This window comes from Scyliorhinus torazame, chromosome 28 (genome assembly GCF_047496885.1).
Source record: "Scyliorhinus torazame isolate Kashiwa2021f chromosome 28, sScyTor2.1, whole genome shotgun sequence".
In the NCBI taxonomy this organism is placed as follows: Eukaryota; Metazoa; Chordata; class Chondrichthyes; order Carcharhiniformes; family Scyliorhinidae; genus Scyliorhinus; species Scyliorhinus torazame.
This window is the reverse complement of record NC_092734.1, coordinates 26425246-26569424: the sequence shown is the minus strand read 5'-3', so window position 1 is coordinate 26569424 and position 144179 is coordinate 26425246. Positions and strand designations below refer to the sequence as shown.

General features: G+C 49.4%; 1 protein-coding gene across 2 annotated transcripts; it reads right to left on the bottom strand.

Moving 5' to 3' along the window:
- Nucleotides 1-43957: 43957 nt before the first annotated feature.
- Nucleotides 43958-136905, bottom strand: LOC140403613 (transmembrane protein 273-like). Of its 2 annotated transcripts, none has more exons than XM_072491723.1 (5): nt 136831-136905; nt 83682-83738; nt 80207-80317; nt 75454-75484; nt 43958-47049 (listed from the first exon to the last, which is right to left on the bottom strand). In XM_072491723.1, the coding sequence occupies exons 1-5, from the start codon at nt 136889-136891 to the stop codon at nt 47019-47021; spliced, it is 291 nt and encodes a 96-aa protein (XP_072347824.1). In that variant the 5' UTR covers nt 136892-136905; the 3' UTR covers nt 43958-47018. The 2 variants fall into 2 exon arrangements, with proteins under 2 accessions (XP_072347824.1, XP_072347825.1); XM_072491724.1 differs by lacking the exon at nt 136831-136905 and adding an exon at nt 89543-89657.
- Nucleotides 136906-144179: the final 7274 nt, after the last annotated feature.

The window sequence follows — 144179 nt, the reverse complement described above, 5'->3', positions numbered from 1 at the left end:
CCTGACACAATTTCACTGCCGCCTGATAACATTTAGTCATTATTTCCTACATTGTGTCGCTGCTCGGGTTTTAACTGAAACACTCAGGCTTGTCAAATAATTGAATCATACATGGTCTGTCATAGACTGATAACCTTCACACGAGGAATTTCATTTCTCTGAATGATGATGGATCATGCTGACTGGCAGAAGATTATGACAAATTATCCAGGCGGAGACAATAAATTAATCAAACCCTCGGTAGTGAATTCACAGGAGGCAGATGCTGCTCCGCTCCGGCTTATTTCCTCTCACTGACACAGGCTGACCCTTAGGCACTCAGCCCCGATCTGTGATGTTGTGGCTGAGGGCGCCACCTTCTCACCTAGGGCAGCTAAGACGGTCCCGGGGGGGGGGGGGGGGGGGGGGGGGTGACCCTAGGATTAATAGGTCCGGCTGAGCAACGCGGAGGTCACACGCGAAGAGACGTAGGGTTTTGACTGAGGTGATGGACGTCACGGGCGAACTTCAGCCAACGATGAGCCTTTGGGCCCGTGGCAGTGTGACCTGGGGAAATCAAAGGAAACTGATCCTCGCAAGGACATGCGGAAAGCCTGTCCCTGAGGCCCACTAAGTGCTTCTCCACAGTAAGTCACTCAGTCCTAGATGGTAAAGGAACAACACAAGGCCATTAATCAGCAGCCAAATTCGCTTATTGACAGCAGCATTACGCAAATGACTCAGTCGATAGTACCGCTAATTATTTACTATGGACCAGAAGGCATTTGTTGTGTCAACAGTATTTTTTTTCCGAGGTATGTTGTTGAAAAGGCTATTGTGGCTTCTCCGTGCTAAATGCAAAACAGTTACTCATCACACCATGATTTACCTACTTGACAGATATTAAAGTATATCTCAGACACCAGCAATTACAGTCAGAAATATCCCTGTAGTGTAATGTACCAACCATTACTAGTGCAATACAGATCAGTAAGTATAAAAGCATGGCAATTATTCCATTATCCCCTACATGATAGATTGCCCCAGCTCTGAATAACCAGTTTCGACAATCTGGGAGTAATGCACAAAGATGGGTAACAGTGTCCCTGTTTTGCGCTTAAAGCTTGTCTGTGGGACTCTATTCACATCTCAGCCATCACAGTTACTAGGTAACCCAGCTGATAATTATTGCCAACCAATATTTAATCTAAATGCGCTCAGCCAGGATTTATTTGTGGAGCTGGTTGCACAGTCAAAGATGTCCAGGGTTTGGGAGCTTCCAAGAAGAGAGAATCATAGAATCATAGAATTTACAGTGCAGAAGCAGGCCACTCGGCCCATCTAGTCTGCACCGGCCCTTGGAAAGTGCACCCAATTTAAGCCCATGCCTCCACCCTATCCCTGTAACCCAGCAACCCCACCCAACCTTTGGACAATTTAGCATGGCCAATCCGCCATGGACAGCACGGTGGCACAGTGGCTAGCACAGCTGCCCCACAGCGCCACAGCCCCAGGGTCGACTCCCGGCCCGGGTCACAGCCCTTGCGGAGTCTGCACGCTCCCCCCCGCGTCTGCGTGAGAGAGGGCAGAGTTTTACTTTCTCCCGCCAGTGAGGGGAGGGGGGGGGGGTTTGTAAAATTTCTCAGATGGCCTTCCCACCAGGAGGCCCACCCATCCCAATCCCTCCGCAATTCCATCAAGGGACAGGCGAGGGCAAGGCTGGGCAGCATGCCCTCCCTTGCGCAGTTTAAAGCAGAAGGTAGCTATCAATGACAATGTAAGTGTTCTCTCTCACCCAGCCTCAATTTCCGAGCTGGTGGGAGGAGGAGGTCAGGGGGCAGTTGGGTGAACCCGAAAAGTGACCTTGCTCAGGCCTCGGGTGGGTAGGGTCACTTCGACAGTCTTCTTTCACAACTGCGCATGGCCCTACTCAAGGTCTATCCTCCTGGGCCTCTCTGCCAACATCTCCCCCGGAATCCATGGGGAATCACTCATCAGTCTTCCCCTGGGGCTCATGGGGTTTCCATGGTAACACTGATTAAGAAGCTTGGATGGTTTTCCCAGCCGTTCTGTCAGTAATGGACAAGGATAGAGGAACAGCAGTTGGAAACAGCAGATCACTCCGTATTGCCCCGATTGGCAGCGTTGTGTTGGACGTGTTTTATTTTCCAGCAGCAATGGTTGGCCTAAGTTCTCATCAGTGCGGAATCTGATGTAAATTCTGTCTTTATTTCTGAGGAAATGCAATCCGGAGATTTTGGCGCCTACAAAAATGGAACTGATCGACACTGACTCTCAGTCCGACAATGCCTTTAGTTTAGAATTCTCCTCCTTGCTTTTAAATCCTCCGTGGTCTTTTCCCTCCCCCTCCCACCCATTAGAAACCTCCGACAAAATGTCTGCACTCCTACAATTCTGTACAGGCCTGATTTTTACCACACAACAGTTGGTAGCCATGTCTCTCGCTGCCTAAGCCCTAGGAAGTCCCTTCATAAATCTTTCTGCCTCGCCACTCCTCTCTCTTCCTTTAACCCTTAAAACCTCTTGGGAAAGCCTTTGTTTATCTGTCCTAATAGCTCCTTAGGTACATTTCTGTCCAATGGTCTGCCTGCTCAGTACCTTAAAATGTTTTTATACGAGGGCAGCACTGTAGTACAGTGGTTAGCACAATTTCTTCACAGCTAAGGGTCCCAGGTTCAATTCCGGCTTGGGTCACTGACTGTGCGGAGTCTGCACATCCTCCCTGTGTGTGCGTGGGTTTCCTCCGGGTGCTCCGGTTTCCTCCCACAGTCCAAAGATGTGCAGGTTAGGTGGATTGGCCGTGCTAAATTGCCCTTAGTGTCCAAAATTGCCCATAGTGTTGGGTGGGGTTGCTGGGGTATGGGGATAGGGTGGAGGTGTGGACCTTGGGTAGGTTGCTCTTTCCAAGAGCCGGTGCAGACTCGATGGGCCGAATGGCCTCCTTCTGCACTGTAAATTCTATGAAATCTACGAAGACGCTTTTAAGTGCAATAAAACCAGAAAATGCTGGACAACCTCAGTATCCGTGGAGAGAGAAACAGAGGGCAGGATTCTCCGTCCGTTCTCGCCAGTGGGATTCTCCGGTCCCGCTGCAGCAAATTAATTTTGGGCTGAGCGCCAAATTCCCCGTCCTCGCCGGCAGCGGTGGCGGGGGCAGACTCGGATCAGAGTATCCCGCTCAGAGTTAATGTTTCGTGTCCATATGACTCTTCCACAAAACTGCAAGTTGTTTTTATACATAATAAATAAAGGGGAAAGGATAAACAAAGAGCTTAGACCAAATCTTTCAAATGAAAATAAATAGATTAAGCTGGATTCGCGCTGGCCCCACAGTGACCACTCGAAGCTTCATGGATAACCGGACGAAGACAACCGCTCACTCCGCCGGCTTCAACACCATGTGCAGACTTGAGAATTACCACGAGCTGGAGATTCGGCAGCACATAGAGAATTCAAAGGCATGCGGTTATTTGGGGGGTAGGAATGTTGGTCTTGGAACCAACTCTTCAGTTGTGGGCTTCATTCCAAAACCAACTCATGCCTCTGAGGGGATGTAAGGGTTTAGCTCACCACTTTCCGTGGTAGCTTTTTTTCAAGCTTTATTTGCAGGAGGGGCAGCTCGCAGGCCCAGGGATCTCGCTGCTCTTCGGAAGATGTGTAAAGTCGAACGTTGGGAGAGCTGCTTGAGGGACGAAAGGGCCGCTCGTTTATCCATTTCGGGAGACGTCTGCCCTGCTTGGGGCATCTTGCCCCGGCGCCCATGTATGCCAACAGGTCCATGGTGATGAAGACCCAAAACAGGAACAGAAGCACAAAGGTGTCTCAGGCGCAAGGTGGGGGCTTATTCTGGCTGCCCACAGAAACAGCTGACCTAATTTGAAATGGGTTGGTAGATTGTTGGATTTGCTTGCATCAGCTGCAGCATTAGTGACTCCTCTTGCAGAGAAAACACTTTTCAGAGAGGGGTTTGCACCAGCCAGCTTTGACAAAAGAAGATAAATGCCAAGGGGAAAAAGGTGGTTCATAGAATCATAGAATCCCTACAGTACAGAAACAGGCCCATTCGGCCCATCGAGTCTGCACTGGCCCTTTGACAGATCCCCCTACCGAGGCCCTATCTCCCATCCTGTAACCTCATCCTGAGGGGCAAAGTAGCCTGCCCAATCCACCTAATCTGCACATCTTTGGGCTGTGGGAGGAAACCGGAGCACCCGGAGGAAACCCACGCAGACACGGGGAGAACGTGCAGACTCCACACAGACAGTCACCCAAGGTGGGAATTGAACCTGGGACCCTGGTGCTGTGAGACAGCAGTGCTAACCACTGTGCCACCGTGCCGACCATAATTCAAACAAAATACATCCTTAAGTGCCTACAATTCATTAAAGACGAATTGCACTGATGTACAAAAATAACTCATCTCAAGGCTGGATGACCTGATGTGGGTGAGGAAAGAAGCTACAGAGATTATTGAGCAGATAATATAAATCAATATCAATGGAAGGGAATTTCTAGAGAAGGAAGGAATTGAGTTGTATGGGATGGGAGGATTTTACGGAGAAGGCAGAGGAAGATATTCCGGTTCATTTTTTTTATTGGCTCGGCCAGCATCTTTTGAAGAATTGACTGTGGATCACATGTAGGCCAGACCAGGTAAGGACAAAGGATTTCCTTCCTAATGTCCTAAGGACATTAGCGAACCAGATGTATTTTTATGACAATTGTTCGTGGCCACCATTATACTTTTAATTCCAGATTTTTATAGAATTCAAATTTCGTCATCTGCCCAGGCGGGATTCGATCCTGGGTGTCTGGAGCACTACCCTGGGTCTCTGGATGACTATTTGACAGTGCCACAACACCACGGCTTCCCCAAGCAGGTTCATGCAACACATTTCCTCCTCTCTTTAACTCTGAAGAAGGGTCGTAGGGACTTCAAACACTGGGCGGAAATTTGAGCCTGAATTGACTGTCAGTGAGAATGGCAACGCAGGTGCAAAATCCCGCGCGAATCACCAGCAAGATCAGGGGCGTCATTCTCCGACCCCCCGCCGGGTCAGAGAATCGCCGGGGGCTGGCGTGAATCCCGCCCCCGCTGGTTGCCAAAGTCTCTGGCACCGGAGATTTGGCGGGGGCGGGAATCGCGCCGCGCTGGTTGGCGGGCCCCCCCCCGCTCCATTCTCCGGCCCGGATGGGCCGAAGTCCCGCCGATAAATTGCCTGTCCCGCCGGCGTGGGTTAAACCACATTTTGAACGGCGGGACAAGGTGGCGTGGGCGGGCTCCGGGGTCCTGGGGGGGGTGGGGGGCGATCTGGCCCCGGGGGGTGCCCCCACGGTGGCCTGGCCCGCGATCGGGGCCCACCGATCCGCGGGCGGGCCTGTGCCGTGGGGGCACTCTTTCCCTTCCACCTCCGCCATGGTCTCCACCATTGCGGAGGCGGAAGAGACTCCCTCCACTGCGCATGCGTGGGAAACTGTCAGCGGCCGCTGACGCTCCCGCGCATGCGCCGCCCGGGGATGTCATTTCCGCGCCAGCTGGCGGGGCAACAAAGGCCGTTTCCGCCAGCTGGCGGGGCGGAAATTCCTCCGGCGCCGGCCTAGCCCCTCAATGTTGGGGCTCGGCCCCCAAAGATGCGGAGCATTCCGCACCTTTGGGGCGGCGCGATGCCCGTCTGATTGGTGCCGTTTTGGGCGCCAGTCGGCGGACATCGTGCCGTTTCGGGAGAATCTCGCCCCAGATTTATGATTTTCCATGCCTCTCACTTATGACATAACAGCATTTCGGCCCAGGAAGGTTGGGAACCTCATTTAAATACATTATAGTGTCATTAGAGGCTGCCTGTTCAAGATGGGAGGCTCGTTTAATCTACAGCCCATGAAAGCTGGGGGAGTGGGGGTACCCTCTTAGGACGAAGGTGACTGCAAACTGTGATCTCAACATGAATCATGTATGTCTAACCTGCTACATGGGGAGACAACCTGTCTGACCCTATCTTGATGAGTCAATTGTGCCAATTTAATCAGTCCTGCGTGCTTGAGTGTACCACTGATTGGCACCCAATGGTTAATCCTTTGGGAGATGACCCCCCACAAGCATTGAACACCAAGACTTACACTCACCTCTCCATGATAGAGAGGTGTCACACATGGTGCCCCCAATGCACGGCAGGAAGGTACAGGCACCCATTTGACTGGTGGCAGCGTCTCATTCACCCGTGAGGTTGGAATGAAGGTCAACTGGTTGCTGTCAACTCCCCTCAGTCCTCATCCTTGGAGGTGGGGGATGAGGGGCGTGTGGCCTGCTGAATCTTTGCAGGATTGATGTGTTTCTGTCAGGCGGAATTGAGAGGACCAATTGTGGCCGATAGTCCACTCTGTGAGAGGGGAGGGAGTGAGGCTCATTGGAAAGGTGCTCGGGAAGGGGGATGTGCATGGGTGGATGTCCCAGAACCTGTCAGAACTCCTCATCGCTCACTTTGATGTTCTCTTTCTTTCACTTATTGATACGAGAGAATTATGAAGCCACTCGAGCTGGCAATTCTCTCGATAGCTGACGCTGATATCGACGTGCTGCTACACATGGCCAGAACCAGTGCCTCTCAGAGGAGGGGGATGCAGGGCCCACTGATCTACCAGGAGCAGGGCCCAGATGGTGCAGTCTTGGAGGAGACACGACCGGTCACGGGTCTACCACCAGAAATTTCCTCGTTCAAAATGCCAGAGGTCCAGAGGGGGGAGCGTAAACCAGCTGCGCCAGGTAATGCAAGAGCTGGCACCACATGGACTGGGAGGTCGCCCTCTGCCTGTGGCCCTGTAAGTCACTGCCGCTCCGAGCTTTTATGTCAGCCGCTTGTTTCTGGGCTGCATGGGTGACCCGTGCGGCAGCTCCCAGTGTGCTGCACACAAGTGCATAAGGGAGGTCACCGATGTGCGATTTGCTGGGGCCCACCTGTACATAAACTTTGACCTGGACCAGGCGAGCCAGGACGGGAGGGCCCTGGGTTTCCTACCCATAGCTGGCCTGACCCAGATGCAGAGTGTCATCGACTGCACTCACATGACTTTGTGTTCCCCATGGCGGTGCCGTTTGTGAATGGCAAGGAACTCCACTCTCTCAATTTTCAGATAGTGTGCGACTATGCCACGCACATAATGCAGGTGTGTGCCGGCTTCCCAGGCAATGTCCATGACAGCTACAGCCTGGGACGCTCGCAGTTCCCAGATGTTTTTGAGGGAGAGCAGTGACTGGGCACTCCTCAGGGACAAAGGCTACCCACTCAGGAGGTGGCTGATGACGTCAGTGTGGAGGTCACAAACACCCGCTGAGACTTGCTACAATCAGGGTCATAAGGCAACGTGTGCGCTGGTCGAGCAGGCGATTGGCCTGCTCAGGATGTGGTTCAGGTACTTGGATGGTGGGGGGAACCCTCCAATGCAGCCCCCAGAGGGTGTCACGCATCATAGTGATCTGCTGCGCTCTGCACAATCTCGCAACTGCAGCTGGGCGAGCAGCTGGACCAGGAGGAAATGGAGGAGCGCCACATCCCCTCAGAAGATGAGGAGGTTGAGGAGGGCGGTGAGGGGCAATCCGCTGAGGAGACAGAGGAAGGAACTCGGATGATGGCTAGGTGTACAAGGGGTGCAGGACTCAGGACACTCTCGTTGCCTCTCGGCCTGGGGACTACCGGGACTAGGGTGTGAAAATCTCTCCCAACATGAGGTCTCACTACTTCTCACTACTGTGGGGTCTGCGGGAGGTCTTCAACCTGGTTGGTCCATTCATGGCAGGGCGCTAAAGCTGCATAGGACGCTGCAGGAGAATGAAGATGACTTGCAGTGAGGACAGAGCGATGCTCATCTTAAACTCTGTCTGACTCCAGCCACGCAGAGAGCTGAACCTGACCTGGCACTGAACGGGGAGATCTACGGGACCAGAGGGAGTGAATGACACATCTCAGCTGCTACTGTCGCCCCTGAGTGAAGGGGTACCGATGGTTTTTCTCCACCTCCTGACGAGGTAGACCGACTCGCTACATGTTTCCAGCCAATGGCATCCTTACCATTAGAGAAAGCTGACAGACGTGAGCGGCCTGAGCGTTAGCGTGGAGGGTGGGGGACGGGGGAGGCGGCGGGGAGCCTTCCATGGTGGGGGCTTTTGGGAGGGTGGGGCTTTGCACGGCCTGTGCCGAGATTGACGTAGCGTTACTGCCTCGTCATTGCGGGTGGTGGGAAAGACATTGTCGTAAGCCACAGGGAGGTAACACAGGGTTTGCGCGGGGGTTTGTGGAGTATGGCGCCATGACATGACAGCGTGGAGACTCTTTATCGGTCAACAAAGTCAACTTTAATGCAAGCTAGTTACTACAATGCCTACTTATCTTCATTGGTGCCTCGGTTCCCCCATGCCCACGAGCTACCTTCATGTTCCTCACCCTCCCACTATGTTTCGGTGCATCCCCAGGATCCACAGCTGAGGTTGAGGCAGCCTGCTGACTTCCACGCCCTGTTGCCTGAGATGATGGGAGGGTGGGAGAGTCTGTTTTCGGACACCATGGCCGTTGCGATGCAGCCCTCCTCAGTGCATCGGGGGGGGGGAGGCTGGAGGTGTGTCGTCGGTGGGATTCTCTCCGGTTTTCTCGCCGGGACCGGAACTATGAAAGAGTATTGCAAAATTCCGCCATTAAATCTCCACAGATGCCAGATCTGGCGGGCGGGATTCTCCGTCCCACCAGCCCCCTTTCCCAGATCAGCGCCACCCCCCCCGCCGGCAGCGGGATTCTCCGTCCCCGCAGCCGGCCAATGGGGTTTCCCATTGCGGCCACCCCACAACATCGGGACACCCACGGGCGTATGTGCGCTGCCGGCGAAAGGGAAAATCTCGCTGACGGAGAATCCCGCGGGGTGAGTTTTTCCAGGATTTTCTGTTTGTGTTCCTGTTCATGCTCTGGAGTGCCGTGGAATATCTGGCGAGAGAGCACAATGGAGCAAGGAAAATTGCATGTCTATGAGGGAGTCTGCCTGATTTAATGTTCTTTCATTTACATTTTGCCCGTGCTTAAAGGCTTGTGATTCTCATTTTCCCAATTTTCCTTAATGTCCCATTTAGATCATATAGTGTAAGAACAGCTGCATTAGCTGGAAGGGAGCTGGTAGTTTAAAATAAACTAGTTATTATATAGAGTGGGTTCCCTGTCCTGTGCTGAGAAGGTGGTTAGCTTGAACGCTGGATAAAAACAACAATCTTTATTGTCACAAATAGGCTTACATTAACACTGCAATGAAGTTACTGTGAAAAGCCCCTAGTCGCCACATTCCAGAACCTGTTCAGGTACACAGAGGGAGAATTCAGAATGTCCTAATTACTGAACAGCACGTCTTTCGGGACATGAGGGAGGAAGCTGGAGCACCCGGAGGAAACCCACGCAGGCGCGGTGAGAACGTGCAGACTCCACACAGACAGTGACTCCAGCCGGAAATCGAACCTGAGTCCCTGGCGCTGTCTACTGACACCACATCAATGCTGAAACCTGGTGATCTTTACCGGATTATTGTTTATTATAGACCTTGTACGATCAATGCAGTCATTCTACTGAGTGCCTCAGGAAACTAAGGAAATTCGGCATGTCCACAACAACTCTTACCAATTTCTATTGATGTACCATAGAAAGCACCCAATCTGGCTGCATCACAGCCTGGTATGGCAACTGCTCGGCCCATAGACCGCAAGAAACTACAGAGAATCGTTAACACCACCCAGTCCATCACACGAACCCGCCTCCCATCCATTGACTCCATCTACACCTCCCTCTGCCTTGGGAAAGCAGGCAGCATAATCAAAGATCCCTCCCACCCGGGTTATTCTCTCTTCCAACCTCTCCCATCAGGCAGGAGTTACAAAAGTCTGAGAACATGCACTAGCAGGTTCAAAAACAGCTTCTTCCCGGCTGTTAGCAGACTTCTGAATGAACTTCTTCGGCTCTGAACTGACTTACTGTTGTAACACTATATGCCGTATACTTCCACCCGCTGTCTATCTTTATATATTTTCATTATGTATCCTCATGTACTTATCATATGTTCTATGTTTTCATGTACGGAATGATCTGTTTCGACTGTCCGCAGAACAATACGTTTCATTGCACCTCGGTACACGTAACAATAAATCTGAATTTAAATCTAGGGTACAGGCAGGGCTCAACATTCCTTCTAGCACTGGACTAAACTGTCATTATCTGCACCCGCACAGGACTTACAGGGTGGGAAGGATTGGGGGCTGGATTCTCCCATTTTGAGACTAAGTGCCGACACAGGTGTGGGAACTGTGGCGTCTTACGACTCCAAAATCGGCGGCAACCCCTCACAGATCCTGGGACTAGTGAGGGGCTAGCAGCTGTAAAACTCCCGGCACCCACAACAAAAATGGCTGGAGAATGGCCTGGTCTGTGGCCGCACATGCGCACCGTCCTGCAGCGGTCACGCCGTAAAACATGGCACCGGCCGTGCGTGGACCCAAACTGCCAAATACTGCACCCCTGGCCACCCCTTGGCCACCCCCTAACCAGCCCCACCAGTTCCCCCAGCCCCAGCACGGCTCCCGCCCAACTGTGGCGGCGCTGGACACAGTCCGCAGCCGCCACGCCGAGTTCCCGACCTCTGAGACCACACGTCCCCCCCCCCCCCCCCCCCGCGTGGCCGGGCACTCGGCTCACCGGGGGCGGGAGCACCGGGGGGAGGGCTTTCAGGTGACGCACTGAGGCCGCCCCAACGGCGTGCGGCGCGATGACGCCATTTCAGAGGGCGCGGAGCAGGCAAAACCTCCGTCAGACAGGATCCACCCCGATTCGGCGTAAAAAGGGATTCGCCGCCCGATCGCTGATTACGAAATCGGCGTCGCGTAACGGTGAATCCCGCCCTGTATTCCTCGTGTCCCTTGCGGAATGCAGCCTTCCCCGCTAAGGGGGCAGGGGAAGCTCAATTAACATTGTGTATAAGGTGGGTCAGCTCGCAACCAGCTGGCTCAGACCCACTTGGGTATCACTGGGAGTCATGTACCTTAATCCTTGTAAATAAACCTGGGTTTCTTTTGTTAGAAATCCATGTGGACTCCCCGCAACTTCATAAAATAAACATCCAACCATTGCCAACCAACGGCTGTGAAGTTAATTACTATATAACATGGAAGGGAAATAATAACACAGGGCAGAATCATTCCAAGGTCATTTTACTAAATGTTTAGCGCTGATAGGAAAATACCTGCTTTTGATATCATTTCAGGTATTGGGTTTTTTCCACAGTGAATTCAAACTGCAAATAGATCAGCGCAAACCAAACAAATTAAGTTAAAATTACCAATTAAACACTAATTAAGGGCTACAGTTGATGACAATATAGCAACCTGCCATAGCCCACATTATTTTTGTACACTGAAGATATATCTGTAGCAGGTTTTAATTCTTCCACTCTATTAAGCAGGTACTTAGTTAAAAATCTGTCAGATGCATTCCGCTACTTAAGGGACTGCAGTGATTTATAGAACTATTAGGATTCATTATCATTGACTATCATGCGATCGCCGGCTACTTTTAGAGTTTGTAAGCAATATTTGATTTTTTTAATAAACTGCACATTTACAGGAGCACGGGTTTGGTACGTATACACCAAAAACATTAGAGTGCATTAATTTTGCTGGTTTAAGGGAGGTGAAGAACAAACGAGGAAAAGGCGAAAGAAAATATATTAAAGAAAGAACAAATCTTTAACTTGCGTATTGATTAATATGGGCGTGCTCAACAGGGAGCAGAAGTTAAAGAAAATTCTGAACAGTGCACTTTGCTGATGTCTAATTAGTCATTTTCTTGGTGAGAGACGTGCATTGAGTTTTACAGCAGAGTAAGAGGCCCTTTGGTGCATCGTATCCCTGCCAGCATCAAGCACCTATCTGTTCTCATCTCATTTCAAGCACATGATCCATAGTTACGACATTTCAAGCGCTCATCTAAATGTTTTCTAAATGTTGTGAGGGTTCCCACCTCTACCATCCTTTCAGGCAGCGAGTTCCAGATTCCCATCAGTCAATGGGTAAAAAAATGTTTCACCAAATTCCCTCTAAATCTCCTGCCCCTTATCTTGGGCGGGATTGTCCGCGAACCGGCGGGACGGGTCACTCCGGCGCCCGAGGAGTGGCGTGAACCACTCCGGCATTGGGCCGCCCCAAAGGTGCGGAATCCTCCGCACCTTCAGTGGCTAGGCCAGCGGTGAACCCCGATCGCGGGCCAGGCCATCGTGGGGGGCGCACCCCGGGGCCAGGCCGTCCATGGAGCCAGGTCCCCCCCGGTAAGGACCTGTTGTGATTTATGCCGGCGGGTCCCGCCAAACACGGGCGGCCACTCGGCCCATCGTGGGCCAGAGAATCGCCGGGGGGGGGGGGGGGCGCTGCCAGCAGCCGCCGACCGGCACGCCACGATTCCCGCCGCCGCCAAAACCCTGGCGCCGGAGAATTCGGCAGCCGGCGGGGGCGGGATTCACGCCGCCCTGCGCCAATTCTCCAACCCAGCGGGCGGTCAGAGAATCCTGCCCCTTAAATCTATGCCCCCTGGTTATTGACACCTCCGCTAAGGGGATAGGTTCCTTCATAGCTACCCTATCTGTGTCTATCATATATATACCAGGTTCCCCCTCAGCCTTCTCTGCTCCAAGGAAAACAACCCCAGCCTATCCAGCCTCTCATAACTGGAACACTCCAGCCCAGGCAGCATCCTACTGAATCTCCTCTGCACCCTCTCTAGTGCAATCACATCCTTCCTATAGAGAGGTGACCAGAACTGCACACAGTAGTCTAGCTGTGGCCTAACGAGCGTTTTGTACAGCTCCATCATAACCTCCCTGCTCTTATATCCCATGCCGCGGATAATATAGCACTTTTCACAATCTCATGACATCCCAATGAAAGACGAGCGGAAATGAAGGACTAGCGGAAATGGGGACACTGTTGTAATGTGGGGAAATTATCCCAAAGTTCTGGAGCATTTGGGTTCAGCTGGTGCACCTTGTCTTAAGACACCATTTTGACAGAGAGTGTCACTCGAAGAAAAAAAGACATTTCAGCTTCATCCCAAACCATGCTTTCTTATTATGGTTTTCACTTAGCAAAGTGTACTGTGGACATGCGGTGTGCATCATCATTCGAAGATAGGTGACCTGTATGGCTAACTTTGGCGAGTGGTATTTGGGGATAAGAATATGTTGGTCGGTGTAGCCATCTGGGATGGCCCCGTCCCGATTACAAAATGGACACTTGCAAAGACTGCAGGGAAAATTGGACAACGCTAAGAAACAAGCAGGTGCAAGCTGTGTCTGTTGATTAGAACCTTGAACGCTCAGACAGGACAGAAACTACCAAACGATTTACATACTAATGAGCCATCTCCGGGGACAAAAGGGAAACATTTAGATACACAATGTTAGGACAGACTCCCCGGCGCCAGGAGAAGCTAAGACAAAGCAGACTGACAGTCACCAGGACACGCCCAGCGATCCGGGAACCACCCCTCTATTGGAGGAAAGTCGATACCGATGATTGGGAAAGATCCAATTAGTTGAGGCCAAGTTCAAGGCCCGCTCAAAAGAGCGCTAAGCCCGTTTGGGTATAAAAGGTATCCCCCATGGGAAAATCTTTCTCCTTTGGCTTTGGCTATCACCGAAGAGAGAGACCTGCCTAGCAGCTGCAGCAGACCAAGTAAGTCCCAAGTCAACGCGCGCTACGAGATAGACGCTCCTAGTTGCTACCCTGTAAACAGCTCAACCCAGCAGCCTCAGAACCGAGCAACGGCCATTGTTCCTCTGACTGAGTGGGCACCCGAAGCTAAGTTTAGGCCTTAGTAATAGTGGTAGTTTAGTTTGTACAGTTTACGCATGAGTAGATTTGACTGTGTGTAAATAAATGAGCATTGCTTTTGAACTTACTAACTGGTGTGTCGAGTCATTGGTCAGTATTCGGTTCTGAACCTAGTGGCGGTGTCGAAAGATACCTGGTGACTCTTGAGCAAACGTGATTAAATAGAGCTAAATTAAGAACCAACCAAAAGTTAGCAACAGTCGGTGAGATCGATGTCGGGTGGATTATGGTTACGGCAGCTTTGCTTTCTGAGTTTTCATATTTGGGTTAATTTTTGTGCGACAGTGCCAAGCCTATTTAGGGAGTGTTACCAATATGGCCAGTCCTAGTTTGGAAGCTGAAGTCATTCGCACATCTCTATCGTGTACGACTGAACACGATCCACTCTGGAATATAGAACTTCATATCAGACGAACAAAATCTTGTGTGACCGTAATCAGCTTTGTGACCTTTATTCCACAATGTACTAACTATATCCTGCGATTGTTCTGTGATTGCAGTTTTCCCGGGTCTGCAGAATTATCGGCTTTCTGATCCATCCTAAACTGAGATGATGTTGTGTTTGGCGCGATTCATTGCTCAACCCAGTAATGGAATTCTATCTTCTTCTGTTCTCACCCTGAAATCTGATCTAAAGCACCGTGGTCGGGTCAGGCACACCCAAGATTAGTGTGGGACCCACACAGTGATGTACTGATACAGGGTCAGCCTGGAGATGAACAGAGATGTGTGAAGACCTGGGATGTAGTCAGCTCCAAACCTGTACCCTCCAATGTATCTATAATTGAATCATAAAATCCCGACAATGCAGAAAGAGGCAATTCAGCCTATCAAGTCCACACCGGCCCTCTTTAAGAATCTCTCCCGCACTTGCTGCCTGGCATTGGTGTGGGTTGGAAGGACTTACAAGTTGACGCTGTTGGCCATGTTTTGAACGGCACACCAGCCTCGGCCATTCAGTCCTGGAGTGGGACTCGAACCCAGAGCTGCTAGTTCAGAGGCAGGTACACTGCATCGCAAGACCTCCTGAATGGGCACAATACACCTAGTTGTCTAACGTTTGAGACTGTGTGAAGAGAACCTGTGAGTTTATAAATAGTACAGGAAATATTTGTGGAAATCAAACTCAGCCAAAGACTTTGGAAGTCTAGGAGAGGGAAACCATTGGTGGTAGGGGCACCGACTGTGCAAAATATTATAGCGCCAGTAAAAAATGTTTTTACTCATTCACAGGATGTCAGCATCAGCAGTTAGGCCAGAATTTATTCCCCATCCGCAATTGCCCTTGAGAAGGTGATGACGAGCTACCGTCTTGAACAGAACGGAGGGCCCAGCTGAGCCATTCAGGGGAGCAGCTAAGCGTCAAACATGTTGGGCTGGATTCGCCACTGCTCGATGCCTGTGGTGATATGCATCACTGTAAATACACAAGGGGTTAATGCAAGTACACTGCAACTAAGTAAACACTAAAGGGAGTACCAGAGACATCATGACACACAGACATTCAACCAATAGGTCAGTAAGATAGGACACGACCAATGGGCAGTCAAGACACCCAGAGGTGACACTACCACAAGGGGGCAACCCAGAGAAATAGACAGGGCACACATGCTCTTTCTCTTTTCCATAGGCGACACTCCGAGAGACAGGGGCAGATCAGGAAGCATCACACCCACCGCATGGTTTAGAGCAGACTGGTTAGTTAGATTGAGTTACTATAGCAAGATCAGCAGGACAGTCAAACTCAAGTAGGAGAATTGTTAACTGTTCAATAAATGCGTTAAACCTATCTCCAAGTCTGAACCTTCCTTTGTCAGAGTATACATCAAGGAAGCAGCTTATGCTACATGAAGAAGCAGAACACAACAATGCCGGCAGTGGGAATCGCGATAGGGCAGGATTAGCCCGTGCCGATTCTGGCTCAATGCTCCGGTCCCCGGCTGGCCGACGCCCGTGAGGTTCGCGGTCCCGCGCCGGCAATCCGCCATTTTCATGCGTTTGACTGCGATTAACGGGTTGGACACCCGTATGCTCCACCCCTCCTCGATGCTCCATCCCTCTCAGGTGGGCGTGAATTGCAGCTGGTATTTACAAGCGGGGACTGGGAACCGTGGCTGTCGAGGGGGGAGCAGGAAGGTAAGAAAACTCTCAAAACATTTGGGGCTTGCTGGGGGAGGTGGCTGCCTGGGCTGCAAGGAGTAGTGGAGGGTGACTTGGTGTCAAGTCTGTGCACTCGGAGATCGGCGTGGCCTGGCTCAGTCCGCCATTGCTGCAGTATGTTATTTAAATGCACCCCTTTGGTGCAAGCCCCTGGCTGCTCACACTGTAAATGGCTCACTGTATCCTGTATATGCTTAGAGAGCTTCTGCTCATGTGGGAGCCCCCCCAACCCCCCCCCCCCCCCGCCTGAAACCCTAAGACCCGAGCAGTACCATCAAAGGGATGGGTGTAGCCAAGCTCAATCTTGGCACTTCTCAGTTGGCATCCCTCAGAAGCACATCCCCACTACAGAAGAAGCAGGGGATTAGCAGAGCTCACCCCCACACAAAGGACCGTAGCCTTTGGAACCCTGCCTGGCACACAGCCCCTCTCAGATAGAGGCCGCACCAGGTAGGCCTATAAGGTAGGCCACCCCTCTGGACCACGCGCTGTCTGCAAGCCCTGTCCGTCTACCCACGCTGCTGCTCCCATCCATCCTGCCCCCAACCGGCAAACCTGGGCAGCTCTCAGTCACAACCTGTGCGTTACACCCAGACCCCACATCACACAGCAGCTGAACTCCCAGCAGACGCTGACTTCCCTCACTCACCTGTGAACTTCCCAATGGTGGAGGGTATAGGTGACACCAGTGTCGAAACAGCAATGTCTTCACATGAGTGTTCCTCTCCGGGGTGTGAGGGGGTTATGGCTGGAGGGGCAGGGGGGGGGGAGGAGGCAGCGACCCCAGATGGCCCACCTCGCCTAACAGGGATCCAGCAAGGTAAAAGACATAGGAGCAATTTTGGAAAGGACTGGTCTGTGGGAGAGGGGTGACTCACTTGCTATGTGGACATCACCGTTGCATTGGGCTCTCACTTGTTTGCCACTTGCTGACGTCCACCGCAGCCATTGCCCCCTCCACGGCCGGGGTATGAACTCAAAGGTCAGCGACTCACCCTCCCGTCTTTTGGCACTGGCACCTATTCTGGGCTGCAGCATCCTATCCTATTTCTGCGGGTAGATGCGAGAGACTCTGTGACACGATTTGAAGAAGAACTGGGACTATCTGCTCATGAGCATCGTTCACCAACACAAAAATCCAGATTGCCCGTAAATTGCTGTCTGAAATTGCAATGTGGAGTTGGCTGCCGCCTTTCCGTCAGTGAATACACTTTGAAAACACATCATTGTCTCTGGAGTATTCTGGGGGGTGTCCCGAGGTTTTGTCAGCACTGTATAAATGTGCATTTTCATTATACTTAACGTCAAATGCATTGGTGTTGCGAAGGCAGAAGCTAACTATTAAATTATGTTATGTAGAATTCTGGAGTAATCAAATTTTGCAAGATACAGCTTAACATAGGAACATGGGAATTAGGAGCAGATGTGGCCAATTCAGCCCTGAGCCTGCTCCGCCAGGCAATCAGGTCATGGCTGATCTCTTCCTGGTCTCAAATCCACCTCCCACCGCCCCCCCATGTCCCTTTAACTCCGTTTTTATTATCAGAAATGTATCTATCTAGATAGGATGAACCCCCCAGAGATCCCCTAGATAGGGAACCCCCCTCCCCCCCCACAGAGATCCTCGAACAAAAGGGACCTCTCTTGAGCATTCCTGAATAGGGGAACCCCCTCAGACCCCCCTAACTAAAGGGACATCCTGGGACCTCCTAACTAAAGGGGCCCCCCTCCAGTGACCCCCTAACTAAAGACCCCCCTTGCAGAAAATAAACCCCTATCCAGGAGCTTTGGGTGTGTCCCCACGAGAATGGACAGGGAGAAGGATGGGGGAGTTCACTGAGTAATCGAGAGGTGTGGATAGAGTTCCGTGGGGAGTCGCTGTGGGTCTGTACAACAGTTACTTAGACGTTAGAAGAGGTTTTAATTCTTCTAACTTTTTCTGGGTAATCATTTCTTTTATTTTTAAAATAAATTTAGTGGCAATTAAGGGGCAATTAAGCGTGACCAATCCGCCTACCCTGCACATCTTTGAGTTGTGGGGGCGAAACCCACGCGAACACGGGGAGAATGTGCAAACTCCACACGGACAGTGACCCAGAGCCAGGGTCGAACCTGGGACCTCGGCGCCGTGAGGCAGCAATGCTAACCACTACACCACCATGCTGCCTTTTTCTGGGTAATTATTGACGCAACACACCTGGAACTCTCCGAAGTTTGTGAATTAAATCACATTATCGGATGATTCCCAATGCAGTGCAATTCCGCACCCCCCCCCCCCCCCCCCCCCCCCCCCCACACCCACCCCCACCCCACAAACCCAACACAATGTCATGGAGCCCAGAGGTTACAGCCCAATATGTCTGGATGGCAATTTAACAAAAATATGCAATTCGATTGAAAAAAAAATTCCCCTTTCTATTTATTTTCCTGGTTCGATAATGAGCTCAGGTATGTGTGAACCACACAGCGCGCAGTGAAACATTGCACTGTTTGGATTACGCTTCAGAGGGAGAATGGAAGATTTGGCACAGTTTGAATACGTCTCTTTGTGACGATCTGGGCTGCTGTGGTTGCCAATATAAAGGTTGAGGTAACCGGTTCAATTACACACTACGCTCTGCCTAAAGCAAGTTATTTCTGGTCGCACAACTGGACAGTTTGCCAATAATAGATTGTGGTAAGTTTGGACAGCTTTGATAGTTATAACAGATGACTGTTGGTCATCTGGTTAGTAGTCGTCGGCACATTTGACATATCATGTTTGGAATTCCCTTGTTGTCAAGGTCTTGCCGGTTTGATCTGATTAATTTGGACGTCTTCGTCTGAGAAAACAAAGAGATCGATAAATGAAGAAAAGATCTGAAATGCTGTTGGGGGGGGGGGGGGGGGGGGGGGGGGGGGGTGGAGCCCCTGGTGGGCACTGGAACGAAAGATCAAAACGTCAAAGGAAAGGTAACTAACTAAACCAAAATATAATTTCCTGAGGTGATGATGTATCTCAGTCGCCTGCGGGACCCATCGGTCATGGAAGGTCTCAGTTGTATCAGCGGACAAGGTGTGTGTTCCCTCTCCAAGGCCACCTGGCTACACGCATAGCCGTGATAGAGGGGCAGATGGTCGAGCCGGACGGCACCCTCGGCCCGCTGCCTGCACCTGTTGGTGAACACCTTGACAAGGCCCGGGAGCAGACGTGAAAGGAGGTCCTCCTCCCGCCCCGACCCCCTCTGCACCGGGTGTTCAATTTAATATATGGGCAGCAACTTCTTACGGAAAGAAACAAGGACATACCCGCGACCGTTGTGACAGTCGCTACCAGAATAATTACCGGATGCAGACCATTTTAGATAGAGGGAACTGTAGCGACATGTACGGACGACTGATAGAGAGGGCCGATAGCAAACTGGACGTGACAAGGGAGAAGTGTGAGGAGGACTTGGCGTTCGAAATAGGGTGAGGACTCTGGAGTGAAGCACTGCACAGGGTCAACTCCACCTCCACATGCGCGAGGCTCAACCTAACGCAGCTAAAAGTGGTACATAGAGCCCACTTGACCAGAACCCGAAAGAGTAGCTTCTTCCCGGAGGTGGAGGATTGATGTGAATGGTGCCAAGGAAACCCGGCCAGACTTGCTGGGTACTGGACAGCCTTCTCCGAGGCATTGTTCAAAGTAGTGGGGATGAGGGTGGAGCCATGCCCGAAAGTGGCGGTCTTCGGGGTATCAGACCAGCCAAATCTCTTCATGGGGAGGAGGGCGGACGCCCTTGCCTTTGCCTCCCTGATCGCCCACCGTAGAATCCTGCTCGGCTGGCGATCAGCAGCACCACCGAAAGCTGCAGACTGTCTGTCCGACCTACCAGAATCTCTCCAAATGGAGAAAATCAAATTCACCATCCGTGGGTCGCAAGATGGCTTCCACAGAACATGGGAGCGATTCACCCAACTGTGCTGGGACTTGTTTGTGGCCAGCAACTAGGTAGCCAGGGAGAAAGAGAAAGTAGCTAAGACACAAAAGGAAAGGGGGGGGGGGGGAGGGGGCGGCAGGGAAGCTGGGGGGAAGGGAGGGAGGGGGGGGGGGGGGGGGAAGTGCATGTACATCAATGGTGGGAGCCAGGAGGGGGAAAAGAGAGGGGAACACAGGCGGGAAAGGAGACACAGGGGACCACAACGGCCACAGCAAACGCGGCAAAGGGGAAAGAAATCAAAAGAGCGAAAAGAAGAAATTATGAAATAAACCCATGTAAATAGCAAAAACCGACCGTACTGTAGATAACGTTAGAGGCACCACACAGATGACCCCCCCTTGCAAAAATCTTATCGTTCTGTGTGTATTTATATTGTGTTATGTACACCAAAAACATTTGTTTTAAAATTGGCAGCAAAGAGGTTGATGTGGTGCGGTCTCAATATTTTCCATACTCAAAGGTGGTCGTTGGACAAAGAAACTGGAATGAGGGCATTTAGCAACATGTGGGAGCTAAACAATTCGCTTCCTCCCTTCTCCTCCGCGCTGAGGTTCAGTCAGTCGTGCTGTCACCTCTGGGTTAGAACGTTGTGGGTTCAAGACCCACGCCAGAGAAAAATTGAAGCTGACATTGCAATGCAGTACGGAGGGAGAACTGCGCTGTCAGAGGTGCAATCTTACAGATAAAATGGTCTGGCCTGCTCTCTCCTGTCTATGTGATTGATCCCACAGCACTACTTTGAAGAAGAGCGGGGAAGTTATCCCCGGGTGCCTTGGCCGATATTCATCCCTCCATCAACTTCACAAAAAGATTGCTGTTTGTGGGAGCTTACTGTGCATAAATTGTCTCTTCATTGTAGCAGTGCTTACACTTGAAAAATAATTTTATTGGCCATGAATCGCTTTGAGACATCCTGAAATCCTGAAAGGAACTACATAAATGCAAAGCTCTCTTTCCTACAGCTTGGTGAAGGAAGGAAGTGAGGAAAGTTATGGTTGGTAAATTTCAGTCTCAGACTAACGCCTGAACTGCATTACATTAATAATAAAATGTAATATTTATACAGCACCTTTAATGTATGAGAATTTTCCAGGTAGTTCAGCAACAGGCCTGGGCTCGAGAACGAGGGAAACGAGGGGAGGTGGCCATTGGCATCGCTGGACAGGGAGGCGTCAGGGAAACTTTAGACGGTGAGGAGAAATGTTGCTAGGAATTGCAGAGTGGTCCCACTCCTGCCACTAAGGGGAATCCAGGGTAGGGTAGTGTCGAGGGGATGGGTGGGGGAGGGGAATGTCTCGGACATCTACAAAGAACTAATGGGGAAGGAGGAGACGCAGACCGAGGAGCTTGGGGGAGAGATGGAGGACGGCTTATGGGTGGACGTGTTGAGCAGAGTCAACGCGACCGCTACATGCGCAAGGCTCAGCTTGATTCAATTCAAGGTGGGTACACCGGGCCCATATGACAGTGGCCCGGATGAGCAGATTCCTTGGGTGGAAGACAGGTGTGTAAAATGTGCGGGAGGACCAGCGAACCATGTCCACATGTTCTGGGTGTGTCCAAAACTTAGGGGATATTGACAGGGGTTTGCGGATGTCATGTCCAGAGTATTGAAAACAAGGGTGGCAATGAGTCCAGAGGTGGCGATTTTTGGGGTGTCGGAAGATCCGAGAGTCCAGGAGGAGAAAGAGGCAGATGTTCTGGCCTTTGCCTCCTTAAGGTGGAAACCCGGCCCCCTCGTTACCGGGGGAGCTCACATTCAACGCAGGTCACCTAGAGTCTAATTGCCTTGATACTGTGACGCCCTTGAGGGTTATGACACCGAGGAAGAGGGTTTGAAGATAATGCACTGAAGGATGGGAAGCCAAAAGAGGGCAGCAAAGACAGGTTAATAGGACTTTGTGTTGCACAGAATGTAGATAGATGGTGGAAACAGAGTACGCCATGAGCTGGAATTAATGGTATGAGTATATTGGTGCAGTGAGCTGGAAAAAAAAACATGAATGAGGTTTGACAGGAGCAGGAGGGAGGTAGAGAGTGAGAGAGTTAGTCAATATTTCTGAAGTGAATTGGGCAGCCTAGAGGGGGGCTGGGCAGTATTATTCAGCTCAGAGTCAAGCAGGATCCTGAGATCACTCACCTGCAGGTTGAATTAGATTGTGTCAGAGCTAAGAGAAGGTGTGGTGGGTGACTCAACAGGACAGACTCTCTAATCTTGAGGGACAGAAATCTCTGGTTCTTTCTTGACTTGATGACGGAGTCCACTGCGATCGTTGGACAATCAATTGTGGGGATTGAGAAGTAAAGCTAGGAATTGTCGGCATCCGGATGGAAACCATCATAGAGTTTTTCCAGCACAGAATGGGGCCCTTCGGCCCATCATGTGTGTGCCGGCCCTCAAGCACCTATCGACCCTAATCCCATTTTCCATCACTTGGTCGGTCGTCTTGTATGCAATGGTGTTTGAAGTGCTCATCTAAATAGTTCTTAAATGTTGTAAGGGTTCCCACCTCGACCACCAGTGAGTTCCAGATTCCCACCTTGCTCTGAATGAAAACGTTTCCGCTCAAATCCCCTCCAAATCTCCCTTTGCCTTCAATCTACACCGTCTGGTTACTAAGGGGAAAAGCTTCTGCCTATCTACCCAATCCACGTCCCTCATAATTTTCTACATCTCAATCAGGTCCCCCCTTGTAATAATCCACAGGAGGCAGGGGTTCCGTCCCTACACCAGTATTTATTTGCAATAACCTATCTACACGAGCAGCTCCAACCAGTGCTGCTAGCATTCCAGTCAACTTAAGACTGCCTCACAAAGCCTACACAGGTGCTTATATGGGCCCCCTCTATGAGCTATCATTGAGGGAGCTCATACTCCAATTGGCCAACCAATAATGCCAATTGGAGGTCATTACACCCCTTCCCTGCTCTAAGGATCTCATTTGTGAATGGTTTTGCTGGAGAAATGATAGGATTGAGGAATAGTGGGCCAAGGGTGCAATCCTCAGACATACCAGTAGTAAGTGTGTAGGCACGGTACGAACATCATTGCAGGGGATGTGCTGGCTGTGGTGGGATAGGCGAGATTGACACCTCATTAAAGCACTGCCCCAGATGATAAATGGTTGGAATTGAGCCTTGTGGTTAACTATCAGGAATGTTACAGAGTCAGAAAAGGGTGCAAGGCTTTAATAGTTGTAATTAAAGATCACACAGACCTTTGCCGGTGACGCTGACTCGGGCCATCCCAGTGCTGTGGGCAGGAGAGAGACCCAGACTGAAGGAATTTTCAACAGGGCAAGCTGGGCGTTGAGCTCTGTGGTGATGACACATTCCAGAGAGAGGAAAGTTGAGGTTTGAGACTGGATTTTCATTGCCTGGGATGGTGACGGTCAAGTGAAGGCATTTCTGGGAATAAGATGATCATGACGGCTTTGAAATGGAAGAAAGAAAACATCTGAGGTGATGGAGACATGAATGGGGCCAGCCAGTACTGAGCTGAGGAGGGGTAATTAATTGGTCAGAAACAGCCAAGAAGCTGTTAAAGAAGATTGAGAGAGAAGGTAAGTTCAGCGTACGCTGATTGGGAGAAACTATCGAGTGTTGTAGGCCTGTAACTAAGATCTGGACGATCAGAGAACCTACAGGATGCAGAGTGACTGGAAGAGGTTGAGGTTTCGGAGCAGACAGCCTCAATTTTGCAGTCAATGATACTCCTAACGATGATTCACAGCACCAGGCACCCGGGTTCAATTCCAGCCTTGGGAGTTTGCACTTTCATCTCGAGTCTGCGTGGGTTTTCTCTGGGTGCTCTGGTTTCCTACAAGGTCCAAGGATGTGCAGGTTAGCTGGCCGATCTGACAGCATCTGTGGAGAGAGAACGGAGCTAACGTTTCAAATCTGGATGACTCTTTGTCAAAGCTGTCGTTCCGCAGGATATTGTTTAGATTTCAAAGAAATAATTTCAGGAAAAGAAGCTTGGAATATATAAAAGACCTATACAGAGATGGTAAATGGAGTTTGAAATGATGAGCTCCAACATTTACACAAACCGGCTGCTTAACAATATGCATTGAATTAAATGTCAGTGCGACTCCTGGAATGTGTTAGGAATGGTCAGCAGAGCTCCCAGACACAGCCCACTTCCTGACAGATTAAAGAAATATTTGGAATGAAATTATCAATGGGAATTATTTCCACGCAATAACCTTGCCTTGTGCTGAATTTGTCTTGAATCTCCATCCTGTTGTTTGTCCGAACTTTGCCATTTCTCAACCAATTCTTTGAGTTACTTCCAGAACTCCCTCCAGTCTGAGTTCAAGTGTACATTTCAATTCTTTGTATCTCTTCTGGCAGGGACTGAGCAGATTTCTTTGATGGCCATTCGCATTGTTACTCAAGGGAGACCCAAGCACAACTAAAGAAATGGAAGAGCTGTCAAGCCAGGGATTTGCCTCCAGTTTGTATGGTGAGATGCTAATATTGCTGTGTTCAAACATGCCTTTTGGCGGAAGGTCAAAATAAACGTGGAATAAGTGACATCTTGCAATACTTGGGATCCAGATGGTCCCTTCCTCCTTTCTTCCTGACTTCACAGTGAAGAGAATGCACAGGAGACTACTTTGGGTGGGATTTCAGTTCTCAGGATATTTCCTTTGATGCAGCTTTGTTACATCGAATTAATGCAATGACAAAATCCAACATTAATAGAGTGAATTTAACGTGTTGGAGTTCCCCAACATGCTTAACATCTCAACAGTGGTTAGCACTGCTGCCTCAAAATGCCAGGGACCCGGGTTCAAGTCCAGCCTCAGGTGACTGTCCGTGCGGAGTTTGCACGTTCTTCCCGTGTCTGCGTGGATCTCCTTCGGGTGCTCTGGTTTCCTCCCACAGTCCAAAGATGTGTAGATTAGGTGGATTGGCCATGATCAATGCGCGAGGTTACAGCATTAGGGCAGGGGTGCTCTTTCGGAGGGTCGGTGAAGACTCAAAGGGCTGAATGGCCACACTCTTGGGATTCTATGTGGACAGGTGTAGGAGGGATTGGGGATATGGGAAGGCACACTTGTGAAGAGGAAGATTTCAAGAATGTTTTAAGTTAGCGAAGAGTTATATTGTATCAAAACACTATGTTTTAACGTTGTGAAATCAGCCATGAGAAGTTGGGCATTGAATTAAATGTCAGTGTCAATAAGGGAGGCGAGGAACAAAATTGTTGGCACCATTTTAATATGCATTAGCGCAGAAGTAAAAGGATGGAATAAAAGTCTGAAGTTAGCAAGTTATACTGCTTTTAATTTCCTTAATTCTGCCTCCAGCCAGCAAGGACTGATTGGGTCTTGGGCATCTCCATGGTGAAGATTGGATTCACCAATCCAATGTCTGACATGTGGCAGCTGTTATTCCTTTAAAGGGCCTCAATTATGTCAGATAGTTTTACATGTTGCACAAATTGGTTGCCCTGACTTCATCTGAAACTCAGGATACCAGTGTTTATGTGCATCGATCGTTTTCATTTTCCCCACAGCAAATGTGGCCACAATAGCTACATTTTGGCCTTATTCCGCCAATGCAAGGAGTAAGACTTCTATTGTTTAAATGGCACATGCCAACATTGCAAAACCACTACAGCTCCTGCACTCCAAAGATATGATGGGCTTCCTTCTGGAAAGAATTTGCTTGCCCTCTTTCAGGAAGCTGATGTGCCCACTACATGGTGTGGGAATAGGGTCTCGTGCAAAGCAGATGAAATGGGGATGCAAGTTTCCTTAGCATGATGGCTTTGCTAGAACAGATTACGGCAGTCTTCATGGCGTCATTTTCCCATTTGCCGACCCACAAATTAATTGGGGAGGGGGTGGCGTAGTGGTATTGTGACTGGACTATTAAACCAGAGACCCAGAGTAATGCTCTGGGGAGCCAGATTCAAATCCCCGCCACTGCAGATGGTGAAATCTGAATTCAATAAAAATCTGGAATTAAAAATGTCCAATGATGACCATGAAACCATTGCCGATTGTCATACAAACCCATCTGGTTCACTACTGTCCTTTAGTGAAGGAAATCTGCCGTCCTTACCTGGTCTGGCCTACATGTGACTCCCATCCGACAGCGATGTGACTCTTAACTGCCCCCTCCAGGGGAATCAGGGATGGGCAATAAATGCTGGCACATGTCCCATGAACGAATTTTTAAAAATGTATTTTTTGCCACAATAGGATTTGCTTTGCCCACCTGTATCTATACCAATGACAAAACTGTGGTTGAGATTGATTGTATTAGATTCCCTGCGTGTTGGCAGATATATGCTCAGGCTGGTTTAGCTCAGTGGGCTAGACAGCTGGTTTGTCATGCAGGACAAAGGCCAGCAGCGCAGGTTCAATTCCCGTACCAGCTGAGAATTCTGAATTCTCCCTCAGTGTACCCGAACAGGCGCCGGAATGTGGCGACGAGGGGATTTTCACAGTAACTTCATTGCAGTGATAATGTAAGCCTACTTGTGACAATAAAGGTTATTTATTTATATTTTTTGGTATTCCATTTTCATCTTCATTATTGGTGCATACTGCTGTTACAATCGAACAATCAGTTTGTGCATGGGAAGAGATACACCACTCATTCTGATTTCCTTCTCGTGACATTGAGTATCATTTAATGACCACCATTCCTAAATTATATGGGGAGGTCATCGCAATGATAAACCTCATTGTGCAAGCATGAGCAAATATATCGTGCATTTTCCAGAGCTAATTTTCAACAGATAATAACCAGATATCAGTTTTTACACCTGTTGTCCAATTGAGGATTAAAATAACATTAAATAACTTGCCAAAATGCTGATGTCCTGCTGAATATTGTCTCTCCATGGCTTGGCGATTCATATCAATCCGAAACAAATAGAACAGGATAATTGCAGCTCCAATTCCAATTTCTGGGGCAAAGGGTCGCGGAAATTCCAACCTCTTCTTCTTGGTGGCTCCTCAAAGCGAGGAGGATACTTGGCACAGAGTGCAGCCCAAGGCAAGGGTCTGTACGTGGAATTGTTTAACATGGGTGAGCTGTAATGTCGCAGCTATTACATGGGCTCTGGCGGATGCGGAGAGTCTCCTGCTCGCCAGAGGTGAATTGGAGGTTGGCAGTCAACCTCTTCTGCCATGTTATGAACATTGCAGTGAGTCCTGAAGTGGGACTTGAACCTGGAGCTTTTGGCTCGGAGAGAGAGATACGACCCGCTCTGTCACAAGACCTCCGAGGTTTTCATATGTTTATTGCATGTGGCTTTCCTAGCGCTGCTTCCAAATTGCTAAACGTCAGGCCTTTTAAAAATTAATTAATTCATTTTAATTTTTCCAATTAAGGGGCGGTTTAGCATGGCCAACCCACCTATCCTGCACAGGGTAAATGTGCAAACTCCACACAGACAGTGACCTGGGGCCGGGATCGAACTCGGTCCTTGGCGCCTTGAGGCAGCAGTGCTAAACGTGTCGCCCTCCCCGTGTCCTGGCTTTTTAACCCTTCATTTCCCATAAGAAAGGAGGCCATTTGGCCCATCGGGTCTGCACTGACCCTCTGGCAGAGCACCCCACCTAGGCCCACTCCCCCGCCCTATCTCCGTAACCCCACCTAACCTACACATCTTTGGAGCAATAAAGTGTGCCCAATCCACCCAACCTGCACATCTTTGGACTTGTGGGAGGAAACCGGAGCACCCGGAGGAAACCCACGCACACACGGGGAGAAAGTGCAAACTGCACACAGACAGTAACCCGAGGCTGGAATCGAACCCAGGTCACTGGTGCTGTGAGGCAGCAGTGCTAAACACTGTGCCACCCTGCTGCCCCATTTTCTATGTCCATTGCAGTGTGCTGATTTGAAGTTATGGGCATTCAGAGCCAGTTATATACTTTTCCAGTTCTACACAGCTGGCCGCAGTGCTACTAATTGATTGCAACACTGCACAGAAAACACTTGACTTCCTGCTTGAGGTGAGTATAGACTTGACTGAATTAAATTTTCGCTGGTGAATATTGAGCTTTAGAAATAAATCATAAAAGCTGTGCCTTTGATATGGACAGCTGGTTGTTAGGAAATGGGAAGCAGATGACAGCTTATTGGGACAATGCTACAGGCCATTGTTAATGCTATGTTGTAACCGCATTAGGTTAATACTTCAGTGTAATCTAATTACATGTTCCGGAAGTTCCAGTGTAAATTGAAGTCTGCCAAATAATTGTACAAATGGGAACAAATTCAGGCAATATCCACCTCCAGGAAATTCTAGCCTTACATTCCTGTCTGAGGCATCTGACTAGTTACGCTGTTTTTTCACATCAAACATTCAGAGGAGGGAAGCTGAAAAGAATAATTGGCTGTGAGGTTCTCAGGTGAAGGACGTGGGGCGGGATTCTCTGATCCTGAGGCTAAGTGTTGACGCCGTCGTAAACGCCGTCGCGTTTCCCGACGGTGTCAACACGGCCTCAGGAGCAGCGATTCTGACCCCTACAGGGGGCAGCACGGCACTGGAGCGACCCCCGCCGCTCCAGCTGCCGATCCCGGCGTCGGATGAGCGCCGCGGGTCTGCGCATGCGCAGTGGGGCCGGCGTTAACGCGCGCATGCGCAGTGGGACCGGCGCCGGGGCTCCCTTCTCCGCGCCGGCCCCGACGCAATATGGCGTAGGGCTGCAGGGGCCGGCGCGGAACAAAAGAGGCCCCCAGCCCAAGAGGCCGGCCCACTGATCGGTAGGCCCCAATCGTGGGCCAGGCCATAGCAGAGGCCCCCCCCCCCCGGTGTTGGACCTCCCCCCATCACCACCAGGCCGCCCCTGGATCCATTAACGCCGAGGTGCTGCCGGGTAAGACCAGGTGTGAATGGCGCAGGTGGGACTCGAGATTTTTAGTACGGCCGCTCGGCCCATCCCGGGCCGAGAATTGCCGGGGGGGGGGGGGGCACGTAGAGCGGCCCTGACCGGCACCGCGCCGCCACCAATGGAGCCGATTCTCCGCTCTCCGGAGAATCGACGGACTGGCGTTGGGGCTGCGTTGCGCAATTCGCGCTCGTCCCGGCGTTCCTCTGGCCTGGCCTGGGCTGAGAGAATCCCGCCCAGGGTTCCACAGTGAGTATTCCTGGAGTCTCAAATGTTCTCATTTGAGGGTTTTCTGGAGGTTCTGAAGTATAAATAAAGCGCCTCAGAAAATGGGCACGAAGTCCCTGAGGGACTGCGCTCATCAAAGAAACACATCTGGAAATAGAAGCAGGAGGAGGCCATTCGGCCCTTCGAGCCTGCTCCGCCATTCATTATGATCATGACTGATCATTCAATTCAATACTCTGATCCCGCCTTCCCTCCGTACCCCATGATCCCTTTAGCCCCAAGAGCTTCATCTATAGAATCTAAAAAAGCGAGTTGCTGAGGCAGGCAATCCCAGGTCTGCTTTCTTACCGAAACCTTCATCTCCACGGAGCGGTGGGTCAAGAGATGGAATGTTCCAATGCAGAGCCAACTATCTAACGTCCCTGGAATTCCCTCCCTCACAGCACAGTGGGTGTACCTACACCACAGGGACTGCAGCGGTCCAAGGAGGCGGCTCACCACAACCTTATCAAGGGAAGGGCAACAAATGGTGGCCAAGCCAGCGACCCCCCCGCCCCGTGAAATAATTTTTTTAATGTGCGGAATTACAGATTAGAGATATGGATAAAATATAGATTATATATCAACAGAATTGTGCTAGGTATGAACAGCTGCATTGTGGATAGTCCATCAACACTTCTTCTAGGCTCAAGTATGAAGGTTATCCACCCGCGTACAATACCAGAGGATGATTTGATCCTGTGGAACTGCACACCAGCAAACAGTCCTTCGCACAGGAAATGAGGCAAGAGAAAATAGGCCAAAAGAAGGTGGGGGTGGGGGGAGGAGGAAGGTAGCTTGTGAAATCCCAAGAGCCTGAAAATTAAGAGAGCTTATCGGGCAGCACGGTAGCATTGTGGATAGCACAATTGCTTCACAGCTCCAGGGTCCCAGGTTCGATTCCGGCTTGGGTCGCTGTCTGTGCGGAGTCTGCACGTCCTCCCTGTGTGTGCGTGGGTTTCCTCCGGGTGCTCCGGTTTCATCCCACAGTCCAAAGATGTGCAGGTTACGTGGATTGGCCATGATAAATTGCCCTTAGTGTCCAAAATTGCCCTTAGTGTTGGGTGGGGTTGCTGGCTGATGGGGCGGAGGTGTTGACCTTGGGTAGGGTGCTCTTTCCAAGAGCCGGTACAGACTTGATGGGCCGAATGGCCTCCTTCTGCACTGCAAATTCTATGATTATCAGGATAAATAAAAACAGAGGTCTAAAAACAGTCTATCAATCACAGTTTGGTTTGAATAATGGAAATAGATTGGTATACATCTTGGTGATTTGTTGATTTCCTGTAAGTGCAGGGAGTATATGTGATGGAACTGGTGGTATTAAGGGCAAGAGGTCTGGATCATGGAAATAGTAGGCTGTGTGGTGTTTTTCATTCAGTTGTAGAATAATTTATTTCATGTGTGTTATAACTTTTTGTTATGTTATAACTCAATCTAACCCTAACCCTAACCCTAATCCATGCAGTGGGTGTGGTGCTTCCTGATCTGCCCCTGTCTCTCTGAGTGCCGCCTATGGAAAGAGAAAGAGCATGTGTGCCCTGTCCTTTTATATGGGTGGCCCCCTTGTGGTAGTGTCACCTCTGGGTGTCTTGACTGCCCATTGGTCGTGTCCTATCTTACTGACCTATTGGTTGAATGTCTATGTGTCATGATGTCTCTGGTGCTCCCTCTAGTGTTTATTCAGTCCTAGTGTATCTACATTAACCCCTTGTGTATTTATAGTGATGCATAGCACCACACTTTTCATCCTGTCTTTTCCCTGAACCCTTTGAAATGCTGCTCTCTCAAACATTCCTTGATAAAAGCTGTTACGCATCCTCCATTCTTTCTCAATCTTCTGGAAACTCTGTAAAAAAAAATTGGCCCTCGACCGCTTCATTCATTCCAACAGTGATGACTGGCCTCTACTTGTGTTTTTTAGTGCCTCCACTTTTAATGAGATCCAACTAACATTGGCAGCTAGCTACGGGCAGCTGATGTTTTGTCACTTTTTTCACATCCTCGTGATTCTGAATACCCGAGAATTTGGGTTTGTGAATCCTTATTTGCCAGGAGCTTTACACTGCATCTTCCACATGGTACAGGATGAGTTCCATCCCGGTAGTACCTCAGCTACCCAGATTCATTCCCCCCACCCAGGATTAAGCTAAATGAATAGGTGCTTATCCACCTGCTCAGGACTGCTCACTCGGCGATTAAAATTCAAAAGTTTACCTGTTTGATAAATGACCATACTCACATTGGACTGGTGATCGAGAAAGCCAAGGTCATGCTCTGGGGACCCGGGTTCGATACCCACCATAGCATCTGGTGAAATTTGATTTCAGTTTAAACAATCTGGAATGAAAAGTCTAATGAAAATCATGAAACCATTAAACCGTGGACAGCACGGTGGCACAATGGTTATCACTGCTGCCTCATTGCGCCAGGGACCCAGGTTCAATTCCTGCCTTGGGTGACTCACTGTGTGGAGTTTGCACTTTCTCCCCGTGTCTGCGTGGGTTTCCACCGGCTGCTCCGGTTTCCTCCCACAGTCCAAAGATGTGCAGGCTAGGTGGATTGGCCATGCCAATATTGCCCTTAGTGTCCAAAAGATTAGGTGGGGTTACGGGGATAGGTTGGAGATGTGGGCTTAAGTAGGGTGCTCTTTCCAAGGGCCGGTGCAGACTCCTTCTGCACTGTAAATACTATGATTCTATGATTCAATAATTATCGATTGTTTTTTTTGTTTTTGTTCAACGGATGTCCTTTAAGGGAAGAAAATCTGCCATGCTTACCTGGTCTGACCTACTTGTTTCGCCAGACCCACAGCAGTGTGGTTGACTCTTTAAACAAACAGCCCTCTAAGATGGCCTAACAAACCATCCTATTCAGGGGCAATAAATTCTGGCCCAGCCGGTAATGCCGACATCACAGGAAAGACAAAAAAAGCATAAATCAATTAACCCTGACTTAAATGACGGAAATATCTATTAGGTTCAAGGAACCAGACAAGCAGCACTTAAAGACATCTTCACTACCATTCCAGAAGGTTTCTCTTGTACTATTGACTTGCATGACTCTGTAGGGCTAAAGGTACATGGGATACATGCCTTAAGGTCTCTTAGGATACAGTAATCTGTTTTTAATGAAATGACGCAGTCTAGAACTGTTACCAGATTTGCTATCGTGTTTAATCTGTTCTCAATCTGTCATTTTCCCATTTTATGTAATACGGAGTTGTGGGTCCTTGCACAAACACATGTCACAAAATTGAAACTCACCTCTCTTTATGCCCGTGGCTGGTATATCTCAAATATTGACTTAAAACTAGTCAACAGCTCGAGTCATGTCCATGCAAAACGCTGAACGGATGCTACTGCTCCCCTTTCTGATAAGCCACTTGTGCACCATCAGAACAGTGTCACACACACAGAAGGCTCCATTTACTGCCTGTGCTCAGTATGTTTGTACGTAAGAGGTATGTATTTTCTTACCCTCGGAGTATCGATCCTGATTAAACAATTCCAGCATCAGGTTTTTGTGAGTTTAAAACAAAGATGGTTATTTATCCTCACATTTACACTGAATTCAACGCAAAACCTCACACATTCATCCTCACACACATACAGATTAGATATGTTGTTTTTTATAATGATATAAAGGCAACAGTAGCTCATAAGGGACTGGATGAACATGTTGTGGGTTTATTTAGACTGAGCACATAAACCATTTGTGCATAGGCAGAAAGCTTGATGACATCAGCAGCAGATTTATGTGTGTTCTGCTCACAGGCCAAAGTGAAACTGAGACTGGATCACATGACATACTTCCCTTCAAGTGATGGCCTGCTGCTGTCTCTTAAAGGCATTTAATTGCAAGATACAGATAACGTAATGCATTTTTACAGATTATAGTTACCTCAATCTCTGATTCATGAACTCAAGTCTCCCAGGAGACATAGATCCAAGGTAAGTGGCAGAAGGTGTAGAGGGTGCATGAGGAAGAGTTCTTTTACACAGAGGGTAGGTAATGGGTGTCTGAAATTCGCTGCCTGACTTGGTGGTGGAGGCAGAGACCCTAAACTCTTCTAAAAAGTACTTGAATCTGCACCTTAAGTGCTGTACGTTGCAGGCTAAGGGCCGTTAGCAGGGAGATGGGGTTAGAAAGGGCACCTAGGTGTCCTCGGGCTGGCATGGACAAGAGGGGCTGAATGGCCTCCTTCTGTGTTGTATCTTTTCTATGATTCCATGTGGCTGGCCTGCAGTTTATTTTTGCATGTCCTGATGCTTTAAGGTGAAGCTCTTGTCAACTGAAGGATTCTCGGTAGGCTGTGAGGTTTCCTGTGGTTTAATTTCGAAGAGGTTGATCCAGTAAACTTTAGTTGGGCTAGGTTGTGCAATTTGACCGCCTAAAATCTTACAGCTTACTTTGGCTCTGATTTACAGATTGGCTGATCGAAAGGTTTCATTGACTTTTGCGGTCCTGTCTACAAACAGATTTTGCTGATTTTTAAAAGGAGAGAAAATAAAAACTTCCACAAGTTCACGGTCCGTTGCAAATAAAGGGGTGGTGTTCACGTTGATTCCATTAACCGTGTTGAGGGTTAATACCTTGGAGGGTATGAGCCAGTCAATGTCTTTGTTTCTGAATGACCCACTCATTCTGATAATACCCTTTTTCATTCGTTTCCGGGCAGGACATTAAGTCGCACCATTCTGGTAAGTTATTTTGCCTTCAGCTCATCCTTAAACAAAAAGGTGTGTGAATTCCATGAATGGCTGTGAATGCCCACAATTAATTAGGTACTTAGTAAAAACTAGATACTGTCTGTAGCTCAAATGTCAACGATCACATGATTTGCAGGAACCATTTTAATTGCCTGTTTGCATCCAGCTTTTAAAAGTATTGACTGAAAGTTCACAATATACTGGGACATGACAATATTCATGCAGGATTGAAACTAGTTTTCCACACATGAAAGGCCTGCCTGGACTTACCACCATTGACCTCACAACTATGATAATGTATTTCTATATAGAAGAGACTTGAGGGACAAAACTGCAATGTGATTCAATTCCATGAAGAGAATTCTTCCAAGGCCTGTTTATATTCTGCTTGATTGTGGACTTACAACTTGACATAGAATCACTTAGAAAGTATAGCACAGAGACAGGCCATTCTGCCAATGTTGGTGCTCCAGAACAGCCTTTTCCCACTACTGTTTATCTAAACCTATCCATCCATTCTCCTATTGGATAATTATGTCCTATCCCACCTGCAGGATCTACCAATCACACCAAAGGTGAAGACCCTGTTGCTGCCCTCTGCTGGTAGCAATCGACAAAACAGACAAATCAGCCCTCGTAACAAGAGTTGAATTAGTACAGCCTTTATTTTCTCACTAAGCTCATTTAAACAGTCACATAAGTTTCAAGACTCACAACTTAAACGCAAACACTACCCGGTAGACACAACTTAGCCAAGCTTGCTCTGAACGGTCTTTGAACAAGCTTTGAACCTCAAGGTCCTGTCTTGCGAATGTTGGTTCCAGGGTTATTGCTGCTGAATCTCGGACGTCCCTGCCATTTTGTAATGTTTTAGCTTGTAGTCTGCAGTTCATTCATATTAACAATCCGGTGGCCCGCAGGCCTTATTCGTCCTTGGGAGAGCCTTTCTCTCGCGGTTCCAAAACAAAGTGCTATCAGTAAAATGTCTAGTTGCAAGCCGCCGTTCTGTCAGTTCCCACAAAGTTTATTCTGCAAGAGAGGCCGTTTTTCACACACAGACACATCTGTTGACCTCTTTTAGCCATCATGCCTCGCGGCACAATGTCGGCCAGCTTTCCTACTCCGCACCCCCCATGGCAGGTTCCTTGGCGGTGCAGTCGGCGGGAAACTGGAGGATCCCGCCGAGGGCCACCTGAAAACCTGCCGGGGGTGAGGGGGAGGGAAATCCTGGCCAAGCTTGTCCATTCTTCTGAAATCGGTGCTCCAAACAGCGAGAACACCCCACAGACTGGCATGGCCTGCAGAGATTGCGAAGTCCAGACTTGAAGCATTTACACAGAAATGGAACCTGGCCTTATTTACTGGGGAGCAGCTGTGAGTTATAGGTCCACGGCAATGTTTTTCTTTGTTTACTGGCTGTCCTGACAGCGGGGTATAGTTGGAAACATGTGTGACAAGCATCCATCCATCTCTCACTCGTCTGACCCACGAGCTGGCAGCACAAAGAGACCGGAAGATTGAATATTGCCAGGTTAATACTGCTGAGTAGATAGTCCAAGTGTTTATTTATTAATGCAATATTTTAATGAGCAATGGATTTTGCTTTTAAAATAAATATTATATATATATATATATAATTCATGTCGAAGTATTAAAACAATGACACCAAGTGCTGACATACCTGCAAAAACCTGCCAAACGTCATATTGGAGCTGCCAATTCAGCCATTAAGTCAATGACTGAAACCTCAGCCAATCCCACTGAAATGCCTCAACAGCGAAAAAGAAAGTAAGATTATAAAAGTTAAACTGGTGGCGTTAATGCATGAAAATGAAACTTAATCTTCACCCAGAGAGTGGAGAGCCCGTGGAATTCATTACCACAGGAAGTAGTTGAGGCCAAGACATTGAATACATTCAAGACGCGGCTAGATATAGCACTTGGGGAGAATGGGATCAAAGGTTATGGGGAGGAAGCAGGATTAGGCTATTGAGTTGGACGATCAGCCACGATCGTGACAAATGTTGGAGCAGGCTCGAAGGGCCGAATGGCCTCCTCCTGCTCCTATCTTCTATGTTTCTGTGGTTCTATGACATTTAGATTTATGCAGACAAAGACATTGGGCGATACATAGTAACTTCAGCACCACCCCACTGATTGGAGAACTGGTGGGAGCCTTGCTTTGCTTCTGTCTGGGAGACCTAATACTATTTAAGTCCAGTCAGACACTTCGGCTCCGCCCACTCGATCAAGGCCCCAGTTGTGGGGAGAAATCAATGGGTGACAGCTCTCCGTCACAGTGCCCCGAGATCTTCACCCGGAGACCATTGCTGGATCGCCGGAGGGCTACGTGTTGTGGGGGTCATGAGAAGGGAGAGGGGGTGGAGGGGGTCAGATGCTAGGGCAGGAGAGTGGCTTTCAGCACCCCTCCCCCACCTCCCTACAGGCCCCTCAAGCAGACCAAATGCCTATGAACAAGTGACCATCCTACGAGGCCCCAGGCAAACAGGCGGCATTTGTGAGACAGAGGTGACGGTTCGAGTCCCGTTAACTCCCTGGGCCACCTTTATATTTCAGTAGGCTCAGGGGTAATTGGTTTTCGAGGGCTCACTGATGAATCTAATTGACATCCTGCTGCGGGTGAATGGGTTTCCTGTATTGGGCTCTTGCCACATCGGGAATAGGATACAGGTGCGTCTGATTCATTAGCCCCCATTATCATGTCTTCTCTCATGGGCTCCACTAAATACCGCCCATTCTGCATAGGGCCACATGGGTCCCATCAATGAATGTCCAGCTAGACTTCTGTTCCTGTTCAGTAATAGTCATGAGTGGGTCAGTCTTGCCAAAGACAGTGTCCAAAGATGTGCAGGTCAGATGGATTGGCCACGATAAATTGCTCATTGACCAGTGATCCATTTGATACTTCTCAGTGCTACAAGGTGGTTTGTATTTCAGATGCTCCTTGTGCTCCTAGATGGAGCGATCCACCTAACCTGCACATCTTTAGACTGCGGGAGTAAACCGGAGCACCCGGAGGAAACCCACACAGACACAGGGAGATCGTGCAAACTCCGCACAGACAGTCACACAAGCCTTGGTCAGTGTCATGTATCTGATCCAAGGTATTTGCCACTTACAGGTTGTTCAATACTGTAACAGTCACCCTGATGGCTGTAAGCTTCTAAGGGTAGAATTTTCCCAAAATTGCCACTTGGCAGTACTTTCGTCTGCAGGGATAATGACAGGTATGGGATGCGGTTCTCATAAATGCTCAGATAAAAGCAAACTACTGCAGATGCTGGAAACCTGAAATAAAAATGCCGGATAAAGCAGCAGGTCTCACAGCATCTGTGGAGAGAGAAACAGAGTTAACATTTCAAGTCCCTATAACCCTTCTACAGAACTGAGCTGGTGGCTCTACTTTGGTTTTCTTCACCCTATTCTATCAAATTGAGCAAGAAGGGAGGACTGATTAGGAAAGAGTTAATGTTCCCTTGAGTTGGGTTGGAATTGTGTTTTTTTTTAATAAACAATTTTAATGAGATATTTTTGGCTTTACAAACAACAACAGTATAAAAACCGACAGTATAAAAAAGGGCAGCACGGTAGCATTGTGGATAGCACAATTGCTTCACAGCTCCAGGGTCCCAGGTTCGATTCCCGGCTTGGGTCACTGTCTGTGCGGAGTCTGCACGTTCTCCCCGTGTGTGCATGGGTTTCCTCCGGGTGCTCCGGTTTCCTCCCACAGTCCAAAGATGTGCAGGTTAGGTGGATTGGCCATGCTAAATTGCCCATAGTGTCCAAAATTGCCCTTAGTGTTGGGTGGGGTTACTGGGTTATGGGGATAGGGTGGAGGTGTGGACCTTGGGTAGGGTGCTCTTTCCAAGAGCCGGTGCAGACTCGATGGGCCGAATAGCCTCCTTCTGCACTGTAAATTCTATGATTATGATCTATGAATGTTGTGTTGAATGTACAAAGAACAAGAAACATAGTGCAAACACCAACTCCCATCCCTCCAAGACCCACCTAATTGACCCCTATTCTACACTACGCTAACTCCCCCCCCCCCCCCCCCTGCTGACGATTAATTCTCCGTGAACGGTTGCCACCTCCGGCCCGAACTCTAACAGTGACCCTCTCAAGGCGAATTAAATCTTCTCTAGGCTGAGAAAGCTCGCCATGTCAGTTAGCCAGGTCTCCGACTTCGGGGGCTTTGAGTCCCTCCAAGCTAACAGTATCCGTCTCCGGGCTACCAGGGAAGCTAAGGCCAGAACATCTGCCTCTTTCTCCTCCTGGATTCCTGGGTCTCCCGACACCCCAAATATCACCATCTCTGGACTCATTGCCATCCTTGTTTTCAATACTCTGGACATGACATCTGCAAACCCCTGCCAATATCCCCTGGAATTGTGGTTTTAATTGTTTAAGTGATTGCACTTATTTTTGACTAGACTCCACCAATATATAAAGGGGATGCAGGTGGCACTGTTTTGTTGCTGGAGAAGTGATTACTGAACACAATAGTCCATCACATGAACCTGCCTCTCACCCATTGACTCCATCTACACCTCCCGCTGCCTGGGGAAAGCGGGCAGCATTATCAAAGACCCCTCTCACCCGGCTTACTCACTCTTCCAACTTCTTTCATCGGGCAGGAGATACAGAAGTCTGAGACCACGCACGAACAGGTTCAAAAACAGCTTCTTCCCTGCAGTTATCAGACTCCTAAACGACCCTCTTATGGACTGACCTCATGAACACTACACCCCTGTATGCTTCACCCGATGTGTACCTTGTGTTGCCCTATTATGTATTTTCTTTTATTTCCTTTTCTTTTCATGTACTTAATGATCTGTTGAGCTGCTCGCAGAATAATACTTTTCACTGTACCTTGGTACACGTGACAACAAACAAATCCAATTCAATAAACTTGGAGTCGAAGAAGTGAAGGCTCGCTTAGTTTCTATTATAGAGTTACCATCGGAGCTCAACGTCCACTCCCCAGAACTTTGAGGTCAATTGAGGTCAGAATTCATCAATTTTTCTCTTCCACTTGCATCATTTCTGACGGTCTACTGAGGCCCTTTCCCATGAACAACCAGATCACTAATTTCCGATGGTGTGTTATTGGGGCAAATGTACGGTTGCCGAATCATTACTCAAAGCTCCAGACCTCACCCGCCCACCTATTCCCAATTCACCCACAGGCTAACGGTCTAACCCTAAGATGTTTTATGGGGGAAACAGGATGATTTTTTAAAGATTGTGTGTATTGCAACAAATCACACGTGGAAATAATCGGAGATGGACCCATCCATAATCACATGTTCAATGTATCAATTATCCATGCTACATCCATAATCACACATTTTTAGTAGTTTTAGCAAATGAGTTGGTAAAGTAGGCTCAAGCAAACTCTTAAAAGGTTCTCTTGAATGATGCTGATTAATTATGCTATTGCTCTGTGATGCAGAAAAACCACGTACCACACAAGGAATTCTAAAAGAATAAAAATAGATTGAGGAAGGGCTATAAAATTGGTATAAACAGGATATGCAGAGACCAACTTGAAAATGAGAACTTTACATGACATATGGATCTAACTAATGCAGCCAGTTTAGGGAAATCTGTTTCTGTAGCCAAATAATTAGAAACCGCAGGCAGAAGTCATTTATAATTTTAACTGGACGAAGCCTAATTGTGTTGCAGCTGACTTGGAGTTTGAAAAAGACCAAATTTCCGATTACTGCTGTAAAGTTTGCTGTTTAAAAAATAATTCAAAATATAAATTCCAATTGGGGTTTGATCCTCGGCTGTTCAACAACACTGACTTGATAGTCTGTAGAGTTTTCACATCTCCGTGTCAGTCAACATACAAGCAGGAAAGGGTTTACTTTTGTTTTGTTAGTGAGTTTGGATATCAACTCCCATTGCACGCAAGTCTTCGCTTTAATGTCACTGCTGTAGTGTTAACCTAGAAAGACCTGTTCAGTTCAGATCACATTTGAAATCAATACCTGTGCTCCAGGCAAATGAGATATATCCTTACAGGGTTCCACGACATTCTGAATTTGGACAGTGCGACATAGCATGCAGAAGAACAGCATTTGTTTTTGCATCTGGATATGGCTTCACCTCAAGTGCTTTGTAATGCTATTATTGTGTTACACCTAAATATAACACAGGGTATGAATTCTGTAACCAAGTAAGAATATCCACCACATGCCCATCCTACAGGACCAAGGTCTTTCAATGTACATTGCAGGAAAGCACTTAAAACGGAGCATGGTCTGACCATACTGTCAGAACCTAGGTCACAGTACTCCAAGAACTCAAGTACAGGAATAGAAGCAGGAGATACGCCCAGTCACTCTTACTATATTACTCAGTGCGTTAACTCCCTCCAGACCACTGGTGTTGGGACTAGTGGTGCTGACCAGAATAACACATGCAGCTTAAAGAGATTATTAATGACCTGCTGAACACGGTGACCAGGACCCAGGTTCGATCCGGGGTCACTGTCCGTGTGGAGTTTGCATAGTCTCCCTGTGTCTGCGTGGGTCTCACCCCCACAACCCAAAGATATGCAGGGTAGGTGGATTGGCCACACTAAATTGCCCCTTAATTTGAAACAAAAAATTAATGACCCACTTCCTGCTATAACGAAGTAAAAAATTATTTATTTTAACGTATCTGTTGCTTCCCACTCAAGCGGCCAGAATTTCCAGCAGAAGCCTCACCAATCAACGGATATCAGTGGAACATTTGATTGGGGATGAAAATGCCTATTGTACATGGGAAGTATAAAGTTTAAATTGGCATTGGCCACAAGGCCTAATGGGTTAGGCATCTTCAGGATTCTCCGAAATGGAGGCAGTGTGTTTGCGCCGTCGTGAACGCCGTCGAGGTTCACGACGGCATGAAACGGCCCCTATCCCGACCGATTCAGGGCCCAATAATGGGCTAGGAGTGGCGGCGCGTCATTTACGCGCGCCAGGCCTTGGCGCCGCGTAAAGGCGGCGCTGTATACATGATGCGGCCAGCGCCGCATAACTGCCGTCACCCGCGCATGTGCGGATTCGCCGGCGTCAACCCGCGCATGCGTGGTTGCCGTCCTCTCCGAGTCCGCCCCGCAAGAAGATGTCTGACGGACCTTGCGGGGCTGCGGAAGAAAGGAGGTCCTCCTTCAGAGAGGATGGCCGGACGATCGGTGGGCACCGATCGCGGGCCAGACCCCATTTGAGGCCCCCCCCCGGTGCAGGATCCCCCCTCGCCCCTCCGCAGGCCGCCCCCCACCCCCCAGCGTTCCCGCGCTGTTCCCGCCGGCAGCAACCAGGTGTGGATGGCGCCGGGGAAAACCCGCCATTTTGGGCTGGCCGCTCGGCCCATCCGGGCCGGAGAATAGCAGGGGTGCCGGAGAATCGCCATTTTGGGTGTCTCAGGCGATTCTCCGGCCTGCGCCGCGTGGAACTCGACGGGGCCGTTCTCGCCGCTTGGGTGAATCGCGGGAGGGCGTCGGACCGGCGTCTCGGGAAAATCTGGCGACCCAGGCGATTCTCCCAACCGGCACGGGAGCGGAGAATCGCGCCCCTGGTTTTGGAGGGAGGGAATCATGATGTTATCGGAAAGTTGTGGGTTTGATTCGTGCTTTGGTAGGAGGAGGCAGTGGGGTAGCAGTAAAGTCACTGGACAAGTAATCCACAGAGTCAAACTAATGCACTGCGCCCCCCCCCCCCCCCGCCCCCCTCCGCCCCCCACCTTCCCACCAGTACCGGAAATTTGAGGAAAGCGTTGAATTTAAATAAAGCTGGATCTCTCACCCAACATCATTGAGGATGGGGTGGGACGGCATTGCAATCGCTCCACAGCCCCCACTTAATATGTGCAGAAGATTGAAACTGGGACTCATATTGCTGGGAGAATCGTGGAGAGACCACCCTCTCTCAGGCATTGAGTACCGCGAGGCAAATTTGTAGCGTTGCCAACAATGAATATGATGGGAGCTCAAATTTACATTGCACACATTCTCTGTCTAATGCAAGATTGAAAATAGATCAATACTGAAAGATGTCGGATTGTGACACTGTGCAAGTTGGGAGACTTTGAATGGGTTAAAACCAGTCCCTAGTCTCCATTGTACAGCAGTACAATTATGTTAGCTGAATGCGCACAGTTATCTCGTACACATATGGAACATATGTCTGTGCCTGGGCCTGGCCATTAACAGCGGTCAAGGGGGTCGTCTTACCCTACTGTCTGCCCCTCTACTGCAGCTATATTCATGGCCAAAGGGGAGTACACAGTGCCCACTAGCACCCTTCCATGACCGGTAGGCACCATGGGTGCTGAAGTCCCCCCCATCGCCCCCTGTTTAATTTATCGATCATTGGATTTATTAATAGCGCATAGAATATATGTGCATCTTCCCAAGAATATCTTCTTTCCTGACATTGCAATTAAAGTTTCTTAAAGAGTTTAAGTGCTGTTGCCCACATTGGAAAGACTGAGAAAAATGTTCGGGGTCGATTTTGAGGACCTCCTCAGAGGTCAGTTGCCTCACACACGTCAAAAAATGGTGGCGAATGAACTTCTATTTCTTTATGGGGTTGTTCGTGGGATGTGGGTGATGTTGGGCAGACCACTTTTACTGCCATTCCTGGTTGGCCTGGAACACGTCAGATTCTGTAACTGCAATTCACACTATTTGGTGAACCAATCGAATTAAATATTTTGGCTAAGGCTGGGAAAGATACAGAATTGAATGACAATATTGACCAATTTGCCAATTTGTTCTTTGACAGGCTGAGAATTTGATTGAAGGACAGTAGATTCCACCTTCACGTTCATTCTTCAGCGGCGGGATTTTCTGTCCCTGAGACTAAGTGTTGCGCCGGGGCAGGATTCGTGGTCTTCTACCACAGCAAAACTGGCGCTGCATCCGGACTGATTCAGCGACCGTGGAGGGGCTAGTACCGATGCAACATGAAACATGATCGATTCCAGTTCGAAAACGGTTTCGGATTCGCCGGGGTCAGGATTGACCCTCGAGAGGCTGACAAGCTTCAGCCACATTTTAGCACTCCACCTCCCACAAGCACTCATCCCAGCCAACAAGATGGCACTGGTTCTGCTGGAGCGCGCCCGCCCTGCTGATGTGTCGGCCGAGGCCAGAGGGCACCTGGGGGTGCGAGGGGGGGCCTTTGGGGACACCCATATGACCCGTGGCCCTAAGTTCACAATGGGCAGTCAGCAGCGTGCGCAGCTGCATTGCTGCCTTGCTGGGTGCGGCAATGGAGTTCCATGCCCATCCACCCCGAACCCACAGCCCACTTCCTGGCCACCTCCCGTACTCCCCCCCCCCCCCCCCCCCCCCCCCCCCCCCCGGCCCTGGCAGAGGCCCCCGACCAGCGGCACAACTGTCAGCACACTTTGGCAATGTTGGTCACTTTCCGTACCCCCCTCTCTCCCTCAGCTGCCACGGCGCCTGTTTCACGATTTTTAAATGCGCAAGTGAACCTCGCTGCCGGGAATTCCTGCCCAGAGGATGCGGAACATCGCGGAGGCCCCGGAGAATACTGGGTCAGGCCCGCTAATGGTACGCCAACGGCATTTACTGTATGTGCGGCGTGGAACGCATTGACGCTGCTGTTGAGGCACCCAGAATTGTGATTTGGCGTTTCCGCCGTCAAAATCAATTATCCGCCCAAACGCGCTTCCCGATTTCGGCATCGGCCGGCAGAGAACCCCACACCCAGGGCTCCATTTGGCAAGAAAGCACAAGTTTATTAAATGATTTCATGTGCAACTTCAAAGATTGAGGGACAAGGGGAGAACAGTTGGATTTCACACTTACAAGTGGCACTGGACTGTCCTGAATGCGACCACAATACGTCAGGGTCGCAGTGTTTGTATTGTGACTGACCCTGAAACCTACTCGCGAGAGACTCCAGCGCACCAACTCTGATCACAATGAAATGAAGTACGACACCCAATTGATTAATAATGTGACTTGGAGCCTCGTCCCCCTTCAGTTAATGAATGATCCTTTGATATAATTAACAGATCATAGGTAGTCAGTACATAATTAAGTACAAATTTTGCATTCAAATGAAAAATTGACTTTTAATAAAAGATTTCATTACGTTACAGCATATCAAGACTTGCACATATTTCTTGGGTTCTGCTTCACAATAATTAATATGTTATTGCAAGATAAAAGTTCTTTTCACCTATAAAATAAACTTAGGATTGCCTTTTACTGTCATCCTTACGGGAGGTTTTGGTGGGATGTGCCCATATCCTGGCTGATACGGCGGGGAGGGGAGAGACTTCGGCAGGAGGCCCAAAAATCAGTTTCACCCTGGACTTGGATTTCCAGCAGGACCTTCCAACACCGCCCGTCATTGCAGATCGGGAAGCCCGTTGGTGGCCAGTGTGAAACCGATTTGCATCCCACTAATTGGAGGCAAACGAAGGCCAGATTGGAATCTTTCCCCCCTCATTGGCTCTCCATTATGCCAGCAGGAAAACATTCTAGTCCAGAACTGGCCTGGGCTTTGGTGTGCAAAGGTCAGGACTTACCTGAAAAAGGCCAGAAGCTGCCTTCAGAGTTCAGGATGGAGGCCGCCAGCGACCCACGGCCCTGAAACACCACAGCAGTGGGCGGGGGACGCGGGGGGGGGGGGGGGGGGGGCAGCATCTATCAAGTGGATCTTTCAGCTTCAGTGTCACTGAGGAAGTCAACCTTCCAGCCTCAGAGTGTTCTTTCTTTTTAAAAAATTAATTTATGGGATGTGGCTAGGCCAACATTTACTGCCCTTCTCTAGTTCCCCTTGAGAAGATGTTGGTGAGATGCCTACTTGAACCGTAGCAGTCCTTGAGGTGTCGGTACACCCACTGTGCTGTTAGGGAGGGAGTCCCAGGATTTTGACTCCGCGACAGTGAAGGAACGCCGATATATTTCCAAGTCAGGATGATGAGAGACTTGGAGGGGAACCTCTCGGTGGTGGTGTTGCCGGGTAACTGCTGTCCACATCCTTCTAGATGGTTTCGGTCGTGGAAGTTGCTGACTAAGGAATCTCGGTGAGTTCCTGCGATGCATCTTGTAGATGTACACACGGCTGCTACGGTGCTTTGGCGGTGGAGGAAGTGAATGTTTTTGGAAGGGGTACCAATCAAGTGGGCTGCTTTGTCTTGGATGTTATCAAGCTTCTCAGTATTTTTGGAGCTGCGCTCATCCAGGTAAGTGGGGAGCGTTCATCACACCCCTGCCTTGCGCCTTGTCGATGGTGGACAGAACTTGGGGAGTCAGGAGGTGAGTTATTCTCTGCAGGATTCCCAGCCTTTGACCTGCTCTTCAGGAGATCTGCCTTCTTTCTCCAACAGTGCAACAGCGGGTCAGTGATGTCGGGCACCTTTTCAATGTGGCACCCGGGTATGATGGTGGGGCATGTGCCATCAAGCCCGCCCTCCCATAGAAGATGGTGCAAACCCCTGGACACGTAATTAATTATGCCGGGGAAGGAAGTTATGGCATGGTTCCCCGTCTGCACCCATAGCGGGAATCGCTTCCCATCCCCACCACGGGACTTAGTCCCAGAGGAGTGAATTCCACTCACTGAAATTAGGCTTCTGATTAACGGATTTACCCAGGGAGAGGTAGAGAGTATGAGGCAGGTTGAACTGTCGAGAATCAGAAACGAGGGGTTTGGAAGAAGACTGAGATTACTCATGGGCTGCTGTGGCCTGCGGGGAATAGTGCATCAGGAGATTGTTCAGTAATTGAATGATTTATAATATCCCACCATTCACAATACGATAATTCTACTGGTTATATAAATTTTCATGATTACCATAATACAACTAGTTAATTTTACATTTACCTACACAAAGCAGAGATGGCTCAAGATCATGTGATATCACAAGCAATAATTCAAATAACGAATAAGGGGAAAAAGAAACACTTGTTTGGGGTTCGTCTATTTACATGATATCAAATATATACAATGAAAGAGAGCTGGTTCCATCATAACCTACGGAGAGGCTATCAATGAACACAATCTTCAAAAATAACGGCTAAATATTAGCACCATACAGTCCAGGTTTGTACGGCCACGTTTTGGACTACTGTCTTTACTGATGTCACGAGGTTTTTCAGCAGATGTTGCAAAGAGTTGCACGACATTTACGACACATAAACAGATCATTCGGCCAGACTGCCCGAGCTCGACAAGTGTTCTTGTACATTTAACCAGGGCATGTACATGGACAGTTTATACATATACAAATGTTCTGCATGTTCGTCCTCCAGTATATAAACAATGCATTGGCATTGAGAAGCAGTTTGCAGCTTAGGTTTTAGTGACCGGGATCATCCGAGGAAGATAACGGTGATGGCGGAACAACAGTGAGGTAAAACTATCCGTGGACGAACAATCAAGGAAACTTATTTGAGATCCAATGAGGGTTGACGCAAAATCTATTTCTTAATGAAGTTCCCTGATCCTGCTCTATTGAATTTCAGTTGTGAAGACTGACTGGAAATTGTGGGAGTGTTGTGCTTCTGGACATTCCCGAGTTGTGAGGGATAGTGGCCAAAGAATCGGATTGACAGGATTGGTCCAAGCGGCCAATAATACGCGGTGACCAGGCGTGGTCACATAAGAGGCAGTCCTGCAGCGTAGTCCGAGTAATTTAGGAGAGACACTGGGAAATTAACACGTTTCGGCAAATTTAGAGGCAATCGACATTTGATATCCACTCAGAAATCGTATGGAGGTTTCACAAGAAACCACTCTATCCAGAGCATGGTGGGAATGTGGAACTGGTTTGCACAAGGGTAGGCTGAGATTAATGGCTTTGGAAGGGAGGCTAGCTAAGCGAATGAGGGAGTCGGCAATACCGGGTTATGTTGATGGAGATGAGTGAGGGTGAATGGAAGGAGTTTGGAATGGGATACAAACGCTGAGAGGGACATATTGGGCCAAAAGACCTGTTCCTGTGCAGTTGCATTCCTTGCATTCCAATGTACCATGTGATAAGGAATCCAATGTTTTCCAAAATGGGGTAACTGGGGTCACCATTTTGTTTCGCTTTGTTTCTCCCTTCGAGGAAGTTGAATTGCAGGTTTTCGCCACCTTCACAGCTCCTGCGACTTTTAATTTTGGGCGATTCTGTTTCTCTCTTCTCTGTAATATAAAATGTAACGTGTTAAAATGATATGATGACTTCTCATTTTTCTCCTGTGTTTGCTGATAAAGTGTAACTTTAAGGAGAAGGAACACTCTTGCCCAACGGGTTTAACTGGCTAACTTTGCAGAATGAACATGCTAACGGTCTTGATGCACCCCTCCCCACTCCCCTCCCCCGCCCCATGTAACATTCAAACTTTACTTTGAGAGAGGCAGGGACATAGGAACAGTAGTAGTCCATTTAATCACCGAGTCTGTCCCACAACCAATGCGATCATAGCTGATCTGTGGCTCAATCATGATAATCGCTTATTGTCACAAGTAGACTTCAATGAAGTTACTGTGAAAAGCCCCTAGTCACCACATTCCGGCACCTGTTCTGGGAGGCCGGTATGGGAATTGAACCCGTGTTGCTGCCTTGTTCTGCATTACAAGCCAGCTGTTTAGCCCACTGTGCCCACTAAATGATCCAGAGTTCAGTCAGGGTTTGAAATCCCTCCTTGCCCCCCAAATTAATTCCACTACTGATTTAGATTCAGAGAATAAAAATTAGTTAAAATGAATTGATACAGTTCATCACCAGACGTCCCTTACACTAGCAGGCAGGTCCAACAACTGGGCAGCACGGTAGCACAGTGGTTAGCACAGTTGCTTCACATCTCCAGGTCCCAGGTTCGATTCCCGGCTTGGGTCACTGTCTGTGCAGAGTCTGCACGTTCTCCCCGTGTGTGCGTGGGTTTCCTCCAGGTGCTCCGGTTTCCTCCCACAGTCCAAAGATGTGCAGGTTAGGTGGATTGGCCGTGATAAATTGCCCTTAGTGTCCAGGAAAGGTTGGTGTCATAATATACACCAGTATATCATGGTGCAGACACACACTGATGGACACACAGTGGGACCAATCAACACACAGAACACTGCAGCCAATCACAAGTGAGAGCAGATGCACTATAAAGACAGGGGGCGTCAGAGTTCCCGCTCATTCGAGTTGCAGATAGCTAGGAGGACAGAGCTCACAGCCTGCAACACAGACATTTACCATGTGCTGAGTGCATTGACTGGTTAGGACAAGGCAAAGGTATTTAGTTAAAGCTAGTATCGTATTTACCCACAGTTCAAGTATGTTTAAATAGTTAACCTTTTAATAAAATAGTGTTGCACTATTTCAAGTGTTGGTGACCTGTATGCGATCCAGAACACCCAGTGCAAAGGCATATTTACAAGACTACGTACATGAGAGCTAAGCTATTTACATGGAAAGGTGCCTGGTGCAGAGAAGCAGTATGCAACAAGAGTAATGAGATCAACACTATACACAAACCAGGGAAACGATCAAACAAAGCAACGAAACAATTCAGAGAGTCCATAAGTTCAAAAAGTTCATAAGTTTAGTCTCTGAGGTGGGCGACGAATTCTGGTTGACCGCCTCAAGGGTGGGTCGAGAGCCACCGGTTCAGGAGCGGGCAGGACTGTGTCAAAGTCAGGGGGAGGCAGAGTGACAGGGAGCTCTGCATAGTCCGTGGCAGAGTCAGCAGGAGGGCGAGGCGGCACTGGAGGATCACGTGGCGAGCGTGGAACGAGACGAAGGGCACGTCGATTGCGGCGCAGAATAGAGCCATCCGGTAGACGAACCAGGAACGAGCGGCCCGAAGGACAACAGCGGTTGCAGACCAGCTACCATCCGGAAGATGGATGCGGACGTTGTCATCTGGAGCCAGAGCAGGGAGATCAGCTGCACGGGAGTCATGAGCCGCCTTGTGCTGTGCACGAGACAGCTGCATCCGGCGAAGGACCGGAACGTGGTCGAGGTCTGGGACATGGATGGACGGCACCATCGTTCTCAGGGTGCGACTCATGAGTAACTGGGCTGGCGACAGGCCAGTGGACAGTGGGGCGGAGCGAAAGGCCAGCAACGCAAGGTGGAAATCGGACCCAGCATCGGCAGCCTTGCATAGGAGCCGTTTGACGATATGTATTCCCTTCTCTGCTTTGCCGTTGGATTGGGGGTACAGGGGACTGGACGTCACATGGGAAAAATTGTACCACCTAGCAAAGTTGGACCATTCTTGGCTGGCAAAGCAGGGGCCATTGTCCGACATAACCGTGAGCGGGATGCCGTGTCGAGCAAAGGTTTCTTTACATGCACGAATGACTGCAGACGAGGTGAGGTTGTGCAACCGTATCAACTCCGGGTAATTCGAAAAGTAGTCCACGATCAGGACATAGCCTCTACCCAGCGCGTGGAACAGGTCGATGCCCACCTTGGTCCATGGTGAAGTGATCAACTCATGGGGCTGCAGGGTCTCACGTGGTTGGGCCGGCTGGAAGCGCTGACAAGTGGGGCAGTTGAGCACTGTGTTGGCTATGTCCTCATTAATGCCGGGCCAGTACACTGCCTCTCAGGCCCATCGGCGGCACTTTTCCACGCCAAGGTGGCCCTCGTGTAGTTGTTCCAGGACAAGCTGGCGCATGCTGTGCAGGATGACAATGCGGTCCAGTTTTAGAAGAACCCCGTCTACTACCGCCAGACCCCCTCTACTACCGACATTATAGAATTGAGGGCATTGGCCCTTAAGCCACCCGTCCGTTAGGTGGCGCATGACACGCTGTAGAAAGGGGTCAGCCGCTGTCTCACGGCTAATTTGGACGAGGCGTTCATCCGAGGCAGGTAGATTGGAGGCCGCGAATGCCACATCGGCGTCAACCTGGCAGACAAATCCCGCTGGGTCACATGGAGTGTTGACTGCCCTGGAGAGAGCGTCAGCAATGATGAGGTCTTTGCCTGGGGTGTATACCAGCTGGAAGTCGCATCGCCGGAGCTTGAAAATGAAAAGCGCTTATTGTCACAAGTAGGCTTCAAATGAAGTTACTGTGAAAAGCCCCTAGTCGCCACATTCCGGCGCCTGTTCGGGGAGGCTGGTATGGGAATTGAACCGTGCTGCTGGCTGCATTGGTCTGCTTTCAAAGCCAGCGATTTAGCCCTGTGCTAAACAGAAGAATATGCTGGAGGCGAGGCGTCACGTCGTTCAAGTCTTTCTGTATTATATTGACCAGTGGGTGATGGTCGATCTCGACGGTGAATTGAGGAAGTCCGTAGACATAATCGTGAAACATAACCACACCGGTCAGAAGGCCCAGGCACTCCTTTTCTATCTGCGCGTAGGGCTGCTCCGTGGGGGTCATCGCACGTGACACATACGCAACGGGGGCCCATGATGAGGCCTCATCACGTTGAAGGAACACTGCCCCAATGCCGGATTGACTGGCATCGGTCAAAATTTTAGTCTCCTTTGCTGGATCAAAGAAAGCTAAGACCGGGGCCGTGGTCAGTTTTGTCTTGAGTTCTCTCCATTCGTGCTCGTGGGCAGGGAGCCATTGGAAGTCTGTTGTCTTCCTGACCAGGTTCCTGAGAGCCGTGGTATGGGAGGCGAGGTTAGGGATGAATTTCCCTAAAAAATTGACCATGCCCAGAAATCGGAGGACTGCCTTCTTGTCCTCTGGTGTTTTCATAGCTGTGATGGCAGCTACCTTGTCCGCATCCGGCTGCACATCCAATTGGGAGATGTGGTCCCCGAGGAACTTGAGTTCCGTCTGACCAAAAGAGCATTTGGCCCTGTTGAGGCAGAGGCCATGCTCATGTATACGTCTGAATACGCGCTGGAGGCGACTAACATGCTCCTGCGGGGTGGGGGACCAAATGATTATGTCATCGACATAGACGCGAACACCTTCAATACCTTCCATCATTTGTTCCATAATCCTATGGAACACTTCTGATGCAGATATGATCCCGAACGGCATCCTGTTGTAACAATATCAGCCAAAGGGGGTGTTAAATGTGCAGAGTTTCCTGCTGGATTTATCGAGCTGGATTTGCCAGAATCCTTTTGAGGCGTCGAGTTTGGTAAAGAGCTTGGCGCGAGCCATCTCACATGTGAGCTTTTCGCGCTTGGGAATTGGATAGTGCTCTCTCATAGTATTGCGATTTAGATCCTTGGGATCAATGCAAATTCTCAATTCGCTGGAAGGCTTTTTTACACATACCATGGAACTGACCCAGTCGGTCGATTCCGTCACTTTGGAAATCACTCCTTGGTTCTGGAGGTCCTGCAGCTGCTGCTTGATGTGGTCCTTAAGGGGTGCTGGGACCCTGCGAGGTGCGTGCACCACAGGCGTGGCATTCGGTTTTAATAAAATCTTGTAGGTGTACGGAAGCGTGCCCATGCCCTCGAAGACGTTGTGGTACTGGTTGATAATGGCGTTGAGCTGCACCCTGAAGTCGGTGTCCTGAAAGGCAGACGCGTCAGCAGGAGAGGGAGAGTGAACTCTCTGAACTAGGTTCAACAGCTTGCATGCCTGCACGCCAAGCAGGGAGGCTTTCGAGGAGCCCACGATTTCAAAGGCAAGGATGGCTTTGCGTGACCTGTGCGTCACTTCAAGTTGGCATGAGCCGCTGGCAGCAATGGCATTCCCATTATAATCTAATAGCTGGCAGGCTGATGGGAGGATGGCTGGTTTAACACAAAGGCTTTGGAGGTCAGACCGTGCAATGAGATTGGCGGAGGCACCAGTGTCCAGGCAGAATCGTATTTGGGACCGGTTGACCGTAAGGGTGGCACACCACTCATCGTCCGGATCAATGCTGTATACCGACAGAGGCTGGATTCTTTGCTTCGGGGACACCCTGTTTTTTGTAACAATACCGACTCGAAAAGGCGCCTTCGGGTCCTCGGTGTCAATATCGTGTAGCAGGTCTGAATCGGACTCAGTGACCATGGGTTGAATGGCCCGGACATTCCTGCGAGGCTGGCTGGAGCGACAAGAGTTGGCAGGCTGAGCTGATCTGCATAAAGCAGCCTAGTGGCCAGGTTTGCCACATTCAGGCATCGTCGGGATTTGGCAGGGCATTGCCGCTTTAGGTGGGCGGAGCCACTGTTGCCGCACATTGTAGGTTGTACGTGGTGCGCGCCTGCGCAGTACGTTCGTCGACGTTGCTATCCCCTCGTTCGGTGCGCACAAGCGCAGGAGTCCGCGAAAAGAGCGCAAAATGTCCGCCCTCATCCAGGCTGAGGCCCTGGGGTTGCTCGATTGCTTGGACCCGTTCTGCTTCGTGGGGACCTTGCCGTGCCGTTTCAGCCGCTTGGATGTGGGAATACCGACTAATGGCGTGTTCGTGTATCACGCAGGTCTCGATGGCAATCGCTAGGGTGAGCTGCTTTACCTTGAGGAGCTGCTGGCGTAGGGGGTCCGACTGAACACCGAAAACGATCTGGTCGCGTATCATGGAGTCAGAGGTGGGCACGTGATTGCAGGACTGCGCAAGGATGTCCGGAGGTGGGTGAGAAAGGACTGGAAAGGTTCATCCTTACCCTGTAAACGCTGTTGGAATACATACCGCTCGAAACTTTCATTCACCTTGATGTTGTAGTGACTGTCAAACTTGAAGAGGACCGTCTTGAATTTTGATTTATCTTCACCATTAGCAAAGGTGAGAGAATTGAAAATGCGGATGGCATGTTCCCCGGCCGTGGATAGGAAGAGAGCGATCTTCCTGGTGACTGAGGCAGCTTCCCGGTCTGTGGCCTCGAGGATGAGCTGGAAGCGTTGTTTGAATATCTTCCATATGGCCCCTAGGTTACCGGAGATACTAACCCTGAAATAAACCATGTGCGAAAGATATTCTTTCTTCGCTCTTTCGTTCCCATGTACAGATCAATCAGACTCCCCAGGCTGAACTTTTCCAATCATTGATTAACACGCACGTTACTTTGTTCCCAGCATTACTTTATTTCTATATTGATCACTTCAGTGACATTCCTACATGGTCTTGTAGGTGAAAATGCATTTAAATAGCGCCTTCAGTGTGTAGAAACATCCCAAGAAGCTTCAGAAATAGATACAAAGAAACTAAGGCTGGGACTATGCTATTAATGTTCGGTCTGTAATATCCATAGATGGATTGTCTCAAAGGAGGAATCTTCAAACGACAAAGAGTTTTGTTTTCAGTGACAGAAGGAAAAATCTCTCGTAATTTACTGAATTATCTGCAGATGTTTTCTGATGAAACTGCTTGCCTTAATGAGGCGTAGGCAGCGGTGATTTCCCTGGGCTACTAATCCAGAGGCCCCAGGTGAATGCTCCAGGGACACGGGTACAAATACCTCACGCCAGCTGGTGGAATTGAAATTCAATTAATAAATCTGGAATCAAAGCCATGAAACCATCGTTCACGGATGCCTTGGGGGAAGGAAATCTGCCGTCCTTACATGGTCCGGCCTACACGTAACTCCAGACCCACACGGCAATGGGGGTTGACTCTGAAATGGTTGAGCAAGCCGATGCGAACCACTTCAAATTCAAAGAGGAATGAAATCAGACGGCCTAGGCACCAGAAACAACAATGGTTCACTCAGCCCTGTCGACCCTGCAATGTCCTCCCTACTAACTACAGGGGAGGAGGTGGTGTAGTGGTATTGTCGCTGGACTAGTAAACCAGAGACCCAGAGTAATGCTCTGGGGACCCAGGTTCAAATCCCGCTACTGCCAATGGTGACGTTTTAATCCAATAAGAATCTGGAATTAAAAGTCCAATCATACAACCATTGTCGATTGTCATAAAGACCCATCTGGTTCACAAATGTCCTTTAGGGAAGGAAATCGCATCTGGTCTGGCCAAATGTGACTCCAGACCCACAGCAACGTGGTTGATTCTTAACTGCCCCCTCAAGGACAAATAGAGATGGGCAATAAATGAGACGCCCATGAACAAATAAAAGAATAATAATAACAATAATCTTTATTGTCACAAGTAGGCTTACATTTGCACTTCAATGAAGTTACTGTGAAAAGTATTCACATGGTGTACCTTGTGTTGCCCTATTATGTATTTTCTTATTTTATTTTATTTTCATGTACTGAATGATCTGTTTGAGCTGCTCGCAGAAAAATACTTTTCACTGTACCTTGGTACACGTGACAATAAACAAATCCATCCAAAAGCTCCTAGCCGCCACACTCCGGCGCCTGTTTGGGTACACGGAGGGAGAATTCAGAATGTCCAATTCGCCTAACAAGCATGTCTTTCGGGACTTGTGGGAGGAAACCGGAGCACCCGGAGGAAACCCACGCAGACACGGGGAGAATGTGCAGACTACTTGGGTTCTCCCGTAGATTAGTCAAGCAACCGTCTGATATAGTCATATTCATGGAATCATACCTTACAGGCAATATCACAGACCACCATTATCACCTTCCCTGGGTATGTCCTATCCTGCTGACAGGGCAGATCCACCAGAGGTGGCGACGGAACGGTGGTGTGTAGTTGGGAGGGAGTTGCCTTGGGAGGCCTCAACATTGACTCCTTGACGACATTGGTTAAATGTCACCCCGCTCTGCACAAGGGAAAATTAAAGCAAGAATCGGAGACCTGGACGCTTTGTGGATATTCAGGAAGGACATTCATGCTACTGGGGGTGTCCAGCGAAGGTTCACCAGACTAATTCCCGGGATGGCTGGACTGCCCTATGAAGAAAGACTGGATCGACTGGGCTTGTACTCACTGGAGTCCAGAAGAATGAGAGGGGATCTCATAGAAAGATATAAAATCCTGATGGGACTGGACAGGCTAGATGCGGGAAGAATATTCCCGATGTTGGGGATGTCCAGAACTAGGGGTCACAGCCGAAGAATAAGGGGTAATCCATTCAGGACTGAGGTGAGGAAGAAAGTTTTCTCTCAGACAGTTGTGAACTTGTGGAGTTCTCTACCACATAAAGCTGTTGGGGCCGGTCGTTGGATATATTCAAGAGGGAGCTGGACGTGGCCCTTGTGGCTAAAGGGATCAAGGGGTATGGAGAGAAAATGGGACTGAGATACTGAATTTGCATCATCAGCATGATCATAATGAATGGTGCAGGCTCGAAGGGCCAAATGGCTTACTCCTGCACCTATTTTCTATGTTTCCCTTTGAATGATAAATTTCGAGTTCCTTTTTCCAAACTGTTCAGTGTATTATAATGATATAAAGGACACTAATCTCTCACAGGGATTGTGCAAACATATGGCGGGTTCAGTTACTAAGAACAGGCTCATGTGAACAGATACACATGGATAGGAACCTTGGGGACAACAGTGCTGTGTCCCACTCCAGGCCGAATTGAAACTGAGGCCGGAGGAGCACATGACACACTTCCCTTTAAGTGATGGTATGCTGCTATCTCTTAAAGGTATATTACAAAATTGTAATAATTGTAGATAAAGGATGCAAAACCAGTTGCAGCTGCATACGATAGTTGTCCACACATAGCTATATATTGTACTGCACATATGAGGGATTTATTAGAACATTACTGCAACTTCTTGGGACATATATCTTTCTGTTGTCAGCCGTAATCCTTTATGTACTGTGCTATTTGTGGTATTCACAGCCAGTTCTTCCACGGGTTTAGAGCAGACAGTTGACTATCTGACTGTACAGAACTCCCATACAATAGACAATAAGTAAATGTTGAACCAAGAGGGATTCTACTCTGGAAGAGGAATGAAAGGTGCATGGTTTTACTTCACAGAAACTGAACACTTCGCTTTTCTGCACTCTTTTAAATCATCGTGTTTTTTTATCTATTCTTAGGGATGGGGTTGGCAAGGGTGGCTTTTATTGCACAATTCTGGTTGCCCAGGGGAAGTGGTGGTTGGACGTTATTGTGATTGGCTGTGATCTGTGTGGGGAAGGTTCTTTCGCAAAGTTTTCCCCAGTAGCGTTTCCCGCTGGCTCAGTTGGCAGTGAAGAATTACCGACGCTGGTGAGGAACACACTTAAGCCAATCCAATGGAAGGTTCTCTTCGCCAATGATGCCAAAAGAGTCAGTGGGATTTTGTGGACACCCCGACAATTTGTTGACCACGGGCGGAATCCTCCGCCTTGCGATGCCGCAAATGCGAATTGCGATCATTCGGAGAATTGGGCGTCAGGCAAAAATCGTTGATTTGGGCGTCATGCTCCGGGGCCTCACTGGTGCCGATAACATGGTAACAAGGTTTGCGGCCCACGCCAGCGTGCAAAACCGGCATTTGTAATCAGTTAAATGCGATAGCATGTTAGACCAATTATGCTCCGCCTTTCAGGCTCCTGGTTGCTCACACTACTGAGTGCTGCCTGTAGCCTTTAAATGCTCAGAAGGCCTCTGGGAGCCCACCCAGACCACCCCTCTATATATCGTCATACCTCAGCTGGACCATCAAGGCCAAGCTCAATCAATGGCCGAAAAAGAAAATGCTGGGAAATCTCAGCAGGTCTGACAGCATCTGTACGGAGACAAAAGAGCTAACGTTTCGAGACCAGATGACCCTTTGTCAGTGGCTCAATCAGGGGTCCGCCAGGTGTTGGCACTCCTCAGAAGCACTTCCCCATTACAGATGAAGCAGTGGATCAGCAGATCTCACCCCATCCAGAGGACACCCGCACCGCCGCCTTTGGAGCCCTCCCTGGTTCTCTCAGGGCAGAGGCCACGCCAGTGACCCCCACATCAAGTGTCTCCGCCGGGTGAGGCTGGCAGCACTGACTGCCTCGAGCACCCACCTCAGCGTTCAGGAGGGTAAGCTTGAATCTGCAGCCCACCCTGGGGAAGAGGATGTCCCTCCGCTCCTCATTGGCGTGGAGCTGTGAGACCACCTCGGACTCCCGACCTCGTGGGGCAGGTTTCCCCTGAGCCACCTTGGTGCTTGCAGTGAGTGTGAGGTAAGTGGAGCGCTTAAAAACAGCTCCAGCTGTCAGGGTCTTTAACCCTAACTCCGGCCCCAGCGGTTAGAACGTCTGCTCGGCTGGGAATTGCTCGGAATTCACACCGGCAGAGTGCTGGGCCGTTAGCATGTGGGCCGTTAGCATGTCCTGAATTACCCCCCCCCCCAAAATAGCTACCCCAACGGGAATGCGAACCGCACGCAATTCAGTCCCGGCATCAACGCTTATTTTTTATTTTTATTTTTTTAAGTTTAGAGTGGCCAATTAATTTTTTTTCCAATTACGGGGCAATTTAGCGTGGCCAATCCACCTATCCTGCACGTCTTTGGGTTGTGGGGGTGAGACCCCCGCAAGCACGGGCCGAAAGGGGCTGTTTAGCACAGGGCTAAATCGCCGGCTTTGAAAGCAGACCAAGGCAGGCCAGCAGCACGGTTCAATTCCCGTACCAGCCTCCCCGAACAGGTGCCGGAATGTGGTGACTAGGGGCTTTTCACAGTAACTTCATTGAAGCGTACTTGTGACAATAAGCGATTTTCATTTCATTTTTCATTCATGTGCAAACTCCACACGGACAGTGACCCAGAGCCAGGATCGAACCTGGGACCTCGGCGCCGTGAGGCAACAGGGCTAACCCACTGCGCCACCGTGCTGTCCCTGCATCAACACTTACGTTGGTATTCAATTTTCCGGCTGGCTGCGCACCCCCGCCCGCCGGTTTCCCGTCGGCATGAGGTGGTCACAATGGGAAATTCCATTGACAAGCGGCGGGTAAATAGAATCCCACCACCAGCGAACGCCGCGCGGCCTAGAAACACGCGGCTGAGGGGGGGCGGGGTGGCAGAGAGTCCTGCCCTTAGCCTCCCAAACGGGGAATTTATCCCCACTTTTACTGATGAGGACCGGGATTTACCGACCATCCCGCCGTGTGATTTTCAGCGCGGAGGTGGATCGCCAGCGGGATCTACTGTTGCTGCCATTGTCAATGGCATTTCCCATTGGCTGCACCCCTTGTCGTCGGGAAACCCGCGCGCCAACGTGGGACCGGAAAATCCCGCCGGCGTGAACAGCCGGTAAATCACGCCCCCCATCCTTTTGCTCAAATTTAATAAAAATTCCCAATTATAAATCGGGAACTGGCATGGTGGGATTGGAGCGTGGGTTTCTCCGCAATGCACCGTAATTAAGGAAAGTCCCCGAGCTGGAGATCAGAGCCATTTGTGCTGGTACCTCGGATTTGCTATCAGAAACCTGTGAACACTGTGCTGGCAATTCCTGTCACTCTTGCTTTCGCTCACCAGGGTGCAGGAGAACACTATAGAGGTTGTGTTATCCCAGCACTGTATTGCAATAGGCTATCCAATAGAATGAATTGTGCATCATTGATGAATAAAAATTGAATTGTTTCAACCTAAAATACTATTGATTAGGAAAGAGAAAACCTTGTGGAATGAACAGCAGCCTGACCATTCATCCAGCCTTCCTATGCTAGCAATAGAGGCAGCATGGTAGCACAGTGGTTAGCACAGTTGCTTCACAGCTCCAGGGTCCCAGGTTCGAGTGCCGGCTTGGGTCACTGTCTGTTCTCCCTGTGTGTGCGTGGGTTTCCTCCGGGTGCTCCGGTTTCCCCCCACAGTCCAAAGGTGTGCGGGTGAGGTGGATTGGCCATGCTAAATTGCTCTTAGTGTCCAAAAAGATTGGGTGGCGTTACTGGGTTACGGGAATAGGATGGAGGTGTGGGCTTAGGTAGGGTGCTCTTTCCAAGGGCTGGTGCAGACTCGATGGGCCGAATGGCCTCCTTCTGCACTGTGGATTCTATAATGCACCACTTGAGCCTCCTCATCTTCTTCTTTACCTCGCTCCCTCAACATATTCCGTTCTGTCACATGTGTTTATCGGGATCCCCTATTTATTGCACCTGTGATATTCGTCTCAACTAGATCCTGTGGTAGTGAGTTCCACATTCTAACCACACTCTTAAGTTTCTCTTGAATTACCTACTGCAAAAGGAAACAAAATAAAGGGCTGGATTGTCCGAGTCCTGGGATGGGAGAGGCGGGAAAATGGCTCCTGGCACATTCCGACTGTCGGGGGACATTCCCAGGAGCAGCTCCATGGAAGTGGCAGAAAGTTATAATTGTTAAGGCACCAATTGGGGAGATTTTATGGCACTCTCCTGCCAGCAGAGTGCCCCCATACCCCCAACACTGCACAAGGCCTGAGACACCAGGGGCGAAATTCTCCGGAAATGGCGCGATGTCCGCCCAAAACGGCGCCAATCAGACGGGCATCGTGCCACCCCAAAGGTGCGAAATGCTCCGCATCTTTGGGGGCCGAGCCCCAACATTGAGGGGCTAGGCCGGTGCCGGAGGAATTTCCGCCCCGCCAGCTGGCGGAAACGGCCTTTGTTGCCCCGCCAGCTTGCGCGGAAATGACATCACCGGGCGGCGCATGCGCGGGAGCGTCAGCGGCCGCTGACAGTTTCCCGCGCATGCGCAGTGGAGGGAGTCTCTTCCGCCTCCGCCATGGTGGAGACCGTGGCGGAGGCGGAAGGGAAAGAGTGCCCCCACGGCACAGGCCCGCCCGTGGATTGGTGGGCCCCGATCGCGGGCCAGGCCACCGTGTGGGCCCCCCCCGGGACCCCGGAGCCCGCTCGCGCCGCCTTGTCCCGCCGGTAAGGTAGGTGATTTAATTTACGCCAGCGGGACAGGCAATCTATCGGCAGGACTTCGGCCCATCCGGGCCGGAGAATCGAGCGGGGGGGGGGGCCCGCCAACCGGCGCGGCGCGATTCCCGCCCCCGCCGAATCTCCGGTGCCGGAGACTTCGGCAACCGGTGGGGGCGGGGTTCACACCAGCCCCCGGCGATTCTCCGACCCGGCGGGGGATCGGAGAATGTCGCCCCAGGCCTCAATGTTGGAGGCGTGAAAAATGGCAATCTCTGGCCAAGCTAGATCCAGCAGAGGGATCGCCCCTCCATCCCAATGGGCTTGCCACCTTCACTCTTGTTGATTTCTCCACTGCTTGGACATGCCAGTGTCGTTGAGCTGCATTTGCGGTCTCTGACCTGCCTCGTCAGCGCCCACATCTCCTGGTGGGGGTGGTGATGTCTGCAGAGCCGCTGGGCACTCTTAACTTTGAAATGAAATGAAAAATGAAAATCGCTTATTGTCACAAGTAGGCTTCAAATGAAGTTACTGTGAAAAGCCCATAGTCGCCACATTCCGGCGCCTGTTCGGGGAGGCTGGTACGGGAATTGAACCGTGCTGCTGGCCTGCCTTGGTCTGCTTTAAAAGCCAGCTCTTTAGCCCAGTGCTAAACCAGCCTGCAGTATCGTGTTCTGGCCTGCAGTACCGTACCTCCCCACCACCCTTGGAGGGCAGCAGATGAAGACGTGGACTTTCTGGAGGTCAGGGCCTGAAAGAGTGATTGGTCTTGCTGACAAAAGGTGGGGGCCCGGGGTGCTGGATTTAATCCCGATGTCAGGGAACTTGTGCAAAAACCTATGTAAAGTGAGCAGGACGGGATAGAGATGGGAGGAACATTAATGAGGGTGTTAATGAGGCTGAGTTAACGGCACTGAGCAGTTGCCTTCAGCCAGTATGACCTGCAGCTTGCTGTTTCTACTGAACAGCAGTTTTGTCCAAGTTCTCTTGAATTTTGGCTTAATGTCCCTCGCCCCACACTATACCGCTCCCTCCTGTCCAATTCCAAACAAACTCTTCTGATCTCCTGGTGTTTGCGCCCTGCCAAACCTGTCCTTCCAGTGAGAAAAGACAACTCAACACAACGGAGTTTGTTTTGACATTTCAGGTGCACTGGGGATAGTCTACATGATGTAAGCTGATCACTGAACAATATTCATAATTTGGCACCAGTTCCTCGACTGCGTTGGCCACTGTGATAACGCCACTGGGGCAGTGATTTCTTTCTGCTTTATTCTGCTGACCTTATTTTTTTTGGGGGGGAAGGTATTTCACCGTTCGTTTGCCAAATTGGGAACGGTGTCGGGGAATCCGTCATGCCTGCCGTCTCTGGCACTTCCAGGCACTGGGCGGGATTCTCCGATCCGGCCGCCGCGTGTTCCTCGGCCGCGCACCATTCGCTGGAGGCGGGATTCTAGCTTCCCGCCGATTGTCAGTGGGACTTCCCATCGTAACCGACCCACGCTGCCACGAAACCCGTTGGCGGGGCTGCGCTGTCTGCGGGAAAACTGGATCGCAATGACCGGAGAACTCCGGCCCCTTCTCCGCCATTGGCGGGGCCCGAAGATCCAACCCCTAGTGTTTGCTTCACAGCAACTGGAGTTTGGTGGTTCTAGGGGAGGACACGTTCACCACGGCGACTGAATAGTGCACGGGGCATTCACTCTCATTTACAAAGCCGAGTGTCATCCAACTCACTGTACACCAATCCCATATCCACGGTTTATGAGGAAGCATTTTCCCTTCCAATTCAGAGCATTGGTCTAGCCACACAAACTTGACGGGCAGCACGGTAGCATATTGGATAGCACAATTGCTTCACAGCTCCAGGGTCCCAGGTTCGATTCCTGGCTTGGGTCACTGTCTGTGCGGAGTCTGCATGTCCTCCCCGTGCGTGCGTGGGTTTCCTCCGGGTGCTCCGGTTTCCTCCCACAGTCCAAAGATGTGCAGGTTAGGTGGATTGGCCATGTTAAATTGTCCTTAGTGTCCAAAATTGCCCTTAGTGTTGGGTGTGGTTACTGGGTTATGGGGATAGGGTGGAGGTATGGGCCTCGTTAGGGTGCTCTTTCCAAGAGCTGGTGCAGACTCGATGGGCCGAATGGCCTCCTTCTGCACTGTAAATTCTATGAAATTCTATGAATTCTATGAAATAGATTTTTATTGATCAGCTCCTGCTATGGCAACATCGCTGTGGCAAACGACGTACGTCTCCATTGAACAGTTTCTCTGAAGCTGCCTGTCTGATTCAAGGAAATTTGTATCTAATTTAGTGAGTGTCTGTCTGAGTTCTGGACTGAGAGCCTAGAAATAGCTGGAGTGCGGCGTTGCAGCTGGAGTATGTTGACAGCAGGGTGACATTAGTGACCCTCAGCCAGTACTGAACACAATCTTTATCCTGCATTCTTAGTTTGAGTTGTGTTCGGCTATTTTGGTTATCAGTAAATAAAATGGAGGGTTTTAATGACTTTGCAGATTAATCTTTTCCTTACCTCTTTTTAAATGATGGCCAATGTGCCTTGTCCCAGAATCCGGCCAGTCTAATTATCTTTTGGTCTGGAACGGTCCATCAAGGTTCCAATAATATCTCTACGCCAGACCACTTGGATTGGCCTTGTATTAAAATGTTAGCAAAATAAATAAAGACTATAATTGGCTGGGGGAAGGCTACACAATATACTGGGAAATCATGGGTCAGAGTTTACTTTGGCTGCGTTTCCAACTTTACTGAAAACATTACATTCAATTCCTGTTCCAGATGGAACTACCACTTCTCCCCGCTGCCTCGATTTGCTTCTTTCTGCCAAGCAATTTTTGCAACTGTGGTAGTATGCATTAGGGGTCATGTGGGACTGTGAAGCCATGATGTCATTGGCTGACAGATCCCGGGTCCTGGTTGGACGTTGACATCTAGCTCCGCCCTGAAGGCGGAGTATAAGTACCTGGAGCCCTCCCCCGCAGGTAGTCTACTACTGAACTGCGGGGGAAACAGTCACGCTTAATAAAGCCTCATCGACTTCACTCTATTCGTCTCTCGGAGTCTTTGTGCGCTACAATTTATTAAGTGTGCCTAAAAAGGACTATGGAGCTCAGGATCATCCCGGAATGCCTGAGGATCAGCCCCCACGCAGTGAATGCGGCAGCAGCTTTCAAGCACTGGCAGACTTGTTTCGAGGCCTGCCTCAGAACGGCCACCGGCCGGGTCTCAGAAGACCAAAAACTACAGGTCCTGCACTCGAGGTTAAGCACGGAGATTTTCTCTTTCATCGAAGACTCAGAGGATTTCCAGACGGCATTCGCAGCACTGAAAAGTCTCTGTGTCCGCCCAGTAAACCAGATCTACGCTCGCTACCAACTCGCAACGAGATGGCAAAGTCCCGGAGAATCGATAGATGAATTCTACGCCGCGCTACTAATTTTGGGATGAGCCTGCAGCTGCCCGACAACAAGTCGCACCGGGGGCGCCCGCTGCTATTTCTGCGGCCAGGCGAAACACCCCCGGCAGCGCTGCCCGGCCCGCGCAGCAATCTGCAAGAGCTGCGGGAAAAAGGGCCATTTCGCGGTTGTGAGCCGGTCCCGCGAGGTCGCCGCTGTCCCGGGAGAACAGGGAGCCCTGCACGCCGCTTACGCTCCCCAACCCCCCCAGCGACCCATGTACGACCCGCAGGCGCAGCCACTCTGGGTCCCGACCACCGCGGTCCCGGGAGAACAGGGAGCCCTGCACGCCGCTTACGCTCCCCAACCCCCCCCCCCCCCCGCGCCCCATGTATGACCCGCCGGCGCTACCACTTTGGGTCCCGACCACCGCTCTCCCCGGAGAAGAGGGAGTTCTGCGCAGCTCTAACGCCCCCCAAACCCCTCCCCCCGCGCCCCACGTATGACCCGCCGGTGCTACCAATTTGGGTCCCGACCACCGCTGTCCCCAGAGATGAGGGAGCCCCGCGCGTTCCTAATGCTCCCCAACCCCCCCCCCAGCGCCCCATGTGCGACCCGCAGATGCCGCCATTTTGGGTCCCGGCCACCACGAGGGGAGGAAGGGCGCCGCCATCTTGGACCACCCCAGACCTGTACGACGCATGGGGCGGCCATTTTGTCCACCCCCGCCGCCATCTTGTGACCCCCCAGCCATGTGCGATGCATGGGGGCAGCCATTTTGTTCATCCCCGACGCCATCTTGGACGGCAACAACGGACCCCAGTGTCGACGGCTCCACGGGGTTCGAAGAAGAGTGGAGAAGACTTTATATTGGGCAATCCGATTGACCATGTCGGATATGCGGGGGAGAGGGTACGCGTCTAGTTGTGTGTACCTGTTGATGGTCTGGCTATAGTCTATGACCATCCTTTGCTTCTCCCCTGTCTTCACTACTACCACCTGTGCTCTCCAGGGACTATTGCCTGCCTGGATTATGCCTTCCTTCAGTAGCCGCTGGACTTCGGACCGAATGAAGGTCCGGTCCTGGGCGCTGTACCGTCTGCTCCTAGTGGCGACGGGACCAAGCTCGGCCCCGGACACTCCAGACGACGATGACAACGGTGCTGATAAACGGGCACGAGACACCATGCTTCGTCGACTCCGGGAGCACGGAGAGCTTTATCCACCCTGACGCAGTAAGACGCTGTTCCTTGACCACCTATCCCAGCGCACAAAAGATTTCCCTAGCTGCAGGATCCCACTCCGTACAGATCAAAGGTTTCTGCATAGTTACCCTAACGGTGCAGGGGAGGGAGTTCAAAAACTACAGGCTCCACGTCCTTCCCCAACTCTGCGCCCCCACATTACTGGGATTAGACTTCCAGTGCAATCTACAGAGCCTTACCTTCAAATTCGGCGGCCTAATACCCCCACTCACTATCTGCGGCCTCGCAACCCTCAAGGTGCAACCCCCGTCCTTGTTTGCGAACCTCACCCCGGATTGCAAACCCGTCGCCACTAGGAGCAGACGGTACAGCGCCCAGGACCGGACCTTCATTCGGTCCGAAGTCCAGCGGCTACTAAAGGAAGGCATAATCCAGGCCAGCAATAGTCCCTGGAGAGCACAGGTGGTAGTAGTGAAGACAGGGGAGAAGCAAAGGATGGTCATAGACTATAGCCAGACCATCAACAGGTACACACAACTAGACGCGTACCCTCTCCCCCGCATATCCGACATGGTCAATCGGATTGCCCAATATAAAGTCTTCTCCACCGTGGACCTCAAGTCCGCCTACCATCAGCTCCCCATCCGCCTAAGTGACCGCAAGTACACAGCCTTCGAGGCAGACGGGCGATTATACCATTTCCTAAGGGTCCCATTTGGCGTCACAAACGGGGTCTCGGTCTTCCAACGAGAGATGGACCGAATGGTTGATCAACACGGGTTGCGGGCCACGTTCCCGTATCCCGACAATGTAACCATCTGCGGCCACAACCAGCAGGACCACGACACCAACCTCCAAAAATTCCTCCAGACCGCTAAAGCCTTGAACCTCACGTACAACGAGGACAAGTGCGTTTTTAGCACCAACCGGCTAGCCATCCTGGGCTACGTAGTGCGCAATGGGATAATAGGCCCCGATCCCGAACGTATGCGCGCCCTCATGGAATTTCCCCTCCCGCACTGCTCAAAAGCCCTGAAACGCTGCCTGGGGTTCTTTTCATACTACGCCCAGTGGGTCCCCCAGTATGCAGACAAGGCCCGCCCTCTAATACAGACCGAGGCTTGCCAGGCCTTCAGCCGCATCAAAGCGGATATCGCAAAGGCCACGATGCGCGCCATCGACGAGTCCCTCCCCTTCCAGGTCGAGAGCGACGCCTCCGACGTAGCTCTAGCGGCCACCCTTAACCAAGCGGGCAGACCCGTGGCCTTTTTCTCCCGAACCCTCCACGCTTCAGAAATCCGCCACTCCTCAGTGGAAAAGGAAGCCCAAGCCATAGTGGAAGCTGTGCGACATTGGAGGCATTACCTGGCCGGCAAGAGATTCACTCTCCTCACCGACCAACGGTCGGTAGCCTTCATGTTTGATAATGCACAGCGGGGAAAAATCAAAAACGACAAGATCTTAAGGTGGAGGATCGAGCTCTCCACCTTAAACTATGAGATCTTGTATCGTCCCGGAAAGCTGAACGAGCTGTCGAATGCCCTATCCCGCGGCACATGTGCCAACGCACAAATTAACCGTCTCCAAACCCTCCACGAGGACCTCTGCCACCCGGGGGTCACTCGGTTCTACCATTTTATAAAGTCCCGCAACCTCCCCTACTCCGTGGAGGAGGTCCGTACAGTCACAAGGAACTGCCACATCTGCGCAGAGTGCAAACCGCATTTTTTCAGGCCGGATGGTGCGCACCTGATTAAGGCTTCCCGCCTTAGTCTGGACTTCAAAGGACCCCTCCCCTCCACCGACCGCAACACATACTTCCTTAATGTGGTGGACGAGTACTCCCGCTTCCCATTCGCCATCCCCTGTTCTGACATGACCGCGGCCACAGTCATTAAAGCCCTGAACACCATATTCACACTGTTCGGTTGCCCCGCATACGTCCACAGCGACAGGGGGTCCTCTTTCATGAGTGACGAGCTGCGCCAGTTCCTGCTCAGCAACGGGATAGCCTCGAGCAGGACGACCAGCTACAACCCCCGGGGGAACGGGCAAGTAGAGAGGGAGAACGGCACGGTCTGGAAGACCGTCCTACTGGCCCTACGGTCCAGGGACCTCCCAGTTTCCCGGTGGCAGGAGGTCCTTCCGGACGCCCTCCACTCCATCCGGTCACTACTGTGTACTAGCACTAATCAAACGCCTCATGAGCGCCTCCTTGTCTTCCCCAGGAAGTCCTCCTCTGGAACGTCGCTGCCGACCTGTCTGGCGGCCCCAGGACCCATCTTGCTCCGAAAGCACGTGCGGGCGCGCAAGTCGGACCCGTTGGTCGAAAGGGTTCACCTCCTTCACGCGAACCCGCAGTACGCCTACGTGGAGTACCCCGATGGCCGACAGGACACGGCCTCTCTGCGAGATCTGGCGCCCGCCGGCAACACACACACCACCCCGACACCAATCACCCAACCCCCCCCCTTCCTGCCACCGCCGCACCCCACGACCGCCCCCTTCCCAGGAGGATCAGTCCTCCTCCCAGGCCCGACCAGGAATAAAGCCCAAGCTGAAACCGTAAGGCTCCCGGAGAAGACAACACCAGAACAAGCACCACCGCCACCGGGGCCGAGGCGATCGACACGGACGACCAGACCGCCCGACCGACTCGTGGCGTCGATCTAACAGTACAATGTGGACTTTAAATGAGAACATTTTGTCTTTTCCTGACGATTGCTGTAAATAGTTGAAACAAAAAAAAAAAACCTTGTACATCCTGTTATATTGAAAGTTTTCCTCCCAGGACCAGCCTTGTAAACCCTTACCACCATGCGAAGCATCACCCCGCCGGGTTCATTTTTAACAAGGGGTGAATGTGGTCGTATGCATTAGGCGTCATGTGGGACTGTGAAGCCATGATGTCATTGGCTGACAGATCCCGGGTCCTGGTTGGACGTTGACCTCTAGCTCCGCCCTGAAGGTGGAGTATAAGTACCTGGAGCCCTCCCCCGCAGGTAGTCTACTACTGAACTGCGGGGGAAACAGTCACGCTTAATAAAGCCTCATCGACTTCACTCTATTCGTCTCTCGGAGTCTTTGTGCGCTACAGCAACATCCCTTAACTCTTAAAGCTCGAGTCTCTTCAATAGTTAGACACCTCTCTCATAGAATCCTAGAACCCCTACAGTGCAGAAGGAGGCCATTTGGCCCATCGGGTCTACACCAACCCCCCCGAAAGAGCACCCTACTTACTAGGCCCAATCCACTGCCCTAACGCTGTAGCTTCATCACCTCATCTCAGCTTTGTACACAAAAGGAGAATTTAGCATGGCCAATCCACCTAACATGCACATCTTTGGACTGTGGGACGAAACCGGAGCACCCGGAGGAAACCCACACAGACACGGGGAGAATGTGCAAACTCCGCACAGACAGCCACCCGAGGAGGGAATTGAACCCTGAGGGTGGCACGGTGGCGTAGTGGTTAGCGCTGCTGCCTCAAGTGCCGAGGACCCGGGTTTGATCACAGCCCCGGGTCACTGTCCATGTGGAGTTTGCACATTCTCCCCGTGTCTGCGTGCGTCTCACCCCCACAACCCAAAAGATGTGTAGGGTGTGTGAAATGACCACGCTAAATTGCCCCTTAATTGGCAACAAATTAATTTGGGTACTTTAAATTTATAAAAATAAAGGAATTGAACCCGGGTCTCTGGTGCTAACCACTGTGCCACCGTGCCAAGGGTTCTTGTGCTTTTTATCGTGCATCGCAATCTTTTGCATCAAACCAATTTCAAATCTGACCGGTAATGTTCCCCTTGTCATAGAAATAAAAAGACAGCGGAAAGTCAACCTTTCAAACTTCTAGCTAAGGAACTAGCTGATAGCTCACTCAGCCATCTCAGACAAGTCAACTCTTTTCTGGCAGAGAGATCCTGAATTTTGCAATTTCCACATCAGCGGGACTGAGTCCAATGTCACCTCTTCTTGTGGAGCTCTGTATTGTCCTGTTAATAACCTACAGGAATCTGTGCGCACTCGTCTCCGATGCCCCAGGCGCGGAACGAGTGTGATAATTGGTGCGCGAAGTACCAGCTTTGGCTTGTACCAAGATGCCAGGAGCTGACATAGTTCTTGTGCTAGGTTCTGCATTGGTATAGGCTGGTGATTATTGCTGACTGTGCCTATCTTCGTTAATGCACAACTTCCAATGTGAACTAATGCTAATTAGTAACCATTGGTGTATACATTGCTACTGCCTTGCTAATACGGGAGCTCTGGATGATGAGGAACCCAGTGGTCACCCTGAGCAATCTAATAAAGGGAATGTTTTTGCTGTTCGCTATTTAAATTGAAGGGGCAAGTGCACTCTATTTACAATTTTCTAAAACTTGTGAACGGTTAAATCTTCCCCCTTTCGTTTCTTCTACGTTGCCATCCTCGAAGGATTGAAATAAACAGTTCAGCAGGGTAAAGTGATAATGGGTTGACAGCTGGCAGAGGGGGCAGCAGAGCTACAAAGTCATATGCCAACCTAGTTGTGGTAGCCAATTAACTGAAGTTGATGACACATAATCCGTTCAAATTTCTTCACTTGGCCTAAGCTTTTGCTACTGTTACGCAAGTAGAGCTCAGCCCTGACTAATCAGTCTCAAAGGTAAGTTACATTGCTCTTCAAACCTGAATTTACCACAGGAGAAGACTGATGACAGGATTAATCACCACAATATAGTCATGAAGAGTGGTCCTTTAAATAGATTAATGCAGTCACTAGCTCGGTATTTAATTTTAACCGAGGTCATACTCTCTGTTGGTCGATTGGTATTTTCTCCTTCACATTCCCCTTCGCATAGTGGGCAGCACGGTAAGCACAGTGGTTAGCACAGTTGCTTCACAGCGCCAGGGACCCGGATTCGATTCCTGGCTTGGGTCACTGTCTGTGCGGAGTCTGCACATTCTCCCCGTGTCTGCGTGGGTTTCCTCCGGGTGCTCCGGTTTCCTACCACAGTCCAAAGATGTGCAGGTTAGGTGGATTGGCCATGCAAATGTGGTCCCTTAGTGACCAAAAAGCTGAGGTGGGGTTACAGGGTTATGGGGATAGGGTATGGAGGTGTTGACCTTGGGTAGGGTGCTCTTTCCAAGAGCCGGTGCAGACCCTATGGGACGAATGGCCTCCTTCTGCAGTGTAAATGTTATGATTTTCAAGTTATTTAACTCTGCCTTTCCTGAAGGCATTGACTCCTTCCCTGGGGTTGTAGTCTGCAGGTGAACGCTATCCAAGTGTGGTTTTAACACATATTAGGTTTGGTGGTGAGCATTGACATTTAAGGGGAGATGATGGAGTAATGTTACTGGACTCTAAGGACGCGATTCAACTAATTGGGAACAAACTCCCATAGGGAGCGCGTTTATCCGCGTGTTTCCCGGTGGTCACAATGCAGGGAACACACGGCTATACAGCGCGACTCACATCGTATCAGGGGCCTCCGAGTTCCAGCCACTGGAACTCCCCACTGAGGTCCCTGATACAATGCGAGAGATCGGGACGCCATTCCGAAATAGCGTCCCAATCTCCGAGACCCCCGAAGCAACCACCAATCCTTTTCCAAACCCGAACACACCATGGGAAGGTCCTCTGACCCCACCCAGCCCCGTTCCCCCAACACCCACGCAGGGCACCCCCGGCCCAATCTCAAGCGTGCAAACAATGCCAGCTTGGCACCCTGGCAGTGCCAACCTGGCACCGTGGCAGTGCGCACGCCAGCTGTCAGTGCCACACGGGCACTGCCAGGATGTCAAGCTGGCACAGCCAAGGTACCCAGATGGCACCAGCAGCACCAGGGCAAGGCTCTGCCCAAAGGGCACTCACCTGGGGGACTCCGATCCTCTGGGAGGCCCCCACGAGTGCCATTCTGTCTGGTCCCCGTTTTGGGGGACCAGTGTTGAACGGCCCTCGCCCGAGGTCTCCGTGGCATAGGGGATGAATCCCAAAGCTGCAGGTACCTCGGGAATCTGCACATTAGAGTGGGACTAGCAGATTGGCCAAAAAGTGATCCCGCCCACAATGAGCGGGATTTACATCGCAACGTCACGCAAGATTGTGTTGGATCTTGTGAGGCATTGCGAACCGGATAGATCCCGGGAGCGGAGTCTTCCGGCTTTTATGGGCTGTGCTGCATCACGGCAAGCTGCATTTTGGGCACAGCATGGCCTTTGGATCAAGCCCATATTCCCGAGGCCTCAGTTAAGGGAACATGGGTTCAAATCCTATATGGCAGCTGGTGGAATTTAAACTCAATATATTAGACCTGGAATTTAAAACTGGTCTCAGTAGTAGTGATCATGAAACTATTGTCAATGGTTATCAAACAATGGCCATCTGGTTTACTAATGTCCTTGAGGGAAGTAAATCTGCCATCCTTACCCAGTCTGGCCTACATGTGACTCTAGACCCACAGCAATGTGGTACACTCTTATCTGACCTCTGAAATGGGCCAACAAGCTACTCAGTTCAAGGACAATGAGGGATACATAGAACCATGCAGAGCAAATAGGAACAGAAGGAGGCCATTCGGCCCTTCGAGCCTGCTCCGCCATTCATTATGATCATGGCTGATCAAGTTTAATACCCTCATTCCACCTCCCCCATATCCCTTGATTCTTTTAGCCCCAAGAGCTGTATCTAATTCCTTCTTGAAATTACATAAAGTTTTAGCCTCAACTCTTTGTTGCGGTAGTGAATTCCACAGATTCACCACTCTCTCTGGGTGAAGAAATTTCTCCTCACCTCAGTCCTAAATGGTTTACCCCTTATCCTCTAACTTTGACCCCTGGTTCCGGACTCCCCCATCATTGGGAATATTTGTTCTGAATCTACCCTCTCTAATACTGTTCAAATTTTATAAATTTCTATGCGATCCCCACCCCCCCCCCACCCTCACTCTTCTCAACTCCAATGAATATAGTCCGAACCAACTTAGTCTCTCCTCATATGACAGTCCCGCCATCCAAGAATCAGTCTGGTAAACCTTCACTGCACTCCCTCCATAGCAAGAACATCCTTCCTCAGATAAGGTCACCAAAACTGCCCACAATACTCCAGGTGTGGCCTCACTAATGCCCGAGACAATTGTAGTAAAACATCCCTATTCCTATACTCAAATCCTCTCGCTATGAAGGCCAACATACCATTTTCCTTCTTTATTGCCAGCTGTACCAGTGCACTTACTTTCAGCAGCTGATGCACGGGGACACCAAGGTCCCACTGTGTATCCACCTCTCTCAATTTACACTCATTCAAATAATAATCTGCCTTCCTATTTTTTCTACCAAAGATATAATCTCACATTTATCCTCATTATGCTGCATCTGCCCACTCACTCAGCCTGTCCAAATCCCATTGAAGCATCTCTGCATCCTCCTCACAGCTCACCCTCCCACCCAACTTTGTATCATCTGCAAATTTGGATATACTACATTTAGTTCCCTCGTCCAAATCATGAATATATAATGTGAGCAGTTGGGGTCCTGGCACAGATCCCTGCGGTACCCCGCTAGTCACTGCCTGCCAATCAGAAAAAGACCCATTTATTCCAACTTTTTGCTTCCCGTCTGCTAACCAGCTTTCGATCCATCTCAAGACACCACCTGCAATCCAATGCGCTTTAACTTTACATATTAATCTGCTCTGTGAGACCTTGTCAAAAGCCTTCTGAAAGTCTCAATAAACCACATTCACCAGGTATCCCTGGTCAACTCTACTAGTTACATCTTGGTCAACATATTCTGGCCTTGTCCACATCCCATGAAAGAATAAATTGACAAGTTATTTGACTGCAAAGGACATCTAATTGTGGGCAAAGTCTTGGAAAGGTTTATAAGAGATAGGATGTATAATCATCTGGAAAGGAATAATTTGATTAGAGATAGTCAACACGGTTTTGTGAAGGATAGGTTGTGCCTCACAAACCTTATTGAGTTCTTTGAGAAGGTGACCAAACAGGTGGATGAGGGAAAGCAGTTGATGTGGTGTATATGGATTTCAGTAAAGCGTTTGATAAAGTTCCCCACTGTAGGCTACTGCAGAAAATATGGAGGCATGGGATTCAGGGTGATTTAGCAGTTTGGATCAGAAATTGGCTAGCTGGAAGAAGACAAAGGGTGGAGGTTGATGGGAAATGTTAAGACTGGAGTCCAGTTACTAGTGGTGTACCTGTTTTGGGACCACTGCTGTTTGTCATTTTTATAAATGACCTGGAGGAGGGCGTAGAAGGATGGGTGAGTAAATTTGCATATGACACTAAAGTCGGTGGAGTTGTGGACAGTGCAGAAGGATGTTACAAGTTACAGAGGGACATAGATAAGCTGCAGCACTGGGCTGAGAGGTGGTAAATGGAGTTTAATGCAGAAAGGTGTGAGGTGATTCATTTTGGAAGGAATAACAGGAAGACAGAGTACTGGGCAAATGGTAAGATTCTTGGTAGTGTGGATGAGCAGAGAGATCTCGGTGTCCATGTACATAGATCCCTGAAAGTTGCCACCCAGGTTGAGAGGTTTGTTAAGAAGGTGTACGGTGTGTTAGCTTTTATTGGTAGAGAGATTGAGTTTCGGAGCCATGAGGTCATGTTGCAGCTGTACAAAACTCTGGTGCGGCCGCATTTGGAGTATTGCGTGTAATTCTGGTCGCCGCATTATAGGAAGGATGTGGAAGCATTGGAAAGGGTGCAGAGGAGATTTACCAGAATGTTGCCTGATATGGAGGGAAGATCTTATGAGGAAAGGCTGAGGGACTTGAGGCTGTTTTCGTTAGAGAGAAGGTTAAGAGGTGACTTAATTGAGGCATACAAGATGATCAGAGGACAGTGAGAGCCTTTTTCCTCGGATGGTGATGTCTAGCATGAGGGGACATATCTTTAAATTGAGGGGAGATAGATATAGGACAGATGTCAGAGGTAGGTTCTTTACTCAGAGAATAGTAAGGGCGTGGAATGCCCTGCCTGCAACAGTAGTGGACTCGCCAACATTAAGGGCATTCAAATGGTCATTGGATAGACATATGGACGATAAGGGAATAGTGTAGATGGGCTTTAGAGTGGTTTCACAGGTCGGCGCAACATCGAGGGCCGAAGGGCCTGTACTGCGCTGTAATGTTCGATGTTCTATGTTCTATGTTCTGTCACGATATTCCTGTGAGAAATCGTTTGGTCCGAATTGATGTTATTTGGATCAATAACGTTCATAGAATCCATAGAATCCCTACAGTGTAGAAGGAGGCCATTCAGCCCATCGAGTCAGCACCGACCCTCCGAAAGAGCACCCTACCTAGACCCACTCCCCCGCCCTAACCCCGTAACCACATCTGAACAGTTTTGGACAATAAGGGACAATTTAACATGACCAATGCACCTAGCCCACGCATCTTTGGACTGTGGCAGGGAACCGGACCGGCACCTGGAGAGACACAGGGAGAACGTGCAGACCCAACAGACAGTCACACAAGGCTAGAATCGAACTTGCGTCTCTGACGCTGTGAGGCAGCAGTGCTAACGTTTATACTTTGATGCAAAAATGTTCCAGAAAACTGCCCATGGCATCGAATCCCACATCTGTGGCGAGATTCTCCGACCCCCCGCCGGGTTGGAGAATCGCCGGGGGCTGGCGTGAATCCCGGCACCGGAGATTTTGGCGGGGGCGGGAATCGCGCCGCACCGGTTGGCGGGCCCCCCCCCGCGCGATTCTCCGGCCCGGATGGGCCGAAGTCCCGCTGCTAGGATGCCTGTCCCGCCGGCGTGGATTAAACCACCTACCTGACCGGCGGGACAAGGCGGCGCGGGGGCGCACCGTGGTCCTGGGGGGGGGGGGGGCGATCTGGCCCCGGGGGTGCCCCCACGGTGGCCTGGCCCGCGATCGGGGCCTACCGATCCGCGGGCGGGCCTGTGCCGTGGGGGCACTCTTTTCCTTCCGCATTCGCCACGGTCTCCACCATGGCAGAGGCGGAAGAGACTCCCTCCACTGCGCATGCGTGGGGATGCTGTGAGCGGCCGCTAACGCTCCCGCGCATGCGCCGCCCGGCAATGTCATTTCCGCGCCAGGTGGCGGGGCACCAAAGGCCTTTTCCGCCAGCTGGCGGGGCGGAAATCAGTCCGGCGTGGGCCTAGCCCCTCAAGGTTAGGGCTCGGCCCCTCAAGATGCGGAGGATTCCGCACCTTTGGGGCGGCGCGATGCCCGACTGATTTGCGTCGTTTTTGGCGCCGGTCGGCGGACATCGCGCCGATACCGGAGAATTTTGCCCCATGCCATTAGACGTTAGTTCATACTGGGGGAATGTTCTGTTTGAACTCACCAAGCACAACATTAGCAGATATGGTGGGAGGGAATGGTTTAGCAAGTGCCCTGAACATTCTTGGAGCTAATCAAACCAGCTTTCCTTCGAGAGTGGATTGCGTGCAATGTCTTAGAAGCTTTAGTTGTCATAAAGATGTAAAACCTGGCTTACTCCATATATCTTCCCCCCAAAACTCTTCTGGGTGTAACCTCTCATCTTTATCTCCCGTGGATCATTTTTAAAAATAAATAAATTTAGAGTACCTAATTAATTTTTTCCAATTAAGGGGCAATTTAATGTGGCCAATCCACTGACCCTGCACATTTTTGGGTTTTGGGGGCGAAACCCATGCAAACACGGGGAGAATGTGCAAACTCCACACGGACAGTGACCCAGAGCCGGGATCGAACCTGGGACCTCGGCGCCGTGAGGCAGCACGGCTAACCCACTGCGCCACCGTGCTGCCCCTCCCGTGGATCATTTTTAATTCATTTACAACATTGCTGGCTGGACTAGCATTTATTGCTCATCTCTTACTGCCCTCCATTTCAGTGGACAGGGCAGATTTCCTTCCCTCAAGGGCATTAGTGAACCAGATGGGGTTTTCTAAACAAATCACCCAGATTTTTATTGAATTTAAATATCACCATCTGCCATGGTAGGACTCAAACCCAGGTCTACAGATCTGGCTTGGGTCTCTGGTCTAGTGACAATGCCACTGTACCACAATCAGCTGTCTGTGTCTAACCTTCTGCCCATCCCTCCCTCCATCTCTCTGATCGCTTTTAAGACGCTCCTTCAAACTCTTTGGCTTTGGTTTGTTTACCTGTTCTGACACTTGGTTAAGAACCTATGTTTCTCCTTACTGCGAGGTGCTGTGAAGCACCTTTGGATGGTTTGCTTATGGCAAGTTAAACTCTAATTGATGCTGAAGTAGAGTTGAAACTGGACATGCAACGGGCGTATTTTACCGAGCCCTACACATTGGTCAGACAAAACTATTCCACTGAATCGTCTAGTTGGCACTCTTGATGTTGCCATGACAATTACTCCATCTGAGAAAAGTTCTACCTCTTACCTTAGTGACTGGCTTTGCCTGGAAGGAGTATCTGAAACACAGACGGTGATAGTTTACTGCAAGGAATAGTCAGTGTTACTTTGCTATTTGAATGAAATGAAATGAAAATCGCTTATTGTCACAAGTAGGCTTCAAATGAAGTTACTGTGAAAAGCCCCCAGTCGCCACATTCCAGCACTTGTTCGGGAATTGAACCGTGCTGCTGGCCTGTCTTGGTCTGTTTTCAAAGCTATCAATTTAGCCCAGTGTGCTAAACCAAATTATAAAGAGTTATGAGTACAAATATTTCACACCTCACATGATAATTCGCCAGAAGAAGTGAAATCTTGTGTAAGTATATTTTTATTGGTGTGGGTAAGTCTTAATGATTGTCAAACAACTTCTTTGGCACTGAAAGTTTACTTTTATCCTTTATAAATGTTGATTCTCTTACTCCATATACCATCAGATTTTAATAATTGTTGGAGATTTTTTTTTTAATTTTGAAAATTAAATGTGGTCTTTAACATAATCCGTTTTCCTAGCACTTTAAGTTTACTTTTATAAGTGTGTATAAGACTTATAAGTTATAAGTCTCATTTCTTCGGATTTTAATAGTTATTGGAGATTTTTGTTTTGTTTGAAGAATTATATGCTCTCTTTAAGATTATATATAGGTCCAAAATGTCTGCGGCGTGATAGTGATCGTTGGATTGCCACTAAGCTCCATTTTACTGACCTTAGACTCGAGCCCACATTCCTCAGGCAGATCTTTGATTGAGGCCTTCTGAGAATTAGTGCACTGTTGCAGCTCTGAGTGAACTTTCTGTGCAGGGTTGCAATGGCGGGGGAAGTGAAGACATGTCCTGTTTTTAACGGCACTAACTGCTGTAAACCAGTAAGTTTAGGTTCTGACACTTTGAAAGGTGGGAAGGCAAGTGGGAGGGATGGGTTTTGGGGGCGTGGGGTGGGGGGGGGGGGAGGAGGAGCGGATCTTGGATAGTCAGCGGTGAAGGATGTGGGGTGGGTGGGGGGGACGCCGGGCTGCAGGGATTGGTGGTCTGGGAGGGGTTGGGGGTGGTGAGTGTTGGATGGCGGTTTGGGTGATCGTGGGCTGGTCAGGTGTGTGGGGGGGCTGGGGGCTCAGGTGGTGTGGAGGTGGGGGGATCATATGGTTGGAAGGTGGGCGGTTAAGGGGTTGGATCTTAACTGGTCAGGAGTGGGTGTATTTAGGTGACCAGGAGAGGGTGGATGGAACACAGGCGAGTTGCACAGGCAGACTACCTTGTCTATTTATGTATAATCAATGCACTGTCACTTTAGAAAACCAGTTGCTTTGTAAAATTCACGGTAGTTGAACAAGAGATTGAAATCTAACATATATGAGGAGGAATTTGAATGCCCTGATTTTTGATGGGGTTCGCGAGTGCTTCGAGCAAAACTGGGCATCTATTGGGCTGAGATTGTGCAGTTTTGCAAGATGTTGGGATTTTTATCCACACATTCTTTCAGAGTTTGAATTTAAATTTAAGTTGGTGACACTGAATGGGATGACCCACAGACTGAAAGCTCCATCCAAACTGAGATCTATCAAATCATGTAATTCAAAAGTACGCCTCAGTCTTCTCCGGTCTCAGTGTATATACAATTGAGGGGTGACGTGTGTTCTTCAAATAAACGTGGTATCTTTCCCTGAGGAAAGTACATACACCCCACATTAGCTGGCACTTGACTAAAAATATAATTCCGATGGGTCGATTAATCTTTCCTTTTGTTTGCGTTGGTAACTGAGGCACATGCTCTGCGTCTCAATCATGGTTAGGACAAGATTAGATACACAACGTAGTTTTAGTCCAACCACTTCAGCTCTGCCACGAACCACGAGAACAAGCCCTGAATGATTTTCCAATGTCCACAGGAACCTAAGGTTTGGTCACTGCTGGGTCATTCACCACTAGCTATCTGTGAGACATGTGATACGGGAGGTAATTAGAGCTCAGTCACCTCAAGTTTGCCACTGGTTGCCGTGGGACATTGTAGTTTGTAAGGCCAGCGTATGGTCTTGGTGTTTTGCTGCCTCACCGTTGAGAAGGAATGTGGAGAACGTCCAGCATTTGTCCTCCCAAGTTCAGCATTTTCAGCAAATTAAGTAAGTCGAATGCAAGCCACAAGCAGTCTGGTTTGCAAATGGCGATTTGTAAGTGGTTGAATAGAGCTTGTTTTCTGACTCAGAACTTTGTTTTGGACTGGGAGAGTGAGGAGGCCCATGCTGTCGTGCTTGACAACTCAGAGGTACAGAGATAAGCAACAATTTAGAAGTGTCTGGCTGGACTGCAGAACATTTTCAGGTGTAAACATGGGTGCTGTCTTGCAGGATCAGCATGAGCCACTGCTAACTAAATAAGTGGGGTTAGAAGTTAATATCTAAACAACCAGGGCCTCTTTTAATGGTGCACCCCTGACTGTCTCACAAGAGATGGGGGTGTAACCCAAGATTGTCTAACCTAAATTCCCTTCTCAAAACTCTACCCAAACAGCCCGACTTCGGCAATGGGCAAAGCAAAGAGCACCAATAGAGCGTTGTGCCGAGTAGCCCCCTCCCACTCTGTACATCTTTGCTAGTATCAGTCTGAAATCTGGACACTACTTAGCTGCTTAAGAGGGAGATTTTAACCTCCCTCACTCCATCCCGCTTCTCAGCCAGCAAGAACTGGGCAAGGGACAGTTACAACGAAGCCAGGGACTGATCCATTTACTTCCCATCCTGTCCTAGTTAAAAATGCAAGGACATCCGAAGCCACGAGGGCTCTTTATTAAATGGGCCGACCAGGCACCATTGACATCACTGGGGCCAGATTACAATATCAGCCTGAGGCCTGAGTGGGGAGGCAGTGATCAGCTTTCTTGAACTGCAGGCCCGATTAAGCCGAGCAAGGTAAATCTCTTCAAATTGTGTTTGTTGCCTTGTGGACCAGGATGAGCAGTCAGGTCTTCCATCGCCTCAGTTTCTAAAGCATCGCACCTTATCATCTGCTGGTGGGTTTCTGGCACCGCTAACGAGGGGTCCAGGTGAAGGTTTGATCGGGAGAGAGAGGGAGGATGCAGGATGGGTGATCTGGGTGAGGCGTGGGACAGATTACCGACCTGATCACAGACCAATTTGGGTGAATCCTGACGACATAACAATGGTTCTCTTAAGGTTAACCTGCAGGTAAAGTCGGCAGTTAAGAAGGCAAATGCAATGTTAGCATTCATGTCAAGAGGGCTAGAATACAAGAGCAGGGAGGTACTTCTTGTCATAATATACACCAGTATATCATGGTGCAGACACGCACACAGATGGACACACAGCAAGACCAATCAACACACACAACACCGCAGCCAATCACCAGCTAGAGCACACTCACTATGAAGACAGAGGGCATCAGTTTTCCCGCTCATTCGGGATGCAGCCTCTCAGAAGGACAGAGCTTACAGCTTACAGCACAGATCTTCACCATGTGCTGAGTGCATAGACTGGTTAGGACAGGCATAGGTCTTTAGTTTAATCTAACATCGTGTTAACCCACAGTGAAAGTATGTTCAACAGTTTCTAGCTTAATAAAATAGTGTTGTACTATTTTAAGTGTTGGTGGCCTGTATGTGTTCCACAGATCCAGAGCATCCAACACATCACTTCTGAGGCTCTGGTCAGATCCCATTTGAAGTATTGTGAGCAGTTTTGGACCTCGTATCTAAGGAAGGATGTGCTGGCCTTGGAAAGGGTCCAGAGGAGGTTCACAAGAATGATCCTTGGAATAAAGAACTTGTCGTATGAGGAACGGTTGAGGACTCTGGGTCTGTACTCGTTGGAGTTTAGAAGGATGAGGGGGGGTCTTATTGAAACTTACAGGATACTGCGAGGCCTGGATAGAATGGACGTAGAGAGGATGTTTCCACTTGTCGGAGAAACTAGAACCAGAGGACACCATCTCAGACTAAAGGGATGATACTTTAAAACAGCGATGAGGAGGTATTTCTTCAGCCAGAGGGTGGTGAATCTGTGGAACTCTTTGCCGCAGAAGGCTGTAGAGGCTCATTCACTGAGTGTCTTTAAGACAGAGATAGATAGGTTCTTGATTAATAAGGGGATCAGGGGTTATGGGGAGAAGGCAGAAGAATGGGGATGAGAAAAAATCAGCCATGATTGAATGGCGGAGCAGACTCGATGGGCCGAGTGGCCTAATTCTGCTCCTGAAATCAAAATCGCTTATTGTCACAAGTAGGCTTCACATGAAGTTACTGTGAAAAGCCCCCAGTCGCCACATTCCGGCACCTGTTCGGGGAGGCTGGTACGGGAATTGAACCATGCTGCTGGCCTGCCTTGGTTTACTTTCAAAGCCAGCGATTTAGCCCTGTGCTAAACCAGCCTCCTATGTCTTATGGTCTTATGGTGTGAGGAAGAGAAGGTCAGATGGCTCCGCGTTGATGGGGGCTGTGAGGATGCAAGTTGAGAGAAAAATAAGACCATAAGATATCGGAGCAGAATTATAGAATTGGGCCTATCATGGCTGATATATTTCTCATCCCCATTCTCTTGCCTCTTCCCAGTAACGCCTATCAGGAACAAGGCAATATAAAGTGAAACAATTTGCCTCCATTTCTGATAGAGAGGGTCCCTATTACTTGGACACTTAAAGTTGACATGTTTGTGCCTGAAGGGGATTGGTCATGATTCAATCAAGCTAATATTGGAAGGAAAGGTGCCCGTTAATAGTTTGCCCTGTCATCTTACCTGTTAATTCATTTTCATAAATGTGTTTTCTAATCATGCAAATCTTGACGACGACAAATGAGATGACGAGAAATATTCCTATTCCACCCCCCAGTAAGGCATACTTCAATTCTGTAAAAGAGCAGACAGGATATTGCTGATGAATGTTGATGGACAGAGCACGGCGAGAGTGGCTATGGTACTCATACAGTCATGGTGTAACCTGGCAAATTCACATTGGGTAAGAAAGAAAGACTTGCATCTACAAGGTGTCTTTCACTGGCTCAAGATACCCCAAAGCACTTTACAGTCACAAAAATACTTTTAGTGTACCCCCCTTGTAGTAAGGTAGGGAATGCTGGCAACCAATTATGTACAGCAAGCTCCGCAAACAGTCATGAGGGACAGTCCTGAATGGATTCAGAGTAGCTCCCCTACGGAAGTAATGTATTTCAGGGGAAATTAGAATGCATCTCAGTTGTCTCGTCCAATGTAGGAGAGAGTAGCAGATCAAACATATCCTTCTGTATTGGTTTTATAGTTATCAAAGTTGCATAGTAGCAGTAAAGCACTTTGCAAACTGTCAGAACCCAAAGTCACAAGGCTACAATCCCACTCCAGACTCTTGAGCAGGAAGCTGCGGCAGATATTCCGCAGCAGTACTGAGATGATGCTATCTCTACGATGAGACATTAACCCCAGGATACAATGTACCCTCTCAGTGGATGTAAACAAATCCTCTGGCGCTATTTGAAGAGCATGGGAGTTCTCACCATTGCTATGGTCAATAGTTATCCCTCAACCCAAATCCCTAAAACAGATCTTCTGCCCATTTCTCCAGTGCTGGTCTTGGGGCCTTGTCTGTGTTCGGATTGGCTGCCAATTCCCTACATTGTGACAGTCACCACATGTTGGAAGATACTCCGCTGGGCCATCCTGAGATAGCAAAAGGGGTTATAGAAATGCAAGTCTTTCTTACTGGAATAACCGTAGTGCAAAACTGTGACAATATTCAGTATTAGTGAACTGAGGGGAGTGGAACTGTATCGACCCTTCGAGCTTTATGACTCACTTTGAATGGATTGGATTCTCCGGTCTCCCAGCCTCGTGTTTCTCGGTCCCGTGCCGTTCTCTGGAGGCAGAATTCTCTCTTCCCACCGCTTGTCAATGGGATTTCCATTAAAGCCACCCCAAGCTGCCGGGAAACCCCATGGGCGGGGTGCACTGCCGGTGAGAACAGAGAATCCTAACGGCTGGAGAATTCCGCACAATATATACAGTGAATATTGCATGTATCACAATTGTACGGAAGAATCACAGGGTGCAATTTGATCTATGAAGGCAACTTAAGTACCCTTGCACCATTTGCAATGACCAGGTTGAAATGTCGGTAACTTTTCTTTGACTATATTGAAGCACCTCGGATGCAACGATGTAGGTAGAGAACCTGAATATTATTGCACTTTGTGTGATGGCTGCTTTGAAATATTTGTAATGTTCTTTCAGGCATGATGCACTATCAATTACTACAAAGACGAGAGTAGCAAATAATCAAGGCTTTATTGAGCAAAGATGTGGTGCCTCCTGTAGCTGGAACCAGAATGGGAGCAGCCCCGGCGAGCACACACATTTATACTCTGCCTACTGGGCGGAGCCAGCAGGCAGGGATTTACCCAAGGACCTCTAGTATATGAGTCATACCGTACTACATCTAATACAGTTAGTGGTGACTACCACAAGGTATGTTATGGACAAAGTATATTTTCGTTGAACAGAAACTTGTGATATTATAGGAATTACATTAGGGCATATTTTAATGCCTCTCCTGGGAGTGAGATGGGAGGCAGAGGATGGGGGGGCATGTAATGGAATGGGAAGGTTCGGGGTGGAGCGCCCATCACCTTCCCGACCCCCCCCCCCCGAATTGAATCTGGGGTGGGAAGTGTTTATTCAGCCTGGAGGTTAATTTTGGTTGTTAAATATGGGCCTCAATTCAATGCAATTGGTGGTCTACCAACAGTAGGGAGGACAAGTCAGGGGAAGGGTGCCATGCAATGTTGGATAACTGCCTGCTATACCCTGGTAGGCATGCCTTGCAACTTGGCAACAGGGGACCTTCCTGCTTAGGCACTCTGTGTCCAATGCAGAGAACATAACAAGGGTGGCACGCTGGCACAGTGGTTCTCACTCCTGCCTCACAGCGCCAGGGTTCAATTCCAGCTTGGGTTACTGACTGTGTGGAGTTTGCATGTTCTCCTCATGTCTGTCTGGGTTTCCTCCTATCCAACAGTCCAAAGATGTGCAGGGTAAGTGGATTGCCTATGCTAAATTGCCCCTTAGTGTCCAAAGGTTAGGCGGGGTTAGGGAGGTAGCGCAGGGGAGTGGGCCTATGTAGGATGCCCTTTCTGAGGGTCGGTGCAGGCTCGATGGGCCAAATAGCCTCCATCTGTATTGTAGGGATTGTATGAACTGTTCTATGAACCCACTAGTGGAAAAGGCTGACCCCGTGGAAAGACATTCCCTGCCCTCTGCCCCATCTCCACCCTTGCCTGGGCCTGTCTGACTGGTCCCGGGGGATCTACCCCACTTTCCTGTGCTCCGAGGGCTCCAGATTCAATCCTTCTCCTGGAGCCTAACACAGCACCCGCCGTGGCCACCGCCCCCGGTGCCAATACTGAGGAGCTGCCGGCCTTTGACGGGACAGTAGCTCTCGGAGGTGAGTGCTCCCTGAGGCAGCTGGCAGGCGGCCTCATTGAGATTAAATCCCATTGGGGCTCCCGAAAATGGCCACAGCCAGGATGGGCACCAGCTCTCTAGCTAGTGGACAGACCCACTGCCGTGGGTAATAAATTCCTGCACATAGTTCACAATCAAGAGTGGTGAGATAAGGGAATACGCAGCATGTTACAGATCAGATAGAAATGCTTCAAAGACAGAAATATAAACAGCAATGGAGCAACATCGCAGCCTGAAGAGTCATATGGACTCAAAACCTTAACCTCTTCTTCTCTCTCCACAGCTGTTGTCCGGCCTGCTGACTCTTTCCAGCATTTTCTGCTTTTATTTCAGATTTCTTCCATCCGCAGCATTTTGCGTTTATTTTGGGTCAGAATTTGAGTTGGGTCCAGTTGCCAGAAATGGATCGTTCGGGCTGCAGATGTACCTTTGACGGGACTGAGGGGAACCCAGAGAGAGGGGCTATAGTCCAAGAGGCCTTAAACCTTAACTGCCACCAAATATTCTTTATCCTGGACTTGGTTCTGGGGGCAATCTAATAAGAGCAGATAGGTTGCCGAGAGTTTGGTTGTGCTGACAGCTTTAGAAAGAGGCAGTTGCAGACATTCAGGGTGAGTGGACCGTATGAAGTCACAGAGCCGTACACATGGCTGTACATGGCTCTCTGACTTTGTCACACTAAATGCAGCCATCAGCATGAAGCAGAATCTTGCGCTGGTGGGTATATGCTTGGAAGCTGAGCCGGTCAACAATGATTTACCTATTTCGTCTTCATTCTTCGCTGCTCCATTGGCAGATGCTCTTGTTGTGAAATAGCCTGCAACATAAAATGAATTTGAAAACGTCTCTAAAAATACTCAACAGGACAAAACTACAACTCATCCACTCAGCACAGAATTATCCAGCTCCTTCCTGCCAATGATAACAGTACATTCCTCACGCGTGATGACAATCTGAGGGATGAAAGCATTGAATTATAACTGGACACCTGCCAAGCATTCCACCCACAATGGCGTGCATCCTTTCAATTCAACAGGTTGAAGATTGCGTCGACTGGGCAAACGATGAACATACCCTGTTTTCATCGATGCACGTCACCCAAAAGGTGGTTGGCACCCAGGTGAGAAAGGGCAAAATCTGCCCCAATTTACCTGTAATAACTTGGCAAGAAGTCCTGCGAATGAAATATTGGTCAGAATTTTACCAGCAGGAGTAAGTCTCACAATCTGGACAAAATGTGTGACTCAGAAGTGCATCAGCAAGCAGCAGGTCTGCAGAGGGGATTTATCACCAGCGGCTAATTAACAGGCCCCTGTTGTGACCTTCCTCTGTTTTGCTGTGTGTTTGGGATCTACGCGGCGTTCTTTGGCGCTTGTCTATTCTCACAAAATATGGCTCGCAAGACAATAGTTTGTTTAAACCGTTACTCTTTATTTACAGCTACTATGTATATCTACTAAGAGGTCTTAGAAGCACAGAAACATGGAAAATAGGAGCTGGAGGAGGTCATTCGGCCCTTCGAGCCTCCTCCGCCATTCATTACGATCATGGTTGACCAACCAACTCAATAGGCTAAACCCACTTTCCCCCCCATATCCTTTGATCCCTTTGCCCTAAGTACTATATTGAACTGCTTCTTGAAAACATTGGCCTCAAATACTTCCGGTGGTAACGGATTCCACTGGCCGACCACTCTCTGGGTGAAGAAATTTCTCCTCATCTCTGTCTAAATGGTCTACCCCGCATCCTCAGACTGTGACCCTTGGTTCTGGACACACCCACCATCGGGAACATCCTTCCCGCATCAATGCTGTCTAGTCCTGTTAGAATTTTATTGGTTTCTATGAGATACCTCCTCATTCTTCTGAACTCCAGCGAATACACTCCTAACCAACTCAATCTCTCCTCATGCGTCAGTCGTGTGGCACAATGGGCAATGTCCCTGGCTCTGAACCAGAAGCTCAGAAGCTTCTGTGTGTCAACCTTCAAAACCTATCAAACATGCCAATAGCTGGGGGGTCAGTGGTGTCGTGGCATTGTTGCTGGATTTGTAATCCAGAGGCCCAGGGCGGGATTCTCCCAACGGGAGACTAAGTGCCAATGCTGGAGTAAAAACCGGAGTGTTTTACTCCAGCGTCAGCGCCTGTTCCCAGACCCCTATTCTCCCCCCTCCGTGGGGCTAGCAGGGGCGTCACCCAATTTTCAGGGGCGGGGCCTCGGCGCGGCGTCAGAGACCTGGCGCCGTGTAAAAGACGCGGCACCTTGGGTCCCGCGCATGCGCAGTTGGGCCGGCGCCAACTAGCGTATGCGTGGTGGCCGTCCTCCCCCAGGCCGCCCCGCACAAACATGGCGGATGGATCCAGACTCGCCGGCGGAAGAAAGGAGGCCCGCTGACAGAGAGGCCGGCCCGCCGATCGGTTGGGCCCGATCGCGTACCAGGCCACTCCGGAGGTCCCCACCCCCCCCCCCCCCCCGGGAATGGAGCTCCCCCTCCCCGTCCCACAGGCCGCCCCCCCCAAGCCTTCGCGACGAGTACCCGCCGGCAGCGACCAGATGGTACAGTGCCCAGGACCGGATCTTTATTAGGCCAGAGGTCCAAAGGCTGCTGAGTGAAGGAGTCATTGAAGCTAGCAACAGTCCCTGGCGAGCTCAAGTAGTGGTGGTAAAGACCGGGGAGAAGCATAGGATGGTCATCGACTGCAGTCAGACCATCAACAAGTTTACGCAGCTGGACGCGTACCCTCTCCCCCGCATATCCGACCTGGTAAACAGGATCGCGCATTATAAGGTCTTCTCCACGGTGGATCTCAAGTCCGCCTACCACCAGCTCCCCATCCGCACTAGTGACTGCAAATACACTGCTTTCGAGGCAGACGGGCGGCTCTATCACTTCTTAAGGGTTCCCTTCGGTGTCACTAACGGGGTCTCGGTCTTCCAACGCGAGATGGACCGAATGGTTGCCCAGTACGGTTTACGGGCAACGTTCCCATATCTCGATAATGTCACCATCTGCGGCCACGACCAGCAGGACCACGACACCAACCTCCGAAAATTTCTCCAGACCACTAAAATCCTTAACCTAACATACAATAAAGATAAATGCGTGTTTAGCACCGACCGCCTCGTCATCCTCGGCTACGTAGTGCGAAATGGAGTTATAGGCCCCGACCCTGAACGTATGCGCCCCCTTATGGAGTTCCCCCTCCCTCACTGCCCCAAGGCCCTGAAGTGCTGCCTCGGGTTTTTCAATTACTACGCCCAGTGGGTCCCCAACTATGCAGACAAAGCCCGTCCCCTGATCCAATCCACAACTTTCCCCCTGTCGATAGAGGCCCGCCAGGCCTTCAGTCGCATTAAAGCAGACATTGCAAAGGCCACGATGCACGCCATCGACGAGTCCCTCCCCTTCCAGGTCGAGAGCGATGCGTCCGACGTAGCTCTGGCGGCCACCTTCAACCAAGCGGGCAGACCCGTGGCCTTCTTCTCCCGTACCCTCCATGCTTCCGAAATTCGCCACTCCTCAGTCGAGAAGGAGGCCCAGGCCATAGTAGAAACTGTGCGACATTGGAGGCATTACCTGGCCGGCAGGAGATTCACTCTCCTCACTGACCAACGGTCGGTGGGGTTCATGTTCGATAATGCACAGCGGGGCAAGATAAAAAAACGACAAGATCTTGAGGTGGAGGATCGAACTCTCCACCTTCAACTACGAGATCTTGTATCGTCCCGGGAAGCTAAACGAGCCTCCTGAGGCCCTGTCCCGTGGCACATGTGCCACCGCACAAGTGGACCGCCTCCAAGCCCTCCACGAGGACCTCTGCCACCCGGGGGGGTCACTCGCTTTTTCCATTTCGTTAAGACCCGCAACCTGCCCTACTCCATCGAGGAGGTCAGGACGGCCACCAGGGACTGCCAAATCTGCGCGGAGTGCAAACCGCACTTCTACCGGCCAGAGAGGGCGCACCTGATTAAGGCTTCCTGTCCCTTTGAACGCCTCAGCATGGACTTCAAAGGCCCCCTCCCCTCCACGGACCGCAACACGTACTTCCTGAACGTGATTGACGAGTACTCCCGGTTCCCATTCGCCATCCCCTGCCCCGACATGACCATTACCACGATCATCAAGGCCCTCCATAGCATCTTTTCACTGTTCGGTTTCCCCGCTTACATACATAGTGATAGGGGGTCCTCCTTTATGAACGACGAACTGAGTCAATTCCTGCTCAGCAAGGGTATCGCCTCGAGCAGGACGACCAGTTACAACCCCCGGGGAAACGGACAGGTAGAGAGGGAGAACGGACGGTCTGGAAGACCGTCCAACTGGCCCTACGGTCCTGGAACCTCCCAGTCTCCCGCTGGCAAGAAGTCCTCCCGGAGCTCTCCATTCCATCCGGTCACTGCTTTGTACGACCACCAATCAGACACCTCATGAGCGTCTCCTTGTCTTTCCCAGGAAGTCCTCCTCCGGGACCTCGCTCCCAACTTGGCTGGCAACACCCGGACCCATCCTGCCCCGAAAACACGTGCGGGCGCACAAGTCAGACCCGTTGGTCGAGAGAGTCCATCTGCTACACGCTAACCCCCAATACGTCTACGTCCCTGACGGCCGACAAGATACGGTCTCCCTGGCGCCCGCCGGAACCCCACATACATCCCAGCCACCAGACCCACCCCCCTCCACCGCAGCACCTTACAGGAGGATCAGTCCTCCTGCCGCCCTGCCTAGGCCCCCCCACCCACCGACGCCCCCTACAGCGCCGCCTAGGGGTTACGAAGCTGCCATGGAGGCCGAAGCCATGCTCCCGGAGTCGCAGACGCCCGTGCCCCCACCGGAGGCACCACTGAGGCTCAGACGATCACAGAGGACGACCAGGGCGCCCGACCGACTGATTGCAACATTTTAACTGATCTGTAAATATTAAACACTGAGTGTACATGTCTGCCATACCTGTAAATAATCACTAAACACTGCAAGAAGGTATCACGGTACCTCCATAACTGATTATACCATGTTGTTACATTTTGTAGTTGCTGACCACCACATCTGCCAGACTCTTTTTTTAAGAGGGGTGAATGTGGTATTATACGGTATTACGGTACCTGAGAGGCTGAAGTACCATTGGTTAAACCTAGTGGTTTTACCATTGGCTGTAGAGTATGGTAGCTCCGCCCCAATAGGCGGGGTATAAGAACTCGTGCCGTCCCAGCAGCCCTCATTCTGTACCTGAGCTGCTGGGGAATACTTCTAGCTTATTAAAGCCTTCAGTTGCACTACAGCCTCGTTTTAGTAGTTATTGATTGTGCATCAGCCCACCACTAAATGTTGGAAGGGAATTGGAATATACAAACTCGGTGCTCAGATCCCTGTTACTCGAACATGTGGTGTTCTATCATTATCACATCCACACCATGTGCTTCTCATGTTAACCCTTCTACATCATCCAATTGAGACCAGTGACCCGCCTCTCTGAGTTGCCAGCCCAATCAGATGGCTAGCAGCGCGGTAACCTTGGCAACGCTACGGAGAGAGGCGGACACTGCTGAGGCTGTAAGGGGAAGGAGAGGGTGTCTCCAAGTTGAGGCATTCTCAAAGGATGAGTAAAAATGTAATAATTTGCCAGGGCCCAGGCGGGCAAGTTCCAGTACTGAATCTCCCCCACACGGTGGGGGACCCTTCCGGTGCCAGTAAAATGCCAGCGGGGGGGGGGGGCTTAAAGTTTCTGTTCATTGGCCCCCACCTCCAGTCGGTGGGGCGACAGCACCCCACATCTGGGAATATAACCCACAGCAGCTGAAAAACGTTCCAACGCCTGCCGCCGCCATTTTACAAGCCTTTCAGTCTCTCGGCCCATCTCACCCCATGGGGGCCGTTAAGGAGAAAATATACAAGCACACGAGGGAGGAGAAACTAGAGGAGATAGCTGATAGGGTGAGATGAAGATGGGTGACAATGGGCTTGTGTGGAGTATAAATGGCAGAATGGCCCATCTCTGTAACTAACTTTAGTGAAATCTTTAACTTGTTTTATGGAACCGATTATAACAAAAGAAGGAACATTTTTGGCGATGGCATATATTTGTCGGAATTAAGTAGAGGCCAAGGAGGGGATATGGGTGAAGGCAGGATATGCGATCAGGAAAGGTTTGTGTAGGATCGGGAATGGGCGATGACATTTTTGCTTAGACATGAGCGCAAATTATTAAGATTGTCCCGAGCTTGATTATTTCCCGAGGGCTGAGCGAACTGTTTACTCGGATTGAGTTTTTGATTCTGGCAGCTACTTAGCTGCACAATGGTTTGAGATTTGGCCTTCATCGTGGCCGTTCCTGACTCCTTTGTTTCTGCAGCGAACTGGAGATGAATTAAATCTTCGAGCTGCAGAATCCGGTGAAATTTGAGACGTTCGATGAGCCTCTCAAGATACCAAACGGACAATAACTGCTAGACGTGAAGGAATGACTGGATTCGAGTGAATCAAATGCATTGCGGTCTGGCCTGCAGAGCAGGTACAGAGAAGGAAATAATGCAATGACTAATTGCACCAATAAAGTACAAGGTGATCCAGTAGAAAGTCACTTAAAATTACAGCAAATAACATTGTACGCTTTCTCTTTTTCTCACCCCCTATTTCCATCTTTGCCCAGTTTCACCTCGCTTTGGATACGTAGCTTGCTAAGTGCGGACAAGTCAGGCTGCAGAAAGTGTTGCCTCTGTACTTCCTTATACGAAACCTCAGTCAGCCAGCTTCCTGGATAAACACTCAGGACTTTTTTTGTTTAACTCTTTCAGAACCATTTTGGGTGTGAGCAGCCAGGTTTTGATTTGGTCTCGATTGGAGCACCTTCTTTCACTTGAAAGCTCAACCGAGACAGCAAATGTTTGCCCAAACAAATTAATTTGCAGCACAGAAGGAGGTTCTCTGCCTGACTGCCTGCCTCCGTGGTTATATCCATGCCCGGGGCGGCACGGTGGCACAGTGTTTAGCACTGCAGCCTCACCGCGCCAGGGACCCGGTTCGATTCCAACTTTGGGTGTCCGTGCGGAGTCTGCACGTTCTCCCCGTGTCTGCGTGCGTTTCCTCCGGGTGCTCCAGTTTCCTCCCACAGTCCAAAGATCTGCAGTTTAGGTGGATTGACCGTGCTAAATTGCCCCTCGGTGTCCAAAGGTTAGGTGGGGTTGCGGGGATAGGGCGGGGGAGTGGGCCGAGGGCCTAGATAGGGTGCTCCTTCAGAGGGTCGGTGCAGACGCTGCACTGTAGGGATTCTAGAGTTCCATGGGTGTGCCTGGCGAGGGAGCATGTGGGTTTCCACTGGTACCTTGAGGCATTGTGCAATTGGTGGCCTCTATGGAGAGGTGGGGTGGGGGGTGGAAACTAGGGTACATTATCACTCTCGAGAATCATATTTTAATGCATTGGGTTTCCTGTGAAGTTGCAGTTTGTGTCTGTTTTGCCTGATTTTGTTACAGTGGGACAGTAGTGCCCCTTTCAAATGCGGCAACCAGTTGGTAACCGGTTTACAAATTTGTCTTCTCACATCTCTGCGAGCTCTCTAAAGATGCTCCCATTCAATCCTATTGTCCCTCCATTTCTCTACATCCTTTTCTAATGATTTCTTTTTCAGATTTCAACTTCCCCTTCATAAGCCATCGGCAAAAGATTCGGGTGGATGAGGAGAATTTATTTAACGCATGTTACGACCTGAGACGAACTACCTCAAAGGGCAATGGCAACAGATTCAGTAGTTTGTTTCAAAATGGAAAGACGTATGTATGTATATAGAATCATAGAATTTACAGTGCAGAAAAAGGCCATTTGGTCCATCGAGTCTGCACCGGCCCTTGGAAAGAGCATCCCACCCAAGCCCTGTAACCCAGTAACCCCAGACAGTGAACCATAGAACATAGAACATTACAGCGCTGTACACGCCCTTCGGCCCTCGATGTTGCGCCGACCTGTGAAACCACTCTAAAGTCCATCTACACTATTCCCTTATCGTCCATATGTCTATCCAATGACCATTTGAATGTCCTTAGTGTTGGCCAGTCCACCACTGTTGCAGGCAGGGCATTCCACGCCCTTACTACTCTCTGAGTAAAGAACCTACCTCTGACATCTGTCCTATATCTATCTCCCCTCAATTTAAAGCTATGTCCCCTCATGCTAGACATCACCATCCGAGGAAGAAGGCTCTCACTGTCCACCCTGGCAATCCTCTGATCATCTTGTATGCTTCAATTAAATCACCTCTTAACATCCTTCTCTCTAACGAAAACAGCCTCAAGTCCCTCAGCCTTTCCTCATAAGATCTTCCCTCCATACCAGGTAACATTCTGGTAAATCTCCTCTGCACCCTTTCCAATGCTTCCACATCCTTCCTATAATGCGGCGACCAAAATTGCACACAATACTCCAAATGCGGCCGCACCAGAGTTTTGTACAGCTGCAACATGACCTCATGGCTCCGAAACGCAATCCCTCTACCAATAAAAGCTAACACACTGTATGTCTTCTTAACAACCCTCTCAACCTGGGTGGCAACTTTCAGGGATCTATGTACATGGACACCGAGATCTCTCTGCTCATCCACACTGCCAAGAATCGTACCATTAGCCCAGTACTCTGTCTTCCTGTTATTCCTTCCAAAATGAATCACCTCACACTTTTCTGCATTAAACCTCCATTTGCCACCTCTCAGCCCAGTGCTGCAGCTTATCTATGTCTCTCTGTAACTTGTAACATCCGTCCGCACTTTCCACAACTTCATCGACTTTAGTGTCATCTGCAAATTTACTCACCCATCCTTCTACGCCCTCCTCCAGGTCATTTATAAAAATGACAAACAGCAGTGGCCCCAAAACAGATACTTGTGGTACACCACTAGTAACTGGACTCCAGTCTGAACATTTCCCATCAACCACCACCTTTTGTCTTCTTCCAGCTAGCCAATTTCTGATCCAAACTGCTAAATCACCCTGAATCCCATGCCTCCGTATTTTCTGCAGTAGCCTACCGTGGGGAACCTTATCAAACGCTTCACTGAAATCCATATACACCACATCAATTGCTTTACCCTCATCCACCTGTTTGGTCACCTTCTCAAAGAACTCAATAAGGTTTGTGAGGCACGACCTACCCTTCACAAAACCGTGTTGACTATCTCTAATCAAATTATTCCTTTCCAGATGATTATACATCCTATCTCATATAAACATTTCCAAGATTTTGCCCACAACAGAAGTAAGGCTCACTGGTCTATAGTTACCAGGGTTGTCTCTACTCCCCTTCTTGAACAAGGGGACAACATTTGCTATCCTCCAGTCTTCTGGCACTATTCCTGTAGACAAAGATGACTTAAAGATCAAAGCCATAGGCTCAGCAATCTCCTCCCTAGCTTCCCGAGAATCCTAGGATAAATGCCATCCGGCCCAGGGGACTTATCTATTTCACACTTTCCAGAATTGCTAACACCTCCTCCTTTTGAACCTCAAGCCCTTCTCGTCTAGTCGCCTGAATCTCAGTATTCTCTTCGACAACATTGTCTTTTTCCTGTGTGAATACTGACAAAAAATATCCATTTAGCACCTCTCCTATCTCCTCGGACTCCAAGCACAACTTCCCGCTCCTGTCCTTGACTGGCCCTACTCTTACCCTAGTCATTCTTTTATTCCTGACATATCTATAGAAAGCTTTAGGGTTATCGTTGATACTACCTGCCAAAGACTTCTCATGTCCCCTCCTGGCTCTTCTTAGCTCTCTCTTTAGGTCCTTCCTAGCTAACTTGTAACTCTCGAGCGCCCTAACTGAACCTTCATGTCTCATCTTTACAGAAGCCTCCTTCTTCCTCTTGACAGTGTTTCGACTGCTTTAGTAAACCACGGTTCCCTTGCTCGACCTCTTCCTCCCTGCCTGACAGGTACATACTTATCAAGGACACGCAGTAGCTGTTCCTTGAACAAGCTCCACATTTCCATTGTGCCCATGCAGGTTTTCTCTCCATCCGATGCATCCCAAGTCTTGCCTCATCGCATCATAATTGCCTTTCCCCCAGATATAACTCTTGCCCTGCGGTATATACCTATCCCTTTCCATCACTAAAGTAAACTTTTTTTTTACAATTTTACAATTTCACAGTAAAATTTACATATAGTTTAATACATTTTCTTGTTTTCAGTCGAAAGATAACCCATTTAACAAGGTGGTGCCTTGAATTTTTTTAAAACAAGTTTTCCTACATTTTGTAGATTTTACATTACATTTCTACCACTTCCACATTTTCTTTTTGTAAATAGCTTCCATTTGACCATAGGATTTTAGATGTGCAATACTCTTGAACATGGCAATAACAGTAGTCAAAAAGGCATTAACTGAGTCGTAGATCTACAAAACACCTTCTTGCCGGGAATCGAACCTGGGACCCTGAAGCTGTGAAGCAACTATGCTAACAACTTTGCTACCGTGCCTTAGCATCACAAAGCAATCGGACTTGCATATTTACACTGAACTTTTAAAAGAGCCTTCAACAAACCCGTGCCTGAACTCTCCACCAGAATTCTCACTACAATGTATCGGTAAATACATACAGGGCTGCAGGAACTGAAGGGGACAATTCAGCCCCAGTGTTCCTGCACTGCCATTCAAATTAAAGCACTGGAACTCCATTTGCCTACCTTTGCTCCAGTATCCTCGATATCCTAACCCAACAAGAATCAATCATTCTCAGTCTTGAAGCTCCAATTGTCCCCCAGCACCTACAGCCTTTGAGGGGCGAGGGAGAGAGAGTTCCAGATTGCCACCAGCCTGTGTGTGAAGAAGTATTTCCTGATGTCATACTTGAATGGCCAAGCCCTCATTTTGTGTCAAAATAAAAGTAAAATACTGCAGAGGCTGGAATCTGAAACAAATCAGAAAATGCTGGAAGATCTCGGCAGGTCTGACAGCATATATATACTTGAAAAGGAGAAATTTGCAGATATTGGGAACGAGCAGGGGAGTCGGTCTAATTGGATAGCTTTTTAAGATCAAGCACATGGCTGAATTAGCTAGTCCAGAGCTGCACCATCCTATACTTCTATTCAGGATTTCGCTTCCCTCGTTAGGTCTGGTGGAGCATTTTCTGTTATAAGAGCCCCCCCAAAAAACCATACTCTCCTAACCTCTCCTTCATCTGTTCTGCCAATTACCTCAAATTTACGAGAATTCAATTTTAACTCTGCCCCCAGGGTAGTAACTTGGCTGGAATCAGCACTATTTCCAACCCGTTGGTTTCAACATCATATCATGTCCCTCAGAAGGAAAAATCGTCCAAGTGCGGCTCCTTGGCTGACATCTTGAGGTGAGTAGAGAGTCAAAGGCTGGACAGTTGGGATTTTGAAAGCGCAGTTGAGCATCTGTTGAGGGGCGGGCAAAGAATTAATTCTCTGGACACTGCTGTGCGCGACCCAGATTAAAATTAGCTTGGGTCAGTGGAGGAGGGTAGTCATCTGATGGAACTGCCAGGGATATCTCCAACCAGCATTTGGAACACAATCACATAATTGTTATGGTGAAGAAGGAGGCCATTCGGCCCATCATGTCTGCACCGGCTCTCCAAACGAGCATCACGATTTAGTGCCATTACCCTGCCTTTTCCCCAGAACCCCTGCACATTTTGTTTCTATCCCAATAATCAACTAACGCCCTCTTGAATGCCTCAATTGAACCAGCCTCCATCACATTCCCAGACAGCACATTCCAGCCCCAAACTTTTATGTGTATTACGATCCCAAATTAGACCCCAAAATCTGCTAGGATACCGGGCAAGAACCCCCAATTTTTTTTTAATTTGCAAAGTTGTGAGGAAAGGATACTTCGTCCCAGGAATTATTCTACACGAAGATAAGGATTGGGCATATTAAAACAAACTTTATTACTAACGCAGTATTAAACTCCTGGTAACAGCACAGAAATACAGCTTACAATCACCAGTTGAACAATGCTTAGCATTAAAGTGAAACATTTTAACTCCTACCTGCTCGCTTCTTTATCTCCAATCATGCAAAACCCATAACGGGTTAAAAACCACTTTTAAACAAAGTTGGCAAGCGCAGGATTACTTGTCAGTCTCTGGATAAAGAATTCCTTTATAAGACTGCTTGGAAAGAGTGGGAGAGATCCTGTCAGATGAATGCTGAATCGCAGACAGCCTTCTGCAGAAACTGTTGTTCAGCTCATAGCTTCCAGTGACACAAAGTCAACTACCTGCGAGACACTTGGTACAGACCTGGCTCCTCCCATTAATTCCATCATCCCCATTCCACTCAAATCCCATGACCTACTTGCTTATGTTGAAACACAATCTGTGGGATCCTCTGTTGGCGGGATCCTCCGCTCCACCAGCAGCGCACCCACGCTCACGGGTTTCCCGATGGCGTGGGGATGGCCACAACGGAAACCACTCCGGGAACGGAGAATCCTGCTGCTGGCAGCACGGTAGCACAGTGGGTAGCACTATGGCTTCACAGCCCGCTCGCCGACCCGGCCTGCGAAAAAGCCCCCCCCCCCTTTTGGCCGGCTCGCACACCCCAGACCACCCCCACACAGTTCCCCCAGCCTCTGGCAAAGTGGCCTCTGCCTGCGGATCAGCCCTCTCCTGACTGTGGAAGCGCTGGACTGAGTCTGCAGCCGCCACGCCGGGTTCCTGGTGAATGACACCATGAGAGACCCACGCCGTCGGGAACTCAGCCGGTCGGGGGCGGAGCATCGCGGGGAGGACCTCCGGCAATGTGCTGAGGCCGTCGATATGTCACACGGTGTATTCTCCGAGTACGCCACTTTGGAGGAGGCGGAGCATCGCGAAAGCAGCGCCGCCCTGATTTTGGTCGTAAACTTTGATTCTCCGGCTGGTCGCCGAACGAGGGGCGCGATGTCCGCCGACCGGCGCCAAAAACGGCGCGAATCAGTCCAGCGTCGCGCCGCCCCAAAGGTGCGGAATTCTCCGCATCTTGAGGGGCCGAGCCCTTACCTTGAGGGGCTAGGCCCGTGCCGTACTGATTTCTGCCCCGCCAGCTGGTGGGAAAGGCCTTTGGTGCCCCGCCAGCTGGCAGGGAAATGACTTTGCCGTGCAGCGCATGCGCGGGAGCGTCAGCGGCTGCTCACGGCATCCCCGCGCATGCGCAGTGGAGGGGGTCTCTTCCGCCTCCGCCATAGTGTAGACCATGGCGAAGGCGGAAGGGAAGGAGTGCCCCCACGGCACAGGCCCGCCCGCGGATCGGTGGGCCCCGATCGCGGGCCAGGCCACCGTGGGGGCACCCCCCGGGGCCAGATCACCCCGCGCCTCCCCCAGGACCCCGGAGCCCGCCCGCGCCGCCTTGTCCCGCCGGTAAGAGAGGTGGTTTGATTCTCGCCGGCGGGACAGGCATTCCAGCAGCGGGACTTCGGCCCATCGCGGGCCGGAGAATCGCCGGGGGGGGGGGGCCGCCAACCGGCGCGGCGCGATTCCCACCCCCGCCGAATATCAGGTGCCGGAGAATTCGGCAACCGGCAGGGGCGGGATTCACGCCAACCCCCGGCGATTCTCCGACCCGGCGGGGGGTCGGAGAATCTCGCCCGAGATTTCGGCATAGTCGACCGGGGTATTGCGCCCATGAACTAAGGTATAACCTTGGTGAAATCTCATCCCAAATATTGAGCTGAACTTCCCGCTGGGAGGGTCTCCAATTTCCTTCCATAAAAATAAATGGGTGGAAAATGGTGGGGGATATTCTCCTGAATTCCCAGTGCATGTCCAGACAGGCAAGGCTCCAAACCCTGTAAAACCACCCTATAATTCTGCAGGATCCTAAATGTCAGGTGTTTTCGCCCAGAAGACTTTTCAGGATGTGGGGAAGCACAGAAACAGGTGTTTTGGGGTCTACAGGTTCTGAGAGAATGATCTCAATAGGAGCTTACAATGGAAAGCCTCTGCGAAAAGCAGTACAGTCGCATTTGCAACCTCACCGGAGAACGTCGGAGAGACGGGGGTGCGACTCAGTGACCCCATTGCGCCCGGCACAGATCCAAATTGGACTCCACACCGGGCCAATCACAAGCCGCCCGACTCAATCCGCCCAACGCGATCTGGATCTCGCCCTCACACGGAGAGCTCCCGGGACTCAGCTGCCACACCTGCAAGATCTCACCGGGGTGAGGTTTAGTACTGGTCCACTTCAATGTACACCAGGAGGAATGGCATCGAAGGGGATGATCGGAGACCCCCAGGTGGTCGCAGACAGGGCATGCTAGTATTCTGGCACTTCCCCTGGCACCAGGCGCCCGGGTGACAGTGCCAGGGCATTGCCAGTGTGCCAGGTTGGCAGTGCCATGGTGCCCAGGTGCCGGTTTGGTACTGCCAGGGGTCAGGCCCAAGGGCGGGGGGGGGGGGAGGGCTTGCCAATTGGATGGGGGAGGGTGAGAGGGGTTTGTAGGGGACTTAACAAGGTGGGCGGGGGTCCGGAAAGCGGAGGGGACTTCACAAGGGGGGGTGGGGGGGGGGGAAAGATTGGAGTTGCTGATCAAAATGGCATGCTGATCTGTGCTCATCTGCAGGAAATCACTCCAAGTGTGACCTCATCAGGGAGAAAGCGCCCGGGACCAAAAATAAACAGGAAAGTGCTGTTGATGAGCAGATTCCGGCCGTCGAGAATCACCCCACCATGCGCGCCCAAAAGCGAACTTAACTTTAAGTCCACTGAATTGCGCCCACGAAGTGCGGTCAAGGTAACCCAAAGGACTTTTGGCGAGGGTGGGTACCAAGTTAGGGAAAGGTGCAGGTTCTCCGAGAAGAGGACGGGCAGAATGTGTGTGGAGTGATGGGGTTGTCGGGCAAGGGCATCAGCAGAAGTCATGGTTGCACAGGGCAGGAATGGGGTTGAGGACCGATTTTACCGAAGGTGAATGAGGATTACAGACCGCCAATTTCCCTCCCTCCCAGCCTCCACGGGAGATTCACATCAGGAAAAGACATCTCCCAGAATCCTAATGGGTTACCACTGTTCCTGAAAGGTTACATGAAGTTTACAACATCTCCAATAATCGGGACTCAGAGTTATGATTGAGACATCCCAGTATGTCACTCAAAACGTGTGTTAAGCTGCTTAAGTGGTTGCAGCAGTTGAAGTGGTCGATTCAGGTGAGGGTGTGGTGAGGCTGTTCAGCCAGATGCACTAATTGTCGTACAGAACTCCTGCATTCACAGGTCAATCTACTTTGTGTCTGCATATTTACTGAACAATACATGGGTGAACAAAGGAGCCAGACTTTTGTGCACTGTGCTTTTCAATTCAGCATTTTGTCAACAAATTCTCAAAAAGATTAGTGCCCATATGCACACGCTGCACTCGAGAATTAGTTTGGGATAACAAACTCGGCGAGCGTCGACTATTCATGTTTTATTTACAAATGCAAAATGCCATTAGCCGTGTCTGGATTTCCAATGAGGCAGGTGTTGGTCGTCGATAATCCATCGAGTGCCACTGGCTTAGCCCAGGAAGCACATCGCACAACAGGAAAAGCACAGAATGTAGCTTAAAGCCAGCCCCCTCCGTGTACCATGTACCAAACCTTTGCAGGGCAGAGAGTAGGTGGGAGTAATGGCCAGTCAGCTGGTAGAGTGAGCAGGAAGGAACAGGTAGCTTCCAGGCACAAATTGGGATGGGGGAGAAGTGGGGAGTGGCAGCATGGGGAAAACACTGGGGTAAGAATTCAATTCAATTTCATTTTCAATTGAAGTTTCAGTTCAATGTCCGTACAGAAATTCATTTTGGGTACATTGCTCGCTCATTAGAATAATATTGAATAATAACAAGAAAATGAAATAAAATTATCCCATCACAGGTGAGGTGTTCTTTGTTTTGCTAAATTCAGGATGGTTGGCGTAGTGTTCACAAAGACCACAAAATAGCTTGAACTTAAACAAAGCTATAAATTTATTAACACTACTAATTTGGATTTGGCAATTACTCCTAAACAAGACACAGTTGATTATTAACTACACTCATCTACAACTAATCACTGTACTATTATAAACTATGATCTGCTCTTACTCACACTATCTTTCCTTCAGTCTGTCTCTAGCTAACTCCTTCACTTCTCTCCCCCCAAGGCTCAGCTTCAATGTCTTATATACTTGGAACTCTAGCTCCCTCTAGTGGCTGTTCTTAGACATTTCATTAACCCTTGCCGTTCTTACATTTATGATAATACCACAATAGGCACCCAATTAAATATCTTTTGAAACTATTTCAATGCATCAGTCAGCTGGTCCCACCATATGAGCACATTCCCATCCATCAAACTCCTGTTGAAGGTTGTGATAAAGAAAGACACAAACGAGTTCAGTAACAGACTTGTCCTGCACCTGCGGGATTGTAGCCTTTTCCCTGAATGCATCCAACAATAATACTGAAGCAAAGGGTGATTCTCATTGTTCGAGGCACTCCTGTCAAAATTCTTCAAGAACAGACTTCATCAGGAACGATCTCTTCAAATAGTCTTTCCTGCCTGGTTCGGTAATCCCTGTATTCTTAAAGATTCTGCTTAACTGAAACAACAGTGCCAGACAAGGCATCCCAAAAAGATAACACTCTCACCTAAAGCCATACAGTAGAGTTTCATGATTGTAATAATAATAATATTTATTATTGTCACAAGTAGGCTTACATTAACACTGCAATGAACTTACTGTGAAAATCTCTTAGTGGCCACATCCCGGCGTCCAATTCACCTAACAAGCACGTCTTTTGGGACTTGTGGGCGGAAACCGGAGCACACGATGGAAACCCACGCAGAACATAGAACAGTACAACACAGAACAGGCCCTTCGGCCCTCGATGTTGTGCCAAGCATTGTCCGAAACCAAGATCAAGCTATCCCACTCCCTGTCATTCTGGTGTGCTCCATGTGCCTATCCAATAACCGCTTGAAAGTTCCTAAAGTGTCCGACTCCACTATCACAGCAGGCAGTCCATTCCACACCCGAACCACTCTCTGAGTAAAGAACCTACCTCGGACATCCCTCCTATATCTCCCACCCTAAACTTTATAGTTATACCCCCTTGTAACAGCTACACCCACCCGAGGAAATAGTCTCTGAACGTCCACTCTATCTATCCCCCTCATCATCTTATAAACCTCTATTAAGTTGCCTCTCATCCTCCTCCGCTCCAAAGAGAAAAGCCCTAGCTCCCTCAACCTTTCCTCATAAAACCTATCCTGCAAACCAGGCAGCATCCTGGTAAATCTCCTTTGCACCCTTTCCAATGCTTCCACATCCTTCCCATAGTGAGGTGACCAGAACTGCACACAATACTCCAAATGTGGTCTGACCAGGGTCATGTACACTTGCAGCATAACCCCACGGCTCTTAAAATCTAGCCCCCTGTTAATAAACGCTAACACACTATAGGCCTTCTTTACGGCTCTACCCACTTGAGTGGCAACCTTCAGAGATCTGTGGCCATGAACCCCAAGATCTCTCTGTTCCTCCACATTCCTCAGAACCCTGCACACACAGGGAGAACTTGAAGACTACGCACAGACAGTGACCTAAGCGGGAATCGAACCCGGGACCCTGGCGCTGTGAAGCAACAGTGCTAACCACTGTGCTACTGTGCCACCCATGGAAGATCTTGAGATCTACTTTGCTCGCCATGGAGAAGGACGATGTAGGTATAGAAATCAAGGAGGGGGACTGTGATGTACCTGAACAAGTTAACGTTGAGAGGGAGGAGGTATTAACGGTTTTAGCGGGCTTAAAAGTGGATAAACCCCCAGGTCCAGATGAGATGTATCCCGGGCTGCTGTGGGAGGAGATTGCAGAGACTCTGACAATAATTTTCAAACCTTCTCTGGCCACAAGAGACGTGCCGGAGGACTGGAGGGCAGCTAATAAAATAATGTAACCATAGTTCCAGGTGACCACAGGCTGCTTTCCCCTTTTAACCTGAGGATCACCACACCTCAGGCAAGGTTGAGAAAACAGAGATTCACAAACAATGTCAGCCGGAACAGGAATTGAACCGATGCTGTTGGCCTCCCTCGACATTACAAACCAGCTGTCCAGCCAACTGAGCTAAACCAGCCTGCCTAGGACAGGTAATGTGGGACTATTATTCAACAAGAGTTGGAGGGATAAACCAGGCTATTACAGATCAGTGAGTCTAACTTCAGTGGTCGGGAAACTATTGGAAAAAACTCTGAGGGACAGAATTAATTTCCACTTCCAGAGGAAAGGATTAATCAAGGATAGTCAGAATGGCCTTGTCAAAGGGCTAACATGTCTTCCAAATTGTATTGCATTTTTGAGGAGATGACTATGTGTGTAGGTGAGGGTAGTGCAGCTGATGTAGTCTACATGGACTTAAGTAAGGTTCTTGACAAGATCTCACATGGGAGACTAGTCAAGAAGGTAAGAGCTCATGGGATTCAGGTTAATTTGGAAAATTGGATACAATTACTGGCTTCGTGTCAGGAGGTAGAAGCTGATGACCAAAGGTTGTTTTCGTGACTGGAAACCTCTGTCTAGTGGTGTTCCGCGGGGACCAGTATTGGGCCCCTTGCTGTTTGCAGTGTACATCAATTATCCAGACAGAAATGTGGGAGTATTATCAGTAAGTTCGCAGGTGACACATAAATTGGTGGTGTGGTAAATAGTGCGGAGGAAAGCCTTAGATTACAGGAAGATAGCGATGGGCTGGTCAGATGGGCAGAACAGGGGCAAATGCAATTTAACCCTGAAAAGTGTGGGGTGATGCATTTTGGGAGGACTGACCAGGCAAGGGAATATACAAAGTAGATAAGGTAGTTAAGAAGTTAGATGGGATACTTGCCTTCATTGGCCGAAGCTTGGAGTATATGAGCAGGGAGGTTATGATGGAGCTGTATAAAACACTGGCTGGGCCACAGCTGGAGGACTGTGTTCATTTCTGTTCACCACAGTATAGGAAGGAAGTGATTGCACCAGAGAGCGTGCAGAGGAGATTCACCAGGATGTTGCCTGGGACTGGAGCGTTTCAGCTATGAAGAGAGGCTGGTTATTGTTTTCCATGGAGCAGAGAAGGCTGAGGGGGGGGACCTGATTGAGGTGTATAAAACTACGAGGGGCATAGATAGGGTGGACAGGAAGGAAACTTTCCCCTTAGCGGAGCGATCAATAACGAGGGTGCATCGATTTAAGGTAAGGGGCAGGAGATTTAGCGGGGATTTGAGGAAAAACCTTTTCACCCGGAGGGTGATGGGAATCTGGGACTCGCTGCCTGAAAGGGTGGTAGAGGCAGGAACCCTCACAACGTTTAAGAAGCATTTAGATGAGCACTTGAAATGCCCCAGCACACAAGGCTCCTGACCAAGTGCTGGAAAATGGGATTAGATTAGATCGGTGTCTGGTGGCCGGCACAGGCACGAAGGATTTGTTTCCATGCTGTAAAAAACTTATGACTCCATTATAATCCCTTTGCCACCACATCTGTGTGCTGTTCCCTCCAACTCAACTTATTATCAACCTTGATACCTAGATACTTAGTTAGGACATATTTCAATGCCCATGTCATAAAGCTTTACAGGAACAACATCATTAGCTGACTGTTTCCAAAACACTATGGGCTGGATTCTTCGATTCTATGGCTATGCCCGCAGGATCCGTCTGGTCTTATGACCAAAAAGTCGGTGCTGCCCCCGCACCGATCCTCTGCCCAGTGGGGGGCTAGCAGCCGCTCCACGTTACCTGCCAATATGGACGCAGAATGTCCGGGTACATTGGCGCACACGCGCACGGCGGCAGCCGCGCCGTACAACATGTGCCGGCCGCTCACGGACCAGCCTGCCAAACACTGCCCCCCTGTAACCCCCAGACTACCCACCAGCAGACCCCCCAGAGCCTGCCGAAGCCCCCCGTGCCAGCGGAACAGCTCCCCCCTTGACTGTGGAGGCGCTGGACTGTGGTAGTCTCCACTGTTGTATATATTACACATATGAGATGTAATACGGTAAGGCTCCTGTACTACAGGTACGGGGGTAGATCCCTGCCTGCTGGCTCCGCCCAGTAGGCAGAGTATAAATGTGTGTGCTCACCGAGCTGCAGCTTTTTCGGCAGGAGCTACAGGAGGCCACACATCTCAGCGTAAAATAGCCTCAATTACGCTCTACTCTCGTCTCGTCGTAATTGATAGTGCATCATGGACACAGTCCAGAGCCACCACGCGAGGTCCCCGAAAAGTGAGAGGACTCGTGCCCCACACCGTCGGGGACTCGGCCCATTGGGGCGGAGCATCGGGGGAGGGTCTTAGGCGACATCTTGAGGCCGCCCTGATGGTGTGCGGCGTACTCCCCGATTATGCTGTTTTTGATAAGCGAAGCATCGGGAAAACGGTGCTGCCCCGATTCCGGTGTAAAAACGGATCCTCTGGCCAGTCACCGAACGCAATTTTGGCGTCGAAGATCGGAGAATCCAGCCCTATATTCCTTCATCTTGCTTTCAGGTCTGATACTGCTTGATCTGAGGTAGGTGGTACTCTGGAGAATAGGGCCATTTGCCATAGAATAGCGATTAGGAGGCCCTGTTGTGAGGTGAACGTGATAGAGGGGGATGTTTTACAGCATGCCTTAAATAGTGTGAGCCAAACACAATGGTGGAAAAAGTGTGACACACGCGGAGTCTCCACGCAAGACCTCTTTATAGACATATATGATGCACGTTAATGTACACCTGGTAGAACCATATGTAACACTTTGGAGGTTTAGTCTTTCAGATCTGCAACATTCCCCAGAAAGGAAAACTCCGCCAGGTATGAACAATTCTCAGTATTCCTGGAGAAATGGCCCCACGGACACAGAGCAATGCCAATACTATTTAGGGAATCAATTTGCCGCACACAATCGGGATATTGGAAAAGTGACACACTGCTTGCTGACAGAAGCATTGATAGCTGTTATGAGGGAGTGTTGCAATTATAGCCATGCCCAAAATCCTGGCTGACAACAAGGAGTGTCAGTTAGGGGAAGTAAGGGGAGATAATGGGCTGGATTCTCCATACCCCGACGCCAAAATTACAGCTGGCGCCTGTTGTGTTAATCACCCTGGAGTAACACCGACTGCAACTGGATGCAGTTGTACTGGAAAGTAGACTCCAAACGTTGATGTTAGTTCAATACTTTTTATTGAACCTGTTAAGCAGTGCACACAGTTCGCTGTGGGTTTGACACTCCATTAATCTAAGCGTGCTTACTATAACTAACTAGACCAGGCTAGCTCTGAGCCATGTGTAGAAGGTGCTAACTGGTATACAGACCCTGACTGTCACTACAGTTGTCACCAGTGGAAAGAGGCAGAGTGCTGATGCCTCGTGTGTTTTATAGTGGGAAACCACCTTCTAATGTTCTGCCTGGTGGTTGGTTGTGTTCCGTCCTGTGTGTTGATTGGCTGTACTGGGTGTCTATCACTACCTGCCTGGATCTCATTATGTGCATCAGTGCATATCATGACAGCGCCGGGCCAGAAAATCTATTACCGTGTATGGAATCGTGACCGGCACCAGTCCCCCGATTCTCCGGGTCCCGAAATCCCCTACCTGCGGCCATTGCTGTAGGCCCGTACCACCATTCTCCGCCCCCGACCGGCCGAATTCCCGCCGGCATGGATCTAGCATGGTCCTGCTGGTCAGGATACAAGCGTGGCGGCTGCGGACTGAGCCCGCAGCTGCCATGGTCGGGGGCGGGCCGATCGGGGGCACTATTTGGGAGGTCCAGCTCCGTAGTCTAAGTCCACCATGGAGCATGGCGCGGCCGTGCGCATGCGCAGCCTCTGACCTGGACGTGCGGGGAACCCATATCTGCAGCAAAAGCAAATAATTCCTTATTAAAATAGGAAATCACTGCTTCAATTCCAAACTTGAGCGCAGATGCCAAAATTGGATTCCCCCCCCCCCCCCCCCCCCCCCCCCCCCCCCCGCCCCCCACCACCAATCTAAACCTCTCCACAAACCTCAGTTGTACATGATGAATCAAGCGCGGTCAACATTGATTGTGGGAGATGTTGAAGCTCAGCAATTGTGATGTTAAGGGCAGGGTAATTATCGTGAAAACATGCCTGTAGCGTGGCAGTAAACCTTTGGCTGAAACCTGAGACGTTAACATTGGGTGCTCACTCGCTGGCGCACTGCTGACAGAAAGTGCGAGCATAACAGTGTGAGGGGCTAAGGCTACAACACGGCAGCGAGGTTTAATTTTGCAAGCTCCCTCTACTTAAACATTTAATGCTACATGCCACACAAACAGTCTCCTGCGAACATTTGACATTTGGCGAAGTCATAGATCCCACTGTCAAATTAATCATGCAAAATGTGTTATGCAGTGTGTGCCTTTTGACATTTCGAGCTAGATTTATCTGATGCACATGTGGAGCCTGATTTTTGTTCCCCCCTATATAATTTCAGGCACATAGTGGGGCCATAAATCCCATTGACAAGTGTCGGGAAGAGAGAATCCCACCACCAGCGAGGGGCGCGGCACAATTCTCCGTCCTCTCTGGCAGAGGTAGTGGGGCAGACTCACAATGCAGAATCCCAGCCAGTGCAGTATAAGGGGAAGTCTTTCTTTTCTATCTCTCTCTGCCTTATGTTTTGCTGGACCAGTTTAAACATTTGGGCAATGTTTTACTGTCCCGTCCTGCTGTGGAAATAGCAGTTTACCATGCTTACTGCAAATAGCAATCTAGAGGTCAAACAGCAAGTTAAACTCATACTGGAATCACGTCAAAGAGGCTTAATGTTGGAAGCCGTTTTCAGACAAACTTGCTGCTTTGTTCGTTTCATAGCAAACAGCATATGGGCGCGATTCTCCGAGCACCGCGCCGGGCCGGAGAATAGCCGCAACCGCGCCATGACGCCGGCGCGCGATTCTTTGAGGTGCGGAGAATCGGCACCATTTGCGCCGGCGCGTTTGACGCAGCGCCGGCCGCAGGCCGCTGGGTTCGGCGGGGCCGCTGATTCTCCGGCCCAGATGGGCCGAGCGGCCACGCGGAAAAAGCAGAGTCCCGCCGGCGCCATTCACCCCCGGTCGCTGCCGGCGGGAACTCTGCGCGAAGGGTTGGGGGGGCGGCCTGCGGGGTGGGGAAAAGCGCTCCTTTACCAGGGGGTGCCTCCGATGGGGTCTGGCCCGCGATCGGGGTCCACCGATCGGCGGACCGGCCTCTCCCCTCCAGGCCTACTTTGTTGCGCGGCCGGCCCCTGAACCCCCACGCCATGTTGGTAGGGGCCGGCGCGCTGAAGAATGCTGAAGAACCCACTGCGCATGCGTGGGTTGGCACGGCCCAACTGCGCATGCACGGTTTGGCGCGGCGCCCATTTGGCACCAGGAATGCAGGCTGGAGCGGCGTGAACCTCTCCAGCGCCGTGCTGGCCCTTTGTCGGGGACAGAATCGGTCATCCCCACACCCGTTTTGCCCCGTTATGAAACGCGACGGCGTTCATGACGGCGCAAACACTTAGTCTCCATTTTGGAGAATCGCTCCCCCATGTGACAGTCTCCAAACCAAAATAGTAACTATCTGCTTGAAAAATAATATGGCACATAATAAATGAGGAAGGCACTAGACATCGCCTGGTCAACCTCCACTAACCAACAAGCGGCATGGTCGCACCCAAATCATCGCCAGACTGACGCCCATCTCAAATCTGCCACGCACAGAACGATCAAATTACTTCGGAGTTTATTTAACAGAACCAGGGGACAGGTTGAACAATGTAGCAAATCTAACTTACTGTCAACTGCTCATTACAAGTCACTCACAGGCCTATCAATTTAGTCCTGCGTGTCTCCGTCAACTAGCTCTTCCTGCTGTTGAATTTACGCCTATTGTGGTTCACTGTACTACTTGCTGCGTGCTATTTCCTCCGAGTTGCTGGATTTTGCATTTGCATTGTGCAATAATAAGCTTCATGTTGGTGACCGTCAATGCTGAACAATCAGTTGTTTTCACGCTCTGTCGCTCCCACGGTCCTTTGTAAACCACAAGAACCATTTCTAAATCACTCTTCTTCTCTCACGCGGAATTAGCAAGAACAGTTGCCATGTGACAACGTCAAACCTGGGTCCCTCCCGATTGGCAAAAAGAACTCCCACTGGGATTTTATCCTGGCTTTTGACTGAGTAGCAACTGATTGTATGAACATGAGTGTCAATACACGGACCCAATATAAATGCACCACCCAACTATCCAAATTTACATCAGAGCTGATTCCAATGCAGTCCTAAGTGAACAATGGGGGGGGGGGGGGGGGTGCAGTACCCGGGATCAAACAGCCAAAGACAATTTAGCCCGATGCCCAGCCATTGCTGGGAATGGTAAAGCCGCCTGTTGCTGTTCTGTTCTGCGAACCTGTGGACAAAGGAGTTGGCAGTGTCAGTGCCGCCATACTCCAGATGGCACCAGTCATTGTTTGGATGACCTCATGGCATCGATACCCAGGAGCGGGTTTCCTCTCTCGGCAAGGCCAGCCAGGAGTCCTTGGGAGTTCTGAAGGGGCAATATTGCGCGCTCCCTCTTCTCTGGCTTGGTGCCAACTGGGCACACATTGTCGTTGAATGGTCCAAATTTAGTATACGTCCCACGAAACCTTGCAAAGAGTGAAGGCATTCAAGGGAGAAGCGAAAAAGCTAAACACGGTTTCACACTTAACATTTTGTCCCCTGCACTCTGGCACGGAAGAGTGCAGGTTGAACCATCCTTTCAAAGGCTGCAAAGGAGGTTCCAATTGGCTCATTTAGTTTGACACCAGGCCCTAGAACAATGGGAATACAAGCGACAGTCCCCAGAGACTCATAGGCTAACAGTGGGCACAGCGACCATCTTTGAAAGGGGTAATTAATGATGGTCGATCTTGACGCAGGGCATTACACCACCCCCATTACCAGAATGTGATATTCATCCTCTGTGAGTTGAGACAATATCTGCAGAGAGAGCAGAAATTCACCCCCGTGATGTATTGGTCTGAAACATTTGTTCTTTGTCAGTTTGCGCCTAAGATAAACATCCTGACTGCTTGCTTAATTGCTGCCATTCGATGAGTGAATGTTACCCTTGGACTAAAATTTCCATTCTGTTTTTCTAAGGTCGTTCCTGTTTAATTTTCTTGGCAACTTTTTCTACAGCAGAATATCTGCAAAAATCATCCTGCCGCACTTCTTTGAGATCTCACGAGCAAAATTGGTGAAGTGCATAGGAGCGCCAGGTTTACACAGCGTTCTTTCCAAACAAAGCCAAAGTCCTGTGTTTACATAAAAACCCTTTGCTGGGAATTGCCCTGAGGAGATGAAACTGTTCTTTCTCTGAGATCTTACTTTCACAGGAGCGCAGTTAAGCTTGCTTCACTCCCAAGTAAGAATAATGTCGACTTCAGGTAAAGGCGACTTGCCAAGGTTCCAAGGTTTGACTTGGCTCGGCGTTGCCCAGACTAATCCAGCGAGCCAAAATAGGAGCAATATATTGCAAGTTTCTGAGGACAAACAGTGCGCTTGTAAGGAAGCCAATGTTTTTGTTTCTCTTCAAAGATTGCAAGGTATTATGTGCGTGCAAAGCCCCAGCAATGAACACTTGCACTTTTCTTCCCTCCGCACAATATGATCCGAGCCAAGCTCTGCCTTAATGAGCGAATGTTCGGCTTGACTAAAACCATGAGTTGGCCACGAAGTTCGATTCATGTTCCGGTCTGTCTGCTGACTGTAAAATAATTGATGCCCCTTTACACCAGATGGCAAGAGAACATTGGAAATACTGTAGGTGGTATCCGGGTCGGCATCAGCCTCATTTTACTCACTAATTCCTTTTCTTTTCTCAAAATTTTCCAATTAAGGGGCAATTTAGCGCGGCCAATCCACCATCTTTTTTGGTTGTGGGGGTGAGAACAACGCAGACACAGGGAGAATGTCCAAACTGCACACGTCTACTGACTAACTCCTGTCCGAAAAAACAGAAAAACGTGCTGCGATGATGTACTTTCAGAGACTGCTTTAGTCGAACAAAAGTGCTTTATTTACAAGACAGTTACATGAGCTACATGCTCGCAGCTAGCCCAAAGTACCTCGACACGAGGAGAACCCCTTGTGGTAACCTACGGTACCTAGGTTGGAGGTACCGGATACTGTAAGATCATTGGTGGAGCCTGCCTGCTGGTTTCGCCCAGAAAGGCGGAGTATAAGAGTCTGTGTTTCCCTAGCTGCTGCATTCTGTACCTGCGCTGCTGGGGGAAATATCTAGTTCAATAAATTGATGCACGATCAATAACTCCCGAAGCGAGATTGTAGGACAATTGAAGGCTTTATTGTGTGAAGGCGTGAGTTTTCCCATTTGGCTCTGAAGAAAAGTCATACTGACTCAAAGTGTTAACACTGTTTTCCTCTCTGCACAATGCTGCCTGACGTGCTCGGAATTTACGGCATTTTCTGTTTTCATTCCAGGTTTCCAGCATCTGCAGTATTTTGCTTTTATTTCACTGGGGAGGACTGTCGTTCTCTTCTTTGAGTTAAAGCCAGGGGGACCTTTGATAGCCTGCTGAAAAGGTTGATGGGGCCTCAGTTTCTTCAATAGATTTAGAGTACCTAATTCATTTTTTTCCAATTAAGGGGCAATTTAGCGTGGCCAATTCGCCTAACCTGCACATCTTTTTTGGGTTGTGGGGGTGAGACCCATGCAGCCACGCGGAGAATGTCAAACTCTACACGGACAGTGACCCAGGGCCGCGAACGAACCCGGGTCCTCGGCGCCATGAGGCAGCAGTGCTAGCCACTGCGCCGCCGAGTCGCCCAGACGGGGCCTCAATTTAACATCTCAAGATGGCACATCCGGCAATGCGGCGCTCCCTCAGCGCTGCACCGGGCTATCAGCCGGGTGTATGAGCTCAGACCTCCTAAGTGGAACTTGGACCCCCCTAACCTCCCTGACTCAGGCAACCACTGAGCCACAGCCGATAGCTACTTTTCCTCCTAGTGAGGCAGCCGGTTTAGCTCAGTTGACTGGTGGACAACTGGTTTGTGATGCAGAGGGAGAGCAACATCGTGGGTTCAATTCCTGTACCGGCTGAGGTTGTTCTTGAAGGCCTTCTCAACCTTTTCCCTCGCCTGAGGTGTGGCGACCCTCAGGTTAAATCACCACCAGTCAGCTCTTCCCCTCACAAGGGAAAGAAGCCTATGGTCATCTGGGACTACGGTGACTTTGCTTACTTAGTTTTTACTCATCAGTTGGCTTAGCAGCACGTGGGGGCAAGTTAAGTTTCAATAAGACAGACAAAAAAAATCCGAAGTTAAAATAAAGGGGCAAAAGGTGCATTTTAGATAAATATATTGCAGGAATACTAAATAGATTGCAAGAGATTTGTAGGGATGTTGGAAATAGGCTTTAAGATGAATTATTTAGACCATAAGATGTAGGAGCAGAAGGAGGCCATTTGGCCCATCAAGTCTGCTCCGCCATCCAATGAGATCATGACTGATTTGTTGTGACAATCCTCAACTCCACTTTCTCGCCTTATCCACATCACCATTGATTCCCTCACTGATTCAAAATCTTCTAGCTCAGCCTTAACGACCCAGCCTCTACAACTCTCTGCGATAAAGAATTCCACAGATTCACTCCCCTCTGAGAGAAATGTTCCTCCTCATCTCTGTCTTAAATGGGCGACCCCCTTACTCTGAGATGCTGCCCTCTGGTCCTAGACTCTCCCACAAGGGGAAACAACCTCTCAGCATCGACCCTGTAAAGCCCCATGAGAATCCGATATGTCTCAATAGGGTCACTTCTCGTTGTTCTAAACTCCAATGTGCACAGACCCAACCTACTCAACCTCTCCTCATAAGAAAATCCCTCCACACCCAGGATCAACTTAGTGAACCTTCTCGGGACTGCCTCCAATGCCAGAATATCTTTCCTTAGATAAGGAGACCAAAACTGTTCCCAGTATTCTAGGTGTGGTCTAACTTGTACCTGCAGCACGGTAGCACAGAGGTTAGCACTGTTGCTTCACAGCTTGAGGATCCCAAGTTTGGGTCACTGCCTGTGCGGAGTCTGCACATTCTCCCCGTGTTTGCGTGGTTTTCCTCCGGGTGCCCCAGATTCCTCTCACAAGTCCCGAAAGACGTGCTGTTAGGTGAATTGGACATTCTGAACTCTCCCTCAGTGTACCCGAACAGACGCCGGAATGTGGCGACCAGGGGCTTTGCACCGTAACTTCATTGCAGTATTAATGTAAGCCTCGGAAATTTCATGAAAATCCTAAGGATGCCAGGGAACCCACTCTGAAACGTTGCAGATGTCAGATGATGGACTAGTGTAAACCCAGTAAAAGGTGTTATGGGCAAGGCCTTTTCAGAACCCCAAAATGTATCATGGAGTTCAACCAACCTCTCCCTTTAATGGATTTGTTGCTTCTCCGAGCACACAGCTTTTTCCCTAGGTGTGGAATTACAATTATGGACACGTGGGTTTTTAAACACAAAACACTGTTTATTCCATGAACTCAACTTAACATCTTAAATAAACATTGGATCTCTTAACACCCCTTACTTGAAAGATAACTCAGAAAATATTGCAACAGTAAATAACTCCTTAAAATGTTCCTTCAAACTTCCAAGAGACTTAACACCTTTAAACAGTATCACATCAGGTTAAAGGATATATATATTTTCTGTAGAATGGCAGAGATATATTAGCTTGGGTGACTTCAGCTCCAGAACCTTGCTTTCTTCTTGCAGCTCTCTGGAAACACACAGACACATACAAACTGCTTTTTCCAACTGGCTTTCTCCCTCCAAACAACTCACAGCAAACCAGAACTTCTCAAGCTGCTGTCTCAAACTGGCTTTCTCCTTTTAATCAGCTCACAGCAAAACAGCCAGGCACCTTTAAACTGCTCTCAGCAAAACGAGCCAGGCACTTTTTAAAACTCCAAAACCCAACAACAAAATGGCTGAACTGAGCTGAGCTCCACCCACTCTATGACATCACTGTTTTCTTAAAGGTACATTGCTTAAACATCCAGTTCTTAAAGGCACTCTCGCATGACAAAGGGCACAACCAAGACAAGGCTATAGGAATCAAAAATACACGTGCTACTCAGGGAAGAAGCCAAGGCCAGCACAGGGTTATACCATGCAGGCATGCCCTCTCCCCAGAGCAGTGACAATTCAATTAAACTGTATCATCATGACCAAGGTCGCCGCAATAATGAAAAAGTTGCTAGTAAATGGTCACCCATTGGAAATGGAGGTGGATAGGGGGCTGCTGTCTCCATTATTGGAGAGCAGGCTTTTGATTGCCTCCAAACTGGTATCCAATCCTTGAGTTTGGAAGGCACCAGGACCAGGTTAGCCACCTACAGGGGAACCTTTGTGGATTAATGGTACTACAACACCCCCGGTGACCTACAGTCAGCCCAGCTTCTACTCATCATTGTGCTGGGACCGTGACCAGGTCTTATGGGAAGTGATTGGCTGCAGCGGGTCAGGCTGGAGTGGCTAGGAATTTTCAGTCTGGGCGTGGAAGTTATCAGCAAATATCCTGCAAAAGTACCTTGGGCAAATAAGAGGAGCCAGAGCCAAAACCTATGTTGACCCTGTTGCAATGCCTAAATATTTCAGAGCAAGTCCGGTTCCATATTCCCTGTTGGAGATGGTAGAGAACGAGCTTGGCCGCCTGGAAATTCTAACTATAATAAGACCCGTGCAATTCACAGAGTGGGCGACGCCTGTCATCCCCGTCCTTAAACCGGACAAATCGGTCTGCCTTGCAAGGAATTTTTAGCTCATGGTCAATCGGTTTTCCAAATTGGATAGGTATTCCATGCCGCAAATAAAAGGCCTACAGGCCAAACTAGCAGGTGGCCAGATGTTCCCTAAGTTAGATATGAGCCACGTCTATCTTTAACTCAATTCAGATGAACCTTCCCGCAATTACGTCACAATCAACACACAAAAGAGCCTGAATGAGTATATTCGCCCTTTGGGATCTCATCAGCGTGCACCATATTCCAATGGATCATGGCTAACATACTCCATCGGTTACCCAAAGTGAAGGTCTACTTGTATGACATTCTGATCACAGGGACTTCAGAACAAGACCGCTTGACAAACCTAGATGAGGTCTTGCAGTGATTTTCGAAAGCTGGGGTACATTGCAAAAGGGAGAAGTGTCCTATTTGGACAAATGTTTCTGATCCGGGCAGATGTGCTTTCCAGATAGTTGGAGATACACTGCATGGGTTCCACGACCTCCCACCCTACAATCGAGAAACAGAGAGCCTTTGCACGCATGGCATACTGGAAGTCCTGGCTTGCGACAATGTCACGGCCTTCACCAGTGAGGAGTTCCAGGCCTTCAGGAAATCTAATGGCATCAGACATATTAGCACAGCATCATATCACCCGCCGTCCAATGGCGTGAAAAGCAACCTTCTCTGCTTCAAGGGGAAAAAAACAGCCTATCCAGGTTCTCTTGATAGCTGAAAATCTCCAGTAAGCTCACACTTTTTAGGGTTAAATTCCATTTACCACTGCTCTGCCAATCTGACCAACCCGCCTAGCTCGGTTGTTCCTCTGTCTTGCATTGGGCATCACAGGAGCACTGCAGCATGCCAAGGACGGACATGTGGGCATATGTTTTGTTGCTAAAAGCTTAAAATGGCCTTTTGACGTTTAACGGGTTAATTGATAACTGTGCAGCAGAACTTTAACTCCCTGGGGTAAACGAGCTAAAAGAAGTAACTGGTGTAGCCACCTAAAATGGCTGATTCCCTATTAATTTGGCCAAAACCCAATTTAAAATGGCTGACCGAAAAGGCTGATGGGAAAAGCAGCCAACAGGACACAAACGGACAGCTGCAGACAGAATAGCGTATTCAGCTCTGGGGAAGTCGGCCCAGATCGATACTCAAGACTATAAGCAGCACATCAACCCAGACATCTGCAGTTTAATCGGTTATCCCCGGGAACAATTGCAACATATTAGCAATTGAATGCCGGGCCAGACCTGTCGGCGCCTGCAGTGGCCAAAACAAAGACAGGTGAACGACTACCCCCCGATCGAGGAATCGCCCTGTTATTGGACATATCGAACCCAGTGATTGGAAACAAGTCCAATCACTTGGGACTCAGGGTCAAGGGCCGCCCCGAGAGGCGGGAAGCCCCTGGGCCCTATAAAGTGAGGGGCCAAGTTCAGGTCTCTCTCTCCCTTCTTCACCTGCTCACAGCCTTCGCAAGAACCTTCAGCAAAGAACCGTAAGTTTGACTCCAGCGATCGCTACCCGATAGAGACTCCTCGCCATTGACCCGTATCAGCCTTTTGAATCCCGCAGGCCAGATCCAATTCGATAAGCCATTCATTTCCCTGACCTGGTGGGCCCTTCCCAAAGTTGAGCATTGGCCAGTAGTGGTAGGTTTCGAAATAGATAGTAGGATTATTGTGTAAGCATTAATTGTTGTATATAATAAATGACCGTTGATTTCAATCTTACTAAGCGGTGTGCTGACTTATTAATCATAACTTGAGCTTGAACCACGTGGCGGTATCTGAAAGATACCTGGTGACTCGTGAGCAAAGGTGACATAATCAGAGCTAATAAACTAAGGCTAAAAAGAGCAACATAATTGGCGACTCCGCCGGGACCCGACATAGAAGTGGAAAACCACTCCGGGAGAACCCCAGAAATTTGAATAGAATCCAATCGGAAAAAAAAAACACAAGTGTTCAAGCGGTTCTGGTTAATATTCACAATTCGGAAGTGTGTGTATGCATGCGTAACTAACAGGGTTATAAGGTAAAACTGATAGATTTTTGTTGCGTCAAAACTGTCGGAAATCTGTATTTTCAGAAATTAGCGCAAGCCGTACCCACATCTACGACACCACCTTAGCCCCCTGTTCCAAATTTGAATGTAGCGAGCAGATAAAAGAGATGGCCATGCAGGCAATGCAACGCCTCATGAACCCTGAAGAATTTGCGGTCGCACTGATCAGCAGCATTAAAGTGGGACAGTGTCCCATTTGGGAAGTGGAAATTCGCAAATTTCTACAGGGCAAAGGATGGCCCGTGTGGAGCGGTTTCTGTAATAATGACAACTCAGGTCCCGGAAGTATAGGGCATACTTGGTGGGAGAACATGAGTGAAATTCATAAGAAAAGCTTAGCGAAAGCGTGCAAGCCGATGGCAATTGTGTCCGGCATGGCACAATTGCGAGGCACAGAGGAGGTCGTCAGGACGCTCCGAAAAGAAATAGAAGGCATACATCGTATGAGTAAAATCGATGTATACGAAATGGAAAAAGAGAACCTGGAATTGAAAAGGAAGTTAGAAGCCAAGGACGAAGAGGTGGCTGACGCCAAATGGGGTCACCAGTCTTGTCTGGCGCATTTAAGCAGTTTTCAATCCCAGTATCAGGACACGCAGCTTGCCGTCCTGGTTAAGAAAGAGACAGAGAAGCAGGTGGAGACGCTACAGAAGCAATGTAGTGATCTCAAGGCAGCCTTGAGAGCGCTCCACTCTGCAACCACGGAACAAAGGCAGAGTACCTTAGACCATGCGAAGTGCCGAAAGCAAATTGCAGACCTGCAAGCAATGCTTTCTGTCCAAAAGACACCTTTGGGGAAAGTTTAGATCAGGAAGACGGCCCTGATTGGGAAGAACTGCAAGAGACAGCGCAGAGATATGTTCAGGGAACATGTGCGCAGGGAAAGCCCCAAAGGAGGAGAGCGCCCCACCCCCCACACAGCAGGTAATACAGGCTCCCATGAACCCTGTAACAACCCACCGCACCGCCACAGCAGACGAGGCGGAGGTCTTATATTTAACCCCCTCACAGTGACCCAATTACGGGACGCATGTGCTAAAACCACACCGTTCCTCCCCGCTTCAGACCCACACCATTTCTTTGCCACCGTCAAGCACCAGGCGACCATGTACAGCCTGGATGAGAAAGAGCAGGTAAAGCTCACGGTCCTCAGCTTAGACACATCGGTCGCAGCAGCCCTTCCCGACCCACAGAATGTAGGAGGAGGCACCCTTGCAGAAATGCATACCGCGGTCCTGGATGCGATCGGGTATAACCGTGGTGAGCCCGTAGACGGTCTAAATAAGTGCAGACAGAAAAAGTCTGAACACCCCACAGCGTTCACAGGATGCTTGTGGATTCACTTTGAAGCCGTTTTCGGAAATGTAGACCGTGCCCATTTGTCCGCAGACAATATGGCCAAATGGACCCGCACCCTTATCTCCCATGCCACAGAAGCAGGACAGAATGCCTGTAGTAATTATGACCCCTCGGAGGAGGCTCATAATGAGAAGTGGGTGGTCAAAAGATTGTCCCGCGTTTGGGAGCAGTCTGCTCACAATAAACCCGCCGCTAGAACCCCCGAGGAAAAACAAGCCGCCGCAGACGTGCAGGCAGTAAGAACCACTCTTCACAACCCCGCCTGGGTAAACGAGGGAAAGAGCAGCCCCCCAGCAAAACCGCAAGAATGCTTCAATTGCGGACAGTTGGGACATTTTGCCAAAGAATGCAAGGCCCCTAAAAAACCTCAGAGAGCCCAACAGACAGGCACTATCAATAAGAAAAAGGCAGAGCCCATACATTGCGTTAGCGCCCAGTCCGATCAGACAGACTTGACCGGAACGGATTGACGGTGTACAGGCTCCCCCAGCTGGGTCTGCGATACCCTGTGGGATAGGTCAGGACGACCCGTAGACGCAGCAAAATTTAGGGGACAGCCGATCGAGCTTCTCTGGGACACAGGAGGGTCCCGCACAACCTTGAATTCCTCCACCCTTGGTAAGGACACGTGGCCCACCACAGCCACCATCACCTTCAGCGGCTTCACAGGCCACTCACAACAGGGACATATCACAACCCCTGTACCCATCCAAATCGGCACCATTAATACAAAACACCCCGTAGTGTTAGTCGACCTGCCCCCAACAGCAGAGCACATTTTGGGGATCGACTTCATGAATTCTCATCACCTCTCTTTCGATCCAGTCAACCAGTGTGTCTGGAAGGTGGCGAATTCCGCTAGAGCCCCCGCAACGCTCAATATAGGGGAATTTATGAACAAAATTAGCGCAGTAGGCGAGTTTTGGTTCAACCCCACCATACTCAGCACGGACCGACAGGTTGGGGCAGTCCTGCAAAAAAACAGGGCAGCATTCGCAACCCACAAACACGACCGTGGACGGATGACCGGCTCCGTACAAATAACAGGACCCTAGACCCCAAAAGCAGTACGGATTTCCCCTAGAAGCAGAGGGAGAAATCCTAAAGGTTATAGAAAGTTTATTAGAGCAGGGCATCCTAAGATCGGTAGCCTCAACTAATAATGCCCCGATTTGGCCAGTACGGAAGCCCGACGGATCATGGCGCTTGACCATAGATTATCGGGAACTCAATAAAGTCACCCCCGTAGCAGCCCCCACCGTTGCAACAAGTCCCGAGACCATGCTCAAACAGGGACTCCATGCCCGATATTTCACGGTTTTGGACGTCTGGGTTCTGGTCCATTCCATTGGCAAAGGCGTGCCAGTACAAATTTGCCTTCACCTTCAGAGCGCAGCAGTACACGTGGACATGCCTGCCACAAGGCTTCCACAACTCCCCCTCCATTTTCCACCGACAGCTGGTGAATGGACGAGCGAAATTTTCTCGCCCCGAATGTCTGGTACAGTATGTAGATGATCTACTGCTGCAGACAGACACGAAGGAAGAGCACATTGAGCTTCTGTCCGAACTCCTGGAGTTACTACACTTCATTGGCTGTAAAGTAAACCCCAAAAAGGCCCAGATATTGGAAGAAAAGGTGGTATATTTGGGTACTATTATCACACACGGCAAACGCGAGATCGAGCACAAAAGAATTGACTCGATCGCTAAATAGCCCCTTCCCCAACACGTGTCAGCCCTCCGGTCGTTTTTAGGACTGGTTGGCTACTGCCGAAACCACATTGACGGTTTCGCCAGCAAGGCAGCGCCCCTCTCAGACCTCCTAAAGAAAGGAGCCCCCTGGGAATGGCTTCCGCAGCATACGGATGCTGTGGAATCATTAAAACACGCGCTCATAGCCGCCCCCGCACTACAAGTTCCAGACCCGCTTTCCCCTTACGCAATAGAGGTAGCGACCACAGACCGCACCCTTTCAGCCGTGCTCCTGCAGGAACGGCACGACCAGCTAAGACCCGTGGCTTATGCCTCCCGAATTTTAAATGCTGTGGAGCAGGGATTCTCAGCCTGTGAGAGGCACCTGCTCGCAGTTTTCTGGGCAGTCCAGTACTTTTCATACATTACCGGACTGAACCCCATCACCATTTTGACCGAGCACACCCCCACCCAACTTTTACTAGACGGACGACTTAAAGACGGTACCGTCAGCCAAATCCGCGCTGCTAGGTGGACCCTTCTCTTACAAGGACAGGACATCACAGTCAAACGGACCAAAACGCACACATACTTAGCGGACAATCTAGAGTACCCCGGAACCCCCCATGAGTGTGAAATCATCTCGCCCCACCATAATACAGGCCCCTTTATAGCTAAAACACCCCCCAGAAAACTAGCCACTCCATCTCAGAACCTCCCTCACCCGGACACGTGTGACCCCATTAGGATTTATATGGATGTATCTTCCACAGTCCTGGATGGGCAACGCATAACAGGTTGTGGGATTTATGTGGAGGACGCGCCCTCGAGGAAATCGCATTAAAATTACCCGGACACTTAGGCGCGCAGGCAGCAGAGCTTGCGGCCATCGCTTACATTGTAGACCACCCAGATTCCTTCCCCAGCCCAGCAGACCTATATTCAGACAGTCTATACGTGTGCAACAGCCTCACTGAATTTCTGCCCCTCTGGAAAACGAGAGGATTTGTTTCCGCGGCTGGGAAACCCCTCCCCTCAGCCCCATTACTCCGCCATATTTTGAAAAAAGCCAAGAACCGGACCTTTGGCATTATAAAAGTACGCAGCCACCATCGTTCCTCCCCCCCTGGAAATGTAAAAGCTGACGCACTGGCTAAGGCAGGATCCAGGCATGGGTACTTTTGGAAGCCCCCCGGGAGCGCCCCAGTGAGTGCGCCAGTGAGTGCAGTTCAGGTCGCGCAGACTAGGATCGAAGATCTAGTAGAGGCCCAGAAGCAGGATAGCGCTCTCACTGAAATCGTGAAAGGGAAGTTTCCAGCCTCATACGAGAGGTACAGAAATACCCTGACCACACATGACGGTGTGGTGTTAAAGGACACCCTTTATGTAGTTCCTGAGCAGGATAGGAACCAAATAATCTGTTTATTCCATGATGGTCATGGACACCAGGGAATCGAACCCACCACAGCCCACCTCAAACAGCTTTGTTGGTGGCCTATCTCAAAGAGGATGTATCCCATTACATTGAGAATTGCCTCATCTGCGCTCAGAACAACCCAGATAGATATGCCAAAAAGGCACATCTCAGCCACACCCGACCCGTTAACGGCCCCTGGACTAACCTCCAGATCGATTTTATAGGTCCATTGCCCCCTTGCAGGAATGGCTATAAATATGTTCTGGTGGTCATAGACACTTTTACAAAGTGGGTGGAAGCATTTCCAGCCCGCACCAACACCGCGAAAACTACCGCCAAAATCCTAACCCACCACATTTTTACAAGATGGGGACTCCCCCGCAGTATTGAATCGGACCAAGGTTCTCACTTTACGGGACGGGTCATGCAGAACGTCCTCACGATATTTGGCATAACCCAAAAATTTCACATTGCGTACCACCCACAGTCGAGTGGTATAGTGGAGCGCATGAATCAGACCCTAAAAACCACCCTTAGAAAAATGGTCCAGCAGAACAACACCACTTGGGACTCAGTCCTCCCCTTTGCGCGGATGTTTTTGCGTAACACTGTTTCCACCTCCACAGGTTACACCCCACACACCCTCATGACCGGACGCCCCATGAAAGGGACAGAATACTTGTTAGGTTTAGACCTGACCAGCCCTGAAGTTACGGCACTCACCCACGAGAAAGCCGTTGAACAATTACTTGTAAATGTAAACAACGGCTCAGTTAGCAGCCGCTGTTAAACTGGGCACTAAAAGAAAACAGAGCAAGGCCTGTTTTGATAAGGCAGTACATGCAACGGAGTATAATATAGGACAACAAGTGATGTTGTCTGTGTATAACTCCAGCACATTTCTGTCTCCGAAATATTCGGGTCTGTACTCCATTACGGATAAAGTAAGCCCATCGGTATATAAAATCAAATACCAAAATGGTAAGACTGCGTGGTTTCACATAAACCAGCTAAAGGCTTAGGGAGCACAGTCAAACCACGCCCACCACGTCATGCTTGACGCAGCAGACCACACCCCGCTCACAGCCAACGTGGCCACACCAACCCCCTCCACGTCCAGCCCAGCCATGGACTCGGCCCCGACTCCACCCACGAACTTTACTCTCCGCTCCAGAATGCCCACAGACTGCAGCAGCACAGACAGCGACTGTGACTCTGGCGACAGCCACAGCACGCCTCCCTACTATCCTGGTCCCACACCCAGCGACTCCGAGTTCGACTCCAGTGACCCCTTCCTCATCACTTTCTTAAACAAACCACACCACCGACCACCGAACCACACGGACGACCCCGACTTTATCCCCACTCAACTTGACGAACGCCATTGGCACCGCGACAACTCCTACAGACTCGTCCTCAACGACGAGAGCAACCCCAACTCACACCACGCAGCCCTCTCAACATTAATTCACTCCAGAATTTGGCACCCGGGAGGAGGGGACGACCCCGACTCTGACCCCCAATCCGCCAACCCCTTTGCGACCCTGTTCGCAACAGAGAACTGAGGAGTCCACATGATGATTTAAAGGAGACACTTGGGGAAAAGTGTTGTCCTTCTTGATGGAACCTGCAGGATGTTTTGCGTTGTTTGTATGTTTGTTTAAATGTTGTTCGTCCAACAGGAGAATTTCCAAAACCCCCACCGCGGCCAGACGCCTATTCAGTGGTACCAACTTATCTGCAGATACCTGGTCAACAGACCAGATGCTTGTTCAGAGGAACTAGCTTTTCAGCTGATACTTGCTTGGGTATCAGACGCCCGATCGTAACTGCTCTTCTGATTTGATGGGAGAATGACAGCAGCATCCCCACCATGATGACTACATTTTTGCCCGTTCTTGTCGGTTGCTCAGGCAGTGGAGAAATGGCGTGAGACCCGCCCTGCCTGGGGACCCCCCCGCTGGTCAAAAACGCTCGGGTAGGGGACATACGGTATTGGTAGCCATCCTACCCGGGGACTCCATCCAAATCTTACGCGTCGCGGTCCATACGCACCTCATTCGACCTTTTCCTTTCAAAACAGTTTTTATTTATTTAGGCGACCCTTGGGTTGCTGCCAAATGCTATTTACATCCAGGAACATTTGGATGATAAATCAGCACTGGTCCACCATTTGGAAGTGTGCCGCGTCCTAACATTTGTTTTGGAAAAAAAAATGGGGGAGTCACATATAGTGACCAATTATAAGGGAATAATTGGCCCCGCAGGACAGACACACTAACATACCGGATATTATACCAAGGTAGTTACAGGTACTATGCTTGTTTTACAGAACTCCAGAAGCTCCAGGACCGGAGAAAACAGAGAACACAAAGAAAGAAAAAGAAAGAGGACAGCCATGAGGACTTCTTTCAGCGTGATCAAGATTTTTATACTGGACATTTGGTTGCACGGGAACGCGCGGACCCCATTACTTCAAACCCCCCCTGCCGTTAATGTTTCACTGCCCCGCAGTACCGAGGGCCCAGTCACCAGCGACACTGCATCTTCCTGGTGTGCCAAGTTCATAACTTGGTACACCCTGTCCTACGTTATTGAAGCACTGTTAGCGTTGGCAATACTCTGCTGTGCAGTACAGACTATGCGCCTCCGCAAATGGAGAAGGAGAGCGTACCGCGCTCGAACCCCAGTATATCGGATCCAATCTCCTATGTTCGGGTATGACCAGACCCCAGACCCCCACGACCTATAATACAAAAATAAAGAACAAGCACTTGCGTTTTCCTGTAAATAAAAAGATGTACAAAACCTTCATGAAAAAAAAATGTGTGATCCTGAGCTTGACTGCCAAGCCAGGAAAGAATATATGGAATGTTATGATTGTTGTTGTATGTTTTAGAGAGATAGGATGATGCAATGCTTGATGAGTGTATTTAGGTAAAATTAGAGGTCCCAAGTTTTTATTTTGTAGATACATGCCCCTGCCTGACATAGCGCCCTCAAGAATTATTTAGGTAAATTTTTGTGCATAGCTAGGGTCAGAGTAGGAGGTGTCTCTCCCCCCCCCTCCCCCCCCCCTCCCCCCCAGGTCAGGGAACGGAAAGGACAAAATTTATGGAGGAACTGTAGCCACCTAAAATGGCTGATTCTCTGTTAATTTGGCCAAAACCCGATTTAAAATGGCTAACCGAAAAGGCTGATGGGAAAAGCAGCCAACAGGACACAAACGGACAGCTGCAGACAGAATAGCGTATTTGGCTCTGGGGAAGTCGGCCCAGATCGATACTCAAGACTATTAGCAGCACATCAACCCAGACATCTGCAGTTTAATCGGCTATCCCCGGGAACAATTGCAACATATTAGCAATTGAATACTGGGCAAGACCTGTCGGCGCCTGCTGTGGCCGAAACAAAGACAGGTGAACGACCACCCCCCGATCGAGGAATCGCCCCGTTATTGGACGTATCAAACCCAGTGATTGGGAACAAGTCCAATCACTTGGGACTCAGGGTCAAGGGCCGCCCCGAGAGGCGGGAAGCCCCTGGGCCCTATAAAGTGAGGGGCCAAGTTCAGATCTCTCTCTCCCTTCTTCACCTGCTCGCAGCCTTCGCAAGGACCTTCAGCAAAGAACCGTAAGTTTGACTCCAGCGATCGCTACTCGATAGAGACTCCTAGCCATCGACCCGTATCAGCCTTTTGAATCCCGCAGGCCAGATCCAATTCGATAAGCCATTCGTTTCCCTGACCTGGTGGGCCCTTCCTAAAGTTAAGTATTGGCCAGTAGTGGTAGGTTTCAATATAGATAGGAGGATTATTGTGTAAGCATTAATTGCTGTATATAATAAATGACCGTTGATTTCAATCTTACTAAGCGGTGTGCTGACTTATTAATCATAACTCGAGCTTGAACCACGTGGCGGTATCAGAAAGATACCTGGTGACTCAAGAGCAAAGGTGACATAATCAGAGCTAATAAACTAAGGCTAAAAAGAGCAACACTGGGCAACAAAGTTGGTCGGGGAAAATCGTATAGAACATCGAATTTATAGTGCAGATAAGATTATCTCCGAAAATGTCAAAACCTACACACTTTGATGTATAACGAATATATTATAATATCAAATGAATGCAAAATGGGACAAATATCACAGTGATTTGAAGCTATGGTAGCTGTTGTATGAAAAGTCTTTTGAATTGAATTAGTAAGGAATGAGTCGGGATATTGTTGCCAAAGCATAAAATACATTATGTAACGTAACATAATCCCTCACAATGGACTCAAATTCACTTATCAATGAAAAACATTGCTCTCACATCCGTTTTATTGTTTAGGCATTTTCCTTGTTAAAAAAAAACAACACGGCAATTTGTATCCTCTGTTCATGAGGCGATCTACAATGCAACTTGATACTGAAATATGACGTGATTCTGACCTGTTGACTAGTAGAGTTCACACTGCTCCCTAGGAAGAAGCAAGATAGGAGGTGTATGGAGATGTGCGTATTTGTTGGGAACTGAGGTAAATGGTGGCGAATTGACGGTGCCGTTGCACAAGCGATCCAAAGGCCCCAGGCTAATGCTCTGGAGACATGGGTTCAAATCCTACTATGGAAGCTGATGGAATTTAAAATCTGGAATTAAAAGCTAGTCTCAGTAATAGTGCCGACGAAACTGCCATTAATTGTTGTTAAAACCTAACCGGTTCACTAATGTCCTTTTGTGGAAGGAAATCTGCCGCCCTTACCCGGTCTGGCCTCCCAGACATTGTTTGATGAATCGAGTGTTAAATGGTACATTTAATGGTACATTTAAATTGGTACATGGGGAGGTGGTGGCATTGTCACTGGACTAGTAATTCAGAGACCCAGAGCACTCTGGGGTCTCAGGTTCAAATCCCACCACTGCAGATGGTGAAATTTGAGTTCAATTAAAATCTGGAATTAAAAGTCTAGTGGTGACCATGAAGCCATTGTCGATTGTCATAAAAACCCACCTGGTTCACCAATGTCCTTTAGGGAAGGAAATCTGTCGTCCTTACCTGGTCTGGCCTATATGTGACTCCAGTGGGTGACACTTAACTGCCCCTCTAGGGCAATTTGGAATGGGCAATAAATGCTGGCACAGCCTGCGACATCCACGTCCAATGAACAATTTTTTTAAAAAATTGATGAATAAGGAATCGTTTCCTCAGACGGAGGCTAGCCAGCTGTTGAACTAGGGTGCCTGAGCATTTCAGAAACAGCCAGTTGCTGTGATCATAAGATTTGTTTGTACAAGAAGGGACTTTTTCATTCTGAATCTATATGATGATAGCAGGTTAAATCTTGTGGTTTTTGTCATTTTCAAAGAACTACCTAAAGGGGACATTTGCTACCTCAGAGCACGCCACATGCACGGTAAACCATACTTCAGCCAGCAAGAGATTCTGACAATTAAACTTGACGGATGAAAAATCCTGACGAGGAGGTATTGAATTTCCCGGCCATGAGTTTGTGGCACATGTTGGGGGTACTGAAATAGAAATATCCCCTTGCGCATCTGTTATAGCCCGCACCAGACTTATGGAGACGGACCAATTAGCCTCCTCCGTGAGCCTCGTAGAATACGAGCTTCCCTGCTGAGAGGCGGGATAATAGAGGAGCGGAGTAATAGACGCTAGCATAAAAGCTGGCCCAGATGGGAGCCGAGCATGTGTAGTCCCGGGACTTGTGCACAGAGTTTACTTTATAATAAAATAAGTTTCTTTAAGCCTCTCATTTTGGGCTCCTCTGTGGCCCTAAAGTATAATGTATAAAACTAGAAGAAAGAAATGATTATTAACAATGAAATGGTACATTTCTGCACTCGGAGGCAATCTCTACCTTTGTTATGAATATTGCATCATTTATATTTTTTGAACCTGTAGTTTCAGAGCTTGTATTTTTTTAGACGCAGCATAATTGAAATAGGAAACCGAAAAGCGAACCTGACCCTCTAGAGAAACTAAGATTGGAGCCCAAAACATCTGGGGATATTGAACTTGGTTGAAATCATATAAAAGGACACAGCGATCCCCAGAGTTTGGTGGAAGACTGATTGTACCAGTGTACAGTACAGGCAGGTTGAAGCAGACAGAGGCTAGCTCCAGATGCTGAGAATAAGCAAATATACAATTGATTGCTGCTGTTTTTGTTTCTTGAAGATAACGTTGGTGGATCTACACCATCCAGACTTATTGGAGGATGTGCTGCAGATATGTGCCATTTGTGGTGAATACTGTACTGGTGGGAGTCGAGTTGGTTGTATGCTGCTGTCGGCTGGTGATCAGACTACATCCTAACAGAAGGGGAGCTGAAACTCTTTGTAAGGAAGACAGAAATTTGAAGGCCTTTGTAACTGAACTTGATGAATACATGTTGAGTAGATTGCTAAGCCAATTCATAAGATCTGTCTCTGTCTAATCTGCCATTTAATGTACAATTTCTACTTTTTCGTCAACCGCAATTCACCTGTTAATTCATGTTTAACTAATGTTGAATTTGATTTTTAAAGTATAGGTGATTAAGTGGGATTGTATTTATTGTTTACTTTGTTTGACTCTTGTATAATAAAAAATCTGTTTTAAACAATGGAATCTTATAGCTTCATTTATTGACTAAACAGATGGGATGTCATGTTTCTTCTACTTAAAGAAAAAGGTTACTTGTCTCTCTCAAGATCACAATAACATCCGTGCTACTTTTCCAAAGAAAATAGCTTGTAACATATTAACTCTTATTCCCTGAGACTATTTCCCACCCATTATTTCCACAGTATTCTTCTCAGAGTGATTACCATATTTATTAATGTGCCATGTTTTCTCAAGCCTTGAGCTGAACTGATGGTCTGGGGTTTCTGCTCCATTGCAATGGGTTTGCAATATCGGCATAACCGATGTGAAAGGTCATGAGAATTATATTCAGCAAAGCCAGAGTTTCATGAGCTATTCCGCTTGTTTTGAAAATGTTACAGGGCAAACAGGCCCTGTCCACAGGACTGGCCATGATCCCAGAATTCATTAACGTTGAGATGTTCAACTAATTGTTCTTCTTTGTGTTAGATATCACCTCACGAGTACATTTGTGCCATTATTAAGGCTTAACTTGAAGGTGGTTTGTGGAGGAGCTGTTGTTAAGTGACACTTAAACCCGAAACACTTCATCAGTGTTTCCCTCCCTACCCCCTCCTCTAACCCAAAAAAAGCAACCGCTGTAAAGATCAAGAGGAAGGTTCGAGGGCAAGTAGAAGAAGAAAGAAGTTGAACCGTGACGTCACAGCCTGCAGGTAAGGGACTGGCTGGTGACTGGTAAGTAGTTTTTCTTTTCTTTTCCCTCAGGTGTTATCGTGCGGGGCGAAGATGTTGCTGAGTGAGTGCTTGCTGAGAAGGGGAGTGAATAACAGGTAAGCTCTTTCTCTTTCTTTTTTTATCTAGACGGGATGGCAGGGAAGGTAGTGCAATGTTCCTTCTGCAGAATGTTTGAGGTGAGGGACGCCGTCAGTGTCCCTGCTGATTTCATCTGTGGGAAGTGCACCCATCTCCAGCTCCTCAGAAACCGCGTTAGGGCACTGAAGCTGGAGCTGGGTGAACTTCGGATCATTCGGGAGGCAGAGGTGCTCATAGATAGAAGCTTCAGGGATGTAGTTACTCCGAAGAATAAAGATAGATGGGTGACGGTGAGAGGGGCTGGGAGTGAGCAGTCAGTACAGGGATCCCCTGTGGTCATTCCCCTTAGTAACAAGTATACCGCTTTGGATACTGTTGAGGGGGGAGGACTTACCAGGGGTAAGCCATGGGGTACAGGTCTCTGGCACAGAGTCTGTCCCTGTTGCTCAGAAGGGAAGGGGGGAGAGGAGTAGAGCATTAGTCATTGGAGACTCCATAGTTAGGGGGATAGATAGGAGATTCTGTGGGAACGAGAGAGACCCGCGGTTGGTGTGTTGCCTCCCAGGTGCCAGGGTGCGTGATGTCTCGGATCGTGTTTTTGGGATCCTTAAGGGGGAGGGGAAGCAAGCCCAAGTCGTGGTCCACATAGGTACCAACGACATAGGTAGGAAAAGGGATAGAGATGTAAGGCAGGAATTCAGGGAGCTACGGTGGAAACCTAGATCTAGGACAAACAGAGTTATTATATCTGGGTTGTTACCCATGCCAGGTGATAGTGAGACGAGGAATAGGGAGAGAGAGGAGTTGAACACGTGGCTACAGGGATGGTGCAGGAGGGAGGGTTTCAGATTTCTGGATAATTGGGTCTCATTCTGGGGTCGGTGGGACCTCTACAAACGGGATGGTCAACACCTGGACCAGAGGGGTACCAATATCCTGGGGGGGGAATTTGCTAATGCTCTTCGGGAGGGTTTAAACTAGTTCAGCAGGGGCTTGGGAACCTGAATTGTAGCTCCAGTATACAGGAGGTTGAGAGTAGTGAGGTCATGAGTAAGGTTTCAAAGTTGCAGGAGTGTACCGGCAGGCAGGAAGGTGGTTTAAAGTGTGTCTTCTTCAATGCCAGGGGCATCCGGAATAAGGTGGGTGAACTTGCGGCATGGGTTGGTACCTGGAACTTCGATGTTGTGGCCATTTCGGAGACATGGATAGAGCAGGGACAGGAATGGTTGTTGCAGGTGCCGGGGTTTAGATATTTCAGTAAGCTCAGGGAAGGTGGTAAAAGAGGGGGAGGGGTGGCATTGTTAGTCAAGGACAGTATTACGGTGGCAGAAAGGACGTTTGATGAGGACTCGTCTACTGAGGTAGTATGGGCTGAGGTTAGAAACAGGAAAGGAGAGGTCACCCTGTTAGGGGTTTTCTATAGGCCTCCGAAAAGTTCCAGAGATGTAGAGGAAAGGATTGCAAACATGATTCTGGATAGGAGCGAAAGCAGCAGGGTAGTTGTTATGGGGGACTTTAACTTTCCAAATATTGACTGGAAACGCTATAGTTCGAGTACTTTAGATGGTCCGTTTTTGTCCAATGTGTGCAGGATGGTTTCCTGACACAGTATGTAGATAGGCCAACGAGAGACGAGGCCATATTGGATTTGGTACTGAGTAATGAACCAGGATAGGTGTTAGATTTGGAGGTAGGTGAGCACTTCGGTGATAGTGACCACAATTCGATTACGTTTACTTTAGTGATGGAACGGGATAGGTATATACCGCTGGGCAAGAGTTATATCTGGGGGAAAGGCAATTATGATGCGATGAGTGTAGCCACCTGAGTTGGCCACTTCCCGACTTAAAATGGAGAATCGCAAAGGCTGAAGGGGAATTCAGCCAACACAGGCAAAGACTAGCAAATACAGAAATCATGTATATTGGAACCTTCAAAACAACCAGACAGCAGCCATCTGCATAGTAATGTAGCCGCCATCTACATAGTAATGTGCGATTCCCAGGCACAATGGCAACAGTTAAGGTAAACAAAGCCAAGCCAGACACCTCGGCGCCAGCAGGAGCCAAGACAAAGGAAGGCCGACGGACACTTAGGGACCGCCCAGCGATCAGGGAACCGCTCTAGCATTGGAGAAATCGATCCAAGTGATCGGAAAGTAGTCCAATCACTTGGAACCAGGTACGGGGTCCGCCCCAAAGGGCAGGAAGCCCCTGGGGACTATAAAGTAAAGCCCCCAAGTTCAAATCATCCTTCTTTGGCAGGGTCACTCAGCAACTTGAATCAACCCTTGACAGTGACCTGTCTTGTTGCCTCCAAGCAAGTAAGTCTCAAGTCAACGCTCACTACGAGATAGGCGCTCCTAACTACGAGTCCATACCAGCTTTTGAATCCCGTAGACTCAGGACCAAAACGAAAGGCCATTTGTTCCCCTGACCTGGTGGGCCAGTCCAAAGCTAAGTATAGGCCTTTTAGGAATCGCCTAGAAAGTAGAGTTTATGCATGAGTAGCGATTTACTGTGTATAATAAATGTGTTTTGATTTGAATCTTACTGATTGGTGTGTTGAGTTATTGATCAGTACTTGAACTTGAACCTCGTGGCGGTATCATAAAGATACCTGGCGACTCTAGAGCAAAGGTTATAAAACAGAGCCAATTGAACCAACCAAAAGTTAGCAACATGAGGCAGGACTTAGGATGCATCGGGTGGAGAGGAAAACTGCAGGGGATGGGCACAATGGAAATGTGGAGCTTGTTCAAGGAACAGCTACTGCGTGTCCTAGATAAGTATGTACCTGTCAGGCAGGGAGGAAGTGGTCGAGCAAGGGAACCGTGGTTTACTAAAGCAGTCGAAACACTTGTCAAGAGGAAGAAGGAGGCTTATGTAAAGATGAGACATGAAGGCTCAGTTAGGGCGCTCGAGAGTTTCAAGTTAGCTAGGAAGGACCTAAAGAGAGAGCTAAGAAGAGCCAGGAGGGGTCATGAGAAGTCTTTGGCAGGTAGGATCAAGAATAACCCTAAAGCTTTCTATAGATATGTCAGGAATAAAAGAATGACTAGGGTAAGAGTAGGGCCAGTCAAGGACAGGAGTGGGAAGTTGTGCTTGGAGTCCGAGGAGATAGGAGAGGTGCTAAATGGATATTTTTCATCAGTATTCACACAGGAAAAAGACAATGTTGTCGAGGAGAATACTGAGATTCAGGCTACTAGATGAGAACGGCTTGAGGTTCATAAGGAGGAGGTGTTAGCAATTCTGGAAAGTGAAAATAGATAAGTCACCTGGGCCGGATGGGATTTATCCTAGGATTCTCTGGGAAGCTAGGGAGGAGATTGCTGAGCCTTTGGCTTTGATCTTTAAGTCATCTTTGTCTACAGGAATAGTGCCAGAAGACTGGAGGATAGCAAATGTTGTCCCCTTGTTCAAGAAGGGGAGTAGAGACAACCCTGGTAACTATAGACCAGTGAGCCTTACTTCTGTTGTGGGCAAAATCTTGGAAAGGTTTATAAGAGATAGGATGTATAATCATCTGGAAAGGAATAATTTGATTAGAGATAGTCAACACAGGTTTGTGAAGGGTAGGTCGTGCCTCACAAACCTTATTGAGTTCTTTGAGAAGGTGACCAAACAGGTGGATGAGGGTAAAGCAGTTGATGTGGTGTATATGGATTTCAGTAAAGTGTTTGATACGGTTCACCACGGTAGGCTACTGCAGAAAATATGGGATTCAGGGTGATTTAGCAGTTTGGATCAGAAATTGGCTAGCTGGAAGAAAACAAAGGGTGGTGGTTGATGGGAAAGGTTCAGACTGGAGTCCAGTTACTAGTGGTGTACCACAAGGATCTGTTTTTGGGCCTCTGCTGTTTGTCATTTTTATAAATGACCTGGAGGAGGGCGTAGAAGGATGGGTGAGTAAATTTGCAGATGACACTAAAGTCGGTGGAGTTGTGGACAGTGCGGAAGGATGTTACAAGTTACAGAGGGACATAGATAAGCTGCAGCGCTGGGCTGAGAGGTGGCAAATGGAGTTTAATGCAGAAAAGTGTGAGGTGATTCATTTTGGAAGGAAGAACAGGAAGACTGAGTACTGGGCTAATGGTAAGATTCTTGGCAGCGTGGATGAGCAGAGAGATCTCGGTGTCCATGTGCATAGATCCCTGAAAGTTGCCACCCAGGTTGAGAGGGTTGTTAAGAAGGCATAAGGTGTGTTAACTTTTATTGGTAGAGGGATTGAGTTTTGGAGCCATGAGGTCATGTTGCAGCTGTACAAAACTCTGGTGCGGCCGCATTTGGAATATTGCGTGCAATTTTGGTCTCCGCATTTTCGGAAGGATGCGGAAGCATTGGAAAGGGTGCAGAGGAGATTTACCAGAATGTTGCCTGGTATGGAGGGAAGATCTTATGAGGAAAGGCTGAGGGACTTGAGGCTGTTTTTGTTAGAGAGAAGAAGGTTAAGAGGTGACTTAATTGAGGCATACAAGATGATCAGAGGATTGGATAGGGTGGACAGTGAGAGCATTTTTCCTCGGATGGTGATGTCTAGGACATAGCTTTAAATTGAGGGGAGATAGATATAAGACAGATGTCAGGGGTAGGTTCTTTACTCAGAGAGTAGTAAGGGCGTGGAATGCCAAGCATGCAACAGTAGTAGACTCGCCAACACTAAGGGTATTCAAATGGTCATTGGATAGACATATGGACGATAAGGGAATAGTGTAGATGGGCTTTTGAGTGGTTTCACAGGTCGGCGCCACATCGAGGGCCGAAGGGCCTGTACTGCGTTGTAATGTTCTATGTTCTATTAAGTTATCAAATTGTATTGTACACAACTTTAGTGATATAAGACCTTAATTTGTGTGCACTATTGGGATGTTGTTAAGGAAATCTGTAAGTTGACATTTCTTTAAGTGCCAATTACTGCAATGTAAATTTAAGATAGAACATGTGACCTGATTGTTTGGGCACATTTGAGTTTCAAAGAGTCTGGCATTACCAGTAAACAGAAGCCAAGTTTACAATGCTAATTAGCTAGGATGGCCTGAAGCCTAGGTGTACCTGGCCTCTTGTCAAAACCGTACAAGTTAAGGTTACTTGTAGGGAAGCCAGAATTGATCAAGAACTGTGAGTATTGGGTGCAAGTTGAGCTTAGTTTGCTGTAAGGAAGCCGGAGACACTCTTCCCATTGATTAAGAATTGCAGCTATTTGGTTAGAAGTTGTTAGCTCTGTCCCATCCAGGAGCCTGGCTCCTCTATTATTTATTTTTAATGGGCAAATAAAATGGACTGGTAAAATGGTCAATGCTGACCACATGGAAATTTCTGAGCAGTTTCATGGACAAAGGGCTAATGCATCAAACCTCTGGAATGTAAAACATCATGCATTGTAAAAATAGTCCAGCCAACACAATGGATTAGCAGATGAGGTGTCTGCACCAGCCAGCCATGGACAAAGGCAGAGCTCTTTTTGACAACTCATCTCCAATGCTGTGATAATGGTGCCACAATTACTCGCTCAAAACACAATGGGTTTTAACCAGGGCCAGATTTAAAGTTGGTGAGCGAGGAGCTCGGCATCCCCGTTGGAAAAGGTTGGGGGCACCTTTTTACAGCCTGTGAAGCAGTGGCGTCCCGTTAGCATGGCTGAGTACCTCAGAGATTGTATGGAAGCTTGAATGCACATAGCGTTCCAGGACGGAGGAATACTGAGAGGTTGAAATCCTGGATGCGGATCCTCGGTGGAGGCATTCGAGAGAAGGCTTTGTGTGGGAGCAGGTTTCAAAACAGGTTCTCCGAAAGTGGAGTTTGGAAACCCTCGTGTGAAAGCCAGAATTTTAGTGAGCCCAGTTTCCTCACAGCGTGGCAAACATTGATGAGAAATTCATACAATCTATTGGATGGAATATGTCACTTAGTTTCAGACTGCGGAGCGTCTGACCACATTTCGCCTATTGCTGTACATGGACTGTGTCCCTAGTGAGAACATTAGAGTGTTAAATCTTTTGTAACTTGTGTTATCCTTATTAATCTGTATACATCTGTAAGGTTATAGCTGGGGTGAAGGAGGAGTGAGGAAAGGATACTTCGCTCCAAGAGTGATGTCACCCAAAATAGGGATATGGTATATTAAAACGTTGTGAGGGGGGTAGGGGTGGGAGGTGGCACAGGGAGGGTGGTCATGGGAGGGGGTGGTCGACCGGGTGGGGGGGGTTATCCGTACCACTGGCCAGGCACCCCGAGTCGATGAAAGTGGAGGCAATTAGAGTGCCCCGTGCGCGCCGGCCCAGGTGCACAGGCTTCGCAGCATCCCGTGCCTCTCCGGGCCCCATGTCCTGCCCATCCTCGCCCTCCCCCGCATCCACCTCTTCGGGTGAGGCCTGAGGTTCATCCTCCTCCTCCAGAACATTGCCCCTCTGCTGCGCGATGCTGTGGAGGACACAGCAGGCCACCACGATGCGGGAAGTCACTCCTCGTGCTATACTGGAGGGCCCCCTCCAGAGCGGTCCAGGCACCTGAATGGCAGCTTCTGGATGCCGATACTCCGCTCGATCACACCCCTGGTCGCTGCATGGGCGTCATCGTAGCAGGTCTCCGCGTTGGTCTGTGGCCTCCGGATAGGTGTCATCAGCCATGGCCACAGCGGACAACCCTCTGTCACCCAAGAGCCAACCCCTCAGTCGGGATAAGCCTAGAAAATGTCAGGAGCCATTGAGTGTGCCGGGTATCGGGCGCAGGTGTGCATAATGTGCAGCTCATGGTCTCACACTAGCTGCAGGTTCATTGAGTTGAACCTCTTTCTGTTGGTGAAGACCGGCCCACCATAGGCCAGAGTTCATCGGGCAACATGCATCCCGTCAATCACCCCCTGGGCCTGGGGCATCTCAGCGATGATGGTAATCCCTGCTGCCCGGGCATTCTGGTAGGCTCGGTCCACATTGAAGCTGATAAATTGTGCCAAACCGGCATACTGGGCCTCCGTGATGGTATGGATGCACCTGAGGTCCCGGACAGGTCCCCACTCGGCATCTGGAAGGACCCCGTGGCGTAAAGGTTCAGGAAGATCGTCACCTTGATGGCCACCGGGAGTGGGTGTCCTCCCCCATACTCCCGCCCTGCCAGGTGCGCCATGTGTTGCACTGTCACCCTGCTCAGCCAGAGTCTTCGACGGCATGCCTGGTCTGGCTGGTCCTCGAATGCCAGGTGCTGCTGGTACACACAAGGCCTGATGTGGTGCCTCCTTCCCACCTCCTCCTCGGCCTGTTGGGCGGCCGGCTCTCCATCCTTACCACTGACTCCTGTTCCTCTGGGGGTAGGCTCCGCTGCTGCAGGGTCCTCCTCGAGCAGCTCCAGCTCATACAGCCTCAATGCGTCCCCCAGGGCTGTGGCGGCCAGGAGGAAGGCCACCATTCCTGGTTGGATTCCAATAGCCATTGTCTGCAGGGGGTGAAAGGCAGATATGTTAGCATGGAGCGCACCGGTGACAAGCCCTACCCATGCCAGCGGTACGCTCCATGGCTCCCATCCAGCAGCCTCCCTCAGGTACTGCTGTGGGCGTTGCCTTTGGCTGAGGCGCGTGATGATCCACTGGCGGGTGGTGGCCGGTTGAAGGGGGGTGGAGTTGATGGGGTGGAGCTGGTGGGTGGTGGAGTGTGTGGGGGGAGGGGGGTGGGGTGGGGGGGGTGGGCTACACAAGGTGGTGGGGTGGGGGCACACATACGGCCGGTGTCACTCTGCGCAACCACGGGCCATGGTGGGCGGTCAAGATGGCGGTCCGTGCCTGAACAGTCCCGGGGTTTTACCCGACCCCAAGGCCCATCCCCTGCCCCCCCCCCCCCCCCGCTGCTTCTCCCAGCCGGGCAGAGGCCCCCCCCCCCCCCCAGCCAGCCATGCCAGCGGCAGGTCTGGCCGCCTTGGTCGAACCCCTGCTTGTCCTATCTCCTCCCTCATCCTCACCAGCCATGGCACCAGTTTCCCAATTTTTGGAACCGCAAGTCAAACTCGCTTGTCGGGAATTCTTCCGGGCGGAGGCGGAGTATCGCAGAGGTCCCGGAGAATACCTGGTCAGCCCCATTAATGATATGCGGATGGCGTTTACTGTACGTGTGGAGTAGAACGCATTTCCGCCGCTGTTGAGGCGCTGGGTCTTGGCATTCTGTGGAGCACCCGGCATTGGCCAAGATTTTCACCTCACGCACAATTCTCCACCCAATCACTTTCCCGACTCTGGCTTCGGCTGACGGAGAATCCCGCACAGGTAGCCCAGCAACCTGGCCTGCAACAGATTACTAGATTTGTCGAGGTGCCACACTGAAGAGTTACTGGGGCTCCTTGAGCCACAAACCTGCCGTCCTCTATCAGGCGGGGATAGTGGGCTGGATTCTCCGCTGTCAGGATTCTCCATTGCGCCGGCAGCGCCGGCATCCACACCCGTGGATTTTACGACGGCGTGGGGCTGCCCACAATGGGGAAACCCATTGACCAGCTGGCGGGCCGGAGAATCCCACTGCCAGCGGGGGGCGTGCCGCAGCAGAAACAGGTGCGGCGGGACGGGGAATCCCGCCCACTATCTCTCCCAAGTTTGGCGTGGCGCCAATTGGGCAAAAGTCCACATGAGGGTTGATAACGACAACCAATGTAGAAAGAAAATAACGGAAGTTTGAATATAATCCACAGAACGCAACAGCAATGAATTCAGGCGCGTGCATCCGGAACCTTTCACAATGTGATTGGCGTTACTCAAGGATGAAAAGGAATGGAAGAAAAAGTCAGGGCTAGACGCCAAGCCACAGGCCTGTCGTGAGTGAGACAGATTCAGTCTGAGCAATTGCACCAGGCTTCGTTTTGAAGGAAAACAAGTTGCCTATTTCCCTGACTCCTGAGTGTTGGGCAGTGATCCCTGCTTGTAATGCGCATGTGGATAGCAGTTAAGGATAATTTCAATTGCAATGGTCTCCCCAGTTCAAGCCCAAAGTGACAATTTCCCCATCTGCCCCCATGCATGAGGAGAAGTCAACTGCCTGGGCTTTCTCCACAGGACATTCCCCGCTCTTTCTCGTTCTCTGCAATGAGCGGGCAAGGGTCAAAGAAAAATCATTGAAGCCACTCGCCCTTCAGAATGGGAACCAAAGAGAGAAAGATACAATTTGGGCAGGGGTGGGGGTGCTTTTAACAGGCACAGGCTGGTACAGGGTGAGATACCCCATGGAATGCAGAATGCCCGCTGACGGGTTTCTCGCGTGCACTGAATCCTGGAGGAATTGCCCAGCAATACCTACAGGGCAGGTGCTACAAAACCACATTCCTATTGCGCTATTGGAATGGTAGCTGGCACCGTCCTTTGCCAGAGGGAACATCTGGCTTCCATTGAAAATGGGATTTGGAATAGAAAATAAGCTGTGAATATAAATTGGGGTTAGAAAATTATGGTAAGCTTGAGGATATTGAAGAGCTTTTCAGACGAAAAACATTCAACGCTTACCTCTTTATTCAAGAATTCACAAGCGACCAACTTTAAATGACCAAAATCCAGCAAATCTATTTGTTAAGAGGTCAACAAAAAGGCAACTTTCAGCAGAATGAGCTGGTTCGGTTTCTTCCATTTTAATTGCCCAGTTCAAACTCCTTGACTAAGATCCCAAAGCTCTAAGTTTAGTTGAGGTTCTTTCCTAGTTTTGCATTCACTAAACTCTGCCAGTGATTGACGAACCTAAGTGCAATCTCCAAAGCAGAACAGTGTTCAAAAATTAAATGACGACTTTTCTGCACCAAATCTATCAAGAAGTCAGCAGATCTAATAGAGATTGGAAAAAAAATGACGAGGTTAACAAAAAAATAGTCAAGGTGTAAGATGGAGTAGCCATAATAAATTGCCCCTTAGTGTCCAAGGATGCGCAGGTTAGGTTATGGGTTTACGAGGATAGGGCAGGGCTGATGGAGGGAGAGTACCTTGGTAAGATCCTCTTTCGGGAGGTCGGTGCAGAATCGATGGGCCGAATGGCCTCCTTCAGCCCTGGCGGGATTCTATGACTCGAGGACAGAAAGTCTGCTGAACAGGCTGAGGAGGAATGTCCGTACTGAATTCAATGAGCGGTGTTTACAGAAGGCAACCAGCAGAGCTGGGAAATTCTTGATATACCTGAAGTCGTTTCTTAACAACTAAAAACATTTCCTTTGCTGGAAAGCAACTTTTTTACTTACCAAGTGAGAGGATAAAGGCAAGGGGAATCTTAAACCAGCCCAATAGCTGAACCATTTTCATCTGCTGGATCGTGGCTAAGATTCAGTTGTAACTTATTTGTCGGATGTGTAGAAATGCAAAATACTCATAAGGAAATGGAAACCACATCCTGTGAATGGGTGAAAGATCAAATGCTTCCTTTTTTGTTCAGCAAAATAATTTATTTTACCAGTACATGACGCAAAACAGAGGAATAGAGGGTGGGATTCTCTCAGCCCGGGACCGGGCCGGAGAATCCCCGCAACCGGCGCGAGTCGCGCCCTGACGCCCTGACGCCGGGACGCTATTCTCCGTAGAGCGGAGAATCGGCGGCGCCGGACGGGGGACGCTCTACGCGGCCCCACCCCGCTGATTCCCGGCCCAGGATGGGCCGAGCGGCCGTTACAAAAAACCCAAGTCCCACCGGCACCGTTCTAACCTGCTCTCAGCCGGCGGGACCTCAGCGTGGAAGGGTCCGGGGGCGGCCAGTGGGGGGGGGGGGGGGGGGGGATCGACCCCAGGGGGGCCCTCCGTTGTGGCCTGGCCCGCAATCGGGTCCCACCGATCGACTGGCCGGCCTCTCGCGCTGGGGGCCTCCTTTCTTCCACGCCGGCCCCTTTAGCCCTACGCCATGTTGCATCGGGGCCGGCGCGGAGAAGGGAGCCACTGCGCATGCGCGGATTGCCGCCGGTGCCACTGCGCATGCGCGGACCCCGCGGCGCCCAGTTGATGCCAGGATCAGCAGCTGGAGCGGCGAGGATTGCTCCAGTGTCTTGCTGGCCCCCTGCTGGGTCCAGAATTGCTGATCCTGAGGCCATGTTGTCGCCGTAAAGAAACGCGCCCAGGATTCATACTGCAGTGGGAGGCTATTTGGCCCATCGAGTCTGCACCGACTCTCTGAAAGAGCACGCTTACTTACCTCTCCCTGGCCCTCTGCCTATAACCTGCACAGATTTGGACTGTGGGAGGTGTAGCCATCTGGGATGGCCACTTCCCGATTACAAAATGGACACTTTGTAAAGATTGCAGGGAAAATGGACAATGCTGGTTCCTGGCCCACCCAAAAGAACATACCCGAATCTTGGCGGGCCTGACAAAAAAGGACTTTGCTTTACTCTCTCCGCAGATGCTGCCAGACATATTGAGTGTTTCTAGAGTTTCCTGTTTATTTTAGAAGTTTCCAGATTTTTGCATTCGATTCACACCTGACAGGTGTAGAACTTGCTGTGAATTCAATTCTCACCTCCACTCAGTTTGTTGTTAAAATGCATCACAAAACATGAATTGAAATCTAAAATGTGCAAGCTAACTGATAATTGTCTTCATTTGAGTTGATGTGATGTCCTGGGAAATTTTGTGCAAGATGTGGAGAACTGCAACAATTCACGAGTATGAACAATTATTTGGCAACTTTGACAAGCAAGCAAGTTACCCAGGTACTTCCATTTCATTAAAATGGGCTGTTTTCTTTCAGAGTGCAAGGCTCAGCCTCTTGCAGTTCAAAGTGGTGCACAGAGCGCACCTGGCCAGAACCCGAATGAGCAGGTTCTTCCCGGAGGTGGAGGACAAATGTGAACAGTGCCAGAGGGGCCCGGCCAACCACACCCACATGTTTTGGGCTTGCCCCAAGCTTGCTGGGTTCTGGACAGCCTTCTCCGAGGCAATATCCAAGGTTGTGGGGGTGAGGGTGAAGCCATGCCCAATAGTGGCAATCTTCCGGGTATCGAAGCAGCCAGAGCTACACATGGGGAAGGGGGCCAACGCCCTAGCTTTTGCTTCCCTAATCGCCCGCCGGAGAATCCTGCTCGGCTGGCGATCGGCAGCACCACCCCACAGACTGGCTGGCAGACCTCTCGGAATTTCTCCACCTGGAGAAGATCAAATACGCCATCCGAGATCGAAGGAGGGCTTCCTTACTGTACGGGGGCAATTTGTTGGCCTGTTCCAAAACCAGCTCGAGGCCAGCAACAGGCAGTGGATAGGAAAATGGGAGGTATTAAAGAAGGAAAAGAAAGAAGGACAAGGAGGAACATCAGGGACGCATAATCCAGGGGGGAGGGTGGGGAGGAAGGAGGCAGAGAGCCTGAGAGGGATGTTATGGGCCAGGGTTTAGAGAACCCCAAAGTGTATCATGGAGTTCAACTGACCCACAACTTTTAATAGATTGTGATATGGGGAGCACACGACCCACTCTACAGGTGTGGTCCAGCAGAAATGGAATAGTATTTTTTAAAGCAAAACAATGTTTATTCTATGAACTCAAGTTAACCTTTTTAAAACATACAGTGAACATCTTAGCAACCATTAATTCAAATACAACCCCCAAAGAATACAACACTAAGTAATCCTTAAACTATCCTTTTAACATCCATAAGACTTTTAAAAAAAAATCTTTAAACAGAAGTACATCAGGTTAAAGTCACGACTGAGAGCAGTTATTAGTTTTAAATCACCAAAGGATCGATTTACAGTCTTTAAATTACAGAGTGACTCATACACCTCCTGGCTGTGACTGCAGCTATCCAGCTTTGAAAACGAAGCTAAAAATACACCCTGCAGCAAACAGCCTAAAATTAAAGTAAAAAGCTGACAGACAGCCCAGCTCCACCCACTCTCTGACATCACTGATAAACACCAATTCTTAAAGGTACATTTCTTCAGCACTCATTTCTTAAAGGTACTCCCACAAGGGCAGCACGGTAGCATTGTGGATAGCACAATTGCTTCACAGCTCCAGGGTCCCAGGTTCGATTCCGGCTTGGGTCACTGTCTGTGCGGAGTCTGCACATCCTCCCCGTGAGTGCGTGGGTTTCCTCCGGGTGCTCCGGTTTCCTCCCACAGTCCAAAGATGTGCAGGTTAGGTGGATTGGCCATGATAAATTGCCCTTAGTGTCCATAATTGCCCTTAGTGTTGGGTGGGGTTACTGGGTTATGGGGATAGGGTGGAGGTGTTGACCTTGGGTAGGGTGCTCTTTCCAAGAGCCGGTGCAGACTTGATGGGCCGAATGGCCTCCTTCTGCACTGTAAATTCTATGAAACATGACAGGGATAAAGTAGGAAAACACTATTGGAGGGGAGGGGGCAACCCCCCCCCCCCACACCTCATCCCCCCACCCCAGCAACAAAAAGATCACAGCGGAAGCCGATGGACGGGAAGAAAGAACAAGGAGAAAGGGGAGCACCCCCCCCGGATCGACCAGGGAGGACAGTGGGGGGGGGGGAGTGGTTAAGGAATGGGGGGCTGGGGGGGGGGGGGGGGGGGGATAGGGAGGGGGGGAGACATGCCGAACTAGGTGGCAACAGTATGTACATAAAGTAAAGAAAAGTAGGACAAAGGCTTTTTTCGACATTGTATAATAATTGAAAACGAATGGCAAATGTACATAATTTTGATAAATGCCAATAAAAAGATTTTTGAAAAGGTTTATGGGGCGGAAAGAGTGTATGGGGGGATGGGGGAAGAGAGATAGGGAAGGTCGTGGGACTAATTCAGAAGTCCTCAAAGAGCTAGCATTGACACGAAGGGCTGCTTCTATTTTCTATGTAAAATATATTTTGACACAACTTACATTGCACGGGATTCTCTGGTCTCCCCTGCTGTATGCTTCTTGGCAGCAGGAGGTGGCAACCCACCCCCTCCGCTGCCTGGAAATCCACAGCGGGCATGCGCCACGGCGGAACTGGAAGATGCCGCCCGCGTGAACAGTCGGAAGGTCTCGCCCATTGAATCTAGACTGGGATTTGGAGAGGGATCTTTTTCTCAGTAATCGTCACTAACCTTCTGTACAACAAGAAGTTTCCCACAGCAAAGAACCTTTTTCCATCTCCTTTCTTTCTCTAAATCCCACTCCTTCTATCGCTTTCCTTTCACCCACTAATTTTTATTTATGTTATCGGTGCTGCTCTGTCCATGAACCGAATTAGGATTAATTAATTCCATTTTCATAATAAGCGATTTATAATGCTGGATTTCATGTACGAATGTGTAGATTGAGATAGAATGCAAATTGCTCGGGTTATTACTCATTATTAAAAAAGGCAATAAAGTCCTCCATCACAAACAACTCTTTAATTAATACTGTTAAAGTGTTTCGGAACGCAAACATAATTAAAGCAGAACCTTATACGAAGATTTTGTATTTCAGAAGTTTGCCTGTGATAATATGTCTTCCTGGCTGTCGGAGTCAAGTTTTATCGCAAATTGTGGAAAATGTGAGCTTTGCCTTCTTAATTAGGACTCCTCTACAACCTTGTGTCGCTGAGGTGCAGTAATCATTCTACCTCAGAGCAAGGAGCTGCTGGAAGCACTGTGCAGAGGGCTGGAGTGAATGAATACACCATGTCACATTAAATCTCGCCTCGACCATCATCCCTTGGGCTCACTGACCTTTACTCCCCAGTCCACCTGAACCTCACATCTAAATTTCTCACCCTCATGTTCAAATCCCTCCCAATCTCTGTAACCAACTCTTGGCCTCAACCCTCCGCGATCTCAGCACTTGCCTCAATTCCAGTCTCTTGCATATTCCTGAAGTCCCTCACTCTAACAGAAGGCGGTGCCTTCAGCTGCCTAGACTCTAAGCTCCGGAATTCAGAAAGGGAACGATCGAAACCATGAATTATCATTCCTGAAGGGGGTAAATTGTTTGGAAAAAATATCTTTAACCTTTCCTTTCTAAGCTTTTCTCTCACTTAATTCAGTCTTTCCTTCCCGATCTTTATTTCGTCGAATAGAATCTATAGAAATGATACAGGCAGAAAGAGGCCATTCGGCCCATCGGGTCTGCACCAGCCCTCCGAAAGGGCACTCAACCTAGGCCCACACCCCCACTCTATCCACGTAACTCCACGCATCGATCATGGCTGAACCACCTAACCTGCACATCTTTGGACTGTGGGAGGAAACTGGAGCACACGGAGGAAACCCACGCACACACGGGGAGGATGTGCAAACACCACATCGAAACATGCAAGCTCGACACATTTCTCTTTCGGTATCTGATTCTCTCTGTCCATCAATCGCCTTTCTCCTTCGTCTGTTCTGGCGTTTTAGTGCTTAAGGAAATAGGATATTGGTCCCAATGCTCACCAAAGATCAAGAAAACCATGGCTTTCCTTGCTGCAATCATGGTGAGAAAAATAATTGGGGCTAAAGTGTGGGTAAAAGAGTCCAACCTGAGCACTCATCACAAGATACTCCACCCCAACAAATTCTAAGTCACTGAGATTTTAAGGAGGAAATTTTTCAAAGGATAAAAGAACTGATTTGATTCACTGGATTCTTCCTTCTGGAGGCAGTGTTGATTGGGCCTGTTGGCAGGAGAGGAAGCATCAAAGGACAGGATGTTGTGCTATATTACTCCATTAAGCAGATGCCCCGGCCTCAAGGGAGGTCCAGTGCTTAAAATGGGATCCCAATGAGATTCCATCATTGATGGTTGAAAATTTAGGGCGTTTCGCTAGACCCCTCCACATCATTATCATTGAGATAGACTGTGTGGAAAATGGTTATGTCCTGATAAAGTTTCATTGAAAACTTGCAGGATTGCCTCTTAAGTGCAATTAGAGTGGACTTTTTATTTTTCTAATAATTATTTTTATTAACTTTTTCAAATTTTTCTTATACATAAATAGCATTACACAAATTTAACTAACATTTAACAATCCCTTCCTCAACCTGAAAATAATTAATTAATTAACTAACTACCCCCCTCCCATTTTAGCTGCTCCTTCAAGTGAGATATAAATGGATACCATCTTTGTGAAACCCCTCCTCATTTCCTCTTAAGCTAAATTTATCCTTCTCGAGGCTTAGAAACTCCATGAAATCGCCCAGCCATATTGAGGCACAGGGTGGAGAAACTGACCTCCACCCCAATAGGATCCAGCTCCTCATCACCAGCGAGGCGAAGGCTAAGATATCTGCCCCCGCCCCTGTCTAGAGCTCGGGCAAGTGCAACACCCCCGAATATCGCTCCCAGGGTTCTGGAATGGACTTTTTCTTAAATTTATTTCCTTTCTCACGCAAGCTTGACCTGAACTGATTTCTTCTTTCAGTCTCAGGTGTTGGCACAGGTTTATTGTCACTTTTTTTTATTAGTGTTCTATTAATAATCAGATTATTTGAGGATGTATACTCTGATTGCAATCCTTAATTTAAAGGCAGCGCGGTAGCACAGTGATTAGCACAGTTGCTTCACAGCTCCAGGGTCCCAGGTTCGATTCCCGGCTTGGCTCACTGTCTGTGCAGAGTCTGCACGTTCTCCCCGTGTCTGCGTGGGTTTCCTCCGGGTGCTCCGGTTTCCTCCCACAGTCCAAAGATGTGCAGGTTAGGTGGATTGAACATTCTAAATTGCCCTTAGTGACCAAAAGGTTAGGTGAGATTACTGGGTTCTGGGGATAAAGGAGATAGGGTGGAGGTGTGGGGCTTAGGTAGGGTGCTCTTTCCAAGGGCCGGTGCAGACTCGATGAGCCGAATGGCCTCCTTCTGCACTGTAAATTCTATGATTCTATGAAATCTAGCTATTACTATTGATTGACTCAGGGTACATGATTCATTATACGAAATATAATTTATTAACTTCCAACCCCCATATTTACAAAGTACTTACATACAATACTGATCTGTGTGTAATTATTTAAAGTATGTATTACAATTTAAATTGTTTAATACTCAGTATTTTGTCATCGCAATTGAATTATTTACGGTATTGTACATATGTATATTCTGTTACGAGCCATGTTGATGTTAAATGCAAGGCCATCCCAAAACCCGGAAGGGTAACTTAGAACTTCATTTTGCCGTGGTGTATGTGTTTTTTGGTATAATGTGAGGAGCGATGTACAACTCAGTGAGGAACAGTCCGATCGTTGTGTGAACAATCAATAAAGATTGATTTATTAACTTAAAAGCAAGACAAAACACACAGGTCAAAAAGGACTATAATACACTTAAGTAGACAGATGACTATGCACATATAATTTTACATGAAACTACCCCTTGGTCTCCAGCTCCCATGTTTACCTGAACTCTGAGACACCCTCTTTCCAAAGCAACATCCGATTTTGAAGTAACTCTTTGAGCTAAATCCAGCAAATAATTACCACAATCAGGTTAAGGTGGTCACATCTGGGTCTCTAGGTTCAGCGAAGGCGGAAAATGGCTGCTTCCTTTCGGGAGGCTAAGGGTGGGTTTTAACTTAATGGGAACAAAGTCCCATAGCGAGCGCGTTTAGCCGCGTGTTTCCCACCGCTTGCAGCGCCAAGAAACATAACGCTATAAAGCGGCACTCGGGTAAGATAGAGGGCCTCAGCAGGGAATGCACAGAAT

Bases quoted from the DNA above. Each gene is read 5' to 3' on its own strand.
- LOC140403613 (XM_072491723.1), bottom strand. From the start codon at position 136,891: ATGAAAATGGTTCAGCTATTGGGCTGGTTTAAGATTCCCCTTGCCTTT. The intron at 80,318-83,681 runs GTAAATCATTGT...GCTCTTTTACAG, and splicing joins GAAGAATGAAGACGAAATAG to AATTGAAGTATGCCTTACTG. The intron at 75,485-80,206 runs GTAAGATGACAG...TCTGTGTTTCAG, and splicing joins TTATGAAAATGAATTAACAG to ATACTCCTTCCAGGCAAAGC.